At 47.6% G+C, this 144,179-nt stretch overlaps 3 protein-coding genes across 3 annotated transcripts; 2 read left to right on the top strand and 1 right to left on the bottom strand.

Moving 5' to 3' along the window:
- The first annotated feature begins 24,570 nt into the window (after positions 1–24,570).
- On the top strand, positions 24,571–37,833 carry LOC119391683 (uncharacterized). Its single transcript, XM_037659346.2, has 2 exons — positions 24,571–24,756; positions 37,658–37,833. Exons 1-2 carry the CDS (start codon positions 24,585–24,587, stop codon positions 37,831–37,833), a joined length of 348 nt encoding a protein of 115 aa, XP_037515274.1. The 5' UTR covers positions 24,571–24,584.
- Positions 37,834–39,023: 1,190 nt separating this feature from the next.
- Positions 39,024–61,535, top strand: LOC119389046 (monocarboxylate transporter 9-like). The gene is made up of 2 exons (XM_037656333.2): positions 39,024–40,209; positions 61,342–61,535. Exons 1-2 carry the CDS (start codon positions 39,063–39,065, stop codon positions 61,485–61,487), a joined length of 1,293 nt encoding a protein of 430 aa, XP_037512261.2. The 5' UTR covers positions 39,024–39,062; the 3' UTR covers positions 61,488–61,535.
- Positions 61,536–67,852: 6,317 nt separating this feature from the next.
- LOC119391682 (monocarboxylate transporter 10-like) lies at positions 67,853–129,574 on the bottom strand. Its single transcript, XM_049415370.1, has 6 exons — positions 129,330–129,574; positions 123,260–123,403; positions 122,165–122,299; positions 114,755–114,842; positions 113,706–114,250; positions 67,853–68,016 (listed from the first exon to the last, which is right to left on the bottom strand). Exons 1-6 carry the CDS (start codon positions 129,517–129,519, stop codon positions 67,877–67,879), a joined length of 1,242 nt encoding a protein of 413 aa, XP_049271327.1. The 5' UTR covers positions 129,520–129,574; the 3' UTR covers positions 67,853–67,876.
- Positions 129,575–144,179: the final 14,605 nt, after the last annotated feature.

Genomic DNA, 144,179 nt, shown 5'->3' with positions numbered 1-144,179 from the left:
AGCCCTGCGCAGAACTATGCAGTTAGCGTAGGATTTACCTGTTCCTCAGGGAAGTCCGGAATGCTCTGCATCCGTCCTAGAAAACGTGACTCTTCCTGCTCCTCCACCGTTACTGAACTGAACGAGAAACCGGTGCCAGGAGTCGACACCCTTCGGATAGTGGGCATGCATATCCAGCGTGTTGGGAAGGGAATGAGTTAATGAATTGGATACATTTATGTCCTGTATTCAAAGCAGTCACTCCCGTGCGACAATGTGTACCGCCGTCCCAGAGGGTCACTCTAATGTAGATGCAGACTACGAGAGCCTTCGAGAAATTAGACGACGAGCAGAACGTCGCTATTGCCGCACTGGAAGGCTGGATGATTACAAAGAGAGTCAGGCCACACACGTCAAATCTAACCGGCACACGCAGAAATTGGGTCAGAAAAAATGGCGCGATTTCTGTACCTCATTGATCCCATTTACCACGCTTCCCAAAATCTGACAAATAGTCTTAAGCCATTCACTATCCCAGCAAGGCACTTGTATTATCCGGACGTGATGTTGGTAATGAGTTTTGTTCAATTCTGACTGTAACTGGACTACCTATTCAGAGTATTACTGACCTGCGTAATTCTGTGTCGAAGCAAATGCAAGATGCTTGCGCGTTACCACATGCTGAACTGAATAATACGTACTCTCTACCAGAACTACGTACTGCTTTATCACTAACCCGTGTAAGAACAGCAGCTGGTCTAGACAACGTGTCGTGCAGCGTTCTGAAAAAGCTCGGCCCCAAGGGCACGCCACTTCTACGAATATAGAACAACATGTGGACGAAGGCGTACGTTCCGTCGTGTTGGAAGATAGCAAAAATTGTGCCACTGCTAAAGCCCGGTAAATCATCGCTATCCCTTGACTCATTTCGCCCAGCCAGCCTCCCTAGCTGCATATCTAGAGTCGTGGAAAAAATGATTGACGTAAGGTTGCAGTGGTGGATTGAAGCTAACAACACTCTTCCAGACCAGATTGCTGGCTTCAGATGACGACGATCCATTATGGACTGCGTCTTTGACCTGGTCACATTTTTGGAACACGAGATGAACTGCGGGAACATCGCCGCTGCGGTATTCACAGATACAAAAAAAGCATTTGACTCTGTCAGCCACCTATCTGTGCTGTACGGGCTTGACTCACCTGAGTTACATGGCCATATCTTTAAGTGGATCGCCAAGTTCTTGCACGACAGGCAGATATATATTTCTACCAATGATGGCAAAAGCGATCTATTCAACGTGAGCAGAGGGGTACCGCATGAAGCGTTCTAAGTCCGCTTCTTTTCAACGCTGCAATGGCAGGTCTTCCAGAAGTGCTACCAGAAGACTTGACCATGTCCATGTATGCAGACGACATATTGTCACGTGATGCTGTAACGGGAACCTGTAACTAGCAGTACAGCAGAACGTCAGGCTGGTCCGATCACTGGCACAACGACCTCATCGTCTTTTCCACGAGCTCGTCCTCATCATCTTTTCGACAGCGGCACATACAAGCCTGCCAAGAACAGTGCTAGGCGATCTTTACTCGTGGCATTACCCCCCCTTTTGGAGAGCATCGTCCCGATGCCACATCAAAATTACGAGAAACAGAAAAAAAACACACACACAATCACCAGGACACACGACGTAACGGTGACGAAGTGCTCACAAGGTTACACAAGAGAGTCTGGCGAATAGTCAACGTTGGTAAAATGGTTTCATCCTTGAAACGTGCACGATGTCTGTCTGCTTGGAACGACGGGATCGATGAGCTGTCTCTTCAAGAACAACTTCGTAGTTCACTTCGCTGACGCGACGGAGAACTCTATAGGGACCAAAATAGAGGTGCAATAACTTTTCCGACCGGCCCCGTTGGCGAATGGGGATCCACAGCCATACTTGATCACCCGGTTGGTAAATAACCTCGCGATGACGAGCATTGTACCGCTGGGAGTCGATGCGTTGCTGGTTATTGATCCGCTCGAATGCAAGCTTGCGAGCGGCGTCCGCGAGTCGGATGAATTCGTTCGTATCGACACTAATGTCGTACCTGTCGGGTAGAAGCATGGCATCGAGCATTGTTGTGGCCTCCCTGCCGTGAAGCAACCGGAACGGTGTGAACCCAGTAGTTTCTTGAACGGCGGTGTTATAAGCGAACGTGATGTAGGGCAGGATATCATCCCAGTTTTTGTGGTCTCGGTCAACGTACATGGATAGCATGTCCGCGATCGTTTTGTTGAGTCTCTCTGTAAGGCCGTTGCTTTGTGGGTGGTATGCGGTAGTTTTCCGATGAGTTGTGCCACTAAGCTGCAGGACGTCTTGCATCATCTGTGCGGTGAAAGCTGTTCCACGATCGGTTATTACTACTGCGGGTGCTCCATGGCGGAGAACGATGTTCTTCATGAAGAAGTGAGCAATCTCACTGGCAGTGCCTCGTTGTAATGCTTTCGTTTCGCAGTATCGCGTCATGTAATCAGTGGCGACTACAATCCAGCGGTTTCCCTCGTGAGACTTGGGGAAAGGTCCGAGCAGGTCCATGCCAATTTGATGGAACGGTTTTGTTGGAGGAGCAACAGGCTTAAGAAAACCGGCTGGGCGCAGAGGTGGCGCTTTACGGCGCTGACATTCGCGACACGTTTTTACATAATGCTTCACGTCCTGCGAGAGCTTAGGCCAGTAGTAGTGTTGGCGAATCCGAGCCAAGGTACGCGTGAATCCCAAGTGGCCGGACGAAGACTCATCGTGACAGGCAGATAAGACGTCCGCTCGTAGCGCTGATGGAACGACGAGCAGGTGTTGAGTCGCGTAAGGGTTGAAGTTCTTTTTATAAAGGATATTGCTGCGAACACAAAACGACGATTGCGAGCGCGCGAATGCTAGTGGAGGCTGCGGACTGCGGCCTTCGAGATATTCGATAAGTTGTCGAAGCTCGGAATCGTTCTTCTGCTGTTGAGCCAAGTCAGATGCATTGATAGCGCAAAGAAAACGACCGTCGATGTCGTCATCACTTGACGTCGTTGTAAGGGGAGCGTGTGAAAGGCAGTCCGCGTCAGTGTGCTTCCGTCCAGACTTGTAAACGATTGTCAAGTCGAATTCTTGAAGGCGTAAGCTCCACCTGGCCAGACGTCCTGAAGGGTCTTTGAGATTGGCCAGCCAGCAGAGGGCATGGTGATCTGTAACAACTCTGAACGGGCGGCCATACAGGTACGGTCGGAACTTTGCTATTGCCCAGACAACAGCTAGACATTCCTTTTCCGTGGTTGAGTAATTCGCCTCCGCTGATGATAAAGTCCTGCTAGCATAAGCAATAGCACGTTCAACGCCGTCTTGCCACTGGACGAGGACTGCACCAAGGCCGATGTTACTGGCATCTGTGTGCAGTTCAGTGGCGGCATCTTCATCGAAGTGTCCGAGCAAGGGCTGAGTCTGAAGGCGCTGCTGAAGTTCGGCGAAGGCGCGTGTTTGCTCAGGGCCCCACACAAAGGGAACATCATCTTTTGTCAGACGGGTCAGAGGTTCGGCTATGTTTGAAAAATTTTGCACAAAACGTCGGTAGTATGCGCAGAGGCCTAAAAATCGACGCACGTCACGTTTGTTGGCAGGTGGTGGGAATGCAGCGACAGCCAATGTCTTTTCTGGGTCCGGCCGAATACCATCGTGACTAACAAGGTGGCCTAGGAACTTTAGTTCATCGTAACCAAAATGACATTTCTCTGGTTTCAGTGATAGGCCTGCCGTACGAATTGCGACAAAGACAGATCGGAGCCGCTGCAAGTGCTGCTCAAACGTTTGTGAAAAGATAACAACGTCGTCTAAGTAAACAAGGCATGATTCCCACTTAAGACCTGACAGTACTGTATCCATCATTCTTTGGAATGTAGCGGGAGCAGAACACAGGCCGAATGGCAGCACTTTAAATTCGTACAGACCATCAGGAGTTATGAAGGCTGTCTTTTCGCGGTCGCGTTCATCGACTTCGATCTGCCAGTAGCCGCTTCGTAAATCCATGGAGGAGAAATATCGTGCATGTCGAAGGCGATCCAGTGAGTCGTCGATGCGTGGAAGAGGGTAAACGTCTTTCTTCGTCACTTTGTTGAGCTTCCGGTAATCGACGCAAAATCGAAGAGTGCCGTCCTTCTTCTTTACCAGTACGACGGGGGACGCCCATGGACTGGTCGAGGGTTGGATTACGTCGTCGTCGAGCATTTGCTTCACCTGAGAACGTATAACCTCTTGTTCCTTTTGTGACACTCGGTAGGCGTGCTGGCGTACTGGTCGTTCAGCAGGGTCCGTTATAATGCGGTGCTTCACGGTCGGGGTTTGCTTTATTTTCGATGTAGACGCAAAACAGTCACTAAACATGTGTAGCATACAGCGGATTTGCTCTTTCTGCGCGCATGACAGCTTCGGATTGACATCGACTGTATTGGCCACCGAGGTGTCACCTTTGACGGCTGCGGAAATCGGAGCAATCGTTGAACATGCTTCATCGTCAATTGCTTCGAAGTGAGCGACGGCCGTCCGCTTGGCCAAATGTTGGTATTCGCCGCTGAAATTCGTAAGCAAGAGCTCAGTCATCCCACGTTGGATTTGGATTATGCCGCGGGCAACGCAGATTTGCCGAGCCAAGAGCACCGACAGGTTTGCTTCGGCGATACCGCTACTGCCATGATCTGTGTCGCTCTGTACAGTCACGAACATACTGGTTCGCGGCGGAAGTGTGACGGCGTCGTCGACAATGCGAAGCGCTGTCCTCTGCACATTGGTATCCCTTGGTTTCGGGACATGGCCGTCCGCAAACGTTATGAGTAAGTCTCGAAGATCAATAACAGCTCCGTGCTCGCGGAGAAAATCCATGCCAAGGATAACTTTCCGGGAACATTCGCGCAACACGATGAACGAAGCGATGAATGTCGACTCACGGATTTGCAGCCTGGCGGTGCATCTCCCGATCGGTGTCAAGAGGTGACCTCCTGCTGTCCGGAGGTTTGGTCCATGCCCCCAAGGAGTCGTAACCTTCCTTAGTTCAGCAACGAGTTCAGCGCTGATAACAGAATAATCGGCGCCAGTGTCGACCAGAGCAGTTACTGGATGGTTGTCGATAAGAATGGAAATGTCAGCAGAAACGCGTTTGTCGTCAATGGGGGGTGTCGGCGAGAAGGTATCGTCGGATGTCGGCGGACGAGTCGGAGGAGGATGTTTTAACGATCGTGCAGCAGCGGTCCCACCCCCGGAGGCCGCTGCTCCTAGTTTCCCCGGCGTGGGACCTAGGCGATCGTCCCGCAACAACGTCGGCGAAGGTGGAGTGTTGACCCGGGGATGTAGAACGTCGAGGAGACGGAGAGCGGGATTGGCGTCGCTGAAGAACTGGCGACTGATGGCTTGCCAAGTACTCGGCAATAGCGCGGGGCCGTTCACCATCACGGGGTCGACGAGCATCTGGCCGAAAGCCAGGGAGGCCCATGTGTCGGTACGAACACTCACGGTACAAGTGTCCTGGCTCACCGTAATGGTAGCAAAGGGGCCGATTGTCGGGGGCGCGCCACACACTAGATTTCCGCACATTAAATCGCGGGTTCTGGTCATGCGGCGGGCCCGAGAAGTACTGCGGCGTCTGCAAGGTCGATGGTCGGGGGGAATAGCTGACAGCCGGCGCAGGAGTGCGCAAAGCTTCCGCGTACGTTAGGAGAGGAGCTTCGGCTGGAGGCGCCACCAACGGTTGTACCAGCTGCCGTACCTCTTCGCGGACTACGTCCGTTAGAGCAGCCACTTGGGGCTGGTGAGACACTGTGCGAAACTTTTGCAGCTCCTCGCGTACGATGCTGCGCACTAGCTCCGCGAGGTCCCTGATGGTCGCGACGTCCGGTGCTGCCAAAGCCGATGACAGACATGAAAGGTTGTTCGGCCGCTCATACTGAGAAGACCGCTGTCTTAGCATTCGCTCCATCGTTGTGGCTTCACGGAGGAATTCCGCCACAGTAGCTGGTGGGTTGCGCACAAGTCCTGCAAACAGCTGCTCTTTTACGCCCCGCATCAGGAAGCGTACCTTCTTGTCTTCTGCCATTGCGGGATCAGCTCGCCGGAACAGCCGAGACATCTCCTCAACGAACATGGCAACGCTTTCGTTTGGTCTTTGATTCCTGGAATTGAGGAGACGTTCTGCTTGCTCTTTCCGGTCGGGACTTCCATACGTGTTCCGCAGCTGAGTACAAAACTCCGGCCAGGTTGTCAAAGCAGCTTCATGGTTCTCAAACCAAATGCGCGCCGAATCCTCCAGATAGAAGTAAACATACCGGAGCTTCCGATGCTCGTCCCATTCGTTGGCGACGGCGACTCGATCGTATTGGTCCAGCCAGTCTTCAACGTCTTCATATGCGTCCCTATGGAAGGGTTTTGGGGTTCGCAGGGCGTTGAAAGGCCATGGGGCAGACGGGGCCGTGGTCTGTTCCGTCTGGCTTGCCGTTGTCGCGCTTGCCATGTTTCTAGAGCGTTCTGGAAGAGGGCCGAATTGGGGTGGTAGGCCTAATTGCCGCCGACTACGCCGAAGGTCAGCTGGTTCTTCCAAGGCGTCGCTGTTGGTGTCGGGATCTTCCTGGTGGTCGCAGTGCATAGACTGCTACCCAGCACCTCCACCAGTAATGTCACGTGATGCTGTAACGGGAACCTGTAACTAGCAGTACAGCAGAACGTCAGGCTGGTCCGATCACTGGCACAACGACCTCATCGTCTTTTCCACGAGCTCGTCCTCATCATCTTTTCGACAGCGGCACATACAAGCCTGCCAAGAACAGTGCTAGGCGATCTTTACTCGTGGCAATATGCATATGGACGTCTCACAAATCTCTTGAAATCATCAAGCATCGGCTTCAGCAAGGACTAAATGCAATAAGCGATTACCTCAAGAAGCGAGGCATGCAGATTTCTCACGCCAAATCTGTACTTCTACCGTTCACGAGAAATAAAGTGAAAAACTTGAAACTTTTTTTTGGACGGCCAGAGAATCGAAATCGCACGAAAGCATCGCTTCTATGGTGTTACTTCACCATGGAAGCGACCATGGTGAAGACCGCGAACTCAGATGGAGTCAACATACAGCCGATCTCGAAAACCAAGTGGACAGCACCATAAATGTTTTTCGACGCAAAGCGGGAACAAAATGGGGTGGAACATCGGCTTCACTGCTATACGCCCATTGAGCTCTTATCTAAAAGAGGATTGCCTACTCTGCGCCACTTCTCCATAACCTATCTCAAACGTCTCTACACCGACTTCAGCTGCCTCAAGCACGAAGCCTGCGCGTATGTCTGGGGGTTCCACAGCCAACATCAAGTTCCCTGGTGTTAGCAGAGGCACGAGAACCCATCTTTAATGTGTTTCGAAATGTGGAGACCAGCCGGCTCCTCTTTCGCCTAGTGACGCAACACCCTTCACATCCACTTATGTCACAAACTAAGAACCATCCCGGAACGTAAGTACACCGTATCAACAGTACATTTCACGGCTTCCTGCGTTGACACATTGGCCACCGGACTTAAACTACCAGCCCTACCAACTATTGAAACTACCAACTATTGAAACGTCAATAGAAGGACTTCGCAGTAAACATGACGTACCAATCGTTGCCGCACTGCAGTTGACCTCACATCACCTGTTTGACAGGTAACATGGCTACACTCACGTGCACACTGATCGCTCCATCATCAAAAAGACTGCGACATCAGTATTTATCACTCCGGAGTTACATGAAGAGTATCCATGTAGGCTGGGTCATCTTTCCTCTTCAACGACATCGGAACTTGTAGCCATTTTGCAGACCATCAGCATTATTAAACTGTCAACGACGCCAAGAAGGTGGGTCGTAATCACGGATTCCATGTTGGGTCTTGCCTGTGTGGAAAATGCCTCTTCAGGAAAACTAGATATACTTATAATATACGCGATCTTAAAAAAGCTTTCAGAAGCTACGAAGTCAGATCATCACGTGGCATTTCGGTGGGTTCCCAGTCACTGCGGAATCAAGGAAAATTAAATGGCAGAAGAGTTGGCGAAAGCCGCTCATCATTATACACAAACCCGTCTCATTTCTATAAGTCAATGCAACGTACACGGAATTTTACGAAGAGCAAAACGTGAATTATGCTTATCCACCTGGTTCTCAGAGAGCACAAATGAATTGATCTTGTACGCTGTTGGCCCTAACGTTGAGTGCCAATTAGACCGCCAGCTCCCAAGACCTGTCGATACAATGATTCATCGCCTAAGACTCGGAACTGCTTACACAAAGCACTTCTCATTTCGGATTCAGCGTGCATCATCAACATGTTAGTGCGGCCACGACGACGAGGATGTGCATAATCTATTGCTCGACTGTCCCAAACACGACACACACAGACAGCGACTAGAACAGGAACTCAAAATGCTGAACTTTGAGCGACCGGTTTCGTTGTAGAAAATGCTAGACCCATGGCCTTCAAGGATAAACCGAAAAGCAATGAAAGTGCTCCAACGTTTTTTTTTTTTTAAAGACACCAATATGTGTAATGATTATTGAGCGGACTGCATTGAAAGTGAATGCCGCGACTGCATGTGTGCTCTGTTCAAACAAAAGTTTTCGAACTTACCAAATGTAGGTCTGTATGTATATACATATTATTTTTGTCTCTTATTTTTACCATAAACACCAAGTGGAAAGGGTTATCTGTGACCAAACAATGGTGACAACAAATCCTTCATTTATTTTTTATTTCAATAAAAAAACCCATCCACTGTGTCAGCAGTTGACTTAAACGCCGAAACACGAACACACAAGAACACACACACAGGACGGGTGCTCCCTGTACCTTTCAGCAGCTGTACAAGTATACACCTTCCAGCTGCCGTCGGTAAGCTTAGCCCCAAGCTGCCTCATGGCGCATAAATTCCTCAAGGTGAGCCATTTTGGATACTGGATATAACACAAAGCCTTGAGCCAGTTGTTGAAAACGCGCACATGGCGGCACAAATATGAACGCTGGATCTTGCACACTCGCTTGACCTGAGACCGTGACGGCCTAACTGGCCCATATATGGCACTGACTTCGTCGGGAGCCAGCATTTTTTGTTGACACAAAAGGTGATATAACGGCATGTGGCGCGCATGATGTAGGAGATCAGCACGCTCTGGTGACAAAAAGGAATAGAAACAAACTATGAAGAAGGGCCTACTGTAAAAGAACAGAACTATTTTCCGGAGCTTTAAGCAGATAGTAGGATGTGATCTCGCTCCTCATCTGTCAGGTCTCGAGCCACCACAGGGTCATGAGGGAGGGCCACCACGTCGCCTTGTTCATGCCTTTGTACTCAGCCGTATGCTCTACTCTACTCCCTACCTCAAACTCTCTCGCCGTGACACTGAGCTCACCGATGCACTCACTTGTCGGGCATGCAACGTCGCCCTCCATATTCCCACAAATACATCTATGGACCGGCTCATACAACCAGGCCTTTACAACGCTATCGCGAAACTTATAGATGCGCACCGCCAAACACCATACTTCCGCCTAACACAAACCGACACAGACCGGCATGTTCTACAGTCCCTTAGAATTCGTATACCGGGCATTGATCCGACTTTATTCCACATATCAAACCTTCTACATCCAGAAGAGATCGCTATGCCGTTCCCCGATACATCACACCGACAATCGCGATAACCGCAGAGCTCGATGTAATGCTCTACAGCAATATTAAGACTCCAAAACGGACGCCGTATGGATAGAGGTAGCCTGAATGGGCTATGAAGCAGTCACTTACGTGGTGGATGTGACTCTCTCGCCCGCCATTACGCGCGCGTACTCCCCCCCCCCCTCCCAGGCACCTCCACCGAAGCTGCAGAGGAAGCGGCTATTGCGTTAGCCATCGTCAAAACAGAAGCATGGTACGTTTCATCAGATTTTAAAACGGCAATCATAAGCATGGTACGTTTCATCCGATTTTAAAACGGCAATCATATTTATCTCACGAGGCTGAGTCCACGTCCCTACTTTATTGCATACTCGACTGAAGCGCTGCACCCCCACTCCGTGAAGTTGAGCCGATTTGTGCGCCTGCGCACTCCAGGAATCCTCGAGACGAGGCCGCGCCCGACGACGACGGTGGCTCTAGAAGACACTATTTTCTGCAACCTTCGCAGGAGCATGGCTCAGCGCCTAATATGTCGTGTCCACAAAGACGCACCTAGACAACAAACGATGAAAGTCTTTTTTTTAACCGGCCTCTCGCGGCCTCCGATCTGCGATTCATGAGGGAGCGCGTGCATATTCTTAACGAACTGACGCAAGCCTATTCTAGAGCGGCCCGTCAGCTACGTCCTCCACGGTACAAGTCCATCCGCAATCGATAGGGAACCTTTTCGCGCCAATTACAAACTCACTCTCTCCACTGTCCTCTCACTCTTTCTCACCATCGCCCACCTTTCCTCGCTTCAGCCTGTACTCTTTGCCTTTAACCTCACACTTCTACTCCCCATATCCTTTCTAAATGCCCGGCGGATAGTCCACCGCGGTGCCTAGAACACCTGAAGACCTGATGATCTGGGAGGACTGGAGGACACTGCTGCGTTCCGAGCACCCACTCTTGCAGGCTATGAATGTCGACCGGGCTGCCCACGTTATGGACCATCATCATCATCAGACTGACTACGCCCACTGCAGGGCAATGGAATGTCATGTTTCAGCAGTTAACCTACCCCAGTGCTTGCTCCCAGCCACATTGTCCCAGCAAACTTCTTAATCTCATCTGTCCACCAAACTTTCTTCCTCCACCTCGCCTTCTTGCCTTCTCATGAACTGCAGTCGTTTACTCTTAATGACCAGCGGTTATCTTTCCTTCTGGCTACATGCCCTGCATATCAGCACCACTGACACAAAAGCTTGAGTGCAGTGCGGCCGTTCAGGGGCCCGAGAGCCTGCGTGCTCCAATTTACACAGTCATAAGAATGGTGAGCTGCTACCGTTTGCTCGGGCTACCATCGGCAACCGTGGCAGACGCTCGCTTGGCTGTCCGGTCACCGATACGAGCCCTAAGAGCATTCCTGGAGTTCGCGGCCTCTGCGGACCTCTCAGCCATTTAGCTGGAAGCCCAGCCTCCAGCCTTAACCTGCGCCGACGACGACATGCGGCGCTTCAGCCGCTTCTCTTCCTCAACGTTTATCTTTAATCTACTCCCATTTCCTCAAAGGCGTTGAGACGTGCTCCCACGACTGGAGGCAGAAAATAGCTACCTTCTATCCCGTTCACTAATAATAAAGCACTACATATTTTTGATTGGCACGTGCGGTAGCATAAGATGAATATCGATGATGCGCAGCGCTTATGTTTGGGTGCCCGAAAGGGGGCTGTTTTGGACGTGCTTACGTGTTATTAAATGCGAATCATTTCTTAGTGAACCTCACGCACTTTGACCGTTTCTATCTACCTACCTACCTATCTATCTATCTATCTAGCCGCCTACGTCTCCGCGCTGTCCTGGTCGTCTCCATAACTTGTAGTATACCAAAATTGGCACAGCAAGGGATCAGTGTCATACATGTCATACGGGTATGTGCCACAGGTGATACAGAGTCTCAACCAACACAGTAACGACGAACACACACATTGACACGCAAGGAAAGTGATAATAATTCTTGGGGTTTTTGGTCCGAAACCACGATATGATTATGAGAGACGCCATAGCGAAAGGCTCCGGAAATTTTGACCATCTGGTATTCTTTAACGTGCACCGAGATAGCACTGTACACGGGCATCTAGCATTTTGCCTCCATCGAAATGCTACCGCCGCGGCCGGGATCGAACCCGCGACCTTAGGGTCAGCAGCCGAGCACCGTAACCACTACACCACCGCGGCCGACGCAAGGAAAGTGAGGAAGCTGAAGACAGAACACCCCTGAAAGACGCTCAACTACCATCCCCTCATCCACGTGGTCCGCAACGTGGATTACAAAAAAAAAACCGGGGTGATTGCTTCCCTACAATAAATCTGCCGAGAGAACCAGGCCTCTCATCATTACCGGTGGTTTCAACATCGACTTATCAAGACCCAACAACGCCTCGTCCTTATATTGCGTGAAAGACGGCTTGGATGTGGGCAGGGCATCAAAAGGCCTCGCTGCCACGTCCACGACAGGAGGAGCTTCACTCAGACAGGAGCTTCACTATACCTCGCACTTCACTGCACTTAGACCCCTCGTCGCCGCGATCACGAACGGATCCGATTAACAAGTCCAGTCCAGCTGCTTGTGCTCACTGATCACGGTGATGATGACCTTGTTCAAGAACTGTCAAGAACTCCTCCTACACATACACACAGGTTCGTGAAACGTGCGTGCGTTCTCCGTCATAACGGACAAGTATAAGCATAACAACTGTAACGCAGCTGTAACAACTGCAACTGTGACTGTAACTTACGTGCAGTGTGCCTGCGCGTGCCACTCGGCTGTGTACCATATATCTTGGGAACGTTTCCTAAATGAAGCTTAGTTGCGCGTAATGACCCTTGTAACGCCTGTCCTGTGCATCTGTGTTCCTTCTTTGTCCTGTTCAAATTCGCGCTATCCAGTACTGAATAATATATATCAGCTTACAGCGTCTTGTGTTGGTAACAACCATGTTGCTGTTGGCATCGTTACGCGAATGTAAATAACTCGTTATATAATACATATGCTACGATTCAACATTATGAGTGGGCGTATACCACTTCCACATTTCTCTAGCGTCACTCCGTAACGTTTCACTCAATATGAAACATTACGCCACAGTCACCATCCTGCGCATGCTTCGCATAACATAGATTCCCACGGTACGTGGGATCTGCCGAATTTTTATTGTTTACGGTATGTTTTTTATCGTCTCATTTTTCCAAAATAAAGTTTCGTTGAGAATCAGGGCATGTAAAAGCCGTGTGTTTCTTTTTGACGCATTGTCCTTTTTCCGAGCCTGCACGAACCAGAGCACAAACTCAAAGCAATTAGCTCGGTTATTCAACCTCAATGCTGTTATTTTGGCACACATGTTGGGCGAGGGGGCGCTAGGATGCATTCTGCATTAGGGTGCCTTGATGCGCGTTTTGTTGCGCACACATCGAGGCACACTATTCTGCATAGCTGCGCAGCCTCGACAGAGTTGTTGTGAGGAATGTGACACGTGTGCGCGTCGTTAGTTTGTACATGAGCGTTTATAGTGATGTATGGCTTGTTTTTCGTGTCATGATTCTGACGGGTTTGTCAGAAGGCACCGGGTGCTGAGGCTGCAATTGAGCCGTGTTTCGAGCACGTCTGTGCGGCCGTCTGTGTGCCAGGAATGCTCAGACGGACGCTTTGCGTATGGCGCAGTGTTCAGGCGGTAGAAACGCTTAATCGGCGTCTGTCTCGGCGCTCCTTTTGAGATTCAACACTGTACATTTCCCGGTGGTACAGGAGGCTTGCATTTGCTTCCGCGACCAGCCGATGGCAACTTCAACATAGCAGGTAAGGCGTCGCGCTGCTGCGGCCGAGGCCGCGGGGCTGTTTCGCGGCCACGGAGGGCGCATTTTGATGGGGGCGATATGCAAGGACACCGGTGTACTTGTTGGACGTTATTGAACCATACGCGGTCGAAATTAATCGAAAGGCCCTCCTCTACGGCGTGCTTCATAATCATCATAGTTTTTGCATGCAAAATCCCAATAAATGTCCACAGCGTTTTTGCATCTGTGTGCGTGTGTTTGTGTGTGTGTCGAGTTTTTGTTAGGCACTTTGCATTTGCAATGATAACAGATACCAGTAAATTACTGCCGTAACTTTTTTCATTATAGGAAGTCCAGTCCACCATTCCCAAGTTTCACCCGTTCACTGCTATTTCAAGCACGCAGCTCAGAAAAACCGTCAGGCGCACGTTAAAGGCCGAAAATTCCGGAGCCCTCCACTACGGCGTCTCTCATAATCATATCGTGATTTTGGGACATTAAACCCCAGATGATATTATTATTATTATTATTATTATTATTATTAATATTATTATTATTATTATTATTATTATTATTATTATTATTATTATTATTATGGCTCCCAGTCGGGACGCATGCTTGCTATGCTCCTGCCCGTTTTTCGGTAAGCAGCAGTTTTTCCGCTGTGAAAATTGCTCTAAACGTGTTCATGCGAAGTGTGTAACCTGGCCTGATGAAGAGCTGCAACTCCTGAAGTCTGGATCGCGCTCGTTTTGCTGCAATTTATGTGATCTGAGCCGCGCTGCTGGTAAGCCTAGCGAAGACAACTCGGCGGCGTGCATCGATGAGCATTGCAGCTCTCAAACCGGTTCCCTCTCCACGTGCACCCCTCCGGATGGCGATCTCGCCGGGCTGCGCCGCCTTCTCCTCGACGCTTTGGAGGGAATCTCGTTCCTCAGCGACGAGGTATCCCAACTACGCGAAGACAACGAGCGCCTCCGTAAAGGGGTATTCAGACGGGGGAGGAATGCTCGGGGGAGACGGGGGGGTTGCGGATCACGTGACCGCGACGTCACGGATTAGCGAGTGGGCGTGACCCCCCCGCGCCTCCTCGGAGGAGACGGGGACGTTTTCCCGAAAGGACAAACAATCCCCCGGCGGTGGGGGATGTGGCGGAATTTCTGGCTCTTGTTTGGCCACATTGTTGCACTTGCTCCTGCAGAGAGCGGCAGTGGGTGTCCAGTCTGCAGTTGGGGTCATCTGTAGCTGGGGTCATCGTCGTCAGCAGCTGGTGAAACGGGCGGTACAAGCCACAGGAGTAGTCTGGTAACACTGGTCTCCCCCTCCGTTCGCCCCGTCCGTGTGAGTGGGGGTCATTTGTGGCGACTTCTCCTCGCGAGTTGACGTCACTAGGCTCCGCCTTTACCCCCCGAGCATTTCTCCCCCGTCTGAATACCCCTTTAGGATCACTCCCGCGGTGTTGAACAACAAGCCCGCGTGGTCGCCTCCCTTCGTGCAGAGGTCCGCTTCCTGCGTGAGGAGCTGACGCGCCGCACGGCCGGAGTGGCAGTGAAGGCACCTGTGATCCCCCCAGCGCATGTGATCGTTGAGCGATCAGTGACTTCCGAGCAAGCTGCCTGCTCTGAACCACCTCTCTCCAAAACTCTTTCATCTTCGAATTCGCCGCCAGCGGACGTAGACACGTCCGAGCGTGGCAGTGTGATGCCTGCGACAGCCTCTTATGCAGCGGTGACTGAGGGGGAAAGAAAGAAGAAACCCGCCTCTTTTGGAGCTATGACAACATCGAATATATCTGTAGCTCAACGGCCACAACGGCCACAACGGCCAAAGGCCATTTTTGTTACGAAGCTGAACCCGGACACCACTGTTGCTGACATCAAAAAACATATTGCTTCATTAGATCTGTCTCCCATCTCCTGCCGGCGACTTCAAACCAAATTTCAGTCCTATTCTTCGTTCTACATCGAAGTCGACAAGGAAACACTACAACGCCTGAATGACCCTTCGATGTGGCCCCTCGGATGCCTCTTCAAGCCATTTCGTGGGGAGCTGCGCGATGACATGCTTCATCCCTCTGAGCAAGTGACTGGAATAAAAAGTGCCGTGTAACGTAGACATATTCTACCAAAATGCTCGTGGTCTACGTACCAAGACACGAGAGTTTTTCTCTAATGTTCTTTCGTCTTCTTTTCCTATTATTGCTATTTCTGAAACCTGGCTAGGCGCTGAAATTCCCTCATCTGACTTTTTTCCCCCGACCTACACCACCTTCCGCAGTGACCGAGATTTCAGTGAAACCAAGCAGAAAGGCGGTGGCGTGCTGATTGCCATTGACAATTCACTGAAATCCGTTAGACGGAAAGACCTAGAAACTATCGAAGAATCCATTTGGCTAGAAACCAACCTTGAGCGCAGTGAAAAATTGTTGATTGGATGTTTCTATTTACCGCCCCAGCATGTCCCCTGCCTCGTTTCATGATGTCATGTCTTCCATTGAACTTGTGGTATCTTCTCATAGTGGGCACAGAATTATTGTTCTTGGGGATTTCAATGCACCTGGAATTGACTGGAGCACGCTTACTTTTTCTCATTACAATCATTTCATAGAGAAAAAGTGCAGCCTGCTCTTGGACTTTCTGGCGTTTAATTCCCTACTGCAACATAACTCAGTCGTCAATTCCAGTGGCAACGTCTTAGACCTGTGTGTGTCAAACGATCAACCCCTTGAAGTTTCCCGCTCCGACATCTCTCTTGTACGTCCGGACAAATTCCACCCACCACTTAACGTAAGATTATCCGCATCAGCCGAAACAACAAGCTTCAGCAGTTACGTAAACAAATCTCCGAGATTTGCCTTCAAGCGAGGTGATTACACGGGCCTCTATCATCACTTGTCTACCGTTGAGTGCTCACAGGTTACTGACAAACCAAATGTTGATGAGCAGGTTGATCGGTTTACGGAGCTTGTACTGAGCAGCATGCGTAATTGTATTCCCCAATATACACCCAAACAACGTAAATATCCCCACTGGTTCTCATCTGAACTTATCAGTGCACTGAAGCATAAAGATCACGCACACAGGAAATCTAAATGTTCTCCATCCAGCGAGTGGAAGGAAGAGTTCAGCTTCCTTCGAACTCTCTCTAAACGCCTATATAAACGGGATCATAGTTCGTATATTGAATTCTTAGAAAAAAGCGCCTCTGACAGGCCGGCTGAGTTTTGGAAGTATGTACGTAAACGGTCCAGCAAAAGCGGAGAGTCCTTCAGACTATTGGACTCAAATGGGGTAGAAGTGCATGCCGTCGCTGACTGTTTTGCCACGCATTTCTCATCCGTTTATAAGGCCTCAGACTCTAGCACTGATATCAGACAACAGCCCAAGGCGGAATTAGCTCATCCAGTGCTTTGTCGCTGGATGAAAATCTTATCTGCGAATGCATTAAGCGCTTAAAACCATCCTTATCACGTGGGCCAGATGGCATCCCCTCCGCCATACTAAAAGCTTATGGTAGTATATTTGTCCCAGTACTAACTACGATATTTAATAACTGCCTGGACACTTCCACATTTCCAAGCATGTGGAAAACTGCTCGTGTTTTTCCAGTATTTAAGTCGGGCTCTAAAACAGATGCTTCTAATTATCGCCCGATTTCTCTACTATGTGCCACATCAAAGATCTTCGAGCTGGCTCTTCACGACATATTGTCTTTAGTGTGAAAAACTCATTGATTCCTAATCAACATGGTTTTCTCGCTGGCCGCTCAACTACCACAAATCTTGCTAGTTTCATGACGCAGATCTCCACACCTATTTCTCAGAGAGGACAGGTTGACGTAATTTACTGTGACCTGAGCAAGGCTTTTGACGTAGTCAGCCACACGCTGATTATGGTTAAACTTGCGCACTTTGATGTTGACTTGTCAGTTGTGAATCTCCTGCAGAGCTATCTGCTCAATAGATATTGTTATGTTGCCGTAAATGGCAAACGTCTTCTTTGTATAAAGTGACTAGTGGGGTCCCTCAAGGGTCGGTATTAGGCCCACTCCTATTTTTAATTTACGTTAATGATGTTTCTTTTGCCATTCGTAATTCTTCTTTCCTCTTGTATGCCGATGACATCAAGATTTTTAAGGAAATTCATTCAGTTAACGACTGTCGCTTGCTGCAGTCAGACTTGCGCTCTTTTTCCGAATGGTGCGACGGTAATAACCTTTCTCTGAATACCTCGAAGACAAATTCATGTCTATCACTCGCAAAACATCTAGCGTGTCATTTCAATACTCTGTCAATTCTGTGCCGTTATGCAAGGTTTATGAAATCAGTGATCTTGGTGTTGTTGTTGACAGCGCGTTAAACTTTTCTTCTCACGTTAAGCGTGCTGCTATGCGGGGCCTTCGTTCTCTCGGATGTGTTTGTTGAATATCTCGAGAATTCAGGTCTCCCATGGCCCTACACAAATTGTACACGGCAATATGTCTTCCGCAACTTGAGTATGCGTCCGTGATATGGAATGGCATTGCTCAATCCAGCGGTAACACCATTGAACGAGTCCAGAAAAAACTCCTCAGCATATATAACCATCGCTTTGCTAAAAATGACTCTGGATCTCGTTCAAGTACTGCTGAATTATTATCACTGCCATCACTTCAATGCCGACGAAATCGCTCTGATCTCTTATTTCTTTACAAGCTAGTCCACGGTATCATATCCTGCCCTGTACTTCTCAATTGTGTAAATTTTCGAATTCCGCGTAAGTTAACCAGAGAGAACAGACCGTTTCATGTACCCGCCTGCTTCTTCCAACACTCTACCGTTCACAGAATACAAAGTCTCTATAATGTTAATTTTCTTGATCTTGACGTTTTTCATAGCCCACAATCATTGTTTTTATCCGAGCTTTGCACTGTTTTGACATAGTGTGGCACAATGTACAAAGTCTTCCCTTCTCAGTCTTTCCACATAGTTATATATATGCAATCTAATTTTTTATGCCCCGTCAATATTTCTCGTGTTGTCTTATTTTACTCCTTCCCGTTGGTGTTCATTTCTCTTTGTCTACGTGTTTTTGCTCTTTTTATTTCTGAAGACTGTCTGTATTGTATTGTTTATTTTTATTGTTTTTTTTTGCGTGCGCCAGCACAAAGACCTTACGGTTGTTCCTGTGCACGTTAAATAAATCACTGATTGATCATTGATTGATTATTATTATTATTAGTATCAGAAAAACCGTCGCACATCGCGTAAGGCTATCAATGCTTTCTTATCAATCTCGACGCAGCGGCATCTTTTGGTACGCGAACGACTTGTTGCGGCGCCAGTGTGACCGCTATGACAGGCCGGCATTTGCAGAGTGCCGATGTGCACCAGGCTTACGTCGTTCGCGTTCTTTGTTGCCCTCGCTCCAATTTTCATGCGCCGCGGTTAGAGTGCGTGTCAGCAGGTGTTTTCCGTCGCAATACGACGTGTGGCGTTTCAGCTGCCATACGTTGCAGGTGGCGACGAATCCTGGGAAATCGGTACCGTCGCAACTTTCATGCACGTACCAGCGGGAAGAAGCATGTCACGTAAGGCCTTTTTTTAGCTCTGTACACGTGCGCGTATTGCCGACCAGGTTTTATAGTTTCTTGCTGCGGAACGCGCTTACGTCGCACACTCTGTTTTCTTAACAATGCGTACAGCGTTTTCCTATGTATCGTACTTCACCGCCTAAGCAATCCCATGTGCTGCAGCGCTATTCCACAATGCACGTTTTATTGCAGGCGAGGTGGCGTAAGCAAGAATACTGCCTGGCATAAAATGTGCACCACACCTAAGATGGTAGGCTGCCTCAACGAGAAGTCTGCTCTGTAAGAGAATACCAGATCGACATGCCAAAACTCTTGGATAATCAACCATACCGTGTGGGTCTGATAGTAATCATAACGTGCGGACCTGATAAAATTAACGTGGCTCTGGCACGTCAAACCACATAAATTATATTATATGATTCTAATATGAAGTATCATGATTAACTTGCTTTCGAATACTGAAGACCCGTTCAGGGCTATTGCAGAAGCCGGTACATGTACAAATGCGAAGGAAACATGAAGCTCGCAGGGTCACTTATCAATTCGCCCGAGACGACGGGAAGGCGGGATCTATCCGGTACGCTATCATTATCATCATTTCGCGAAGCAGCGAAGTACCCACTACGCGTCTATAAGGCAGTGCGTGCATCTATGTAGCTGCACACTGTGTTTATGCTTTAGCTGTTTTTAATGGTGAATTATGGCTAGGGCTCCGTGTTCTCGGTTTTATTCGAAAAAAAAAATCCGATAAACATTTGCCGGTGAAATTTTTGACAATTCTGATTTATCTGATAAACTGATTTCAAGGGCCAATATGAACTGGTTCCGTTCTCTATCGAAAGGGCAAGTTCTAAGCGCTCACTTATACATTTTCTGGCTTGACCGTGTTAGTTTACCGCACGTAGCTGTATTAGGCGATGTAGCTGTATTGTGCTCCGACTTAGCTTCCTACATGCAGAAGCTCCACAAGGTCTTGCAACTCTCCAACCCCGAATTCAAGGTGCTTCACTTCAAAGATCCGTGCCACCTACTCAACAACGCTCTGGCGGATAGAATCAGGACGAGCTCGTTTAACGTAGTTCAAGATTTTGTTGTGCGCATTCCTGCCCTGTTGAAGTCGTCGCGGGAGCTTCCCCGTAAGTTTGGTCTTGTGTGCTTGGCTATGGGCATGTCCATCAAATCGCTGAAAACCGTATGTCCGTCGAGGTGGTTCTCTTTTTATGAAGCTCTAGAAGATATTTTGGACAACTGACGCGCCATTTTGTCTTTCTTGAGAAGCGACGAAGCCAAGGGAACGAAGTGTGAGAAGCTCGAGAGTCTTATTTCATCACCTGAAGATGTGCACGACTTACTCGTTAAGATGAGGTTTGTGAAGACCAGTTCGTGTGCCATGCTCTCAATCATCAAGGAACTTGAGGCAGAGGGTACCCTGGTACACCAAGTTTATCCCCTACTGGGGGTTCGTTTGCACGCACTCACGAGTCAACGGCGTGATCCAACCGAGGTCTTCGCATCAGATGTCACAAGTCTGTTGGACATCCTTGACGAGACTGACCGCTTAACGACTATCGCAGACTTTCACGGATACTACGCTGCGGTCACCGAAAAGTGGAGACAGACATCTGAGAGGAACCTGTGCGATCAACTAAAGTAAACCAAATAATCGTTTTGGTACTGTGTTAAAATTTGTTAATCCAAATGTGAAGCGTCAGCTGCCCTGCGTGTTCGAAACCTATGCGCCTATTTTTCAATTAGTGCTTCTTGAAACTGACGACATGGGCCAGCTCCATAGTGATTTTGCTAACTATCAGTGCTATGAAATACGGTCAAAGTATGCTTGCGTGTTTTAAAATAAGCTTTGAGCATAACGTTGTTATACGCACAAATAGAGGCGTTTTGTGTTCAAGCAATTCGCTCGTGCGTATATGTTTTTGTGCCTTCAAACCTTCTAGAAAAAAAATGTGGTCCGTGTGTTTTGATGTTTTAGTATTCAGCTATGAATTGATCTAAGATATTTGGGGTTTCCAGAAGAATTCAAAACTCCGAATTTCGGAAAAGTGGGGATTTGCGAGGAATAAACACCGATAAACGCGAATTTTCGCCAGAAATATGAACTCCGATAAACACGCGCGGAATTTCAGGAAAAATAAAGATCGAAAACAAGGAGCCCTAATTATGGCTGAACCTTTTGTAATGTGTGGGCCACTTTAAACCACCGCCTTGTTGCGCAGTTCACATGGTTTAACATCTGCAGCGGTTCCACGCTTCTGCCGCGCAATATTGCATCTGGTAACGGGATTCCTCGTCCGAAATGACAGCTGTATAGGGTCTTTGTCCGAAGCTTGAAGCGCTAGCGCGGCTATAGAGTAGAGTGCTTGAGTGCCACGCAGTGCGCCTAGGCCCTATTCCTGCTCGAGCCCTGGTTTTTATTAAGACGAAAAAATTAAGTGTCTCATCAGAAGAAAAACGCGGCGCGTCGTACAAAAACCCGCGTGTACCTACATAATTATCAGGGTTCGAGGCAGAATCGAGCCCGGGTGCGCTGCGCGGCAGTGAAGAATTCTATCACAGAGCCACGTCAATGCTTAAAAACGCTTTGGAAAAAGACCCTATAGTACAGTTGTCAAATGTCATGCAAGGAGTCACGTTGACAGGCGTAATATTGCGTGACAGGAACGTTGAACTGCCCCTGGCGTCACACCATGCGAATTGAGTAACAAGTGGAAATGTCTGAGCTGTAATTCATCGTCATCACGATGAGCAACAGAATCAACAAACTGCGCAGCTTCTGACCTGATCTCTCAAGGCCTTCCCCCACCCAGAGAGCTTCTGCCAGCTCCCTCCGAAACGACATGGGAGACCTTAATACGGTCCCCCGACGAAAAACTGCAGAAAGCAGTCATTGCATGGGCAGAAGAGGTCGCCGCAGACAAGCGGCCAGCTCCAAACCCATGAAATTTCTTTTGAATAAAGTTGTATCCTCCTCCTCCTCAAGCTCTGATACTGATGATAACGATGATGATAAAATAGCTGCATCAGATGGCTTTTGCCTTCGACTCCTCTTAGGCGAACGCATTCTGACTATGAAATTTTGTACCGCACGCCGTGGTTTTTACTCGATGAGGCATTTAAAGCTTTCGCCCTGAGGCGCTGAAAACCTTACCACCGACGGTTGCAAGTTTTCTTGCGATGCGTAATATCTATGAATTAACTTCCAAAGCCTTTAATCAGTGACAATGGATGTTCACGGATATAGACAGACAGAGAGAGAATGAACATCTTTATTTGGGGATTATTTAAACATTGCCTTACGGATGGTGTCCCCGTGGCATCAAACCACGCATCTCCTTCCGTTGTGCCGCAGCGCAGGGGAAAAACGTTGTTTAATCCTGCTAATCCGGAGAAAAATTTTAAAAAAGAACTAAAAAACTTTTGGGTTCATGTCGTGGCACCATTGATTAGAAAACACTGACAAAAGTGAGGTTCATCACGCAGCTAACGAAATGATGAAGGATGGAGCGCAGTAGTCCAGCCAACTTAAGGAGTTTCTTTGTCTGTAGTGAACTCAGTATGAGATAAGATCTAGGGGGACAAAAATTTTTTTAGAAGTAGGCATGACATCATGAACGCTGTTATTTTTCAATCTTAAACTGCACTGAAACCACTAAATTGAGCAAACAATGCCCCATAGACGCTAGTTCATGCTTATAAATGCTTGAGCACGTTCAATAATTCCTAACGATAATTTCGCACAATTTCGATGGTTCGTTTCGCTCGTGATGGCTGTAGAGCGTCATGAAAGGATTAATTCGTGGGAATTTCGCCTCTAATTGTGTGGTATCGAAATGCACTTCGTTTGCACTAGCAAACCGAGTGCGTTGAATCTTTAGCTTTTCGTTATGGATGACTCGAGAGGCAAGCGAAGGCACAAAGCTCTAAATTCGATACCTGAAATCATAATTTGGTGAACGTCGTAACCGTGGTTACAGCGTAAAAGGTGATAGCATAAAACGTATGCTCCCAGCATCTCTAGGAATTAAACATTTTCTTCAGAAATGTGATAACGGTTACTCAACTTGTACAACGCCTAATTAATACGACGAAATTTCCTTAACGTTCAAAGCAAACTTGACAGTTGCACTTATCGTTATCTCGGAATTGCAAGGATTGCGAATGTAAGGCCTGACAATCATCGAGATAACAAGGCCCATCTAACTTGACTGTGGTGCGTCATTTCAACCAATGCCCTTTTTAGAAGTGAAGCATCTTATAGCGGAGTTCAATCCGGCGGTGGTGGTGCGCGGCGTGACCACCCTTACTGCGCATGCGCATGCCCTCACCGCACATCTCCTCTCCCTCTCCACTCCCCTCCCCCTCTCCACTTTCCATGTCCCATCCCCTCTCCCTCTCTCCACTTCCCCTCTCACCTTTCCCCCTCTCGCCTTTCCCTCTTATCTCCCCTCTCCACTCCCCCTCTGAAACGCGGGCTCTAAATGCCGAAACGCTGCTTCACATCGCCTCATGGTCCCCTTTAGCGGGAGATAGTGTGATTTTGATCCACGCAGGGGGTATAAGCAGCTAAAGCAAGACACTCTCGTGAAGCCCTTATGAACTATGCGGCTGCTTCTCACGTTTCTGCGGTAAAATTAGCAATTGTGATAAAGCAACTTTTTACGGCTTTTTCCTCCCTGCTATGCCGTTGCTCAGTTAATACCGCGGTCACACTGGCAAGTTTAGTGTCACTTTGAGCGAGTGCACTTACGCCCCCAGAATGGCACTTTGGCAGCGCGTTGCTACACGAGAAAAGGAAGTGCACTTTGGAAATGATTGTAATGGCGATGGGTACTGAAGTAGCACAACACGTATTTGTTATTTCAGGCAATGTTTCTTAAGTAATACTGTGTTACAGCTATAACCAGCCCTTAAAATAAAATTTACATACAAACGCGGCGGCTGCAGCCATTGCACGGCGCGCGCTGGGCATGCCCCTGGCGGTCGGGGCTGTAAACTGCCCGAGAACGAGAAAAGCAAAGTAGTTTTTTTGTATTATAGTATGTTTTAATGCAGAAGAATATTCCTAATAAAGAAAACGATAGTTCAAAAATGCTATGAACTCAGCTTCGGATAATAACTTATTTATTTTCGAGCCACTGCTATCGAGGCTAGACACTCCGTCTCGGCGAAGTGAGTTTGGCGAACGCACTCGCCGGCAAGTGCGCTTTGCAGCGAGTGTCACTAAACGTTCTCGTGTGACAGCGTGCGAATGGCACTAGCGGCGAAGTGCACTCCCTCAAAGTGCACTTAAGTTGCCTCGTGTGACAGGGGTATAATTCTTGCGCTGTTTAAATCACTCTGAAACACAATCACGCTGTCTTACAGGTAAACGCCTAATATGGTGACACGCTGCAACGAAGGTCATAAAACGCAACATGAGTGCACCAAGTTTCCAGTAGGAAATATGCAGATACATATATTTGTCTTGCAGTGTCCATGCGTGAAGTCCCGTGAAACGGAATGGACCGCAGTTGGGGCGTAGCCCGGGCGGCCAGCCTCACTGCCTTTTTTACGGTTGTGATGATGATGAACTCTGGATTCTTCTACGTCTCCTTAATGGAAGAATTTGGTGTCAGAAGAGAAGCGGCCTCGTGGCCCATGAGCGTGATGTCTGTCGTGTCACACTCATCAGGTAAGTCTAGCCAAAGGTATCTCGTATATCTAAATTTTCTGTGAAAGTTTTACGTCGTTTTTACATGAAAATTTTCTGTGAAAGCTTTACGTACAAAACATCCACGACGAGTCTACACCACATATGGCCCAGTACAATATTGAATATTTTTAAAGATTTCGTTGTCGGTAAGAAATATCATCGTTTGGCATTCAGAAAATTCACATCACGCGTGCCTGGGTGCAAGAAGAATGCATGGGGTTATAATAGCCTTCTATGTGCATTATAACGTAAACTGTCGCACACGACAACTGCAACTTAGCGGGTGTGCTCACTGCGTGATCCCATTGGGTGTGCTCACGCCGCAATCAAATTTGCGTGTAAATGAAGTGTACTAAGCCAGATTGAGGCCGTGAAATACCAGTCAGTCTTCTGTCAGCTCATCTTAAAAGCTTCCGTACGCAAGAGCATGTTAGGGACCGTCGTTGCAGTAGTGTTCTTGCGCTGCCGCCCGCTGCGGTGGTTCAATTCGCGAATTAAAAAAAAAATGATTCTCAATATCACGTTTACTGACAGTTATAGGGGCCTTTTACTTACAGCGATCACGCTTGCAAAAATATGTCGATACTTTATGCACACATAGTTATGCTCACGTTGAGTAATGCTATGTACGCCGCACCGAGGACGCTTTATATCAGGCCAATATGAATACAGTCGAAACCCGCGATAACGAAATCCCGAGGGAACGAAATTCTCACCGCAACGAAATATTTTCGGAACACCGGCGAACGCTCATAGGAACCAATGCATTTCGTAACTCGCTACTACGAAAGGTATTCATACCGCAGTCACTTATTAACGAAATTTTTGAAACACGAGTGCGCAAATAATCTGCTCTCGCAACATTAACTACATTCGAAAACTGCGGAAATGCATTCATGCTACACTTAAATTGTGCAAAACTATCGCTGCAGCGCACTTGAGAAGCAGCCGCCATCATTGTTTACAAAAAAACATAAAGCTGGTGACAATGATGATGATGGCTTGCCGAAACACCTGCTCGTTATCGCGGACTACGTATCCAAATCCATTGTCGCGTGTGTGGAGCCATTTGTGGAGCGTTTGCTTGGTCGCTTGGTGCAACGTGAACTGTGTGTTGCGATTGCTTCGTCCGATTTTGCTGCCTGCGGAGATGCCGCGTCCAACGAAAAACCGGAAGTTCATCACGCTGGAAGATAAGGCTGCAATCATCAGTGAGGTGGAAAAGGGCAGGAAAAAAATGGACATCGCCGAACAATTCGGCGTTGCGTGCAGCTCGCTGTCCACGATTCTGCGCTGATGCGCGCTGATCCAGCGGAGCCGGAAAAAGGTTCGCCTGTAGGCGCACTTGATGATGGTACTGGTGACAGCGCAGTGCCGCCGTCACTGACCAGTGCATGGGGCGAACTTTGTGCCGTGGCAAACGAGATTCCCGATCGAGAGGCATGAAATTGCTGCATGGTAAGGCCCGCCACAGCGAACTTACTGACTTTTGGAAATAAAATGTGTTTTTTTATAAATTCCATGTCTTTTCTGCCGCATTCTCGCGCCAACGAAATTCCCGCAAGAGCGACATTTTGTGCTTTCCCCACCGATTTCGTTATTGTGGGTTTCAACTGTAAACGAAGTCTTAAGATTGTAGTATCCAAGCAGAAGGGTCTTCTTAGTTCTCAGAGCCTTTCAATGTTTACATTAGGAAAGAAACAGTAACATTAACAGATGCTTCAACTATCCAAAGGATAACAGATCCGCGGTGTGTACAGATGAATGCAGAAATGGCTTGCGATCTTTGTTTAGAGCGCCGAATCCTTACATGTTGTCCTATACTGCAGAAAAATACAGTCGGTGGCAACCTAAGACTACACACTAACGCTCAAGGGTCTGAAGAACTGTTAAGTGAAATTCTGACCACAACGAGTCACAAGTAGAATTTATCTCACAGAGAGCACAACGTTTTGTTACAACTCGCAGGCAGAAAGGGCGTGGTAATAAATCATGTCGACAGGGGCTGTGCTTCGGTAAGCTGGAGGATGTAAAAATGCAAGGACCAGGCTCTCAGACAGCTCAATAATATTAGCCTACATTATAAATGGGGATCTAAGCCAACACCAGTAAACAGTGAGGTCACAGTATTACAAATTTTCTAACCACTGAATCAAACGCTCCGATTACCTCTTAACGAACCATAAAAAAAACAGGTTGTTTCTACCTTTTTCCGATTGCCTTTTCATTAACTACGCACTTCATAACGCCAAAAGGACGAACAGGCTGCATGGGCAGAAGTGCTTGATGCTTGGGTGCCTGCGTATGCTCGAACAGGACCTCGGTGGCTTGCACAACAGCGAGACACAATAATAACGGAAACTTTGAGTGGCCGTCAGCATGAAACATTAGTTTTCATGATGACCTGATCAATCAATCGAGGAATAAAAGAAAGGAAATCCGACTACATTTTAATAATGTAGCCGTGCCTCAGGAATGCACGCTTACAGGTTTCTCGCGTCAAAATGCTATTCGCAATCCTGACCCAATTTGTGCAACATGAGCGTATGCAAATTATGAACTCTTCCGCAGAAAAGAACGATGTGCATGCGAGGCACGTAGTGGCGCAGAATTTCGGTGATCGTGCACGTAGTTTATAGAACCGGTTCGGACCTATGTTACAGAACGCATTGAACATGACCGCTCTCCGGAGTTCATGGCAAACGCTTTTAACAGCAACAATCCGCAGTTATTAACGACAATATGTATATCCAGGTCTTGCCGTCTAAAACATGTGGCTTAAATACGCAGACATATATCTATAGTCATTCGACATAACTGCCATTATATTTGCCCAGCTCTTACAGCGGAGCTATTATACTCGAGGCATAGAGTTAGTACAGACTTTAAAGGAAGAGCTCCCCATAGAGCTCATGCATTGCAATCGCCCACCATAAGATGGCCGGCATTGCCGCCATTACATTACCGTGTTAGCGTTATACTCGCAGACCACTTTTCTTGGTAATGAAGGGAAAGGTACTGAGCAGAACTACGCGTGTGCTAGCGCTGAAGAATATAGTCCCGTAATTTCGTCCCTATTTTCTGCGTGAGAATAAAAAACATTACTTTATTTTTTTTACGGGACGCTGTTTGAAAAGAGGGTCGGCGCACACCAAGGAGTTATTTATATTTGCTTAACTTTATGCAGTTTTACTTCGCCTTTTTGCGCGTGTGAAAACGCCGCACCTTTTCCGTTCACCCCACAAACAAAATGGCGTCTTCTTCTTCAGGTGAGCTCTCTCGTCACCCTCAAGCTTTTCCGATGACTCGCCGAAGGAGCTTGTGGCGAATATCAATAACAAATGGCTCTCCAAGCCTGTGACGGCCACTCGAATAATCAAACGGCCGCCGCAGGAGATACGGAAGGTTCACAAACGAAAACTATATTCGAAACGCGCGCCGAAACGGACTACTTCGCGGAGCAGTACATGTGCAGCAGTTCTGCCCCCGTAGTCTTTCATTCATGGCCAACAAATGTTGTACGCGAGTATACCAGCCCCTGAGACGAGTGCTGGCAGTGACGTATCAACTTAATCGCGAGTCGAGGGGAGGGTGGGGCAAGCGTCCCCCCTTACCTCGTGGGCTATATATATATATATATATATATATATATATATATATATATATATATATATATTGTAACATGGTAGGGCGCTGACAAGAACGCCAGCGAAAGAAGAACACGAAGACGGTTGTTGTTGGTGCTCGCGCTTGCTCGGCTTGGACCGCTGATCGCTTCAGCTGCTGCAATCTTCTAATAAACGCGTTACTGCCTCAACGTTAAACGCATACCATCAAGTGGTGGAGAGTGCTGGTTCTGTTCTCCATCCTGGAACTCCGCAGCCGGACTCTACTTTCCCCTTCAACAATGCCGAACGATGCTACCACACCCCAAGCTGCCCGCTGTCCCAAGAGAGCGGGACCCCGTCATTTTCAGCGGTACTGATGAGCAAGACGTCGAGGACTGGCTCTCTTCTTATGAACGAGTGAGTGTCAACAACAGGTGGGATGACAACGACAAACTTGGCCGCGTCCACTTTTACCTGAGAGGAGTAGCGGAACTCTGGTTGAACAACCACGAGGCTGAGATTTCCAACTGGGCCTCTTTCAAAACGACCTTCGCGAACGTATTCGGCCGACCAACCGTGCGCAAGCTCCGCGCAGAACAGCGCTTGCGTGATCGCGCCCAACTGGCTGGCGAGTGCTTCACTTCGTATATTGAGGACGTCGTAGGCCTCTGCCGCCGCTTCAACCCTGTCATGTCCGAAGCCGATAATGTCAAGCACATCTTGAAGGGCATTGAGGACGATGCGTTCCACATGCTTGTGGCGAAAAACCCTGAAACAGTCGCAGACGTCATTCAGCACTGCCAGAGTTACGATGAGTTGCGAAAGCAGCGCATTTCCACGCGACGTCCTAGTTCGGACATGACCAGCACGTCAGCAGCGACCGTTGGCGCAATATCTTCGGACCCGGCGGTCCTGACACAGCAGATTCAGCAGTTTATCCGAGAGGAAGTGGCTCGCCAATTGTCTCTTGCGCCCTTTCTCCCAGGCAATACTCATGGGCTCACTTCATCGCTGCGACAAACCATCGAAGAGCAAGTCTCCGAGGCACTACCACCCACGTACCAGCCACCGCCTGTATCCGCGCCCCTCACCTACGCTGACGTCGCGAGAAGGCAGCCACATGCGCTGCCGCCCATCGCGGACACTGCTCCACAAACAAACGCATTTTACGCAACGCGGGCGCCGGCAGGCCCGCACGTTCCTCTTTATCGCCGTCCTGCAACGCCCTCCAATAACCCTTGGCGCACATCGGATAACCGGCCAATCTGCTACTACTGTTGTCTACCCGGCCATGTTGAACGGTTCTGTCGCCGGCGCGTCCCTCGTCCAGGTACCATCGAGGACAGCTACAGCTACGTCCGCCCAGAGCCACCACAGTCAATGCCTCCACACGCTACTTCGGACACCTTTTCATCGAACCGCCGCGCCTTCAACCCACGTCGATCGCCCTCCCCGCGGCGACGTTCGCTTTCACCTATGGTTCGTCGACCACCACCCGCCCAAACGGAAAACTGACCATCGCAGTTCCGGAGGCAAGAACTGCGCCGCTGTCGAACTCTACAAGGCCTCGTTCTCTACCTGCCAACGAAATTTCTGTGTGCGTTGATGGTGTTGCCGTGCAAGCATTAGTCGATACTGGAGCTGCTGTATCTGTATTGAGTGAAGCAATGTGCCGCAAGTTAAAAAAAATTACTATTCCGCTTTCTGGCGTCTCCCTGCGCACGGCAACCGCGGATCACGTAAAGCCTTCTATGACGTGCACGGCTCGGCTACTCATTCAGGACGTTCTCTATGTGGTCGAATTCGTTGTCTTTTCGCAGTGCTCGCACGACGTCATATTAGGCTGGGACTTCCTTTCCACACACCATGCCGTTGTTGACTGTGCCCATGCCGAGCTAGAATTATCAGCGATCGCCGAAGTCGATTCTTGCAAGTCTTCTTTTTCTCGTGTCCTCGTCGCCGCGGACACGGACATCCCACCTTTGTCTTTTGTTCTTGTGCCGATCTCCTGCGACTATGCTTCTCTAGCGCCATGTTCACGCCATCAGCAGACTTTGCCTCTCGCAAGAACTTCATTCTTCCCTTTGCTCTTCTCACGATCGTCGACTCTTGCGCAACCATTTATGTGACGAACCTGCTTTCGGTCCCCGCCACATTATTTCGCGGAGAATGTATAGGCCGACTTGAGGACATTGATTTTGTTTGCGCCAGTCAAATGCCCGATCGCACGACAAGCCTCCAGGTCGACAGTGTCAATTCCGTTACCACGTCCGACGCATCCTCCCTGGACGTCTTCCTTCCATCAATTGATTCGGAACTTCCTGTTGCTCAACGGACCCAACTTTTGAAGCTCCTCGACCGCTTTCGGACGTCTTTCGACTACATGCAACCCACTTTGGGCCGAACATCTGCAATCATTCATCATATTGACACCGGCACCCATGCACCCCTGCGCCAGCGTCCATACCGGGTCTCTCACGCTGAACGCCGAGTTATTGACGACCAGGTGACCGATATGCTTAATCGTGGCGTCATACAGCCGTCCCACAGCCCTTGGGCCTCCCCTGTGGTGCTTGTTAAAAAGAAGGACGGTAGCATCCGATTCTGTGTTGATTATAGGCGCCTTAACAAGATCACGCGCAAAGATGTTTATCCGCTCCCCAGAATCGACGACGCTCTCGACTGTTTGCAAGGGGCAGAGTTCTTTTCATCACTGGATCTTCGATCGGGTTACTGGCAGGTACCTATGGATGAAGCTGATCGCCCCAAAACTGCGTTCGTGACTCCCGACGGCTTGTACGAGTTTAACGTGATGCCGTTCGGCCTTTGCAACGCCCCTGCCACTTTCGAGCGTCTTATGGACAACACACTTCGAGGTCTCAAGTGGCAGACGTGCCTTTGCTATCTGGACGACGTCGTCGTTTTTCAAAGGACTTCGATACCCATATTCTGCGCCTCGCAAGTGTCCTAGAATGCCTCACACATGCTGGGCTCCAACTGAATTTGAAAAAGTGCCATTTTGCCGCCCGGAAGCTCACCATCTTGGGGCATGTTGTCAGCAAGGACGGTGTTCTACCCGACCCCGCGAAGCTCCGCGCCGTCGCCGAGTTTCCCAAGCCGTCAACACTGAAAGAACTCCGGAGCTTCATAGGCCTATGCTCGTATTTTCGGCGATTCGTCCGTAATTTCGCCTCCATAATGGCTCCTTTAACACGCCTACTTGCTGACAGCCAAGGTGTCACAGCATGGTCTTCCGCTTGCGACGACGCATTCGCGAAATTACGTCATCTACTGACATCACCACCGATTCTTCGTCACTTTGACCCAGATGCCCCTACCGAAATCCACACGGATGCCAGTGGAGTCGGCGTTGGCGCTATTCTTGCTCAACGCAAGTCTGGCTTCGACGAGTACGTCGTTTCTTACGCCAGCCGCACTCTCACCAGAGCTGAAGAGAATTATTCGGTCACAGAAAAGGAATGTCTAGCCATCGTGTGGGCAATCACGAAATTTCGACCTTACGTATATGGCCGCCCATTTGATGTTGTGACTGATTACCACGCCCTCTGCTGGTTATCGTCACTCAAAGACCCATCTGGTCGTCTAGCTCGTTGGGCGTTACGTCTCCAAGACTACGACATCCGTGTCGTCTACAGGTCAGGCCGCCGACATTCAGATGCCGACGCTCTTTCCCGCTCTCCTCTTCCCCATGAATACGGAACTGCGTCTGTTTCCAGCTACGATTCTGCGTCACTTACATACGCTGACATGCCATCTGAGCAGCGCCAGGACCCTTGGATAGTCTCTATCATGGAGTTCCTGTCTCGGCCATCACCACCTACCGCCACTCGTTCGCTGCGACGCACAGCTCGACATTTCACCGTACGCGACGGGCTCCTGTACCGCCGCAACTACCTATCTGAGGGCCGCAAATGGCTGCTGGTGATTCCTCGCCAGCTACGGGCCGATATCTGCGCCTCCTTTCACGCGGATCCCCAGTGCGGCCACGCCGGCGTAATAAAAACGTATGCACGCCTCCGGCTGCGGTACTACTGGCGTGGAATGTACCGCTTTGTCCGACAGTACGTACGCTCGTGCTCCAAGTGTCAACGCCGGAAGAGCCCAGCGCACACAGTCACTGGACCACTACAGCCATTGCCTTGTCCCTCCCGGCCCTTTGATCGCATCGGCATAGACCTGTATGCCCCCCTTCCCTACACACCTGACGGGAACCGCTGGGTGATTGTCGCTATTGATCACCTGACACGCTATGCTGAAACTGCAGCGCTGCCAGAGGCCACATCACGTGAAGTCGGCTTATTCATTCTTCAAAAACTCGTTCTTCGCCACGGCGCACCTCGCGAGCTATTCAGCGACCGCGGACGTACGTTCCTTTCTGAAGCCGTGCAAGCCCTCCTTCGTGAATGCAACGTTGTGCATCGGACAACCAGCGCGTACCATCCCCAAACCAACGGAATGACTGAGCGCTTTAACCGCACACTGGGCGACATGCTGTCCATGTACGTGTCCGCTGACCACACCAACTGGGATCGCATACTACCCTTTGTTACGCACGCCTACAATAGCGCCACTCAGTCTACGACAGGATTCTCTCCATTCTTCCTTCTTTACGGCCGTGAACCTTCCTCGTTTATGGATACCATTCTTCTGTACCGCCCGGACGCTTCAGAATCCACGACTTTATCTGAAGTCGCCAATTATGCCGAGGAATGCAGACAACTCGCGCGTTCTTTAACCGCCCAAGACCAAGCGCGCCAGAAGGACCGTCACGACGTAAACCTGCCTACTCCGTCATATTCGCCTGGAACGTTGGTGTGGCTTCGCGTTCCCTCCTCTGCTCCTAGCCTTTCCACAAAGCTACTGCCTAAGTACGAAGGCCCCTACCGCGTCCTACGTCAAACATCCCCAGTCAACTATATTATTGAGCCTGGTCAATCATCTACGGACCGCCGTCGTCGCGGCCGCGAGACTGTTCACGTCGATCGACTGAAGCCGCACTATGACCCACCAGTTGTACCTGTTCCTTAGGTCGCCAGGATGGCTCCTTTTCCGCGGGGGAATGATTTGTAACATGGTAGGGCGCAGACAAGAACGCGAGCGAAAGAAGAAGACGAAGACGGTTGTTGTTGGTGCTCGCGCTTGCTCGGCTTGGACCGCTGATCGCTTCAGCTGCTGCAATCTTCTAATAAACGCGTTACTGCCTCAACGTTAAACGCATACCATCAATATATATATATATATATATATATATAGAAAGACAGAGAAAGAGAGAGAGAAAGAACTTCATTCGCAGTCAATTTAATGTGATTTTACATCTACGAAGAGAGAATTCGCTTAGTAGTCTTTAATAACAATGTAGAAAAATTAGTCAGTTTTACGTAGCATATGACGACTGGGAAATCCATGCAGGTGCGTGTTAGGCATGTAATAGTATTACAAGCAACACTTTTTCTACATTAACCACACAACTTTATGCATGAATACAATTATGTCGACGACGGCCTTCCCAGGAGTGAAGATTTGTGTCATCCAATGAAATTTCGTTATTGTCTAAAAGCTGCTCACTAATAATTGTTCTTTAATGTAGGTAGCAATGACTGCACCTTTTCTTTTCCGTATTGAGTACTGCACTTTCTTGCACACATTCGGCTTCGTGTATGGTAGTTATACTTTGCCTTGTTTGTTCCTAGCCGAAATAATGTTTCCAGCGCATTGTTACTGTTCTTTCACTTAATGTATTCGTTAACTTATGAACAACAAGTCTTCGTTTAAAAGTTAATAACTTGTGGCATCAAAAGGCGTACTACATTCTGTATTATCATCGCATCGTAGTCATGTATAAGTGACGCGAGAATTATCTATCGCGCCGCTTATGCACGACTACGTAAAAGAATTAAGGCAGTTTCGTACTAGTGGTGCCAAGCCTGACGGAAGTGTGGAGCTGGGGCAGCCTTCTTTGTTTCTCCTCAGCTTTCTCTCTCTTTATTTTTCTTGCAATTTTTTTTCCTCTTCATATTTCTCGCTTGCTTCCTTTTTTTTTCTATTTTTATACGTGGTTTTGCCAGCGTTACAGCGTTACGCCAAGCGGCGACAGCCCGGGCCCCTAAAGTGCTCTGCACGTATCATCATCAAGGCGCCCTCTCGAAGAACAAGAGGAACAAGACTTCGCTTTGGCGCGAGCGCGTGCTTAGTATGCTACAGATGGTTATGCTATACGTGGTTTTGCGCCCGTTACGTCAACGTGCATGAGATGACGACAGCATACGACAGCCCGGTCGCCTAAAATGCTCCGCACTTAAAATAAGAGAACAAACTATTTTTAATATGGCATATTGGCGGCCATTGTTTGTTCGCCATTCGTCGAAAACTTTCTGTGTGTCATAAAATTGCCTGCTTGTTACGTGACGTCACAAATCTGTGAAATCTTGTGGTGTAAAAATGGCGCGCGCACAGTAAGCAGCGCATTACTGCGGTGAACAATACCTAAACTTTTTCGTAATTGCCGGAGAGTGTCTCATTCTGAACTTAATTCAAGAAGGCTGCCTGCCGATCTCACTGGCAGCGGCTACTTGTAGCAGCTGACTAGATGGATTCATACCAGTATAGCCCCGCCACGGTGGTCTAGTGGTTATGGCGCTCGACTGCTGACCCGAAGGTCGCGGGATCGAATCCCGGCCGCGGCGGCTGCATTTTCGGTGGAGGTGAAAATGTTTGAGGCCCGTGTACTTAGATTTAGGTGCACGTTAAAGAGCCCCAGGTGGTCGAAATTTCCGGAGCCCTCTACTACGGCGTCTCTCATAATCATATCGTGGTTATGGGACGTTAATCCCCAGATATTATTATTATTCATACGAGTGTAATAAGTATTTTCATTTATAGGCTAACGATGTTGAGCTGCCTGTGCGCGTATCCATCTCTGTAAACTCATCCTCGCTAATACAGAGAAATAAACAGCGCTGCGAGTGTGTGATGCTTTGCAGGCCGAGTCTCTTTCGTGCTGTACAAGTGAACTCAAGATCAATTAGGACCAACTATCCCGGCTGTCAATTCGGACTCCTTAGTCCAGAAAACTGTGAACCTTTTCCATCTCCCTGCTCCGGTAGATTAAGTTGTGGGGCAAGCTTTAAAGCTGGGCTTCCCAATGTGCTCAAGTCCACTGGCTTTTTCGCCGCCTTGTTGCAAGCCGCAAGGCGAAGCACGTCGAAGCAAGGCGAACCGCGTTAATCGAGACTAAAGCAGAAACCTCTTTTAGCTCTGCCCAACTGAAAACAATCAACACTACTACACACTCATGGACTGAAACCAGCTTGGATATAGAGCTGCGGTGATGTTAATTCCTTTTTGATGACAGAAAATTAATTTCTTGAAAGAGAAAGAAGTTCGATCGGTTCATAAAGCATTTACTACTGGCTCTTGCCCGTATTTGTGTCGTCGGCGATTTAAACTTGTAGGCTAGTCAGAGCAGAAAAAAAGCATATCAGAGCGTTCTAACGTTATAGAGCTCCTGCTCAGCGGTAGCCTCCCCTGCAGTCGCATAAGCGGCCTGCACTGCAGACAGCCTGCAGTGCGTGGTCGTGAGACACGGGGGACAACCTTCACAGCAGAAGCGTAGGGTAAATTTTATTATATAATTACGTGATTTCGGCTTAGAAAGAAAAGTTCTCCTCACTTGTTGGTTACAGTGTGCAGCCGACAGTGGCCACTGTGGAAAGAGGAGCGGCTCCGCCCCTTAAGCTTGCTCAGCGGAGGGGCTAGCGCCCCCCCCCCCCTTGCCTTTTCTGGTAGATACGCCTATGAGTGCTTGACTTGACGGCAGTTTTCAATTTTCATGTCAACAACTGAAAGTGAGTTTACGTGAAGTAGAGCTGTAAGTACGTGACAACGAAAAGCACGGAAGATGACGCACTGCGACTCACAACTGAGTCGCAAGACGCACAATCGGCCGCGATAAAGTGGACATGGTGGCGACATTTAGCAAAAGTGCCGGCAAAAACATCCTCCTGCGCCACGAGTCCCGCGCAAAGTAAATTGTCCATATAGCCTCCAATTTTTCCTAAAAGTCTGCTAAATAAACATCCAACACAGTCTGCACATTTTCGATTCGTCAAAATGGCCGTTTTTGATTTATATTGCCAACATTATTAACATTGAAGAGCGCTAATTTTAGCCGATCTGTAAATAATTGCAAAGGCAACAATGACAGTGGTAGTGCAATGGCAGTGTTCTTGTGGCCGGCGCTCTTTCGGCCCATCTTTTCCTCTAGGAAGAGAGAGAGACAGAGAGAAATGCACTTCGGAAGGCAACGATGGTAACCGGAAATTGAGCATCCGATTTGCTACCCTGCAATGGGGAAGGGGTAAGGGGAGACGTAAAATGTAAGGAAGATATGATTGAGAGAGGGAGGGAGGTACGTGGAGGCACACACACACACATACGCACAGGAGTGTCATTGTGTACTAACTCTGTGGCTGGAGGTTTATCCGTGTGGTGAAGGAAGAAAATTGTCATCATCATGCCCAGCTTGCCTTTGTCACATCTAGCTTAGGTGAGCCAAGGTAATTATAGCTAAGCCTAATTAAGCCTAGGTGAGGGCAGAAACACCTAATTGGCAAATAATGATTAATTTAATTAAATGAAAGCGTAGTTAGCCCTAATTAAAACGAGTTGAATACTTTGTGTGGCTAGTGAGACCAAGCTCGGCAAATCTTACCGAACCAAGCCTAATTAAGGCAAATTAGTGCTAATAACAAACTGGATAGTTAAGGTCAGGTATGGCTTTAAAATGCGAGTTAATATAGGCTAAGGCCAGATATGCTAATTAGTTTAGATAAACTAATTAGGCTAATTTTTCTAATTAAGCTACTGGGATAGTGTTGATTCGGTGCTGATACGTGGTGGCTAATCGATATTCAATCAATAGCGTTTGATAAGCTATAGGCCAAACTTGGTTTACGAGAGCGATCACGTGAACACGTCGTTCAGCCGTGTGTGGATACACGTATCAGTTGACCTAGCAAGGCTTAGCACAACTTAGAAAAGACTAGCCAAGCCATGTCCTGCTAGGTCCATGCCCACAAGCTCTGCTGTGAAACAGCCTTGCGACGTAGTGCAAGCTGGGCTACTGTCATTTCGTATTCGGGTGATCATTCTCTGTAGCTGCAGTGGCGTCAACTGCCCGCGTTCTGTTGCGGATTATGTTAATCCTCTGACAATCTTCGTACAAAGTTTTCCTGAATTCTCCGTCATTGCAGGATTACTGGTTTCGTGCTTGCAGCGGCACCTGTCTGTCTTCCAACTCGGCCTGATTGGCAGCGTCTTCCTGTGGGCAGGCATCCTGGGAGCCGTCTTCGCTCCCAACATGGCCTGGATGACCGTCACGCTGGGCGCAATCCATGGCGAGCTACGCTGCGTTAAATTCCACAAATAGAGATGCATAGAGCATTTGCATTTGTAACCATGTAAACAGAAGACCTCTGGAAGATACCTTCTGTTTTAAAAAAAATTGTATATGAAGCGTTCAGACGTCAATGTCGTTTATGCTTCGCGCAAAGTGCCCATGTTACATTTCTCATTGCAAGATAAATTTAGCGCCTGAGTATTACTTCAGCAAGTACACTGCCATTAAATTGCGCCAAGCACTCTGAACGCGTTGCGATGATTAGATAGTATCTGATTGCAAGTTTTCTTTTCAGCACAGGCGCGTGCATTCTTACAAAGAGTGTACTTACGCATACAGCCTTGCGTATCAAGTGTTCCTTTATAGCTTTACGAAGGTATACAGTACACTTATAGTGCAGCTGGTGTGGACTCTTATTAACAGCCTATGCGGTATAGCCAGCACTCCCCTAAACATTTAGTCTGAAAACGAAGTGGATGCTCTACACAGGTTCTTCCGTCGATGATCTACTCTGCTAAATGGACACTGTTCCGAGAAGCTGCGTCTTTAAGTCAGGATGGTAAAGTTCATTTTAGTACAGACGATGCTCTGGCGTAATTAGCCGGTTTCGTAATCGACGTTTCTGCAAAATACATTCAATAAATTGACGGACATTGCGAGAAACGGCTCATTCTATAGTGCAGGGAATCGCAAAGCACGGTAAAGTCTAAGGAAAGCCTGGAAGCTCGTTTGCTATTTATCAACCACCGTAAATGACGCTAATCTTGGTGAAGTGAAGTCGCACGTCAATGACAAGTTCTTCTAAAGTTACAGTTCTGAAGAAAACGGCAGCACGCATAAGGAAGAACCAGAGGTCGGCAAACTCACTCATGAGTCGACTCATTCAGACTCAGATCGAGCCGTGAGTCTGAGTATGAGTGAGTCCGGTTGAGTGATATTTTGGGGAGTTTCAGTCCGAGTGAGTCTGAGTAACCTCCATATTTTTTTTACCGACCTATGTTTCTATCGACTAGACTTTAGCATTGCTATGAACCTTTATATATATATATATATATATATATATATATATATATATATATATATATATATATATATATATATTGTTCAAGTAGCCACACAATGACTGAATATACCATGGCTCCCGCCACCACGAAGACAAATTATTGAACCAGTGCGACTTACACCTTCTCGCTTTTTTTGTTTTCAATGCCGCAGGCATGGGTATAGGAGTTGTCTGCGTGACGCTGATCATCGTCGTCATGATGTATTTCGACAAATACCGCGGAGTAGCTAGTGGCCTCAAGTTTGCCGGATACTCGATGGCCTCACTGCTGTTTCCAAGGATACTCACATCGCTGAGAGATGCCTACGGCTTCAGAGGATGTCTGCTGGTGTACGCGGCGCTCACCATGAACGTAACAGCCCTGACATTGCTTTTGAAAGAACCCCCTTGGCAAACAAACTTCCGAAATGGCAAGGCGAAAACATCTTCGGGACAGCGAAATAACTTTTCCTGGTTTAGGCCTTCTCCGTTGGATAGCGCAGTTCCTAATCCTGTAGCATGTCCTGCAGCTGGCAGTATTAATGTTTACGGATCCACCGAGTCCGATTACTCAAAGAACTGTGTCACACCGAACAATGTAGGCGGGAATCACCACATTTGTGACAGGTCGACAAGATCACAAATGTCAGTGACACATTCGTGCAGCAACAGCAGCAGTAAGTACCCCGCCGATAATCCGAAAAACACGATTTCTCTCGAAATCTGGCTTCAGAGTTTACAGTGTCTGGGAAAGCAAGGAAGCGCAAACAAGGTGGTGGCTACGGTAGACGGAAGCACAGAAACGCGAAAAGCAACCATTGCGAACCAAGCCACAGAAAGAAATGAAGCAAATGAACGTGCTGGGCAGGAACATTGCCGTCCCTGTTCATCGTTCGGAGACATACGCAATCTACTTGTAAAACCTAGATTTTACGTTTGTGTGTTAGCGGTCGTGGCCATTGACTACACGATGGCCGTATTTCCAGCGACCATCGTAGACTACGCGCTCGACAAAGGTGCTTCCCGGAGCCACGCCGACCTTTCTGTGACTTACTGCTCACCAGCCGAGCTCTTTGGTCGTATCGTGCTTCCACTAATCGGTGACAGCAAGAAGGTGAGCAGGACAGCGCTGGTGTCCGCAAGTTTCTTTCTGCTTGCAGTGACTATGCTGGCTCTACCGGCCACTCCTTCTTTCCTGGCTTATATTCTCGTCAGCGCTTGCGTCACAATGCTGCTCGCGTGCTTGGTCTCCATGAAGCCTGTGGTTATTGCCGACTACTTTGGCATCGAGAGCGTCGCAATCGGCTGGGGATTCGCTGGAGTAACGCTGTTGCCTCTACTCTTGTGCAGCCCATATATCATCGGTGAGTGACGCAAATACTGTTTTCTTTTTTTTCTCTACTTCATCATCTACCTGAACAACAAGGTCAAAGTGACTTATAAACTTAGGTAGGTCATAGTCAAACGAACGAGCTTTCGAGTCATGCACGCAAATCAAGACTGATAGTGTAGTATTGTCCTCGTTGTCTCGTTGATGTCTCATTTTTCTCCTCACTTATCCCGTCTCAGTTTGTTCCGCGTATTCGTAGCGCGCAGTGCGCCTTGTCATTTGACAAGGCGGCGCTTCCGCCGAGCTTTCAAAACAAGAACGAAAAAAAAATTACAGGGGTTCCTTATCAGCTGTCCTAAGACGACTGCAAGGCGGAAGAGTATATATGGACTTTGATGTACATGTATGAAAGACGTACGCGAAAAGTCACGCTTCATTTTGTGCTTGTCCAGCCTCCTCTTGTATTGCATACCTGCTCGGCCTACCACACAGTCGATTAGGTACTGGCTGAGCGTCTTCCATTCTCCACATTCATTTGTATACGGATTTACGCTAACGACGCGTTTTATATTTTTTAATGGCGCGCAGGAGTGGCCGAGCATCTCCTGTGCTGACGCCGCATTTTCTGTACCTCACAGCTACCTTGAAACACGGATATCTAAGCCTTAAAAAAGCTAAGCTGATGCCACTCAGCTTTACGCGGAGGTATCTTGAGAAGCAGGAAGGGAACAGTCGCACTCCTGCAGCCCTAGTTGGAAGCGCGGCTAAGTGGAGGGAACGTCTCCCATGTCTCGACGCTCAATACTTGGATAATTGTACGTGCTCTAAAAGTGGGAAGCGGGTTTGCAGAATTTCAATTTATATACTGCTGTGGAACATTATCCGATTCATTGCGCGCCGGCAGGTTGAATAAATTGCCTTTCCATTTTGTTCCGTACATCTTCAGTAAACTTTGATGCGTGGCCAATGGTCTGATCCAACGCGTGACTTCCTGCGCAGAAACCTCATACATTCACGTTTTGGCGATGAACGATTGCTTCACTGCCTCGTCTAAGACCACAGATGGAGCTCACAAGATGAGCATAAAAGTTGCGCAAGCCTTTGGGCAAATGTGTTTATAATTGCTGCAAATCGTTCAGTATACTACGGATAGGGGACTGGTCTGAAGCTTTAGTTGTGAGCACCTCTTCCTAAGCAGCAACCCAGAGTTAGACTGATCTCGACCCAGCATTGGCAAACATTGGCACAGATATTGATCTTCTACAGAATTTCAGGGCCTTTCTACACCCAACAGTGCATTGGCCCAATGTTGGAAGCCATTGAAGGACAATTGTTGTAAAAGATGGCTCTAGCCAACACTGTTCGTCCCACGTGTCGCCAGTATTGGTAAGCTCGTATAAACATTGGCGGTTTCATCATTGTGTTGCGAAACTTTTTCGTTGACAGTTCATTTGTTTTTTTTTTGTTTTTTTTTGCCAGCGTATAACGCCTGTTGTGCCATTGGTACTTGCCAGCCATTACGTTGGTAGTGCCAATGTCTTTCCGAGGTTTATAGTTGGATGCGTAATTCAATAATAGCTAGCGCTTTTGTGTGTGTAATCGAATGCATGTCGCCGAAGCTTCTGTCGTTAGGCAGCAAGCAACGATATTCGATGGGTTAGAGCTGAGAGTAAGCACAACTTTATTCCGCATGTATACATGTGCGTATTCGCAAAGACACACAAAATGTATCCTTTTGGTGTTAATTTGAAATGAGAGTTTACAGGTAATTCACAAGGAAGAGTTCGGAAGGCAAATTCTGATAAAAAATGAACAAATATATAAACGCCTACCAATGAACAAGCAATGCTTACAGTTTAGATTCACCATATCTGCCTACAGTGAGCAGAAACAAAACAGCATATTTATTAATTAAATGGAGGCAGTGGCTAAAGCCTAAAGGAAGGCGACAGCTTCATAGCTAATAACAGCTTCATAGCTAATAATGTTTTAGAGTTGCGGGAATTCATAATCTCATTTAGTGTGGTGCGAACGATGAAGAACAAGAGAAAGATGTGCGTTCAATAATACACGCCAACGCGAGACAACAGCAAAATAAAAGACATACAAACAAAGGCTAAGGGTGAGCACTCAACTTACCGCAACGCGTACAACACAGCGCACCACACATGTATAAATATATTAGCAAATCTTAATAAACTACGTCGCAATACAGCTAGTAGTAAAGAGAGCACATGCTACATTTACGAAATACGGAGACAGAAACACGCGATCACGAGATGAATACAATAGGCGACTGATTTAACGAGATATTAAGATGAACGTTCAGCGAAATGTTTAAAGGCCCGAGCACACGTACGCGTTGCAACGCGTCAACGCGGGACTTTTTGACGCGGCGCCGCGCCCTCTGTCAATGGGGAGAGAGGGCGCGCGGCTACGCAAAGTTGGGCCTCATTTGCGTAGGGCTCGTAATAAGTGAAACCATTCAGGTCCGACAAAGCACGGGGTAGCTGCTTTCTCGCGATGACGTCGATGTAGCTAGAATAGGCATGCGGCCAGGCGCTCCGACACTGTTTTCCGCGTTGACTTCCGACCGACTAAGGAAGAGCGCTCGCGCCTGCCGATGCCGAGAGACTGAACGAAGCGATGTATCCGGCGACGGACTGCGAACAGAGGGTCGACTGGCCAGAGAGACCAATAGACGTAGGCTTCGCAACTTCCAAGCTGCCGATGGATTAATATCCCCTAAGGCCAAGCCTGCCGCTGCGCACACAGAAGAGGCTCGAGTCCCTCCAAGACGGTGTCCTTGGCATACTGTGATGAGTGAAGTGTGTGAGTTTCAAATCGCGTGTAATGAGAAGAGAATGCGAGACGAGCAAGAGCAAAATTGTACGAGCGCTTAGGAAATAAAAGAATTTGGAAAAGACGCGCCAACTGAGAAGATCACGGTCATCATTCGAGGCAATCAGAAGGAAACAGTAGAAGGGAGCCAGTAGTGAAGAACAGCGGTATACATGATGAAGAAAAAGGACGAAGCGGACTGGTGAGAGAGGGAGGGCAGAGAAGCAGCGGAGAAGACTGGGCACGCTTCTCCGTTGTCGGGTTCCGGAGCCAAGCTACAGTGCTCACATGAGGCCTGAGTAACCTGCTGGGTACTAGCCGAACCTGGCAGCGTGTCTTTGACGTGCTCTTGCCGTGACACGTTCCTCTGTCCGTGCACCCGGCTGAGCTGCCAATCTTCGGGCGCGAGCTTAAGACGTAAAAGACCCTGTTCGTTGAGAAAGATCAACAACGTAACATGCACCTTTTAGATGCGAAGCAACTCTTGCTCGGGGGTATGTCCCGCGGCGTTGGCCTGGGCGTCAGCACTCACAGTACGCATGCGCAACTCTCCTCCTTCCCTCTCTCCAACAGCTGCGCGTTATTCTCTCCACTTCTCTCCCAGCACCTGCTTGCGCTTCTCCTGCGTTCTCGCTTCTGCTCTCGCGGCGCATGCGCTACTCTCCTCTAGTCTCCTCTCCTTCAAGTGGTAGAGCGCTGCGCGCATTCATTCCAGCGCTTGCTTCGGTTGACTCCTCTGAAATGCGGGCTCGACATGCCGAAGTTCTCTCCTGCGCAACGCCGCGATGAGCGCCAGCGCATGCGCGTCCCCTCCCCCTCGCGCGCCTGTCGAACGCGTTCCCCGCTCACCCTGTGAGAATTACCGGCCAGGCTATAGGGAAGACAAGACGAGCGTAGCGTTCCGCGTCGCGTACCACAACGCGAGGTCGGTAGCATGCCCGAGGTCAGTAGCATGCCCAACGAACGCCAACGGAACGCTATCGTGCAAGTGCTCCGGCTTTGCATCGCGTCATCATCCTCTTTAGCGGGATATGGTGTAATTTTTAGGGGCGAAGCTCCTTAAGGCGGCACCCGTTCGTCCCTCGTAGCGTAGTCGTAGTAGTCGTAGTGCGTAACCAGTCTTAGGCTTTGACCTCCAAGGTGGTGCCGGTGGGAGATTTTTCCTGTGCGTTGTTGAACAATAAAAAATTCGCAGCGTGCGCGTTAACTAAAAGCCGAATTCTTCTGTCTCTCATTCCCCATTAGCAGCCATTGGCATGTTCCAGTAGGAAACGTTAGTAGAAGTAGAAGTGTAAGTGTTAGCTAAAAGCCGACTTCTTCTGTCTCTCATTCCCATTAGCAGCCATTGTTTACCTCCAAGGTAGTGCCTGGTGAGATTTCTCCTGTGCGCGATTAAACAATAAAAATTTTGTTCAAAACGCCGTTGATTGATGAAGTAAACCAACGAAAGACGCCAGATGTTTTGTAAAAGCAAAACGAAAGAACGCCAGATGTTTCTAAAGCAAAACGAAAAGACGCCAGCTGCTTAACGAAAGACGCCAGATGTTTTCTAAAGCAATGGTTTTCTAAGCAATGAAAATTCACAGCGTACATGTAAAATTAAAGTGAGCTGCAAGTCGTCATAACTCATCGAACCTTTAGTATAAACGCGCCCGATCTCACGTCGGTGATGATGTACTGGGCAGAATTCACGGAAGATTCACGGTTTACCGATGAACCTCCGCAGCTTCGCCCACTCATCATCATTCACTCCGTGGATATGCTGTGATTTTTTTCGCCTCACTAGGTGGGGCGAATGACAAGTGAGTGTTTTATAAGCAATGTCCCTTTCGACTAATCCAAACGGTGCGAAAGGGACATATAGGAGGAAGAGGAGGAGGAGTGAGAGGGAGGAAAGGCAGGAAGGTCAACGAGGCGCGTCCGGTTTTGCTATCCTATGCTGGGGGAAGGGGATTAAGGGATGAAAAGATAGAAAGATAGAAAGAAGGAAACGTACAGAAAAGATACACGAGCTTAAACTACATTGCTGCGTTCGATAGTAGTAGACGCAGGACCTCAGGCGCACCACGTTCCACTGTAAATCGTTGAGTCATGCTGCCTACAGAAGGCTTGCAAGCACTAGACATAGAACATCCAGTCCCGTTGTGCGGACTCAACGTATGATCATTTGAGCCTGCCGACGAACACGCGAAGTGTATCTAACAGTGATTGAAGCACTATGAGGATTGATTTGTCTTCTGGCAACTTGTCAGTCGGGGACACAGGGCGATGTGCGCTGTGAATCTTCATGTCGCTGCGACTTCGGCAACAAACATAGAAATGTTTCAACAACAAATTACGTCACGTAGTCCCTAAGGCCCTCGCTAACGCGAGTCTGCTTGCTTGAGGCGTTTCCACTGAAAACCTAGAAGATCGCTTGCTTGAAAGTCGCGCTAACGGCACTACAGTCTAAAGCAGCATATCGCAGTACCATCGAAAAGGCTACGATCCTGTCTGCGAAGCAGCCGCGTGTAAAACATAAAAAGACGCTGTCAACACGCGAGAACCCCACATGTACGCTACCTCTGCAGCGGAGCCCATATGAAATGCGTCAAGCACTCGCTGCACTTGGCCGCTACACACGTGTGTGCCTGCGTGCACACATATAGATAGGAAGCTGACTTCATAGTTTATGGGCACGTGCGCCACACACTCGGTACCTGAAAGGATGAAAATGGTGCAGTGTTATAAACCTAATGTCAAGTTCAGTTTATGCATCAAAGTCCGTATTCACAGAACTGTCTTACGCTAAAAGCATTCCTACAGGAATATTTCGGCGAATCGCGATGCAGGAAATATCTATCAACGTGGTGGACCAATGAATGAAGCGCTTCCAAAAGCGAAGTATCGTGACCCATGAAGTAAATGGTAGTTGTTGTAAACTTTCCACATTTCGATAGTGTTCCATAACTGTTCAACGAGGTGGGCACCGAGTGTGAGTCATTTATTTTGATGGCCACCTTTTTGGGCAGAAAAGTGATTGCACTAGAGAACACTGATGGTGCTAGCGATAGGGAGAAATAGATGAAGAAAAGAAAGGTATTCAGTCGACGATGATTTGCGCCGCGATTCATACCTACGGCACCAGTGCTATACAGTGCATGCACTTTCTTACTAGTGGTAAAACGGCAATCTATGAAACAGCTTTTTTCAGCTTAGGCAACAAATAGTGAAACGTCTAATGTTCTATTGTAACGAAAATGCGGGGGCCTTTCACGTATATATGTATCCATTGTTTCTGTGTATGCTTTCTGTATCATGCGTTTATCATAAAGAAAGCACACGATCGAAGCTGCTCAAAGCATGCACGCGCGATTTTCCGACGTACGTAGGACACTCGTCATTCATATCATACATTTAATGCGTATGTCGAATTTGTGTCATGCTTATTCTGATCGGATCTTAATTATCAGGTCAAGCTCAGACGGGTGGCAAAAAGGGCCAATATCGCCGAAAAAGACTGCAGCTGATGCGGCATTGCCTGAAGTACGGTCATCCAGTATTCGCCACTGAAAGCCAACTGCTCAGCCAAGGTTGCCTGAAGAACAGCAAAACTGGTCCAATAATTGCCAGTGAAATCCGCCGATATCGGCTGAAAGGCAGTGATCTCGACCCGATATTACCAGAAGATCACTGGCTCAGCCGATATCGGCTGAGCGGTGGCAAACTTGGCCCAGTAGTGCCGGTGAATGCCTAGCATTGTCTGAAAGGTGGCAAAACTGGCGCTATATTGCGAGCCATAGTCAACGGATCAGCCTTCATTGGCTCACTGCCGGTAACGCTGGGCCGTGGTTGGGCCTCGCACAGCCACTGTAGAATCAGTAGTGGCCTGAGAATGTGCTACCTTCCTTTAAGTGGCACGACACTTGCGGAGGCATTGAAAAACGGTTCGCGTGGTAATATGAGCGAGCTCTTCATACGCGTGGTACGTCTTATTGAAGTTCCCAGAAGTAAATTTTTTCATTGTCATCGATGGCACATTGAATGAGAGAGCGACGCCAATCTACACGTTTTGTGGTATCGTTTCATCTTCCACATTTTTCATAGGCTTTACACTAAGTAACGCTGCGTTGAGAGTAGTGGAATGCAGACACAGAGAGGAAGGGTGTTTACGGAGAGGTAGTTCCGTTTGGCTACCTTGCATGGGGATACAGCTATCCTGCGACAACGGCTCCCACAGTGCAAAATGATGCGCATAATTTGTTGGGCTCCTTCGTTTTGAAGTTATGCATGGTACTCTTTAGCTTTGTCTGTTCGTACGAATTGCCCCTAAGTAGCTTTAAATACTGGTTGGGGAGCCATTTATAGGCCGCATGCTTGAGCACACCAAGAATAAGTTATTTAAGGATTACCGTTTTTCTTTTGCTAGAACCATTGAGAGCGCCAGCAACTAGTAGGCCTTCAGTACCTTCAGACCACGCCTATTAGAGCTATAACTTGCCTTCACATTAGAAGAATAAACATGGCAAACAGTTGTCCCGGACGGAAGCAGGAGTTGAGTGACAGAAGCAGTTTTAGTGAAGGAAATTCGATGTAGAGAATGAGGAGACTGCGACTGTATATTTGTGAAGAGGTAAGAGAAACCGGGGTGTACCTGCAAGAGTCTGCATTGCAGAAAAAACTAGAGGGACAACAGAAAAGAAAGACTGGTAAAGATGAAGGCAATAAAAAACTACTACGGGGCAAAATATATATTGTGGCATTAAATCAGGCTAGACTTATGCATTTGTTTCCTGTAGGGATGCTGAGGAACTACTGAGACGTAGAGCCATTGGTGGTGTGCTGGGCCACTGTAAGCATGCGCAAAGGAAAAGGTAGTGGCAAGCAATACTGGAGTTTTCGTCCAAGCTCCAAGTATGGTTTTGGAAAGTGTCTGAACATGGAAACCTAAATGTGTTTTGAAAGGGTAGTTGGTGCGTACGCACTGAATTAGCCTCCCAGTTTCACCGAACACTTTCCACAGAAAGCGAACCAGCACCATTGAATATATCGCAAAATTAGTGAAGTGTGGCGGCTGCATTCCGGCGAGGCATTGGGGGAGCGAACTTAAATACTAGTTCGGACTATTTCTCTAACAAGAGACAATAAAAAAATGCCGGCGTAGTTTTGTAGCACACGCGGAAATTATTCTGAATGCATTCGGGCTACACAGCGTCATATGTTCGTACCAGAATCGTCCAATGTGGAGGTTTTCCTGACGAAACGAAGCTGATAATGCATCATACTCATAATATGACAGCACCATATTTATCAAGAAGGTAATAGTCTCAAACAGCGGCCAGCGACACGGCAATCTGAACCCCAGCAACACTGACAAACCAGAACAGGTCTGGCTTCTAAATGCCGTAGACGCGGTGGCTGCATTTTCGATGGAGGCAAAAATGCTTGAGGCCCGTGCACATAGATTTAGGTGCACGTTAAAGAAACCCAGGTGGTCGAAATTTCCGGAGCCCTCCACTACGGGGTCTCTCATTGTCATATCGTGGTTTTGGGATGTTAAGCCACAGATGTTATTATTATTATTATTATTATTATTATTATTATTATTATTATTATTATTATTATTATTATTATTATTATTATTATATGGTATCGTATCCTGCCCTGTACTGCTCAACTGTCTTAATTACCGAATTCCACGTAAGCTGACCAGAGAGAATAGACCTTTTCATGTAACCGCCTGCCTCTGTGAACATTTGACCATTGGCAGGATACAACGTCTTTACAATGCTTACTTTTTGGAGCTCGATGTTTTTCACAGCTCCCAGTCCTTGTTCTGCTCCGAGCTTTGCACTGTACTTACATAGCCTCGTACACTGTTATATTTTTGTTTCTGCCTGCGCATAGTTGTATATGTGCAATTTTATAACGTTTTTTATCCTTGATATTTTATTATGAATGTTTCCTTTGTTTTTCTGTTTTTTTTTCGTGCGCCAATACAAAGAGCTTACGGTTGTTCCTGGGCACATTAAATAAACGTTTGATTGATTGATTGATTGATTGATTATGTCACAGTGAGTGCAAGAAAGGAAACGAAAAGAAAAACACATGTATCTACTGGAGCCATGGACTCGTCCACTTTGTTAGTGGCTCAAATCCCCCAACGACCCCAGCGGCAGTGGGCTATATTTGCGTCCAAGTTGAGCCCTGACACTACATCTGCTGACCTCAAGAAACACATTGAGTCTGTTGACCTTTCTGTCATTTCCTGCCGGCGGCTCAAAACAAAATATCCTTCTTACTCCTCGTTCTGCATTACAGTTGACGAAGATACATCGAAACGTCTGAATGACCCGTCAATGTGGCCGTGCGGTTGCATTTTCAAACCATTCCGTGGGATTCTCCACGACGACATGCTCCATCCCTCAGAGTGCGCACCCGTAAGCAACGGTGCCGTGTAATTTGGATATATTTTATCAGAACGTTCGTGGTCTTCGCACTAAGACGCGCGAATTCTTTGCTAATGTTCTTTTGTCTTCTTTTGACCTTATTGCGATTTCTGAAACGTGGCTGTGCAGTGAAATTCCTTCCTGTGACTATCTTCCGTCGAACTACACCACCTTCCGCAGTGATCGGGACTTCTGTGCAACTAACCAAAAAGGTGGTGGTGTATTGATGGCTATAGACAGTTCTCTAAGATCTGTTAGACGCAAGGACATAGAAACAATTTCTTAATCAATTTGGATCGAAATTAGTCTTGAGCACTGTGAAAAATTGTTGATTGGATGTTTCTATGTATCGCCTAGCGTTTCACCGATTGCTTTTAATCAGATCGTCTCTTCTATTGAAAATGTGGTAATTTCACATAAGAAGCACAAAATTCTTGTACTTGGCGATTTTAACACACCTGGAATTGATTGGACCACACTTAATTTTTCTCATTATCATCATTTCTTAAAGAACAAATGCAGCGTATTGTTAGATTTTCTCGCTTTTAATTCCCTACAGCAGCACAATAGTATTGCGAATTCCTGTGGTAACGTCTTAGATCTGTCTATTTCTAATAATCAACCTATCGAAGTATCACTCTCTCACATATCTCTTGTTCGACCTGACAAATTTCACCCACCACTCAAACTAACACTCTGTATTTCACCAGAAAAACCAAGCTTTCCCAGAAAAATCGACAAAACGACCAGATTTGCCTTCAAGCGAGGTGACTACGTTGGCTTGTACCATGACTTGTCCACCAGAGATTGGTCACTGGTAACTGACAAACCCAATGTTGATGATCACGTCGATCAGTTTACGGAGCTTATCTTGACCTGCATGCGCAAGTTCATTCCCCAGTATACACCTCATCGTTGTAAATATCCCTCCTGGTTCTCATCAGAACTTATAAGTGCACTGAAACATAAAGATCGTGCACACAGGAAGTATAAACGTTCTGCATCAACTCATTTGAAGGAAGAATTCTGTCGTTTTCGTACTCTTTGTAAACGCCTTTATAAACGGGATCACAGTCTATATATTTCATTTTTAGAAAAAAGCGCGTCTGACAGGCCGGCTGAGTTTTGGAAGTATGTGCGCAAACGGTCGAGCAAAAATGGCGAGTCCTTCAGGATACTGGACCCAAATGGAGTAGAAGTTCAAGCCGTCGCTGACTATTTTGCCATGCATTTTTCATCTGTCTATAAGTCTCCAGCCTCTGTAGCTAGTAACGGTCGACAGGTTAAGGCAGTTGGCACAGCTGATGCTGTGTCGCTAGATGAAGATTCCATTTCAGAATGCATTAAGCGATTGAAACCATCCTTTTCAGCTGGCCCAGATGGCATCCCTTCTGCCATACTAAAAGCCTATGGCAGTATACTTGTACCAGTATTGACTACCATATTTAATAAGTGTCTGCATGCTTCAACGTTTCCTAGCATGTGGAAAATTGCTTGTGTTTTCCCAGTGTTTTCCAAGTCTGGCTGTAAAAGTGACGTCTCGAACTACCGCCCTATTTCCCTTCTTTGTGCCGCATCCAAAATCTTTGAGCTTGCTCTTCACAAAATATTGTCTTTTGATGTAAAAAATTCATTGATTGTGAATCAGCATGGGTTTCTCGCTGGCCGCTCAACTGTCACTAATCTTGCCAGTTTCATTATGCAAGTCTCCACGCCTATTTCGCAGAGAGGACAGGTTGACGCTATTTACTGTGACCTTAGCAAAGCTTTTGATGTTGTCAGCCATTCGCTGCTTGTGGATAAACTTGCACACTTTGATGTTGATTCTTCAATTGTGAATCTCCTCCACAGCTATCTTCTTGATAGATTATGTTACGTTGCCGTTAATGGCCAAACGTCCTCTTTGTATAAAGCTACTAGTGGGGTTCCTCAAGGGTCGGTACTGGGCCCACTCCTCTTTTTAATTTATGTTAATGATGTTTCTCCTGTCATTCGGAATTCTTCTTTCCTTTTGTATGCCGATGACATAAAGATATTTCAGGAAATTCATTCAGTTATCGATTGTCGCTTGCTGCAATCTGATTTGTGTTCTTTTTCTGAATGGTGCAGGAGCAATAACCTCTCCCTAAATATTTCAAAAACCAAGGTAATGAGTTTCACTCGAAAAACATCTAGTGTGCCATTTTTATATTCTGTCAATTCTGTGTCGTTGTGTAAGGTATGCGAGATCAATGATATAGGTGTTCTTTTTGATAGCACCTTACACTTTACTGCTCACGCTAAGCGTGTTGCTTTGCGGGGTCTTCGCACCCTAGGCTGTGTTTGCAGAATGTCTAGAGAATTCCGTTCTCCTGTGCCCTTCCGAATATTGTACACCGCGCTATGTCTTCCTCAACTAGAGTATGCATCTGTGATCTGGAATGGCATTCCTAATTCCAGCAGCAACGCCATTGAGCGAGTCCAGAAAAAATTCCTAAGCATTTACAACCATTGTTTCGCTAGAAATGACTCTGGATCTCGTTCTAACGCTGCTGGATTGTTATCATTGCCATCACTTTGCTGCCGACGAAATCGCGCTGATCTGTTATTTCTTTACAAGCTTGTGCATGGTATCATATCCTGCCCTGTACTGCTCAACTGTCTTAATTTCCGAATTCCACGTAAGCTGACCAGAGAGAATAGACCTTTTCATGTAACCGCCTGCCTCTGTGAACATTCGACCATTGGCAGGATACAACGTCTTTACAATGCTTACTTTTTGGAGCTCGATGTTTTTCACAGCTCCCAGTCGTTGTTCTGCTCCGAGCTTTGCACTGTACTTACATAGCCTCGTACACTGCTGATATTTTTGTTTCTGCCTGCGCATAGTTGTATATGTGCAATTTTATAACGTTTTTTATCCTTCATATTTTAATATGAATGTTTCCTTTGTTTTTTGTTTTCGTGCGCCAGTACAAAGACCTTACGGTTGTTCCTGGGCACATTAAATAAACGTTTGATTGATTATTATTATTATTGACACGGAATTGACAAAGTATTGAAATGACACGCTAGATGTTTTGCGAGTGACAAAATTCATGTCTGTCAATCGCAAAACATCTAGCGTGTCGTTTCAATACTCTCTCAATTCTGTGTGGTTATACAAGGTTTATGAAATCAGTGATCTTGGTGTTGTTGTTGATAGCACGTTAAACTTTTCTGCTCACGTTAAGCGTGCTGCTATGCGGGGCCTTCGTTCTCTCGGATGTGTTTGCAGAATATCTCGAGAATTCAGTTCTCCTATAGCCCTCCACAAATTGTAAACCGCAATATACCTTCCACATCTTGAGTATGCGTCCGTGATATGGAATGGCATTGCTCAATCCAGCGGTAAACCCATTGAATGGGTCCAGAAAAAACTCCTCAGCATATATAACCATCGCTTTGCTAGAAATCACTCTGGATCTCGTTCAAATACTGCTGGATTATTATCATTGCCATCACTTCACTGCCCACGAAATCGTTCTGATCTGTTATTTCTTTACAAGCATGATATCATATCATGCCCTGTACTTCTCAATTGTGTAAATTTTCGAATTCCGCGTAAGTTAACCAGAGAGAATAGACCGTTTCATGTACCCGCCTGCTTCTTCCAACACTCTACCGTTGACAGAATACAAAGTCTCTGTAATGTTAATTTTCCTGATCCTGACGTTTTTCATAGTCCACAGTCATTGTTTTTATCCGAGCTTTGCACTGTCCTGACATAGTATGGCACAAAGTCTTCCCTTCTCCGTCTGTCCGCATAGTTGTATATATGCAATCTAATTTTTCATTCCCCTTCAATATTTATCGTGTTGCCTTATTTCACTCCTCCCCTTTTGTGTTTATTTCTCTTTGTCTACGCGTTTTTGGTCTTGCTATTTCTGAGGACTGCCTGTATTGTATTGTTTATTTTTATTCTTTTATTTTTGCGTGCGCCTGCACAAAGACCTCACGGTTGTTGCTGGGCACGTTAAATAAATGATTGATTGATTGCTTATTAATATTATTATTATTATTATTATTATTATTATTATTATTATTATTATTATTATTATTATTATTATTATTAGTCCCGCACCATGGCTGCCAGTCGGGATGCATGCTTGCTTTGCTCCTGCCCGTTTTTCGGTAAGCAGCAGTTTTTCCGCTGTGAAAGTTGCTCTAAACGTGTTCATGCGAAGTGTGTAAGCTGGCCTGATGAAGAGCTGCAACTTCTGAAGTCTGGATCGCGCTCATTTTGCTGCAATTTATGTGATCTGAGCAGTTCTTCTGGTAAGCCTAACGAAGACAACTCGGCGGCGTGCAGCGATGAGCACTGCAGCTCTCAAACCGGTTCCCTCTCCACGTGTGCCCCTCCGGGTGGTGAGCGTGTTGGTGGTGACCTCGCCGGGCTGCGCCGCCTCCTCCTCGACGCGTTGGAGGGAATCTCGTTCCTCAGCGACGAGGTATCCCAACTACGCGAAGAAAACGAGCGCCTCCGTAAGGATCATTCCCGCGGTGTTGAACAACAAGCCCGTGTGGTCGCCTCCCTTCGTGCAGAGGTCCGCTTCCTGCGTGAGGAGCTGACGCGCCGCACGGCCGCCGTGTCAGTGAAGGCACCTGTGATCCCTCCAGAGCAGGTGACCGTTGGCCGATCTGTGACCTCCAAGCAAGCTGCGTACTCTGAACAACCTCTGTCCAAAATTCTTTCATCTTCGAATTCGCCGCCAGGTGACGTAGACACGTCCGAGCGTGTCAGTGTGATGCCTGCGACAGCCTCTTCTGCAGCGGTAACTGAGGGTGTAAGAAAGAAGAAACCCGCCTCGTTTGGAGCATTGAAGACATCCACTATATCTGTAGCTCAGCGGCCACAACGGCCACAACGGCCAAAGGCCATTTTTGTTACGAAGCTGAGCCCGGACACCACTGCTGCTGACATCAAAAAACATATTGCTTCATTCGATATGTCTCCCATTTCCTGCCGGCGACTTCAAACAAGATTCCAGTCATATTCTTCATTCTATATAGAAGTTGACGAGGACACGCTACAACGCCTGAATGACCCTTCGATGTGGCCCCTCGGATGCCTCTTCAAGCCATTTCGTAGGGAGCTGCGCAATGACATGCTTCATCCCTCTGAGCTAGTGCCTGGAATCGAAAGTGCCGTGTAACGTAGACATATTCTACCAAAATGCTCGGGGTCTGCGTACCAAGACACTCGAGTTTTTCTCTAATGTTCTTTCGTCTTCTTTTCCTATTATCGCTATTTCTGAAACCTGGCTCGGCACTGAAATTCCCTCATCGGACTTTTTTCCCCCGACCTACACCACCTTCCGCCGTGACCGAGATTTCAGTGAAACCAAACAGAAAGGCGGTGGCGTGCTGATTGCCATTGACAATTCACTGAAATCCGTTAGACGGAAAGACCTAGAAACTATCGAAGAATCGATCTGGCTAGAAATCAACCTTGAGCGCCGTGAAAAATTGTTGATTGGATGCTTCTATTTACCGCCCAGCATTTCCCCTGCCTCGTTTCACGATGTCATGTCTTCTATTGAACTTGTGATATCTTCTCATAGTGGGCACAGAATTATTGTTCTTGGGGATTTCAATGCACCTGGAATTGACTGGAGCACGCTTACCTTTTCTCATTACAATCATTTCACAGAGAAAAAGTGCAGCCTGCTCTTGGACTTTCTGGCGTTTAATTGCCTAGTGCAACATAATTCAGTCATCAATTCCAGTGGCAACGTCTTAGACCTGTGTGTGTCAAACGATCAACCCCTTGAAGTTTCCCGCTCCAACATCTCTCTTGTACGTCCGGACAAATTCCACCCACCACTTAACGTAAGATTGTCTGCATCAGCCGAAACAACGAGCTACAGCAGTTACGTAAACAAATCTCCAAGATTTGCGTTCAAGCGAGGTGATTACACGGGCCTCTATCATCACTTGTCCACCGTTGAGTGGTCACAGGTTACTGACAAACCTAATGTTGATGACCAGGTTGATCTGTTTACGGAGCGCGTAAACAGATCAACCTGGTACATTTTACTGAGCAGCATGCTTAATTTTATTCCCCAGTATACACCTAAACAACGTAAATATCCCCACTGGTTCTCATCTGAACTTACCAGTGCACTGAAGCATAAAGATCACGCACACAGGAAATCTAAATGTTCTCCATCCAGCAAGTGGAAGGAAGAGTTCAGCTTTTTTCGAACTCTCTCAAAACGCCTATATAAACGGGATCATAGTTCGTACATTGAATTCTTAGAAAAAAGCGCCTCTGACAGGCCGGCTGAGTTTTGGAAGTATGCACGTAAACGGTCTAGCAAAAGCGGAGAGTCCTTCAGACTACTAGACTCAAATGGGGTAGAAGTGCATGCCGTCGCTGACTGTTTTGCCACACATTTCTCATCCGTTTATAAGGCCTCAGACTCCAGCACTGATATCAGACAACAGCCCAAGGCAGTTAGCTCATCCAGTGCTTTGTCGCTGGATGAAAATCTTATCAGCGAATGCATTAAGCGCTTAAAACCATCCTTATCATGTGGCCCAGATGGCATCCCCTCCGCCATACTAAAAACATATGGTACTATATTTGTCCCAGTACTGACTACGATATTTAATAACTGCCTGGACACTTCCACATTTCCTAGCATGTGGAAAACTGCTCGTGTTTTCCCAGTATTTAAGTCGGGCTCTAAGACAGATGTTTCTAATTATCGCCCGATTTCTCTACTATGTGCCACATCAAAGATCTTCGAACTGGCTCTTCACAAAATATTGTCTTTTAGTGTGAAAAACTCATTGATTTCAAATCAACATGGTTTTCTTGCTGGCCGCTCAACTACCACAAATCTTGCTAGTTTCATGACGCAGATCTCCACACCTATTTCTCAGAGAGGACAGGTTGACGTAATCTACTGTCACCTGAGCAAGGCTTTTGACGTAGTCAGCCACACACTGATTATGGTTAAACTTGCGAACTTTGACGTTGACTTGTCGATTGTGAATCTCTTTCACAGCTATCTGCTCAATAGATCTTGTTATGTTGCCGTAAATGGCAAAACCTCTTCTTTGTATAAAGTGACTAGTGGGGTCCCTCAAGGGTCGGTATTAGGCCCACTCCTATTTTTAATTTACGTTAATGATGTTTCTTTTGCCATTCGTAATTCTTCTTTCCTCTTGTATGCCGATGACATCAAGATATTTAGGAAATTCATTCAGTTAACGACTGTCGCTTGCTGCAGTCAGATTTGTGTTCTTTTTCCGAATGGTGCAACGGCAATAACCTTTCTCTAAATACCTCAAAGACAAAATTCATGTCTATGACTCGCAAAACATCTAGCGTATCATTTCAATACTTTGTCAATTCTGTGCCGTTATGCAAGGTTTATGAAATCAGTGATCTTGGTGTTGTTGCTGACAGCGCGTTAAACTTTTCTTCTCACGTTAAGCGTGCTGCTATGCGGGGCCTTCGTTCTCTCGGATGTGTTTGTAGAATATCTCGAGAATTCAGGTCTCCCATGGCCCTACACAAATTGTACACGGCAATATGTCTTCCGCAACTTGAGTATGCGTCCGTGATATGGAATGGCATTGCTCAATCCAGCGGTAACACCATTGAACGAGTCCAGAAAAAATTCCTCAGCATATATAACCATCGCTTTGCTAAAAATGACTCTGGATCTCGTTCAAGTACTGCTGAATCTTTATCACTGCCATCACTTCACTGCCGACGAAATCGTTCTGATCTCTTATTTCTCTACAAGCTAGTCCACGGTATCATATCCTGCCCTGTACTTCTCAATTGTGTTAATTTTCGAGTTCCGCGTAAGTTAACTAGAGAGAACAGACCGTTTCATGTACCCGCCTGCTTCTTCCAACACTCTACCGTTCACAGAATACAAAGTCTTTATAATATTAATTTTCTTGATCTTGACGTTTTTCATAGTCCACAATCATTGTTTTTATCCGAGCTTTGCACTGTTTTGACATAGTATGGCACAATGTACAAAGTCTTCCCTACTCCATCTTTCTGCATAGTTGTATATGTGCAATCTAATTTTTTATTCCCCTTCAATATTTCTCATATTGTCTTATTTTACTCCTCCCCTTTTGTGTTCATTTCTCTTTGTCTACGTGTTCTTGCTCTTTTTATTTCTGAAGACTGTCTGTATTGTATTGTTTATTTTTATTGATTTTATTTTTTTGCGTGCGCCTGCACAAAGACCTCACGGTTGTTCCCGGGCACGTTAAATAAATGCTTGATTGATTATTATTATTATTGTCGAAATGCCGTAAAGGCTTTTATAAAAAATTGAGCCGTATTTTTCTAAACATTCAATTTACCGGTAATAAGACGCACGAGAGGCTAGAGATGACGGATAAAATTGGCTATGCAGGTGCTAATTTTCAGATTTGAAGGCAACCATAGCGGAAATTGGCCTTTGATATTCAAGTCGTGTTGAATTTATGCTGCAATGAAGAGCAGCACTGCGCTGCACATTCTTCAAAACAAACTTGCGTTTTCTATCCAGTTTTGCGCCATCACTGGAGCGAACTTTATCTGAATCCCGAATTTTTCTCCATCTTGTGATGGGCTTCCCTTGAACTGGTCCAAGTATTCAGTCTCCATGAGACATGGTGCTGCGCGAAGTAAACACGGACAAGGAAGTGAACGAAGACGGGCGCAGACTCGCGACTGAATTTTATTGAACAACAAAACGCACATTTATACGACACAAACCGCAAAATCATCTATGCGCATGCGAGGAACCTGCTTTCATTATCGTACAATGTTATGGAGGTATCACTGACGCAAATGTCTCTTTTTTTCTTGATGAAGAAAGCCTCGGCAAGCTCACGTGCCAACTGGTTCTGACTACGCCTCAAAATTTTTGTTATTGCCAGCAAAGGCTGGCACGGTTCGCCACAGGCAGCCGACGGGCATGCGCTGCAGTGAATAGGCAAATTAGAACCTTGTCCGTTCGTTATCGAAAGCTGGTGTTCCCTTAGTCGTTCATTTATACACCGGCCCGTTTGACCGATGTATACTTTCCCGCACGTCAAAGGGATTTCATATACCACCGCCGTCGAGCACTCGACGAACTGAGTGGCGTGGCTTTTAGTGCAAGCTTGCACGCTCCTATTTCCAGAGGCGATGCGGGGGCATAGTGACGCCAGTTTGCATGGGGCAGAAAACACCACCGGCATACCATAACGATTGGCAACATTCTTCAGGTTATGCGACACCCTATGGATATAGGGGACAACTGCCGGTCGCATTTTTTGACGACTTTGACACCGCTGAGTCGCACTAGCCTTGTACCTCTGGAGGAGCTTCTCCGCCACAGCAACCACGACTGCCGTAGGGTAACCAGCATTCATCAACCTGGCAATCTGAATGTTCAGGCTGTCATGTACTAGGTGAACACATGACTTTTCCAAGGCTCCCTTCAAACAAAACATGCCAATGGCCCGTTTAACTGTCTTGGAATGCGCAGAATCGTACAATAACAGGTCTTTTCTGGCTCGCGGTGACTACATCCAGCACGCGTGATCTGGTGTCAAAGAAAGGTTAATATCTAAAAACTGAATTCTATTCTCGTCCTGTAGTTCGAGGGTGAAGGTTAAACCTCTCCCGTGTCGTTCAAAGATCGCTAAAAGATCTTGCACTGAATTAGTGTGAGTCAAACCAGGTTGTTCTTTAAAAAGTATCAGGTAGTCATCTATATATCTAAAAACTTTTAGCACTATATCCTGGTCCAAAGAGCACACCAAATCACGATCAACACTGGCCAAGAAAATATCAGCTAGTACAGGCGCTACGCATGACCCAATACATATGCCCTCCCGTTGAACAAAAACCTGGTTGCTAAAAGTAACATATGTTGAATCAAGGTAAAATTCCAGAAGTAACAAAAAATTATCCAGGGTCAGACCGCTAGTGTTCTGGAACTGTACGACACCATTACTTTCGATACATGATATAACGGCACAAAACAGGGCTTGATGGGGAATAGAAAAGAACAAGTTCTCAATGTCAAATGAGACAGCGTAACCAACAGAAGACGAATCTTTTAAGAACGTGACCACTTCTCCCGAGTTCTTAATCATGAAAGGATCTTCAATCCTTAATGACTTCAAGCACTTCATAAGGAACGTGCTGATTTCCCGTTGCCAGGTACCCCTTTCGCTAACTATGCACCTTAAGGGCTTGTCAACTTTATGCGTTTTAACAGAAAAGAACAGTTCTAGGCTATTACTCTTGTACGATTCTGCGCATTCCAAGACAGTTAAACGGGCCATTGGCATGTTTTGTTTGAAGGGAGCCTTGGAAAAGTCATGTGTTCACCTGGTACATGACAGCCTGAACATTCAGATTGCCAGGTTGATGAATGCTGGTTACCCTACGGCAGTCGTGGTTGCTGTGGCGGAGAAGCTCCTCCAGAGGTACAAGGCTAGTGCGACTCAGCGGTGTCAAAGTCGTGAAAAAATGCGACCGGCAGTTGTCCCCTATATCCGTAGGGTGTCGCATAACCTGAAGAATGTTGCCAATCGTTATGGTATGCCGGTGGTGTTTTCTGCCCCATGCAAACTGGCGTCACTATGCCCCCGCATCGCCTCTGGAAATAGGAGCGTGCAAGCTTGCACTAAAAGCCACGCCACTCAGTTCGTCGAGTGCTCGACGAGGGTGGTATATGAAATCCCTCTGAGGTGCGGGAAAGTATACATCGGTCAAACGGGCCGGTGTATAAATGAACGACTAAGGGAACACCAGCTTTCGATAACGAACGGACAAGGTTCTAATTTGCCTATTCACTGCAGCGCATGCCCGTCGGCTGCCTGTGGCAAACCGTGCCAGCCTTTGCTGGCAATAACAAAAATTTTGAGGCGTAGTCAGAACCAGTTGGCACGTGAGCTTGCCGAGGCTTTCTTCATCAAGAAAAAAAGAGACATTTGCGTCAGTGATACCTGCATAACATTGTACGACAATGAAAGCAGGTTCCTCGCATGCGCATAGATGATTTTGCGGTTTGTGTCGTATAAATGTGCGTTTTGTTGTTCAATAAAATTCAGTCGCGAGTCTGCGCCCGTCTTCGTTCACTTCCTTGTCCGTGTTTACTTCGCGCAGCACCTTGTTTCATGATGTACGACCGACTCGCACAGCAACATGCATTATTCAGTCTCCCTATGCTTCCAGTTACCGATTAATCCTTCTTCACGCTGCAGTCTCCGCTTCTTTGTTAATTCTGATAGCGGAGTGACCGCCGTGTGAATGTCTTGGTCCGGGTTTAAAATTGCCGGACCACGCCTTCAAGTAAAACGTGTCTTTCACGCAAATTTGTATGAATGTGTTTAGTAGCGTTATGCCACAAAACAAAGGAAGTACGTTCTTTTTTCCGCTGTGACACGGGCAGTTCTGATTACGATCACGCCTAATCCGGATCGAATTTCTTAGTCGTAATTGGCTCCTTTACGCAAGCTGCAGAAGGAAGCCAATCGAAGTTGAGAAATGTGATCCCGACCGGGCTGAATCGAAATCAGCAACGCGCCGTGTGACACCGGTATAATACATCGATTACCAATAGTGTGCCTTTTAATAGAATTGGTTTTTCTACCCGGAACGACTTGTGTACAATAAAGTTCTATTATGTTGCTTTTGGTATGTGAGATATGACGTTAGAGATAAATGTGTGAATTGTTTGGTTGAATCAGACAGGTGCACTTTTATATTGAATGAAAACCCATATGCAAAGTAAATTAACGTGCGATATACGTAAAATAGTGAGACCATAGTGTGAGGAGATAAAAGGAGGATAATACGTTTAGCACAACAGGACACATCCAAGAAACTTTTTTTTTGCTTCTGTTTTTGTTTTCAGGCTACTTCAGAGATGCAGGAGGAAGCTACGATGGACTTTACCAGCTTCAAGCTGGGATCCACTTCTTTGTCGGCGGCCTGTTTGGACTCCTTTCTGTGTTAGATAAAAGGCGGCGGAAAGATTGGACGGCAAGCCTGTCAGATTAGGCTGCGGACATATAGGCTACGATAACGTGCTCTATCCGTGAAAGCGAAGCTCGAGGCGTCCTCCAAGTTTTTCCAGTGTCATTAAAATAAAGCCGTGGACAAAGGGGACACCGTAGTCGCTGCGCATGCGTTAACCACCTGTTCTATAAACCTCATTGGGTCATTCCTTTCCTGCAGATCGTACGTATCTATTCATTATTCTTAACGCCTAAGCATGCGTTTGTAACGCGCGAACGAGATCGTAAACGGCATAGTTCCTGATAAGACTTCCCCTTCGTTCAGTGTTCACCCTGTATGTGTTCTGCGATCAAGAGTGCAAGTAGTGATGGGCCCAGCGTAAAAAAGCGCAATGTCAATTTATCATCTCTGCGACCTCAATCGGTTTTCTAACACTCCGCGCACTGTCAGCTCCCTACGAAACAAAATAAATACCCAGCCGCAGAATGAGAGGAGTACCCTGCTCTCATCTGCGATGTCTCTCAATTTCGCCGCTATCTGTCTGACGACACTTCTTATATATACGTGATACGCCATGATCTATAGATTCACGAGTGATTACGTAAAAAAAATCGTCAGACCTGCGCGTAACACGCAGCACAGTCACAGTGAAAGGTGGAAGAGCGGCCTTTCTAGAGCCCCTTGTACACTCTCTTAGGACAGCTAATACAAGTACACAAGCAAGGTACCCACTACGCCATAAATCATGGTAAGTCGGGAAGCACCCACTATGCCATTAGTCGTCATTCTGCGGAGATGCGTGGTATCCGCTACACATCTGTAAATCATTATGTGTACTTTGTTTAGTGGCTGATGACGATGAATAATTATGGCTGAGCCCTTTGTAATGGGTTGAGAGCAGTCGACGACCCAGTCGCTGCGCTATTCGCATTGTGTGACGCCTGGTTGTTGTTTCAGTCTCGTACGACGCTATATTAAATATGTTAAAACGATTCCTTGCCTGACACGACACCTGTATAGGGTATTTTTGTGAAGGACTTTCAAGCACCAGTGTGGCTCTGTGGTAGAATATGGTAGAATACTCGACTGCCACGCTGAGGGCTCGGATTCAAGACCCATCTGATCCTAGAAATTCTTCTCTCGTTTCATTTTACAGCGAAAGCTGTTATGAGATCATTTCACCGGCCGTTTTTGGCGCCGTAGTTGTCCGCCGCCGCCGCCGCCGGTGTCCGTAACCAGTATCGCTCGAAATAAGAAAAAAAACGAAATAAGAAAAAATTCTAGGATGGAACGAGGTTCGAACCTGGGCCCTCTGCGTGTGAGCCCAGTATTCAACCTCTGAGCCATGCCGGTGGTTGAAACTGCTTTGCAAAAAGGTCCTATACAGGCTTCGTGTCGGGAACGAACCACATTAGCATATGCAATATAGCGTGGTAGAAGAGTAAAATAAGCACCAAGCGTCGCACAACGCGAATTCTATAACCAGGCGTCACACAATGCGAATTGCGCAACGAGTAAGTTGTTGATTGCTTCCAACCCATTACAAAGGTATCTGCCATAATTCTTCGTCGTCATCAGGCACAGCATCAACAAAGTGCGCATAATGCCTTGCATGCGTTTAGCAGATAGCACGGCTCTCCGTAGAATGACGAAAAAGGGCACAGTGCCTGCTGCCCTACTTCTAAAAAATTACAGTGATTTATAGCGTAGCGGGTTCCTCGCAAGTGCACTTGTATTGGTTGCCAAGGAAGCCCATAAGCGCATGATCCATTTCCTCGGGGTCTCAGTAAAGTTCTTCGCCCCCCCCCCCCGTCTCTCTCCCACGTCAGCGTATGTTATACAGCATGACGGCAGAGGGAAATAGCGACCGGGCGTCACCCAGTGCAAATTACATAACTGGTGGGCCGTTTAAAGCTTCCAACCCATTACAAAGGGCTGAGCCGTAATTCTTCATCGTCATCAGTCGTCGCGTCAACAAAAGTGCACATAATCCCTTACAGACGTGTAGCTGGTGCCTCGCTTCTCCGCAGAATGACGAATAATGGCTTAGTAGGCGCTTCCCAACTTCACGAAAATTTGATTTATGGCGTAGTGGGTACCTTTCTAGTGTACTTGTATTGTAGCCCCAAGAGAGCTTACATCGGGCTCTTGAAACGCCGCTCTTCCAGCTTTCGCTGTGACTGTGCTGCGGTTTCAGCGCAGGCCTGGCGTTTTTTTTTTTTCATTTAGCGCGATAGCGGTTACGGACACCGACGGCGGCGAACAACTACGGCGCCGAAATCGGGCGTTGTCATTTCATAACAGCTTTCGCAGTAATAAATAACACCAAAAGCATTGCTCCAGGAAACACTGCAGAATAAGAAAAATTATAGTCTGTAGCTGAAAAAAAAAACATTTACAATAGATACTAAAAATAATATCCGGTAGAAGCCACGCACTGTGGGAATCGATGTAATGCGAAGCAGCCAGCAAAGAGCTTCATACATCGCCTTGTTTCTCTTTGAGAAGAACGAAGTCATCCATTCATGAGGTCATAACATCAAGTTCACTATACAGTAGAAGGGGATCAAGCAAGCAAGTTCACTATATGAGTGGTATTGCATGCTTGCAATACCAATATTGGTGTATGTCAAACTAGCGAAACGGCCGCGAGCACACCATGAGCATGGCATGTAAATCAAGCCCTAGACGACATGCATGTCATAATTTTCATGTCACCATCTGTCATTTATGTTCTTCATACAGTCATGTCAAGAAATACCAATTTTTGGGCATATCAAACTAGCGAAACGGCAGCGAGCGCACCATGATCAAGACTGTAAATCATGCCCTACGTGACATGCATGTCATGATTTTCATATTATCACCTGACATTTATGTTCGTCATACAGTCACGTCACGAAATACCAATTTTGGGGTATACCAAGCTAGTGAACCGGCCACGAGCGTACAATGAGCGTGGCATGGAAATCATGCTGTACATGAAATGCATATCATGATAATCACATTACCACTTGTCAAATACGTTCGTTATACAGTCACGTCACGCAGCCAGTTTTGGTGTATATCAAACTGGGGAAATGACCGCGAGCGTACCATGAGCATGGCATGCAAATCATGTCCCAAACGACATGCATGTCATGATTTTCATGTTACCACCTGTCATTTTTGTTCTTCTTATAGTCATGTGGTGCAATACGTAATTTGGTACATGTCAAGACAGCGAAACGGCCGACAGTGCACCATGAGCGGGGCATGTGCGTCATGGCGTACGTGACATGCATGTCATGATTTTCATATTACCACCTGCCATTTATGTTCACCGGCTATCCTGCCGACGTGCTACGTGGCCGGCCCATATCCATTTCTTCTTCTTAATTTCAACTATGATATCCTTAACCCCCGTTTGTTCCCTGACCCACTCTGCTCTCTTCCTGTCTCTTAAGGTTACACCTATCATTTTCCTTTCCATCGCTCGCTGCGTCGTCCTCAATTTAAGTTGAACCCTCTTTGTAAGTCTCCAGGTTTCTGCTCCGTAGGTAAGTACCGGTAAGATGCAGCTGTTATATACCTTCCTCTTGAGAGATAGTGGTAGACTACCATTCATGATTTGATAGTGCTTGCCGAATGAGCCCCATCCCATCCTTATTCTTCTAGTTATTTCACTCTCATGGTTTGGCTCCGCGGTTACTACCTGTCCTAAGTAGACGTACTCCTTTACAACTTCCAGCGTCTCGCCGCCTATCGCAAAGCGCTGTTCTCTGCCAAGATTGTTCCACATTACTTTAGTTTTATGCCTATTAATTTTCAGACCTACTCTTCTACTTTCCGTATCCAGTTCAGTAATCATGAGCTGTAATTCGTCTCCCGCGTTACTCATCAATGCAATGTCATCAGCGAATCGCAGGTTACTGAGATACTCTCCATTAACTCTTATCCCTAGTTCTTCCCAATCTAGGGCCCTGAAAACCTCCTGTAAACACGCGGTGAATAGCATAGGAGAGATCGTGTCTCCCTGTCGTACGCCCTTCTTTATTGGGATTCTGTCGCTTTCTTTATGAAGGACTATAGTGGCTGTGGATGCGCTGTAGATGTCTTCCATCATGTTTATATAGGCTTTGTCGATGCCCTGATTCCGTAGTGCTTGCATGACTGCTGATGTCTCCACCGAATCAAATGCCTTCTCGTAATCTATGAAGGCTATGTATAGGGGTTGGTTGTATTCCGCGCATTTCTCTATCACCTGAGTGATAGTATGAATATGGTCTATTGTTGAGAAGCCTGTACGAAATCCTGCCTGGTCCCTTGGTTGATTGAACTCTAATGTCGTATTAATTCTGTTAGCAATTACTTTTGTGAATAGCTTGTAGACAACGGACAGTAAGCTGATGGGCCTGTAATTTTTCAGGTCCTTGACGTCCCCTTTCTTATGGATCAAGATGATGTTGGCATTCTTCCAAGATTCTGGTATCATCCCTGTCGAGAGACACTTCGTATACAGGGTGGCCAGTTTCTCTAACATAATCTCTCCACCGTCTTTCAACAGGTCTGATGTTACCTGATCCTCACCAGCTGCTTTGCCTCTTTGCATTCTCTTTAGGGCTTTCTTTACTTCTCCTGTTAATACTGGTGGGATGTCAGATTCCTCTGGGATATTACTGCTTCTTACATTAACATCCTGACTGTCTCGGCTGCTGTACAGATCTCTGTAGAACTCTTCCGCTACCTCAACTATTCTTTCCATATTGGTTGTGACCTTGCCATCCTTGTCCCTTAATGCATACATCTGATTTTTGCCTATGCACAGTTTTGTCTTCGTAGCTTTGAGGCTTCTTCCGTTCTTTAGAGCATGCTCAATTCTCTCCATATTATACTCCATATTATACGTGGTCATTAAGGGTAACTGACTGGATTCCAAGAGAGGGCAAACGCGTGAGGGGAAGACAGAAAATTAGGTGGGTAGATGAGATTAAGAAGTTTGTAGGTGTAACGTGGCAACAGAAAGCATAGGACCGGGTTGATTGGCGGAACATGGGAGAGGCCTTTGCCCTGCAGTGGGCGTAGACAGGCTGATGATGATGATGATGATTTATGTTCACCATCGGAAATGTCTCCTCGTACCAGTTTTGGTATACTCCACCTAATTAAACGGCCGCGAGCGCCCCGAGACCATGTCATGTGAATCATGCTGTATATAACATGCGTGTCATGGTTTGCACTATAGGACCTGTCACTTATGATTGTCATACTCTTGTCACGCCATACCAATTTTGGTATATATGAAGTTAATGAAACGTCCGCAAGAGCACCAACGTCGTGGCATGTATATCATGCCGTTCATGACATGTATGCCATGATTTTCATGTTATGAGCTGTCATTTAGGTTCGCCGTACAGTCATGTTATGCCACGCCAATTTTGGTATACATGTCATTAACGAAACGGCCAGGAGAGCACAAAATCATAGGCGGATAGATAGATAGATAGATAGATAGATAGATAGATAGATAGATAGATAGATAGATAGATAGATAGATAGATAGATAGATAGATAGATAGATAGATAGATAGATAGATAGATAGATAGATAGATAGATAGATAGATAGATAGATAGATAGATAGATAGATAGATAGATAGATACGCTCAAGCTCGCCGAAGTTCGCTAAGGAATGCTTCCCATTTAGAAAGCTAGCGTATTATAGTAATCCTGATTTGATACAGCAGCTGAACGTAGAATGCATTGAGACTTGTGAGACAGTTGCCAATTCGGCGTCCTAATGCGCGGGAACTATTTCGACTAGGGTTATTAGTGGGCTAGTTCGTTCATGAACATTGTGGCAGAACAGCGCAGAAAACGGGACGAAGTTTCCTGTATAGTTTTCCTCCCGTTTTCTGGGCTGTTCTGCCACAATATTTTGACTAGGCTTGATGAGCATGGAAAGATAAAGATAGGACAGTTACATGCGTTGTACAGCCTTGTCCGATGTACTGTACCGTTCACGCAGTCATTGTAGGCGCTGATGGCAGTACCAAACGACTTGCTGCGCCGCTCTGGCGCCGCACACTCTATTGGCCGGCCGAGGACATTGAAGGAGGCATCACCACGTGATCATACGTGGCGGCACACATGCGAGAGCTGTGGGCGGGGTCAATAAACTTATCTTTCAGGATACAAAAAAGTGCAACGCTCTTACAGAGACAGAAGGTAATCAAGATCTCTTTTTCTTCAGTTATCATGCTCCTAGGGAACATTTTCGTGACTTCTTTGCGGAACGTCTGAAGAAATGAGTCGATGGCATGAGTATGGCCAAAACCTTACATAGTGTCTACTGAAACTTCTTGAACCTCCTTCAAAATGTCTGCAAATCCTGTGATGGCGAGGAGACGCTGTTGTTTTAAGTTGCACCAATTTGATTCAGTCTCCCAATGCTTATGTGAGTAAGTCACATGATTTCCTTCGCGTCTTGTCACGCCACACCAGAACAAACAGCAATGCCGCGATGCAAATATTTCCGGCCCCCAGCATCCGGTAGAAGTTGTCGTACGACCCGAGGGTGTCTCGAAAAAAACCTGCATCAAAAGCAAGTTGGTGGCAATGAATAGAAATAAATAAGAACTGCATTGCAACACTCGAATTAAAAAACGCCTAGAAAAGCAATAATGTCAAAAAAAGAAATTATTGACAGTTCGCTTCGACATTTGACAAAACACGGGCGTCAGCTTCAACTGTAGACAGAGCAAAGGCACGAAACATGCCCATTCGGTAATATGGAATAACATCAATTTGTTTGGGAGCCTCTAAACGCTAATGTAAAAAAAATATCTAGATCACCTCCCACTATAAGAGGAACGCAGGCGCTTCCCGCCTCCACACCAAAAACTATGTGAATCACAAGCAATCACAATTAGAATGCTTCAGACGAGGTCATATCTCTCGCGAGGTTCCCTAAGCTGGATTAACAGAGGAATTGATTTACATTGCAAGGATTGCGCGGAGGAGCTTAGCACTCTAGAACATATGCTCTGGCAGTGTCCTGCATTACAGGATACGTCACTCACCAGCGAACAGCATTGGCAGAGGCCATCTCAAGTACCGCACTCAACATCCAGTCAACGACCATCCAGAGGGCCCGTGAAAGAGCGCAGAGGCATGGCCTCCCGGTTCCGACATGGGAGAAGCCAGCGGCGAGCCGGGGACCCCAACGGGTCCTCCCCGGCTAGTCCTGAGTGATTAGCCGGGGAGGACCCGGTCTCTGCCTGCCTGCCTGCCTGCCTGCCTGCCTGCCTGCCTGCCTGCCTGCCTGCCTGCCTGCCTGCCTGCCTGCCTGCCTTGTCTGTCTGTCTGTCTGTCTGTCTGTCTGTCTGTCTGTCTGTCTGTCTGTCTGTCTGTCTGTCTGTCTGATTGAGAGCAGAAGTGCGGCTGTGCGCTTCTTTCTATTGAATTCAATGTGATAGCAATACATTGGACCCAGCTGACTCTTGAAATTGTCAAGGAAATGTTTTTTTTTTTTGGGGGGGGGGAATTTCGAGATGTGCACATTGTTCACTTTTCATTGCAATTTCTATACATGAACATAAACGTATTTCCGGATTTCCAGTAATTTGAGATCCCGTGCTCGAATGATGAGCAGTCAATATACATCACTCGTATGATCGTACCTTAGGTTATTTCCATTAAAGTTTATATCTAATGCTTGATAAAATGAAGTTACTGGCAAAAACGGTTCGACTATGTCTATTTTTCCTGAAATGTGTGTGCTGTTAACATCAATCAAATGCGCCCGCCTCGCTGCACCTTCTCCAAGCACCAACCATTCTCCTAAAAATGCTTTCAAAAGATTCCTGCGTGATTAAAAGCTAAGCATTTGTCGAGAACTGTGCGCACATTTACAGCTTGAAATTTCAGGCTGCCAGTGCAAACGGATGAGGTAAGGTTGAAAAAGCGCTAGTTCTTGGGCCAGTTGGTGCTTTATGAACTTAAAAAGGGGGGTGCCAGCGCATACACAGGATAAGTACGCAAGAAAGAAGGCGTTAGACACTGACCAACGCGGGACTTACATTTGTGCTTTATGGAAGGAACATGGCCGCACAAAACATCCTACGCATGCGCATCCCGTGTCTTCTCACGACACGTGAAATGTCGCAATTATTTACCCACATGCTCACCTCCTGCAGCGTGCTAAGAGGACATATGGATTCGCATTCATGGGATGTTTTATGCGGCAATGTTCTTTCATAAATCACAGTTGGAACTCCATCGCTCGTCCGTGTATAACGCATTTTTCTTGTGTAAATGTCCTGTGTATTCGCTGGTACCCTCGTTTTCAAGTTCGTGAGCTAAGGTTCATCACAAGTCAGCAGAACCGCATTATCCTGGTTCCACTCACCTATGATTGTCGGTCCACTGGACGACAGCGGTACCAAGGCCAGTCCGAGTATTCCGAAGAACGTAGGCAGCCGCTCCACTCCGCAGTAGTCGTTGACCAGGACGCTTCGGATACATGTCACGTATCCCTGGCACACTCCTAACACCAGGTTTAACGCCACAAAAGCAGTTAATGACTGCACGACCGGTATGAGAGCCAACCATGCACCGGCACCAATGAAGCACGCAACGGCAAACGGGCACCGGCTATTTGCCACGTTGTCCGAAGCAAACGGCAATAGAGTCCTTCCCACAAACTGACCCGCTGCATTGTACGTGAGCACCAACTTCGCTTTCTCGAGTGCAAAGCCTTTATCGCGACCGTAGTCTAGGATGTTCGTAGTGTGCATCGATATGGCGTAGTCGCATAGAGCGTACACAACCAGGAGTACGTAAAAAGCGAGCTTGCGAAAAATCGTCAATTGTTCCAAAATACTGTTGCTTGACTTAGACGCCGACGGCTGCTGTTCTGTGGACGCCCTCTTTCCGCAAGAAACGGGCGTGCTGTTGCGACGACAATTTGATCCACAGTCGCCGTTCGTAATCCGAGATTCGTTATTGCTAGCAGAGGTGCTCCGGAGGCTCGTTGTGGGCGTTAACTGGGGTGGCGTTTGGGAAGTCTCTCTTTCGCGTTTCACGTCACTCGAAGTTTTATTTTCACAGGACGTCTCGGTAACTCCTATATTTTCTGTGTGGGCACCTGGGCGTGATTTCCGCTTGGGAACACAGTCTGCTGTCCCCGTGTTGTTCAAGTATTCCCGACGTCCACGAGCATCACTTATTTTCGCGGTTATATTCGCGGTCTTGTTAACTTCGGCCGATAGGTTCTGTGATCTGCAGCAGGGAAATCTGAATACAAGAGGCCGCGGTCGGCGAAGGAACATGTCTAGTGGCAGAGCATTCAATCCGATAGCTGCACTGATAAGCAGACTTCCTCCTAAGCCGCAATTCGCCACGGCAGCCGAGAAAACTAGGGGCCCAGCAAGACTAGATGCTGTCACACCGATGAACTTGCAGGATGCGGCTGTGGCTTTGTACTTGTCGAAGTACAACATTGTGAACACGGTAAACGAAATCATCGATGCTCCATAGCCCATGCCTGTAAAATTTGAAATAAATCATTAAGAAACGATATTGCATGCCTTTGTTACTGTTAGCATTGATAACGACAACGGAAATATTTAGGAAACAGGAGGTATTAGAACAGTACATTTCACCAACGTTGCTAAAAACAAATAAAATATCCTTTGGAACATTCGTAGCGACGCTATCCATCGCATGGACATAGTTGCGTATGTTCTGTTAGTTGCATTCATAAATTGTCGAATTGAGACCGTACCGCGTCTCAGTCCTAACAATCTCAGAGCATTGTTATCAGGCACGTACCCAGGATCATTTCTCGGAGGGGGGAGGAGGGGGGGGGGCAATTGAAGTTAACTTTTCGATGTCAATTAAAGCGGGGGCGGGGGTTGTACCTTCACTACTGCAAACATGAATGCTGCCCACTGTTTGCCACATAGGCACATGTACCCGCATAATATTAGTGAAACAATGTGTATCTCACTGGTACGCCTGCAGGATACACCTCAACAAAGAAACAAATCGCAAATTAAATGGAATCGCGCAGGAAGGAAACGCTAGAAGGGCACTGCCAAGAACAAGTAAACAAGAAAAGAAAGTGTCAGTAAAGATGTCTATTAGCAATTTTTTACCTAGCTCTGGAATAATTCTAGAGGAAGGTATAGCAAATCCGTGACCTCTTACTTCTTTCCTCCTTTCTCAGCGGAGCCGAACTCCCCAAGCTGACGTAGCCACTTACACTTGGAGAAGAGAAGAAAACGTCTTTCACTGCCTCGCCGTGCTTGTGCCTCTTCTTAGCGATGGAGACCAGAGCCCTAGGTAGCAAAACAACTAGACTTTATCTACACGTATGAACATAGATACAGGCAGTTACTGATTTACAATAGAACTGTCACTAAATAACCCCGCAGAGCCGTGCCACTGCAGAGTCGGCAGTGCAGAGCCCTACTCACGCTACCAGAGCGCTCTTGAGTAGCCAATTATCTCCTCACAGCATATCATGACATCACAGTACGGATTGCGCCAACTGGAACTTTTCTTCTGCTGACCACATTTCCTCCCTTATCTCTTTGTTCTTAAAAAAAACCGTGTGAGTGAGAAGAGGTGAACGACCGAGAAACGTGTTTTTAGAAGCATACGCTCATGAAACACGCAAGACACGGAGCAGATAGTTCGAGATTTTCTCTGCACTCTGAGAACGGGGCGAGGGCAAACCGCCGACACATTCATCTGTGCGCCCCGTCTACGAGCAAGCCCATCACAACCCGTCGATGGCGTTGCACCCTTTGCGTTCACCTGTGTGCACCTGCACGCATTTGTCGTTTGACGCCTGCAGACCTGGTCATTACTGGCACCATCTTGATCACTCCTTCTACGAAACGTCTTCAGGCGACGACTTGCGGCTATCAAAAGGCCCTCGCCGATTCATCACTGAGGCCTCATGTTCGACATGTCACCGACTGGGACACAGAGCAGTGACCGGACGCGCTTTCGGGAATAGGCCGTTGTCGAAATTATCCGTTGTGCGCTGTGCCATACTTATATTTGAAGCAAAATCACAGTGCTGTTGGGTCTCACGTTGCCTGCTCCACAAGTGTCAAAACCGACTCGTATTTTTATTTGGGAAGTTTTGTAAAGATCCGTGGCCGCCAGCCCCGTACAACCGCGTAGAGCGCCGGACGATGCGTTTCTAGGCGTAATGCACCAACCGCGGAAGGTTAGCAAAAAAAAAAAAAAAAAACATGGCTGATCCCTCTGTCATAGGAATCGGCATAACACGAAAGTAAAACGTGTCTTCACAGACGTAGTTGAGCGTCTGTTGTGTATTGTTTCGCCCCGAGGGCGAAGGAATGAATGCTGCAACAACAAGTTGTAATGTCACGCGAAGAACGGCAAGCAGCTCGAAACTTGCAACGCGCTGCTCAAGCAGAAAGGACGCACGGAACGAACAAACAGAATGAGCGCGAACTAACAACTGTCACAGCTCGACAGTTAAAGCTCGCTGGTCAAATACAAAGGAGAACGCACGAAACGAACGCACAAGTATACACAGGATGAGCGCGAACTGTCACATTTGTAACTTATTTGTTTGTGAGCAGCGCGCTCCTTTCGCAAAAACGGTCGCTGCAGTGAGGGAAGTGACCTTCGTGCTCTCTGTAACTTCAACGCCAATTTGCGGTAAGAGCGCAAGACGTACAAGATAAGCGCGCGCGCACGAGCGACCACGACCTGTAGAGGCACGCTCATCTCGAAGCGTGGGGCGACGAACTTTAAAGCGCGCTCTTCGGGCCCTTCGCGCCATCTCGCTAGTGATAACGAAAACACGATGATCTACCCCGATTTCTGAGTGCCGCCACCGGCAAATGGTGTATATAAATAGCACGCCGTAAGGCGAAGAACATACCGTCTGTGGCGGAGTCGTTTCGCGCTGCGCGATGGGGATCGAGGGGTCGTAAGATCGACTCCCAGTGACGAAACTTTTAAAGACGATAGTCTTTCTTGGGGAACTTAAACGCAGAAATTTTGGTCTGTCTGTCTTTCTATTTTTCAGTTTGTCTGTCTGTCACCCTATTCAGCCACCCGGCCAAAGTTGAACCACATGCCCAAGGGCCAGCCATCTTGAACTGGTGCGTCGGTTCCTAGTTGTGTACATTGTCGATCAGAAAGCAAATATTACGTATATCTGAGGCACAACATCACTGGGTAAGTATTAGCTGGTCTGTTCCTTTAATAGAAAATACATAGATACGTAATTCTAAAGACCCTAGTGTCTGAATCTGCGCTGAAAATGCGACGCTATGCAGCGCCGACTAACGCCCTCTGCCACGCAGAGGGGAAACCCTCTGCACAAGCTCATGTTTCCCGCGTATGCCAGATGGCACCCATATCTCACGCAGAGCTCTTCTATCGTCTTTCGACGGCATCTGCAGCGAAGCACGCAGATGCGCAGCCAATTTTTTCTTCTAGTTTTTTCTTTGCCATGTGATAGTCTTTATACTTTACAATGTCATATCCGTGACGGAAATGCGTCAGTGGAGCCGTGGTGGACCCCGGCATAAAACACTTTCGTGTTAAAACACGCACATAATCAGGTCGGAAAGATGCCTATGTCGGCGGTTTGACTGATAACTGCAGAAGCGTCAATCAAACAAGACCTAAATGCTCTCTAGTTCCAGCGACGGTTTTTCTACTTCTTTCCTAAATAAAAAAAAATTTAGTCCATAAATGTTTTCCCGAACAAGGGTTCAATTTGTTAATTTTTACTTTTCATTTATGTCTTGCTGTTGCTTCGGCTCTCTCTCTTAGTAGATAACTTATTTTGTCATCTGCTTGCGACTCTCGTTTCCATTGGCCATTTTCGCACGAGAAGTGCCGCACAGTTAGAGAAAAACCAGACGACGTAACGTGTGACAATCATAATCCTCCTTGCTTAGCGGTCACTGCAGGGTTTGATGATGTACGCTGTCTCGCCTTTTTTTAGGAGCTTGCTCCTTATGCTCGCGCCTTGTCCGTTGTCGGCGTGTACACTGTTTCTCATTGCTCCCACCAGAGGCGCAGCTGTGCTCTCTCCTGTGATTTCACGAATGCTCACTAGATGGCGCGCCGCCGCTCAAGGTGCTGCAGACTGGGAGGTGCTGCAGACTGGGAGAGGACGGACGTGTTTTTCGTGGGCTCCGGAATGACAGCGTCAGATAAGTTTTTTTTTTTGCATGATTCGAGCTTGTTTTTTTAGTTATATGAGTACATAAGCCACTAGATTGAAGCTTAATAGGGCTTACAATTTTGTACTGTTTCCTGTGTGACAGTCGCCTGTGTCCTTTTTTTTTTGTTCGGTCACCACGTGGCTGAAAGGCACACATGTGCTTTGAAGTATAGCATACTTGCGGAGTTTTGTGATACCATTTGACTTTAAGTGTAACTAATCCGCCGTGTGAACGATCTAGCCATGGTCAAAAAGACCGTAAAGTGTACAGGGTGCGGAATGGGATGGAAAATAGAGGTTTGTACGGATGAGAAGACAGAGGGAGCTGACGCCATGTGTAAGCAATGCGAGTTAGAGGCGAAAATCGAAATAATGATGGCTGCCCAGAATGAGCTCATGGTAAGAATCGCCGAGCTGGAGATTGCGTTGGCGACAGAGCGGGAAAAAACGATGGCCATGGGGGAAAGGCTTAAGTCAGCCGAGGAGAAGTTAGCAAAGGTAGTAATGGTGAACAAAGAAGCAAGCGACAGCGGGGCATCGACCCCCACAGTGGTAGACGCGAAGGGGGAAGCAGGTTTGGAAAAGACAGGTGCAAGGGTCACAGGACCCAGCTTCCGCGAAGTAGTTTTGGGAAGGGGAGGGGACAAAGCAGCAGTGACACACGCTAATAACCGAGGCAGTGGCCAGGTGCGGGACGGTCCAGCAGAAGAGTCGGAGCACGTGATAATCGCCGGGGACTCGAATTTAGTTAGATGTGAAGAAGCAGTCAAGGAAAGGGTGAGAGGCGACAAACGAGTTTTAATAGGGAAGTTCCCGGGACATAGGCTGGGATCAGTGATGAGACAAGCTAGCGCAAAACTCGCAACTAAGGCTAATGGACGTAACCTCGTGATAATCGCGGGAGGTCTAAACGACGTCTTGAATGAAGAATCAGCCGAACTAGCGCCCACATTGGCGAAAGGGGTCGATGACATGCGCGCCATTTCCCCTCAGGTGCAGATAGTGGTATGCACAATACCGGAAGTACCAGTGAGGAATATCAACTTGCAAAGAGCGGTTGTCGACGCAAACAAAGAGATATGGCGAATTAGTCGAGAGAAGGGATTCGAGGTAGTGGATATAAACAGGGAGGTGCACAGGTGGGGCGGTTTTCAAAGAGACAGAATTCACTTCGATAAGAGGCTTGGTCATGAGGTGGGTTGGCGACTTGCAGGTCGCGCAGTAGCTTTTTTGGGGGGCACGCGGGCCCTTCGGTGCCCAGGGTAGCTTGTAATGAGGAAAACAACCAGGGGGACTCTTTGACAGGCAGTATAGCGAAAAACCAGAGAAAAGGTAAAAGAAGGGAGAAGGCGCGTGTTGCAATTAGTTACATAAACATGCAGGGTGGCAGAAAAAAGGCAAAATGGTTAGAGATTGAGGAGCAGTTAAGCAAGGAACAGATAGGTGTTTATGCGGTTACAGAAACACACCTTAGAGACTTGGAAGAGCCACCACATATTGACAATTATATTTGGGAAGGATGTAACAGGATCACCTCAGAAAGGAGAGGTGGGGATGTTGGAATGCTAATTCATAGCAGAACAAAATTGGATAGAGTGAAACAAACGTGTTCAGAGCACATGTGGGTTTCGGGCACAGTAGGTGGAAAGAAAACGTGGCTAGGTGTAGCTTACTTGTGGACGGGCAATAACTGCAGAGAAAAGAATCTGGAGATAGTGAAATGCATAAGCACCGATATTAAAGAATTTGGTCCTGATGCCGAAATAATTCTTCTAGGGGACATGAACGCTCACATTCATGACCTTGACGGATATTCAGACACCAATGGCAAGTTATTGCTAGATCTCTGCGAGCAACATAGTCTTGAGATAGTTAACGTGGGGCCTAAGTGTGAGGGGCAGATCACGTGGGAAGTCGGAAACCGGCAATCGAGCATTGATTATTGTCTCATGACAGAAGGAATATATGACAAACTTAGAGAGATGAGAATAGACGAGGAAGGCATTAACAGCTTGGGTAGTGATCATAAACGCATAATATTACAAATGGGATATAAAACTGATAATAAGAACATAGAATCAAAGTTTTGCAGCTTGTATCTAAATGACAAACAAATAACAAATATAGCCGCAAGAGTCGAGGAAAAAGTAGACGAACTACCAGGTAAAGACTGGAAGTATAGTGAGCTGCTACATATAATCACAAAAGAAATGGAAAAAGAGAAGAAAACTATTTGTTGGAAAGGAAAGAGAAAGCCAAAAATTTGGTGGAACAAAGAAATCCGGGAGGCGATCGAGAAGCGACGTGAGGCATCACGGGAGCACAGACAAGCAAAAAAGGAGAAGCGGCCACAGGATGAAGTCAACCAAATATGGGAAATATACTTAGAGCAAAAATCCATTGTGCAGAAATTAGTCGAGGCAAAAATTAAAGGTGAAAGTGAACGCTGGATGACAGAGATTCGCGAAAAGAAGGCCGCGCCTAGGATATTTTGGAGCCACCTAAAAGCGCTGGGTAGGAAGTCTGTCACAATGCAACAACATATGGTAGATGAAGGAGGAAATCAATTGGAAGGGTATGAAGCGCTAGGTTACATCCGAAAGATAACAGCCGATTCGTTTACAAAGGTCGCCCATGGGATTCCCCCGGTGAGTAAAAGTGCGCAAAGGAGTGCAACCGACGAAGATGTAGTACTAGAGAATTTCAATTGGAAGAAAGCCGAAGGAAAAATTCCTAAGCGCACTACACCGGGCTTAGATGGGGTTCCCGTCAGCCTCATTAACGAACTCGGACATAGCACTAAAGAAGCACTGCTGAAAGCCGTAGAAAAGTGCTTACAGGAGAGGGAAATACCAGACAGTTGGCGAAAAAGTAGAATGAACTTAATCTATAAAGGCAGGGGAGAAAAGGATAAAATTCGCTCGTATAGACGGCTAACCATTACATCGGTGCTATACAGGTTGGCGATGCAGGCAGTAAAATTAAAAAAAATAGAAGCGTGGGAAGAACAAAATGATATTTTGGGAGAACTTCAGAATGGATTTCGAATCGACAGGCGGTTAGACGATAATCTGTTTGTTCTTACCCAATGTATAGAAATATCGAAAATAGAAAACAGGCCGTTATACGTAGCTTATCTAGATATTACCGGGGCGTATGACAACGTTAATCAGGAAATTTTGTGGGATATACTGAAAGATTTGGGCATAGGTGACGACTGTATACAGCTTTTGAGGGAAATATACCGAGAAAATATAGTTTGTATAGAATGGGAAGGAATAAGTAGCAAGGACAGCGTTGAAATCAGCAAGGGGCTGAGACAAGGATGTCCTTTGTCCCCGCTGTTATTCATGCTGTACATGGTGAGGATGGAAAAAGCGCTAGAAGGTAGTAACATTGGATTTAATTTGTCACACAAACAGGTCGGCACGATGGTTGAGCAGAAGCTTCCAGGTCTATTTTATGCTGATGATATTGTCTTATTTGCGGACAGTCAAGATGATATACAGCGACTGGCAGATATATGCGGAAGGGAATGTGAGGCTTTAGGACAAGGATTTAGTGCCACAAAATATGGATTGATGGTATTCATTGATCACGAAGACCATGCGGTCTTTATACAGGGCCAAAAAATACCGAGGGTAAGCGAGTACAAGTACCTCGGAGTATGGGTAAATGAGGGGGATAGATATATGGAGGTACAAGAGAAAGCATCGGTAGCAAAGGGAAAGAGGAATGCTGCAATTATGAAGCACAGAGCTTTATGGGGGTACAATAGGTACGAGGTGCTTCGAGGGCTGTGGAAGGGTGTGATGGTCCCGGGGCTTACATTTGGGAACTCAGTGGTGTGCATGAAGTCAGAGGTACAATCAGGAATGGATGTAAATCAAAGGACGGTGGGCCGCCTCGCGTTGGGCGCTCACGGGAAGACGACAAATGAGGCTGTAAAGGGTGATATGGGATGGACAGGCTTTGAAGTGCGGGAAGCTCAGAGCAAAATGAGATTCGAAGAGAAGCTGAGGAAAATGAAGAAGAGTAGATGGGCAGAGAAGGTTTTCAGGTATTTGTATAGAAAAAGCGTTGACACGCAGTGGAGAAAAAGAACTAGGAGGCTCACCAGTAAATATACGGCTAGCAGTGCGGGCGATATGGCAACAAGGAGCATTAAGCGGAAGGTCAGAGAGGCGGAGAAGACTTATTGGATGGCAGCGATGGAAAAGAAGCCGGCTCTGAGTAACTACCGAAAGGGAAAAAACGAAATAAGGAGGGAAAGGTTTTATGATAATTCAAGGGGAAGCGCTTTACTGTTTGAAGCAAGGTCGGGCTGCCTTAGAACGCGTAGTTATAAAGCGAGATTCAGTAACGAAGAAGAACAATGTACATGCTGCGGGGGAACTAAGGAAACGATGGAACATGTACTGATTGAATGTGGCGATATTCACCCAGCTATACGTGTGGGCACGAGTCTACATGAAGCCTTGGGTTTTAGGGACAACAATGGAAAGCTGAACACGTCCGCGATAGAAATAAGTAAGAGGCGGTTAGAGTATTGGTGGCAGAAAAGTAGAGATAAAGAACAAAAATAAATAATGGGGGAAAAAATAAGGTCATTCTGCCTTAAGAGGCAGAGAGATAGACCGTGAATTTATATTTTTTTTTGGTATAATAACATAGATTTAATCAATGTAAATAAGGTATTAGGCCAACATAAAACAAGGAAGCTTTTTTTTTCTTCTTCTTCGAGCCTGGTGGCAGACATGTCACCACCCCGTTACAAAGGGGACGCTCATAGCATCCATCCATCCATCCATCCGGCACACGCCACGCTCGGGGCATGCCCTAGTTAGATAGGTGACCGCTAGAGAGCCGCGCCTCTCGTTTGGTGCTCGCGTTTGGCGCGCTTCCTTTCTCTTAGCCGGTAGCAACGCCTCCTCTAGAAAGATGCCTGCGGAGTCGCTGGCTATCCCATTGTAGCCGTCCTGCCTTGAGTTGTGGTCGCTTGTCGAGAGATGGCGCCACGTTCTCCCCTATTCTTTTCAATGGGGCTGGTGTGGTGTGACGTCGAGTGGGGTAATGTGCGCATGCGCAAATGTGTGTTGCAAGCGGCCACCGCAAGGATCGCCAGCTACTGCCCTCATTAGAAACGGTGAAGGAGGGAAAGGTAGGGCAGGAGGTTTTTGGCTCACGCGGCAGGCATCTTTCTAGAGGAGGCGTTGCCGGGAGCTTACTCAGTGAACACTCTTCGTTGCCGCTCCGCGGCATAAACACCCCCGCCAAGGCAGCAGCGCGGTGGGCTCGCAACGCATTAGCAGCTCGGGCTCGCCGCCAAGACCCTGCGGTGAGGGCCCGGGAGGCCGAAGCGAAGAGGGCTAATGTATATATAACAGCGTTGTCGCGTCTGTATATGATGGTAGAGGAATGTGTACGGAGGATTCGCGGGTTACCCGATCATCTCCGTGCAAGCTCCTCTAACAAACTTCACTTCGTGGACATGGCGGTAATTTTTATCTTATCACGCGGGCACTGAAGCCATGAAAAGACTGGCCTACGCACCCCTAGAGATGACGATATCTACAGCCATACAAAAGGTGTGAAAAAGGCAGCAGAATGCACAGATTCTGCATAACATCTGCAAAATTCCGCCGAAGATTATAGCTGGAACGGAGAAGAATCTGCCACACGCGAAGTTTCATGCTCGGAAATCATTTGACGTAACATTTCTGTGCACACACAGCAACAAATCTAGAGGAAAAAGAAGCACTGAGCTAATTAACAAAGCTAGGACTGCGAAAAACAATCTTCCTACCATATATTTCGCACAATATCGCAGTAAAATTCTGCCATGAAGCAAGCACGGATAATATAATAATTTTAGGGGTTTTACGTCCCAAAACTGCGACACATTTATGACGGACACAGTAGTGGAGGGCTCCGGTAATTTTGACCGTATGGTGCCCTTTAACGTGCACGCAAATCTACGTACATATGCCTCTAGCATTTCGCCTCCATCGAAACGCGGCCGTTGCAGCCGGAATTCGATCCCCCGACCTTGAGTCTTCCGTCGAGCACCATAACAACTAGACCACCATGGCGGTTGGAACAAGCGTGAAGTCCATATTGGAATAAACTGAAAAGTGCGCAGACGAAAATCTAAATACAGTGGCTTACTACTGTGTGGCACAGTATGCACCATCAGTGCTACATACGTGAGCTACACAGGAAAAGCCGGTGCGAAGAAAAGCACCAAGAGAGCTGCACACACATAAAGGCAGTCGAAATGTTGAATAACATATCGCACATTGCACAGGCGGAATGCATGCGAACTTTACGAGGTACAGAAACTTCAGATTTCTAACACGAAAGTGTTTTAGGCCGGGGTCCACCATGGCTCCCCTGACCTATTTCTGTCACGGATATGACGAGACTAAGAGATGGCAGAGAAAAACACTAGAAGAAAAAGTTCCGTCACCGGGAGTCGAAATTACGACCCTCGCTCAGCAGCGCGCGGCGCGAAACGATTAGGCCACAGACGGCACGTTGAGCTATTTCTATACACCATTTGCCGGTGGCGGTACTCAGAGGTTGGTAGTACATCAGCGTGTTTTGGTTATCACTAGCGAGATGGCGCGAAGGGCTCGAAAAGCGCACTTAAAGATTGACCATACTGCCCCGCGTTATTAAACGTGTGAAAAAATCAGTGCGGGTATGGCGCGGAAGCGAAAGTGTTTCACTGCAGGATGGGACATCCTTTCTCCCTTTCTTGCACTCACGTAGCCGCTACTCGGTGCGCGGCCGCACGGCGTTATTGCCGCTTTGAGCGGCTCCCACTTTCTCGTGTTGTCCTTAACTAACACCGCCTGCTATCACAACTTTTCGCTATCGTAATGCGACGCTTTCAAGTCTACGAGCAGCGCTAGACCTTCAGTGAAATTAGGTTTTCGCCTTTCTGCCGCACTCAATAACAAGGCATATGTGTGACCCACGCAAACATCCACACACGCACACACGCAGGCAGACGGGGGAATACGGCTCGCAACTTCACGCGTCCGTCGATGCCCTCGTAGAAATGAGCGCTTCGTGGACCGGGCATGCCGGCGTGTCTGTTTCCGCTTGCGTACGCTTGCAGCGGCGCGTCTATGCGAGCCGGTTGCTATCACAACGGTAAAGCTTTACTAAAGAAAAGGAGCACACGGCGCGGCGCGTTCGAGACGCGTTCCTTCCGCAACTTGCACGGCCATGCGTTCCTGCATCTGTCTTATCGTTTTGAGGAGCATGCAGCTATATTTTTCTTGCTATTAAACCAACAATAAGCCAGTAAAAGTTCACAGCCTCGCCCCCATGCTCGTTCCTTATGACGACAAGGCGACAAGGCTGCCATCCGTGAGGCGGCCTTAAAACCGAATGAGGAGAGTTCATGAAACGCACTATGACCTTTGCTGATGATGATATGTGGTGTTTATTGGCGCAAGGGCCAATTGATGGCCAAAGAGCGCCAGTTCATGGGACAAAGGATGTCAGCAATGATTGCGGTAAGTAGCTGTATAGGGGCCTTAAAATTCCTCGTGCTAAAGGCCGGTAAAACATATATACATATATTAAAATCATGAGAGTGACGTGAAATATGGGTAGTGGAATGAATGACAAGTGGTCGCAAGAATAAAAGTATGAAGATATGACATCAGCACGAATGCCTCGTCAATGCCCTTGAGTCCAAGGGCTGCGAGGCAAGTGCTGTCTTTAACGTCTTCACCGCAGCAGCGACATCTGTTTATAGGCCGTGCTACGGATCACCTTGATATATGACATGAAAACTCTGTACATCGTTTACAAAAAGCAGACAGTGACTGATATGTAAAAAACGGGTCCCTACCCATGAATATTGTAGGATGAAGTGGAAATTGCTGTCGGTAGGGTAATGAAAAATGCTTTTCTCTGATAGCATCGAGTTCCTTGCACTGAATGAGGACGTGAAGGACAGTGAGTGGCTGACCACATCTATCACACAAAGGCGGTTCGCCACCGGACAGAAGGTGTGTGTGTGTGTACTGTATGTGTGAACGATCCTAAGTCTGCAGAGTGTAACTTCTGTGTGGCGTGATTTTGATATTGGCGGACAGTTACCCAGATGCGGTTTGACAACGTGTAGCTTATTTCGTGTATGCATATCCCACGTGGTCTGCCAAAAGGCTCTGAGCTTTCTTTTCAGGAAGTGTTTTAGGTCTAGTGGGGGAATAGCTAAGGATGTATTGTGACTGTTTTCGTGGGCGGATGCTGCTAGCTGGTCCGCCAACACGTTGCCTTGAATCTCGCGGTGCCCTGGCACCCAGCACACTATGACATGTAATAGTGCGTAGATCGTGCTTAAAAGAGAATACAGCGAGACAAAGACGGGGTTTTCGTGTCTTTTCAGAGTTTTTAAGGCTTTTACCACACTTAGAGAATCTGTGTAAATTACCGCCTTCTGTAGTTTTAATTGTTGAATGTGTTTAACGGCCGCAAGTATCGCGTAAGCTTCTGCCGTGAAGACGCTTGATTCAGGGTGTAGAATACCGGAATCCGTAAAGGATGGCCCAACGGCTGCGTAAGACACAGAAGTATTGGACTTTGAGGTGTCTGTAAAGAATTCTGCACAAGTGTATTTGTGTTGTAGTTCAAGGAAGTATGTACGGATATGTGGAAGTAACGAAACACACATAGGTGTGTGTTTCGTTACTTCCATGAAAGAAAGATCGCAGTCTATAAGCTGCCACCGCCACGGCGGTAGTTGTGTAGCGGGAGCCAATAGACAGTGTTCGAAAAGTGGCACACCCGTTTCCTCAGCTAAGCCCCTCACATGAAGTGAGTAGGGCTGTCGCACCGAAGGACGGTGGTCGAAAAGGGCAGAACTAGATAAATCATTAATTGTGGGGTGTGAGGGGTGTTCGTTGTCTGCGTTCACTTAGAGATAGTATAGAAACGACATGTAAGATCGCTGCAGGTGGAGCGACCACTCGTTCGATTCGGCGTAGAGGCTTTCCACGGGGCTGGTGCTAAAATCACCCGTAGAAAGACGAATGCCCGAGTGGTGGACAGGGTCAAGCATCTTCAACGCGCTTGGTGTCGCAGACTGCTATATTATTGCCCCATAATCTAGGCGCGTGCGTATGAGGCTTTTATAAAGATTCATCAGACACTTCTTGTCACTACCCCACGTAGTGCGTGACAATACCTCTAGAATATTCATGGTTTTTATGCACTTGTTCTTTATATACTTTATGTGTGATATGAGGCTTAGTTTCGTGTCTAGAATTACGCCGAGGAATTTATGCTCCGTTTTCACAGGTAGCCGCTGACCATGCAGATCAATGTCTGGATCGGGATGGAGGCCTCTCTTTCTTGAGAATAATACGCAAGTACTTTTTTGCGGGTTAAGGCTGAACCCGTTCTCGTCTGCCCATTTGGTTACCTTGTTCAAACCAAGTTGCACCTGCCGCTCGCACATTGAAAGGTTGCAAGATTTATAAACGATCTGCACGTCGTCGACATTTGTGCAATAAAACATATTCCGTGGAATACACAGACGTAGGGAATTCATTTTTATAAGAAAAAGTGTGCAACTCAGGACACCACCTTGCGGCACTCCAGTTTCCTGGACAAATATTCGGGACAAGACATTACCCACTCGAACACGGAACGTGCGATTGGACAAATAGCTTTCTATTATGGTCAACATCTTTCCTCGTACACCTAAGTGGGATAGGTCTCTTAATAGTCCAAAGCGCCATGTGGTTTCGTAGGCCTTTTCGATATCGAGGAACACCGAAAGGAAGAATTGCTTGTGGACAAAAGCGTCGCGAATTTGTGCCTCGATACGGATAAGGTGGTCAGAGGTAGATCTACCCTCTCGAAAACCGCACTGGTATGGGTCAAGTGATTTGTTTGCTTCGAGGAAATGTATAAGTCGGCGGTCTATCATCTTTTCAAAAAGTTTACACAGGCAGCTTGCAGCTTGTTAGTGCAATGGGCCTGTAGCTCGCAACGGAGGATGGGTCGTTGCCCTGTTTTAGAATAGGAATTGTTGAATCTACCGCGGGAAAACGTTGGCGGGAAACGTCATGCCACGCACAAGACGCGCGAAGAAGCGGGCGTAAGGCGGGGCTGCTCGAGAGCACGCAAAAAAGAAGGAAGAAGTGTTCAACCAGGGCAACACGGGTGTCGGCCTCTTCTCTGTCGCTACATTATTGGTGCCGAAACCCGGGAGAAGGCCGACATCCTCCGCACCGATGCCGTACCGAGGATGAACAAGTTACGCAGAGATCGAGGCGTCCTTCGTGGTGCCACTACCCGACTCCTGTCCGAAGCCAGCGAGAACCTCCTGCAAGGCACACTACCGTCTTCCGCCGACTTGCAGCAACTTATCGACGAGCTTCGCGACAAGGACTCTGCTCTCACTGAACTGGACAAAGAGATCGCCTATGCCCTTGACGGTGAGGAGTTTGACGAGGAAATTACGGGCGCTATTGAGATCGTGAAAGCCGTCAGCAGGCTTCGGTCCGCGCTGAAAGCGCGTGCATCGGATGGTCCTACCGTCATCGAAGCCAACCAGCCGAGGCGCGCGGATACAATTGACGGATCCAGCAGCTCCATGGAAGCTGCCCGCTCGGACACGATCAGCCAAAGCCTCGCCGGGAACAGTAGGCCACGAGCACCGGGCTTCCGAGTCGCCTTGCCGAAACTTCAAGTACCCACTTTCAGCAGCGAGAACCGTGAGTTACCGGGTTTCTGGGAGCACTACGAGGCAACCACTCACACGCACCCCAAGCTCACAGACATCGAAACGTTGAAGTGCTTGAAGCCTAACTTGGCCGGCGCTACGAGGCGAGCCACCGAAGGAACACGCCTGACTGAGAAGAATTACAACGTTGCCGTCAAGGTCTCCACCGAAGGGTATGGCCGAAAAGATCTCGTCGATGATCACACAGACAGCCTGCTTGCCATTGAGCCGATCGAGTCTTCGTCCCAAGTATCAAGGCTGCAGGACGTGCACGACAAAATCGAGTTCAGGACCAGCTGTTTGGTCAGCGCCCGTGCATCCTTAGTTTCCTCGCTGAAAACCGACAGGCGGCCACACAGCGAGAAAAGCACGTAACAACTGCTCCTGCTAGCAGCACGCGTTCGTCGTCGGTGTTGCTACCAACAGCCACAGTGTGGGCATCCGGAAACCGTGGCTGTGTGCCAGTGCGACTGCTGCTTGACACCGGCAGCCAACGAACGTTCATCCGAAAAGACTTGTCGCAGCAGCTTTGCCTGCCTTCCACTGGATATGAAGAGATGGATGTCTACACATTCGGCGGGTCAAAACACCCACGACATTACCAGTGCCGAAGGGTGAACGTCACGCTCTGTGGACGTATTGAGCCGATCGTTGTCGACGTTGAAGCTCTGGAGGTGCCAGAGGTCTGCACCGTAAAGGGTCCAGCTTTAGAGCCAAACGTCATCAATATGATGCGTGACCGCAATCTGACCTTGGCTGACGAAGTTCAAGGGCACCAACCTCAAGACTCTACGATAAGCGTTTTTATCGGGTCAGACCACTACTGGAGGGTAGTGACCGGACGCGTCGAGCGCTTCACCGACAATCTGTGTGCAGTTGAGACCATATTTGGCTGGGTCATTCAAGGAATGTGCGCTAACGTCTACCATCCTTCGACACCGCGTAACATCAGTGCAACTGCCTTGTTCCTGGCTTGTTCCGACGACTGGCGCAGTGAAGTCCGACGTGGAGACCCATCAGAGATGTGGCGCTTGGACGCCATCGGTATAACTGACGGACAAGAAGACGACGTCAGCAAGCACCCAGCGCTCGTCCACTTTCGTAGCGCAGTACACAAGAACGCAGGACGCTACGTAATACCGCTCATGATCAAGACGCAAGGTCTCACGTCTTGTAGTAACCGAAGTGTGGCTGAAACCAGACTCAAGCGTCAGCTTCAGCGGTTCCAGCATCACTCAGAAGTTCTGAAGGAGTACCATGCCACCATCAGCGAGTACTTCAAAGAAGGCCACGCGGAAAGATTAGTGCCGTCTGCACCCCTTCACCTGCCTCATCATGCGGTAGTCCGACGTGAGGCCGTGCCTACAAAGGTCCGCGCCGTGTTCGATGCCTCATCCCACGAATACGGTGAACCGTCTTTGGGCGACATGCTCGATAAAGGCATCGATTGGGAGGAGCCTCTACCACCTGACGTCGAGGACTTGTGGAAGAAGACGGCATCGGAACATCCTCAGCTTTCTGACCTTCGCATTCCACGTTGCCTCTCACTGACATCTCAAGATCAGGTAGGCGTGACAGCAGATGACCACCCTGTAACGCAACTCTGCGTGGAACCCGAAGAAGCACGGGCGCTGACACGATCGCACCTCCCAACCAGCAAGCACGTCGAGGGGCTACCAGCAAGAACTTGCGACTGTTGGCATGGTTCCACCATGCAGTACTCGCGAAGGCGTGTGAAACACAAGGAGCTTTTCCGGCTGTGGAAACAAAGAAAGAAGGCTTGCGCCTCGAGCTCTCCGATCGCTGCGAGCCATCGCCTTCGTCGCGACTGCGCGTTTGTGTCTTCGTCATTGCCAATGACGACAGCGTGTCAGCGCTGCAGTGGGAATTCGTCAGAGTGGTCGAGGCGTTTTCAGGCAGGGACGGCATCAACAGGTATTTCGAACACGCCCACCCAAACCACCGGCAAGTCCGGCGCACTGCTAGTCGGCTGAGCTCTCGCAAACAAACGACCACAGCGCGGCCCCGGGAGGATGTTGAATCTACCGCGGGAAAACGTTGGCGGGAAACGCCATGCCACGCACAAGACGCGCGAAGAAGCGGGCGTAAGGCGGGGCTGCTCGAGAGCACGCAAAAAAGAAGGAAGAAGTGTTCAACCAGGGCAACACGGGTGTCGGCCTCTTCTCTGTCGCTACAGGAATAATAATGGCTTCTTTCTAGGTCGAGGGGATCTCACCGGAAACCAGACATCATTATACAGGGAAGGGAGGGTTTTTTGCGTTTCAGATGGCAGGTGTTTCACCATTTCATATACAACACGGTCGAAGCCTGGGGCGGAATTATTGCAGTAATTAAACGATGCTTGTAGCTCAGCCATGCAGAAAGGTTCATTGTACGCTTCGTGTTTTGTGGATTTGCGATCTAGTTTCTGTTTTTCTATTCTTGCTTTGTATTGCTGGAAAGCTTCAGTATATTGCGACAAGCTAGACACCTGTTCGAAATGTTCGCCGAGGAAGTTTGCCTGGTCTTCCAGGCTGTCGCCCTGTGTGTTTACAAGAGGGAGTGAATATGCTTGTCGTCCGGCTACCCTACTAACCATGTTCCGAACTTTAGCCTCCTGTGTGTATGAATTGATGCCAGCTAAAAACTTTTGCCAACTCTCCCTTCTTGCCTGTCGAAGCGTTCTCCTACCTTGGGATTTTATGTTCTTAAAGCTGTCAAGATTCTCGGCTGTCGGAGAGTCCCGAAGGAACCTCCATGCTTCGTTTTGTTTTTTGCGCGCATTCCGGCACTCGGTGTTCCACCATGGGACACGTCGTTTGCCGGGCAGTCCAGTTGTTTGTAGAGTGCCCGGATTTTGCGAAACTGATCCCTATCGGCTTCGTCAATGTGCCATTTGGGAGCCTGTGGAGGACATTGATTCGCTATTGGTGAGCTCATAACTATTGGAAAATGGTCACTTCCGTAAGGATTATTCAGGACTTTCCATTTGAGTAGGGGTACAAGTGATGTAGGTGCAATGCTGAGGTCTATGGACGGGTAGGTATTGTTGGCGATGCTATAAGTTGGCTCTTTTTGATTCAAGAGACATGCGCCTGTAGAAAAAAGGAAGTTTTCAATTAGACGACCTCGCGCATCGCAGCGAGAGTCATCCCATAGACTGCTATGTGCATTAAGGTCCCCAAGGACCAAATAAGGTTCTGGAAGCTGATCTCTTAAGGACTGGAATTCGCGTTTTTCAAGGCGGTGGTGCGGAGGTATGTAGAGAGAGCAAATAGTGAGGAGTTTATTTAAAAGAACAGCTCGAATGGCCACTGCTTCCAGGGGCGTTCGCAGCTGTAGTCCTTGGCACGGTACGGTTTTGTCTACTATATTCGCAACGCCACCAGATGACGCAAGAGCGTCAGCGCGATCTTTACGAAAGATGACATACTGTCTAAGAAAGTTTTTGTTGGTTGACTTTAGATGTGTTTCCTGTACGCAGAATAACCTTGGTTGGAATTCAGAAAGTAGCTCTTGGGTATCATCCAGATTGCGAATTAGACCTCTCGCATTCCACTGGATTATTTGTGTATCCATTTCTATTTGTAGTGTAGTGTAGTGTAGGTTCTCTGCGTACAATTACTTTCCAGGTCTATGTGCCTTTGTCAGGCGCCATCACTCGAGCCGCTTTTTCTTTTTTTCAAGCGCTCAAGTGAACCGCTTCGGTCCCTCAACATCGTCGACGCCGAAGGAGATATACTGGTGTCCATCGCCTCTAGTGAGGCAGTGAACGCCCGCCTTTGCAGGCTTGTCGACCTTACTAGAGACTTCGCCGCGTGCAGAGAGGCCCCTTGCCCCAACAGCCCACAGGTTGATGGGCTCTGCTTCGATGTAGGCGGAGCAGTCTTACTTGCTACCGTCAAAGGGGCAGGTGGCACCGCCACTGGCTCGCTACGCGCCAACCGAGAGGAGGTTGCCTGGGGCTGTTGCGGTGTTGCCCCTTTACGCACCGCATCAGCATACTTGGTTCCTTGAAGGAACGAGAGGCGTTTCCGCGCTTCCCTGAACGAACTGTTTTCTTTGATTTTCACTGCAATTACGTCCTTCTCCTTTTTCCAAGACGGGCACGAGCGCGAGTACGCAGCGTGCTCGCCATCACAGTTCACACAGTGAAGTGCATTTGAACATGTTTCTGAGTTGTGCTCAGTGGATCCACATTTCGCACATGTAGGCTGGCCTCGACACGTCTGGGAACCGTGACCGTACCTTTGGCATTGGAAGCGTCGTCGGGGATTCGGAATGTACGGGCGGACACGGAGCTTTGTGTACCCTGTTACAAGTGTGTCTGGAAGAACGCTGGAGCCAAAAGTAATGATTATGTGCTTTGTTGAAATATCCTTGCCATCTCGCTTGATCTTAATTCTTTGGACATTGACTACATTCTCATGTTTCCAACCCTCAAGAAGTTCAGCATCGGTCAGGTCAACCAAATCATCCTCTCACACAGCACCTTGGACAGTGTTGATTGAACGATGCGCAGATACAGTTACGGGGACATTACCAAAATTCTTCAGACTGGACAGTTTTCCATATTGTTCTTTGTCTCGCACTTCAATGAGGAGGTCTCCACTTGCCATTTTTGTGGCTTTGTAGCCTGGTTCAAGTGCATCTACTAAGCATTTTGAGACTAGGAATGGGGACAGTTTTCTAACTCTCTTTGCTTGGATAGTTCTCTTTGCTTGGTTGAAAAAGTTCGGCGTTTGCTTCGGTGCGCACCCTTTTCAGGGAGCGATCAGTGGGTAATGGGGGGAAGTGTTCAGCCATAAAAAAATCACAGCATATCCACGGGGTGAATGATGATGAGTGGGGCGAAGCTACGGAGGGAATCATCTGTAAACCGTGAAACTCTTCCGTGAAATGCGCCCAGTACATAATATAAAGAGTGTGAAACATCGTGTATATATTAAACATCAAACTTTTATTGTACTGTTGGTTTACGTGGTCCCTTCATTATCACTTGTGATCGGTGAAATGCAAGGAAGAAGTCCGCTCCCGAGCGAAAGAGCGCCAAGAGCGACCGCATTCCCCGCTCGCCCTGTGCGAATTAAAGGCAAGGCTAGAGGGAAGACAGGACGCGCGTTCCACGACGCGAGGTCGGTAGCATGCCCAACGAAAGCCAACGGAACGCGATCGTGCAAGTGCTCCGGCTTCGCATCGCCTCATGGTTCCATTTAGCGTCCCAAAACCAAACATATTGCTCAAGGTGTGCCTTGCGTTTTTCGTAGAAATAATTTCTTTATCATGTACATTAAGACAAAAAGTTGAAAGCTCACTAGAGTGTATCGCCCGCAAAGTATGTCTTTTAGTGCGATTTAACTCTCGTACGGCAGGGTCCTCGCGCCGTTGCCGGTCCACCTAGCCCGTTGACGATCGGGCGAGGTGGCTACATATAACTACTACTACTACACTTTAAGAAAAACATCTGGCGTTCTTTCGTTCTGCTTTTACAAAACATCTGGCGTCTTTCGTTGGTTTATTTCATCAATCAACGGCGTTTTGAACAAAATTTTTATTGTTTAATCACGCACAGGAGAAATCTCACCAGGCACTACCTTGGAGGTAAACAATGGCTGCTAATGGCAATGAGAGACACAAGAAGTCGGCTTTTAGCTAACACTTACACTTCTACTTCTACTAACGTTTCCTACTGGAACATGCCAATGGCTGCTAATGGGGAATGAGAGACCGAAGAACTCGGCTTTTAGTTAACGCGCACGCTGCGAATTTTTTATTGTTCAACAACGCACAGGAGAAATCTCCCACCGGCACCACCTTGGAGGTCAAAGCGTAAGACTTGTTACTCACTACTACGACCACGACGACTACGAGGGACGAACGGGTGCCGCCTTAAGGAGCTTCGCCCCTAAAATGGATTCTGTTCGGCAGCGATGGCAGCCACCCACCACCGAGCCCAACAAGGGGACGCTGCAAGACATAAAGAAAGCACTTGCACACGCCAGCTGTGCACCGCCGCTATAACCAGATGTGACGCATCCCAAGGTGGGGTGGAGCACACGAGGTTAACCCTTGCCGCCAGGAAAATTCGAAGCAAAATAGAAGAGAGGAGAAGACAGGAAAGATGAAAAGTAGGTGAAAAGACGAAGATGTGAGGAGATAGAGAAAGGAAAAGGCGACTGCCGATTTCCCCTGGGTGGGTCAGCCCAGGGGTGCCGTCTACGTGAAGCCGGGGCCAAAGGGGTGTGTTGCCTCTGCCGGGTGGCCTTAAAGGTCCAAACACCCGGCGTCAGCTCAACCCCCAGGATCCCCTTTTTCCCGGACACGGCACAGACACGCACGGCAAGGCGTGGGAGGGGTCGAAGCCCCCCATTAGCTCGGGTCCGTGGTGTCGCTACACAGCAAACGCCTGCTTCCACAGACGCCCCTTCGGGGCTATGACCTTTTCTGATTCTTAAACATTTCCGTTCCATATGAAAGGCCGCCTTATAGCGCTAAGTTAAGATTGGTTTGTGAATACGGGCATAAGACTGAGCGTCGGAGAGCTTTATTAAGGCCCGCATTCACAAACCAACCTTACTTTAACGCTATAAGGCTGCCTTTCGTAAGGAAGGGAAAAGTGTAAGGATAAGAAAAGGTATCAGTGAGTTTCATAAACGTGCCTTATTCTGGTTTCAGGCAGCCTTACGGAACGCGGCCTTGTCGTCATAAAGAACGAGCATGGGAGCGTGGCTATGAAATTTTACTGGCTCATTGTTGGTTTATTAGCAAGAAAAAAAGCTGTATGCTCCTCAAAACAGTAAGAAAAATGCAGGAACGCATACCCGTGCAAGTTTTTGTAAGAACGCGCCTCGTCTGGCCGCGCCAGGCCGCGCCGTTTGCTCCTTTTAGGGGCGAAGCTCCTTAAGGCGGCACCCGTTCGTCCCTCGTAGTCATCGTAGTAGTCCGTAACAAGTCTTACGCTTTGACCTCCAAGGTGGTGCCGGTGGGAGATTTCTCCTGTGCGTTGTTGAACAATAAAAAATTCGCAGCGTGCGCGTTAACTAAAAGCCGAATTCTTCTGTCTCTCATTCCCCATTAGCAGCCATTGGCATGTTCCAGTAGGAAACGTTAGTAGAAGTAGAAGTGTAAGTGTTAGCTAAAAGCCGACTTCTTCTGTCTCTCATTCCCATTAGCAGCCATTGTTTACCTCCAAGGTAGTGCCTGGTGAGATTTCTCCTGTGCGTGATTAAACAATAAAAATTTTGTTCAAAACGCCGTTGATTGATGAAATAAACCAACGAAAGACGCCAGATGTTTTGTAAAAGCAGAAAGAAAGAACGCCAGATGTTTTTCTTAAAGTGTAGTAGTAGTAGTTGTATGTAGCCACCTCTCCCGATCGGCAACGGGCGAGGTGGACCGGCAACGGCGCGAGGACCCTGCCGTACGAGAGTTAAATCACACTAAAAGACATACTTTGCGGGCGATACACTCTAGTGAGCTTTCAACTTTCCGTCTTAATGTACATAATAAAGAAATTATTTCTACGAAAAACGCAAGGCACACCTTGAGCAATATGTTTGGTTTTGGGACGCTAAATGGAACCATGAGGCGATGCGAAGCCGGAGCACTTGCACGATCGCGTTCCGTTGGCTTTCGTTGGGCATGCTACCGACCTCGCGTCGTGGAACGCGCGTCCTGTCTTCCCTCTAGCCTTGCCTTTAATTCGCACAGGGCGAGCGGGGAATGCGGTCGCTCTTGGCGCTCTTTCGCTCGGGAGCGGACTTCTTCCTTGCATTTCACCGATCACAAGTGATAATGAAGGGACCACGTAAACCAACAGTACAATAAAAGTTTGATGTTTAATATATACACGATGTTTCACACTCTTTATATTATGTACTGGGCGCATTTCACGGAAGAGTTTCACGGTTTACAGATGATTCCCTCCGTAGCTTCGCCCCACTCATCATCATTCACCCCGTGGATATGCTGTGATTTTTTTAACGTTTCACCGTTGCCGTAGCAACCGGCGGCTTGCGTAGACGCGCTGGCACATGCGGAGAGGGACTGTAGACAGACGCGCCGGTCCACGAAGCGCTGGTTTCTGCGACGGCACCGACAGGCGCGTGGAGTTGCGAGCGGTTTTTGTACGTCTGCCTGCGTGTGTGGCTGTTTGCGCGGATCATACATACGCTTGTTATTAGGCGCTTTTAGCTGACCGTATTTCGCCTCCCGCTCCGCTCAGCCAGTCGGTGGTGGCGTCACTGCGCATGCGCCAGACGGTCAGGCGCTGAGCGTGTGACCGGACCGTCGAGCGAGGGATCACGTGACACGAGGAGAAACAACCAAAATGGCAGCCTCTTGTGCCGCGAGTCCGCGCTGCTCGGAAAACAGCGGTTATTCGGCCAACACGCAAAACATGACGGCACTTCAGGATACACGAGGATCTGTGGCTTCTCCGAGAAGTCGTCGCGGCCAATCCCTTTGAATGTCCGCGCATGTGGGATGACGTTCTACGAAGCGTCGTTGCAGCGATACATCGAAAGCTGACAGTTCGGGCCATAAAGGAGCGTCTCGAGCTGCTTCTTTGGTGCTTCCGTCAACAGGACTCCGCATACCTTCGCAAGTAAGCGATTTCATGTACAATAGTAACAATTTAGCTTTTAACCGCAGCCACTCTCCCGCCTATTCAGAAACGCTCTTTAGTTTGACTTGCCACAAGGCAACGCGCTGAACGCTATGTCCCAGGGCAGCGCGCTTGAAACGCGTTTGTGCTGCTTGAAAGCGGTGTCTAAGTTCAAGCGCTTCTGAATAGGGGGGTAAGCGTCCATACTGCGTGAGCTCATCTGAGCTAACTCATACTTGGAATTGCTAGGTCTGAAACGGAAGAATTTTCACCAACTATAACGCCGGCCTTTCTCTGCTGCACTTGGTGATAGGACTCTGTTATTGCGTTGCATTGCCTTCGTGATTGGTGCACCGATCACAGAGGCAATGTAAATGGACGATGTTATTTGATGAATTCGTAATGTGACGTGATGTAATAGGACAACATATTTGGCGATGTGTGATGTCATGTTGATGTTCTATTCTTTCGAAAAACTGCTAACGTTGTGTTGTTCGCATAAATCTTTTTCAGTGTTGTAGTGCTGGCTGCATTCTCATGGCTGTGGGTTATGTGAGCATTACGTTTTGCTTCCCATTTCGTGGTGCCTGTTCGTAGCAGTGTTCAGAGAGTCGAAAGCACTCAATCTAAATCTATGGTTTTTGAAGCGCCGTGAGAAAGGGGGACGAGCAAGTGCGTAGACATTGTTCATTCTCACTTGCTTTTCTCAATGTTTGTCAAACTCAATATCAGCTTAATGCGTTATGCGCAACCTAAATTTTCACACCAGCTCCACACAGGACGAGAAGTACGTTGTACCGGAAGTGATTTCCTCATTGCGAGATTTCATCGCTTATTTGCAATAGTGTTCCGCTGGGTAAGAATTTTTTATAATTTCACTGCATTGCCCTCTATTTTGCTGCAGAAAACCAGTCACCGGCATCACTCCTCTTGGAAATGACTGGAGATGAGGAACCTGAGCCACCAGTCCAAGGGAGTGGTGAGACTGCAGTGCCGGTGGACAACAGACAAGACGAAACCACTGTGCAAGAGCCAGATGATGCCCAGGCATTTTTGCCGCACCGTCACCGTATCTGTACCCTTGTTCACAATAAAGAAAACAACACCTTTGCATCTCCGGGTTCACTCCCACTTTCAGTGATGTCATTGATCGAAGCAAATTAAGTCCAACTTTTGGAGCAGGTAAAACACCGCTTTGGAGCGGAAAATGAGCCTTTTCCAGCATTATTAATCCAATACCTTCGAATTTAAATATTTATTTCTGTAACATAAGCAGCTGCTCAGTTTTTAACGAAATGGAATACCCTTCTACCTGGATGCATGTGCACTTCAGGCAGAGAATGACGGGCCTGCTGTATCTCAGCAGTTAACAAAATGGGTTCAAGAGTTTATAATCGTACTGCTCAGTGTAATTAACGCAATAAGTCACACAAGATGCTGTCGTTAAATAAGAACTGTAGTTGCACGAAGTATTATGCATAGTGCCTCTACTCCGAACAAAGCTACCCTTTGGGCTGTGTGGATTGTATCCGGTATGAGCAATGCAGCCTTCAGTCTACGAGTACTCGCTATACACAAAGGGTACAGGAGAACACAGCGGAACTTGGGCGGGCACAATGTATACCTAAGAGCATGAAGACACCATGCACATAAGATTGGATAATTGTAGCTTACATTGCAGTCCACCGCTAAGCCAAGGTGACAAAAAAATAAAAGGCTGATGCGTCAAGCACCACCGTAAATCGAAAATAAATCAATTCACTCTGTTTTAAAACAGAATTTCCTTTCTTGCTGCAAGACAAGTACAATTTTTATTTCCATTTTCAACGTACTTGTGACTTTCATGCACAGGTGGCGTCGCGCTTGCCTTGACCGAAAGACGCTTGGCTAAAACCAAAAACGCGCGTTGCGCTCCGGTAACGTTGAGCGTTTGAGCGGAACGGGGAACGGACCGCAGAATCGGTCAGCTAAAAGCGCCTATTGAGTGCGACGGAAAGGCGAGAATGGAATTTCACTGAAGATCCAGCGCTGCTCATCGACTTGAAAGCGTCGCATTGTGATAGGGAAAAATTGTGATAGCATGCGGCATTAAATTAATGAAGAGCAACACGAGGAAGTGGGAGCAGCTCAAAGCAGCAAGAGCGACGTCGGCTGCGCACCGAGCAGCGGCTACGTGAGTGCAAAAATAGGTAAAAATATCCCATCCTGCAGTGAAACACGTCGGCTTCCGTGCCGTACCCTGACTGATTTTTTCACACGTTTAATAATGCGGGGCAGTGTGGAAATCACTATTCACAATTTGAAAAGTACCTGCGTCGTTGAAACAGAGCGCCACCAGCAGCTGTAGGAGTGGTGGCACGGGAAACCGACGTAGTGGGGGCTCGTTTCCAGCGGCAAGCTCAGGGACATGAAGTGCTCACTTCGAGAAGCGGAATCTGCTCAGCAACACACCGTCGCTGAACTCTTCCATCGAATTTTCACGGTTCCCTAGAACTCTCCGCGTCAGTTGCACGTATGGACGCCGGTAGCGTACGTCACCTTTTCTTTAATGATTTTGTTAAGCTTCTTGCGTAATCAGACATAGCCCGCCGCATAAGTGGCGCCTTAAGGTACCCGCCGGGCTACCTTATCGAACGCCACCTTTCACGGCGATAAGGTCAAGGAAAGGTTGGATTGCGGCTAAAGGGTTGTTTATGAAACACGTTAAGGTGCCGAAAAGGTAAGGAGGGCAAAAGATAACGATAAGTTTGGTTTGTGAATACGGGCCTAAAGACAAAGCTGTTGGTTTCAAAAACACCACACCAGCGGAGTGGGGAGTAATACGAGTTGAGTCTCACCAACTCGCTTAGCGCTCGCTAACGCAACCGGAACGAGAACGCGGTGGCTCAGGCTTGTTGAACTGACGCGGGCCGGCTGCTGGGCGATCCGCTGAGATGCCAGGGCAACCTGGCCAGGTAGCTGGACGCACAGCTCGGGCCCGTAGCCCAACTGCTGCTGCTACGTTGCCTGCCGGCACCGGAGTCCGCAAGCCTTTGGGTGGAGTTCGCGCATCAGGGTTATGGTCTCGCACGGGGACTCGATGGCAGGAGGCCACGGCCGGTTGAAGTCTTGGTGGCTCGGGTCCGCAACCCGATGGCCCATCTTCAGCCCCCGGTCCGGTGACAGCCTTCTCCTTGTCTCGTTCCCCTGGAACTCTCCTCTCTTCTCTCTCCACCAGGCTTTTCTGGGGGGGTCTCGTGTCAACTTGTCATCGCATTATTGGAGACTGTCGTACTCCCGTGCTCATAAGTGATTGGTCCCTGGGATCTCCATGTTCGTTAACCATTGGATCTCTTTTCTTTTATATTTTTTAATGTCGCACCACGCGTTCTCGTGCTTATCACTCTCCACCGTCGTCGGTGTTTAACGCAGCTCCGCGCGTGCACTCTGTTGTGTCTCCCTTGTCGTCTTCTTTCTTCTCGTGTCGCGCACTTTTCAAAGACACGAATAAAACGAGCACACTTCAAACGCGCACCACACATCACATGCCTAAACGAAGAGGACTCACCTTGTCTTGAGCACCGTTATACGCCGAGGCAGATGGAATGGTTTGATTTTCTGCTGTTTAGTTTTGCCTTTATTACCGTTTGCACCATCGCTGTCTATGCTCACTGCCCAAGTTATACAGGGTGTTCTTTTTTTTCAGACAATAGAGATTTTTGAGAAGTGTTAGGGCAGTAAACCTCCTGCCGTTTTCGCACACGAACTACTTTGGCGAGACGGAAATACCTTGATGCAACCAAAGTGACATTAGAGTGACTAAATATCTAATACTTGGTAATTAGCTTTTTAATATTGACTTGAGGGCAATTGTTTATATTGCTACGTACCAGCGGCATCGCGGCCAAGGAGACGAAGAGAAGGATGAAACAGACAGACTGGCGCGTGCTGTTCGCGTCGGTTGCGCTGCTCGCCTATTGCTGTAAACAATACAGGGATACGGATCCCTCTGAGCTGGTGTCTTGTTCCGTAACATATTTGGTGGAGTGGTGCGATCCCCTACCTCGCCACGGAACTCCGCAGCGGACGTTGCCTCGAGGATTTCCCCATGGCCTCGCAAGACTCGGCTACATCCCCGCCGCCCGCATTGCCTCCTGCCCTACCTGCCAACCCACCGGCCGCACCCACTTTCGTCACGCTTCCCGCCGTGAAAGAGCCTGGCGTCTTCTCGGGCCTCGAAGGTTCTGACGTCGACCAATGGCTACGCCTGTACGAACGCGTCAGCGCCAGTTACAGGTGGGACCCCACCCTTACGCTCGCGAATGTCATATTTTACCTGGACGGAACCCCTCGTCTCTGGTTTGACACCCATGAGCATGAGATTGCCAGCTGGGACAGCTTTAAGGAAAAGATTCGCGAACTTTTTGGCAACTCTCTTGGACGTCGCCTCGCCGCAAAGACTGAATTATCGACTCGCACGCAAAGCTCCACTGAGTCCTACCTCAGTTATATTCAACATGTCCTGGCCCTCTGCCGCAAAGCTGACGAAACCATGTCTGAGCAAGAACAAGTTGCGCGCATACTCAAGGGTATCGCCGACGACGCGTTCAACCTGTTGTTGTGCACTAACGTGTCCTCTGTCGATGCGGTACTTCAACAATGTCGTCGCTTGGAACAGGCTAAAAGTAGGCGTGTCTCCCCACTGTTCCCGCGCCTTCCGAATACCGCAGTGACGTCTTCTTGCCTCGCTACATACCGGCAACCGGACGCCTGCGATAACTTGACCCGACTCGTTAGGCGTGAACTTGAAGCAGCCGTCCCTGTTACCGTGGCACCACCATCCTCTGACGCACCTCCTTCCGTCCCTTTACACCTTCTTCAAGCAGTAATCCGACAGGAAATTGCCAGCATGGGTGTCTGCTCTATTTCGACGCCTCCCCGTACCGACTTCCCGCCGCACTTCACGCCTCCACGTCGACCCCCGTCTGCCTCGCCACCAGCGTTCCGTAATCCGTCCGAATGGAGAACACCTGATGACAAGCCCATATGCTTCTACTGTCACCGAATAGGACACATATCTCGTCATTGCCGAAGTCGCTGGTGTCCTCCTGCAAAAAATTTCCCGCCTTCCTTCAATAATCGTCCCGCTCCTCGTTCTACAACCAGCCCAGACCACTCTGCCCCTCCTGCCCACTTCGCCCCTCCAGCCCGCTTCGCCCCTCCGGCCCACTACGCCCCTCCGGCCCACTACGCCCCTCCGGCCCACTTTGCCCCTCAGGCCTACTCTTCCCATCAGGACCACTTTGCCCCCCACGATCCCCACTACTCCCGCTCTCCCTCACCCCACCGTCGCCAGTCCCGTTCGCCTCAGCCTCGACGACCACCTTCCCCCGCTCCCCCACGACGTTCGCCGACGAAAAACTAAATGCTGCAGCCCCCGGAGGTGGCGCTGCATCAATCGTACCAAGCGAAAATCCTCTACTGACCATACCGACGAAAAGGAACCTTATTGACGTACAAGTCGACGGAGTGCCTGTGACAGCTCTAGTCGACACTGGCGCTCAAGTTTCCGTTATGAACACTAATTTTAGACGCAAGCTCAAGAAAGTTCTCACACCTGCGATGACTCCATTTGTCCGTGTTGCCGACGGCGGAACAGCATCTGCCGTGGGAATGTGCTCCGCTCATGTAAGCATTGCTGATCGCCACACAGTTGTCCTCTTCGCCGTCCTTGAACAATGTCCCCATGATCTCATCCTAGGCCACGACTTCTTGTCTGCGCATTCTGCCCTCATTGACTGCTCGGCCAGTACGCTCCGTCTCCACTTGCCCATGATCGACCCTCCTGTGCCCCGGCCGAGTCGCCTCTGCGCTGCCGGATACGCTCGCCTCTCACCCCAAACACTGACCTATGTCGAATTTTTCGCAACACCACCAGTTCCCGACGGCGACTATGTACTGACCCCTATCACCGATGTCCTGATAAGTCGTGGTATTACGCTACCACACACGGTTCTTTCTGTCACAGGGAACTCCACGTGCCTTCCCGTTGTCAATTTTAGTTTGATACCGCAAGTGCTCCCGCAAGGCATCTCTCTGGCATTACTTTCGACCTTAGAAGACAGCGCGGTGGCTGCTCTCACGGTAAACGCTCCGTCCGATCCCCATGCCCAGCAACAATCTAATCCTTGTCCCGACAGCGTCATACGGTCGATGATTGCTTGCACCTTAACGCCGCAGCAGACTGACGAGCTCCACCAGCTTCTGCTGTCCTACGTCGACGTTTTCGATCTCAGCGGCCGTCCATTGGGAAAAGCTACTGGTGTAACCCACCGCATCAACACAGCTGACCAGCCTCCTATTCATAGGCGCCCATATCGCGTGTCGGCGACTGAGCGTCAAATTATCAAGCCGAAGTCGACAAAATGCTCGCCAAGAACATCATTGAGCCGTCCTGCAGTCCTTGGGCATCACCTGTCGTGCTAGTGCGCAAAAAGGACGGCACATGGCGTTTCTGTGTCGATTATCGCCACCTAAACAGAATTACAAAAAAGACGTCTACCCTCTGCCACGAATAGATGATGCCCTTGACTGCCTCTATGGTGCCCGCTATTTTTCTTCCATCGACCTCCGTTCCGGGTACTGGCAGATTGAGGTGGGCGATATGGATCGTGAAAAGACGGCATTTATCACCCCTGATGGCCTATATCAATTCAAGGTCATGCCCTTTGGCCTTTGTAACGCCCCAGCCACCTTTGAACGAATGATGGACTCTTTGCTCCGAGGATTTAAATGGTCCACCTGTTTGTGCTACTTGGACGATGTCGTTGTTTTTTCCCCAACATTTGAAACTCATATAGAACGTCTCTCCGCCGTCTTAGCCATCTTCCGTCGTGCTGGCCTGCAGCTGAACTCATCAAAATGTCATTTTGGCCGCGACCAAATTACAGTACTTGGCCATTTAGTGGACGCTAACGGAGTACAGCCAGACCCGGCGAAAATCAGCGCAGTCAAGAACTTTCCCGTTCCACGATCTGTCAAGGATGTTCGCACCTTTCTCGGACTATGTTCGTATTTTCGACGCTTCGTGAAAAATATTGCGGATATAGCGAGTCAAAATGTACTTTTGGGCTAGTTGGTTCATAATCGTAGTAGAACAGCGCCGGCGAAAACAACAGACCAGACGAGGAGAAGGACACGTAACACAAGGCGCACTAACAACTGAAAGTTTATTCGGTAACTGCAGAGAATAAATACTGCCTTCACATGAATAAACAGAAGAAAGAAGGTTACAAAAGCTATGACATATCACGTGGTCACTTCTACTGTGCGTGCAAAACGGTTCCTGAAAGAAATCTGACATCCTTCTCTGAAAGCAAAACAGAAGGCATGCTGACACAAGATTCCCCGAGCTTTTTAATCTCTAGGGCTTCAACAACCTCCCTTGTCAACCTGTCAGCTGACTTGTACATGACGCCAGTGCTTTCAAATCGAGGTGCGCAACCGCAGTCTCTGCAATGGATACCTAGATGCCCCGATACCACTTTCGTTGTGTTGTACTTGTGCTCTTTTAATCTATCATTTAGGCATCTTCCTGTTTGGCCTATGTATGACGCACCGCAAGACAATGGGATTGTGTAAACCACATTATCGGTGCACTGTACAAACCTGTCGCGATGCTTCTTAGTGCACACAGGTGTCTTACTTTCTGCGTTAACCGCCCGACACATTTTTGCCAGCTTGTCGGGTGCGGTAAATACCACCTTTACTCCCGCCCTTTCCGCCACTTTCTTCAAGTTGTGCGAAACGGAATGTACGTAAGGAATAGCGGAGACATTCTTTGTACCGCATAATTGTGCTGCTGCACGGTTGGCGTTAGCGCCTTGGTTCTTCACTCTTGTAAACACAGCCACTGAAGTGCTGTGGCAGCAAGTACTGCCTACGCTTCGAGGTCTGCTGCCAAGGAAAGTCCCTGTAAGCGGAAGCCCCGTTCACGTCATCGGCAATGCGACGGTCCCGGAGTCGGTGCAGCAAGTGTTAAGCTGTGGGCCGAAGTTCGCCGTCGAGCCCAAGAAGAAGCCTCCGGAGCTCCTTGCAATGGTGAAGAAAACTGTCGAGACATGCGCCCGAAGCCGAGCAAGAAAGATGTGCAGCCGAAGGTGTTGATGTGCTAATCCGTTGTGATTCTTCCGAAAAAGAACTTTCCGGTGCGTAAGACTGTCTCCTACCTGAAAGAACATGCGCTCTCACTGCTACCTGCGGACAAGGAAGGCGGTTTTGCCGTGATGCCTAAGTCCGTGTACTATTCGAAGGCGTCCGAAGCGTTGGCTTCAACATTTAAGCAGGTCAGTGAAGTTAGCCTGAGTAAGATAAGAACAGAAGCCTCACAATTATGTAGAAAACTAAATCTCGCAAAGCTGTCGACTGCCATTGAGTCAAACAACACGCTAAGTCTTGATGTGTTTTTTGCAGCGAAGACCCATAAACCGGAGTGTCCCCTTCGTGTAATTGTGTCAGAAAACAGAGCATGGCAGAAATGTTTGTCTTTGTACCTGCAGCAGAACTTAGACCAATTGATGATTGATGATCCCTTCAAAGTAAAGAATTCTGAGCAGGTTGTGTGCTTTCTAGCAGAAAATGAGACTAGACAACTGAATGCTTTTTCAATTGACATAAAAGACCTGTACTACGCGATACCACAAGATGCTCTTCTTACTAGCGTAGCGGAATGCATTGACAGCTACGGGGCGGTTTCATTCCAAAATGCTTCCGGTATAGCAGTAGGCTTGTTCCTGGAGCTGCTAAGAACCTACCTTGGTTCTACTTATGTAGAATGGAAAGGGGACATCTGTTTACAAAAAGATGGTGTGTGCATAGGTTCATGCATAGCTCCGATACTAAGTGACATCTTTTTAGCGAAATTAGACAGACTGTTGCAGCAGCGCCTGACACCCACTCATGTGTTACGTGTTTTTAGATTCGTGGACGACTTTTTAATTGTTCTAGATTGTGACGAGGAAGACTTGCAAAAGCAATCTTCTGATATACTTGCACTTTTTCGTCAGTGCTTGGCACCTTTAGTTTTGACTCACGAGCTTCCGGTTGATGGTTTTTTACGTTTCCTCGATTTAGGGCTTCATTTTTCACCTCGTCACGTCTGCTGGGCTTTCCAGCCAAGAGCAAAAAAACCTGTTTTGTTGTTTCATTCTTCGCATTCCAAGCTAGTCAAGCGTAGCATCGTTTATTCTTCCTTTGACAATGCCCTAAAGAAATCATGCATTCACCGGCTGCGAAGTAGTTTCGACGACCAGGTTCGTCGTCTAACAGACGCGGGGTACCCGCGAGCAATTCTGTCTAGCGTTGCAGAAAAGATGCTAAGAGTGAAGAACCAAGGCGCTAACGCCAACCGTGCAGCAGCACAATTATGCGGTACAAAGAATGTCTCCGCTATTCCTTACGTACATTCCGTTTCGCACAACTTGAAGAAAGTGGCGGAAAGGGCGGGAGTAAAGGTGGTATTTACCGCACCCGACAAGCTGGCAAAAATGTGTCGGGCGGTTAACGCAGAAAGTAAGACACCTGTGTGCACTAAGAAGCATCGCGACAGGTTTGTACAGTGCACCGATAATGTGGTTTACACAATCCCATTGTCTTGCGGTGCGTCATACATAGGCCAAACAGGAAGATGCCTAAATGATAGATTAAAAGAGCACAAGTACAACACAACGAAAGTGGTATCGGGGCATCTAGGTATCCATTGCAGAGACTGCGGTTGCGCACCTCGATTTGAAAGCACTGGCGTCATGTACAAGTCAGCTGACAGGTTGACAAGGGAGGTTGTTGAAGCCCTAGAGATTAAAAAGCTCGGGGAATCTTGTGTCAGCATGCCTTCTGTTTTGCTTTCAGAGAAGGATGTCAGATTTCTTTCAGGAACCGTTTTGCACGCACAGTAGAAGTGACCACGTGATATGTCATAGCTTTTGTAACCTTCTTTCTTCTGTTTATTCATGTGAAGGCAGTATTTATTCTCTGCAGATACCGAATAAACTTTCAGTTGTTAGTGCGCCTTGTGTTACGTGTCCTTCTCCTCGTCTGGTCTGTTGTTTTCGCCGGCGCTGTTCTACTACGAGGATATAGCGAGACCTCTTACGCAGCTCCTCAAGCAAGACGTCCCGTTTACATGGGGCTCAGAAGAGGCTTCTGCGTTCTCCAATCTCATCGCGCTCCTCACTACTCCTCCAATTTTGGCCCACTTTGACCCTGCTGCCCCTACTGAGATCCGCACGGATGCAAGTGGTCATGGCATCGGCGCCGTGCTTGCTCAACGCCAACGTGGCCACGACTGCGTTATCGCGTACGCCAGCCGCCTCTTATCCGCCCCCGAACGCAATTATTCAATCACAGAGCGTGAGTGTTTGGCTCTCGTTTGGGCGGTCGCCAAGTTCAGGCCATACCTATACGGGCGCCCGTTTTCGGTCGTTACCGACCACCACGCGCTCTGCTGGCTGAACTCTCTTAAAGACCCCTCAGGGCGGCTTGGTCGCTGGGCTTTGCGCCTCCAAGAGTTCTCCTACTCAGTCGTGTACAAATCTGGCCGCATGCACCAGGATGCCGACTGCCTCTCCCTGTACCCTGTCGACGATCCTGATGACACTGACGCCAACACGATCTGCTCCATATTCTCAGTGTCCCACTTGGTTCACATTGGGGAAGAACAGAAACGGGATCCCGTGCTCCTCGACATCATCACCCGCACGGAATCTTTCCCAAACGACGCCTCTGTTCGCCACTTTGTGCTTCAAGAGGGCGTCCTCTACCATCGAAATTTCCGACCTGACGGACCTGACCTTCAAATTGTCGTGCCTAAGCATTTACGACCTCGCTGAACTTCACTGTCCTCGCTGAACTTCACGATGCGCCGACAGCTGGACACCTCGGCGTCTCTCGCACATACGAGCGCGTACGCAGCCGTTTCTTTTGGCCAGGTCTTGCTCGCTCAGTACGCCGCTATGTCGCCACGTGCGAGTTATGTCAACGCCGCAAAACACCGTCGCTGCTACCCGCTGGCCATCTTCAACCACTGGACATACCCACGGAAACCTTTTACCGCGTTGGATTAGACCTTCTTGGACCTTTTCCCGTCTCAACCATAGGAAACAAATGGATCGCAGTGGCTACAGATTACGCTACACGCTATGCGATCACGCGAGCTCTACCGACAAGTTGTGCAACCGACGTTGCTGACTTTCTGCTACGGGACGTTATCTTGGTTCGCGGTGCCCCAAGACAACTGATCACAGACCGTGGCCGTCAATTCCTGTCTCAAGTTATCGCCGACATCTTACGTTCCTGTTCAACGCAGCACAAACTGACCACTGCATACCACCCTCAATCCAATGGGCTAACGGAACGCTTTAATCGCACGCTTACGGACATGCTCGCAATGTATGTGTCGCCGGACCACCGAGACTGGGATGTTGCCCTACCCTACGCAACTTTTGCGTACAATTCATCGCGTCACGACACGGCAGGCTTTTCCCCTTTTTATCTCCTGTACGGAAGAGAGCCGACTTTACCGCTGGACACGATCATTCCTACCTCCACCTCGTCCACCAGCGAGTACGCCCGAGACGCAATCGCGCGAGCCGACGAAGCCCGACAGCTCGCCCGCTCTCGGCTGACGGCGTCGCAAACCAAACAACGACGCCGGTACGATGCTACTCATCGAGACGCACATTTCGTTCCCGGTGCCCTTGTGCTACTCTGGTCCCCTCATCGTCGGGTGGGCCTATCCGAAAAACTTTTGTCTCGTTACACTGGAGCTTACCGTGTACTGCGTCAGGTAACACCTGTTACCTATGAGATTGGCCCCATCTGTCCATCGCCATCTGTTCGGTCCAGCGATATTGTTCATGTTTCACGGCTCAAGCCCTACAACACCGCTTCCGAAAACGACCTTTAATGCTCCGGGACGGTGCTTCGGCCGCCGGGGGTAATGCTACGTACCAGCGGCATCACGGCCAAGGAGACGAAGAGAAGGACGAAACAGACAGACTGGCGCGTGCTGTTCGCGTCGGTTGCGCTGCTCGCCTATTGCTGTAAACAATACAGGGATACGGATCCCTCTGAGCTGGTGTCTTGTTCCGTAACAATATTGCCGCACACCTATTTTTTTGGGGGGGGGGATGGGGTCTTACCCACAAAACCCTGTTACCAATACTCGTCCCAGGTCGCGCCGCAGTCTGGAAAGTTCGCGATTCTTACAGACTGTTCGGCTATGACTACACGCAGGACACGGCTAACCGAATTTATTCTGGAGTTAACGTGGGCACCAGCGATAACGCTGGAAGGTTGGACAAGGCATCTATAAAAGGAGACGCATTTCACATACGAGCACGTTTGTCGACGCTGGACGTCTGTGTTCGCCGTTATCATTGTACAGCGATTATTTCTTGTACTTGGAATCTTCGTTTTACTGGGCACAAGTGGGCCAATAAAGCGTTTCATCTTTACCGGCTGTGTCCAGCTGTATTCATCGCTACAGCTGCGTGACAGTAATACAAAGCTGTAGTGCACGGCAATTTATGGCATACCTATTTTTTTTTTATTAATAACAAAAGTTGCGCGTAATTTCAGATGTTCATCATTGAATTTTGAGAGCGATGTCGAAACTGATCGCGCCCGGCGTGCACGACATGCCACCACTGCGGTCGCCAGACATGAACTACCGCAACAAGGAAGGGACGAAATTTGAATTATGGCGCATCGTTGCCGTGTCCTATCGTGAAAAGCCGCAAGTCGCCTCACGAGTACGGGTGTATCGTGTTTGGTGCTTGTCTATTTCTTTCGTGTTTTGCGCAGGAAAACCACGATATCAAGCTTTTCCTTCTCTGTGAAGCATAAAACTCAGGGGCGGCCACTGCGGCGCTTCTTCTCGCAGACAGGCGAACTACTTTGTCGCCCCTGTTCACGGCTTGAAAAACAAACAAATCAGCACCACAACTTGCACCCAGAGAGAATAAGCTGTCTACTTGTGTATTTCAGAATGCTTGCCAATTTTCCTGAGCAGAGATTGTTTCGGCGCGCCTTTATTCAAGCATCGCCGCTTCCTCGTCGGGTGTGTAGTTGCGGTCTGATGTAACGAGAGGTCGCGTTTCCTGCGCGGCGGGCGTGGTCAGCTCGCATGTCACCCTTGAAGCTCGATGATGAAGATGTCGAATTACGTGCAACTTTCGTGATTTACAAAAAAAAGAAATATGTATGCATAAATTGGCCCGAACTACATCACCGATTCGATTCACTCTCCCGGTGAGTTAGTAGGTAAGTCACGTGATTTCCTTCGCATCTTGTCACGCCACACCAAAACGAACAGGAGTGCCGCGATGCCAATGTTCACGGCCCCTAGCATCCGGTAGAAGTTGTCGTACGAGCCGAGGGTGTCTCGAAAAAAACCTGCATCGAAAGCAAGTTAGTGGCAATTAAGTGGAAACACATTAGAGCAGCATTGAAACACTCAAGCAAAGAACGACTTAAAAAGCAATAATATCGAAGAAAACAAACAAGGGACCATTCGCTTCGACATTTGACAAAACACGGCCCTTAGCCTCAACTGTACATACAGCAAGGGCACAGAACTTGCGTATTCGGAGATATCGAATGACAGCGGTTTGTTTGGGAGCCTCTGCGCCCTAATATATATATATATATATATGTATATATATATATATAATACATGTAATTAAGAAGCAGAAATGTGGCTGCACGCTTCTTTCTATTGAATTCAAAGTGATAACAATACACCGGACCCAGATGACTCGCCAAACTGTCGACACTGAATGATACATAAATTTGGAAATGTGTCTGCTATTCACTTTCCATTGCACTGCCGTTGCTTTTCGTTGCACTCTCTTTCCATTTAATACGAATTTGAGTGTTTCCGGATTTCTAGTAAATTGAGATCACGCGCAAAAAAATATGAGCAGTTAACATACATCACTCGTCTGCTCTTAAGTTCTTTCCAGTGGCGTTTATATCTATTTCTTGATGAAAGTGATTCAACGGGAAAACTGTTCGACTACGTCTTTTTCCTGGTATGCGTGGGTTCTTAACACCTACAAAGCGCGCCGCATCGCTGCGCTTTCCCCAAACACAAACGATTGTCCTAGAAAACTATCAAAATATTCACGCGGCACTAAAATCCGAGCGTGTGCCGATAACTGTGTTGATATTACGAACTTATAGTTTCGAGCTGCCACTCCCAAAATATGATCTAAGGTGCATAAGCGCGAGCTCTTGTGCCATTTGGTGCATTATGAACATGAAAAAAAAATGGGGTTACCAGCGAATACACAGGGCGCGTACTCAAGAAGAAAATGTGTTAGACATGGATGAATGATGTTCTGTTAACTGTGCTTTATTGGAAGGTTCGTTGTCCCCGAAATAATCCCACGCATGCACGTCCTCGCCTTCTCTAACGACACGCGAGGAGACGAGGATAAGTAGATAGATAAATAAATACGATGCTTCAGGTTTTGTGGGAGGAGATGAGGGTGCGCATGCGTGGGATGTTTTATACGGCATTGTTCCATCCGTACAGCACAGTTGAAAGTCCAGCGTTTGTCCGTGTCGAACGCCTTTTTCTCGCGTACATATCTTGTGTATTAGTCCGCCGCGGTGGTATAGCGGTTGCGGTGCTCGACTGCTTACCCGAAGGTCGCGGGTTCGATCCCGGCCGTGGCGGTCGCATTTCGGTGCAGGCGAAATGCTAGAGGCCCGTGTACTCTGCGATGTCAGGTTTGTCGTTTATTTCGCCTCCAATTAATCACCTATTATTGCAAAATTACCAACCATAGGATTTACGTTACAGAACACCAGACGGTCGAAATAGCCGGAACCCTGCACTACAGGGTGCCTCATAATCATATTGTGGTTTTGGCACGTCAAACCCCAGATAGTATTATTATTAAATGCGAAGCATTTCTTAGCGAACGTCAGGCACTTTGGCCATTTCTATCTACGTATCTATCTATCTATCTAGCCGCCTACGTCTGGGCGCTCTCCTGGTCGTCTCCATAACTTTTGTATTATACCAAAATTGGCATAGCAGGGAATCAGTGTATGACGAACACGATTCACTTGTTATGACATGAATAACGCAAAATACCTGTCGCGTACATCGTTAAACCCTTTCTCTCAGTCACGTGTGGCACATACCCGTATACCAGAGTTTATGTTATGCGGGTGTGTGCCACAGGTGATAGAGTCTCCACCAACAGAGTAACTGCGAACACACAAATTGACACGCAAGCAAAGTTATAATAATAATTGTTAGGGTTTGATGTCTCAAAACCACGACATGATTGTGAGAGACGCCGTAGCGAAGGGCTCCGGAAATTTTTACCATCTGGTATTCTTTACCGTGTACCAAATTCGCACTGTACACGGGCATCTACCATTTTGCTTCCATCGAAATGCGACCACCGCGACGGGGATCGAACCCTCGACCGTCGGGTGAGCAGCCGAGCACCGTAACCGCTACACCACCGCGGCGGACGCAAGGAAAGTGAGGAAGCTGAAGACAGAACACCCCTGGAAGACGCTCAACTACCATGCACTCGCCGCGGACCACGTGGATTACGCGAAAACCAGGGTCAATGCTTCCTACAATAAACCTGTTGAGAGAACCAGGCCTCTCATCTTTGCCGGTGACTTCTGCATTGATTTATCAAGGCCCATAGGCGTGCGCACAGGGGGGGCAGGGGGGGGGGGCGGCCGCCCCCCCTTAATCACCTAAGAGGGGGGGCGCAAAATCTGCCCCGTACATTGACCCTTCTAGTCACCTAAGAGGGGGGTGGCGCAAAATCTGCCCCATACATTGACTTAGTAGGGCGGGGGGGGGGGGGGGCGCTGCGATGAACCTTTGCCCTCCCTGATGGGGAACCCTGCGCACGCCTATGTCAAGGCCCAACAACGTCTGGCCCTTATAGGCAACGAGCGCGGGGCGAGTTTGGACTGGTGGCGCCTCTTTCGGTGGAGGCGTGGAACTAATGGCATGTGAGTGCCAGAAAGGAGCAGGCGCTTGCTGCGGGGACGCGGTGCTGGATGGTGGCTGCGCTTCATTGTGCTCTTGTCGCTTGTGTCCTTCGCTGCCGAAAGGCCCCAAGAACCGAGCCCGGGCAGACAGGCTGAGCTGTAGGCTGCACAAACAGCTATGCAAACTAGGATAAAGCTAGGGAGTAGATCCAGTTCCATCGGTTCCCGCCTGCAGTCGCGGTCGCCGACAGCCTTGTTCGCGCACCGGCCGCCAACGACGGCCCTCGCTGCGTCAAGCTACATGAAATAGATAGACTGAAGATAGCTGTTGAAATATTAGAATCGGCGACGCATCGAAAAGAAAAGGAAAGCAAAACGGGAGCAGGAGTTTGCAATATGTACTACGGAGGAACAACATGTGCGATCGGCCAAGCATTGCGTAAAGAAAGCCGAAAATCGAATAGGAGACGTAGGGTATTTTTTTCAAATGTTGGGAGGCAATGTTAACGTGTAGACAGAATAACAAAGTATTAAATATTCGGCAGATTCCACGCCTTGTGGGAATCGGTTTCATGCGAAGCAGTCAGCGAGTAGTTCTATGCTGCATTTTTTTGTGTTGAACCAAGCGTTACGAGGTGGATCGACGTGTTTTTGTAAGTGTAGTAGTTGCGTACACATCGTGGTCTTACTAGGCACGTCGACTACACTGGCGTTCAAAGGGTAACTTATGGTCTGAAGTAACGTGAGCACCCACGTTACAGCACGTATACGTCAGTATTTTCTTAGTGAAGTGCACTTTACGGTGCGATTATGTGAACATCATACAGTAACTTTCGTTTGCGTATTCCTCCGGGGTCGAGAAACGCTTGAATATAGCTTGCTGAATCATATAGGAATACAAATGTAACGTTCATTACACTGCTATAAAAGCAGAGCAAACACTGGAACCACAGACGTTAACATGACATGACGCCTGTATCATAGGAGTACATGTGTAGTGTTTATTGCTTTGTTAAAAAATTAGATAGCCAGCACCACAACCACAACTGACGTTGCACCGGCATTACGCCTCCATAGGGTGTTTTTCCAGAGCACGTTCTAGACCTGGCGTGGCTCTGTGGTAGAATACCTAACTGCCACGCAGAACCATTGGGTTCGATTCCTGCTCGGATCCTAATTTTTATTCTCTGCATTCGTTGGGTCAACGCCGACGTTGTTGATTTTTCTTAACGCTCTCGCATTTTAATTACCAAGGTCCGTTCTCGCCGTTCCTGGGTAGATATAAACTGTCAATCACCTGTGGCGCATACCCGTGCACCGATACCCGTGGTAAATGGGTATGTGCCACACGTGTCTGGAGGAAAGGGTTTGACGACGTACGCGACAGGATTTTCACTTTATTCATGTCATGAGCAGATAGTCATATTCGTCAAATCCGCTTACCCTCCCATGCCAATTTTGGTCTACACCAAGTTAAGGAGGCGATCACGAGAGCACCCAGACGTAGGCGGCTAGATAAAAAGATACCTTGATAGAAACGCTCAATGTGCCTAGGGTTCGCTAAGAAATGCTTCGCATTTAAAAAATAGAAATGGTGCTACTTACATCTAGCTCCACATCGTAGCTTATCGCGTTAAGCTCCGTCTGCGGGGCGCAGTTGCAGCGCTATTTGCACTCGTTGTCGCCTTTATATTCCGTGATGTCGTGCACGTGACCTGCTTCGTGCAAGCGGAGACCCTTCTCTAGAGCAGACGCACGAAAACGCGTACGCCAGCTGGTCAAGTCTTTGAAACTGCAGCGCAAGAAAACTAGCAGCGCCATGGGTGCACTTGCGCTGTCAGGACTCGCCTTCGCGCCAGGGGCTTCCAGACAATAATGAGGAACAGCGAATTCGGCAGTTAAAATGCAAAGACGCTTATTTTACATCGTGTCGCCAATCGGGCCTGCCTCATTTGCAGTCCCGAAAGGGAGGAGGCATCGTGCCCCCTCTGGTCTGTCTCCGAACGAAAACAAACGCCTACAAGCACAGCAACACGCAAAAGCTGACTCGTTTGATGTTCCGACAGCACTCATCGGTGTGTACATGAGAGGGACACCGTGCCATTCTTTCTAGATGACTTGGCGGTCATTAAACGCGTCCACGACCGCAAATGGCTGCGCGGGAGTCTGCCTGAAGCCCGACTACGGGCCCCGTTGTCAGAACACATGTCCGAGAGTCGAACGCTTCGTGAATTTTTCAAAAGAACACTGTTGCTGCCGCTTCTCTTTGCCTCTCGGCAACAAACGCAACAGCATACAGCTTCGAATTGCTCAAGAAGAAACGCCGCGCTTCTCTTCGAATACGTGCCGAAAGTACTTAACATCGTGGTTTAGCGCTAAAGAAAGACAGACACATGTGAGAGACAGGACAGGTAGCGCCTGTCCTGTCTCTCACATGTGTCTGTCTTTCTTTAGCGCTAAACCACGATGTTAAGTACTCACCAACTCGCCCAACAACAAGTTCTTATTAAGTGCCGAAAGTAGCAGAGCCTGCTCCGCGTCGTCTGCTTCACATGCCAGTGCTGTCCCTGCCGCCGCTTGGGGCGCTTTTCGGGAGAGGCGTAGCCGGCGCCTTACGACGGCCGCCCGGTGCCTATACTGCGTGAAAGACGGCTTCGATGTTGACAGGGCATCAAAAGACCTCGCTGCCACGTCCAGGACAGGAGGCATCATAGATCATTTCATCGTAAGAGGCATCCAGGATTTCCACCACCAGTACTATACCTTGCACTTCACTGCACTTAGACTCCTCGTAGCCGCGATCACGAACGGATCCGACTAGCAAGTCCGGTCCAGCTGCTGGTGCTCACTGATCACGGTGATGATGACCTTGTTCAAGAACTGTCAAGAACCCCTTCTACACATACACACGGGTTGGCGAAAGGTGCGTGCGTTCTCCGTCATAATGGTCCAGTATAAGCATAACTAACGGTGACTCATCTTGATGGGAACTGATGCGCACAAAAGACAGGGACACAAGAAGCGCAACTGTGACTGTAACGTACCTGCGATGCGCCTGCGCGTGCCACTCGTCTGTGTATATATCTAGCGAAACTTTCCTGAATGAAGCTTAGTTGCGAGTAACGCCTGTCCTGCGCATCTGTGTTCCTTCTTGGTCCTGTTCGGATTCGCGCTATTCAGTATTGAACAATATAAGCACTACATATCAGCTTACCGCGTCTGGTGTTGGCAACACTCATGTTGCTGTTGGCATCGTTATGCAACTATAAACTGGGTATATAATACATATGCGACTCTTCAACATATGAATGTGTGTATACCACTTCCACATTTCTCTAGCGTCATTCCGTAACATTTCGCTCAACGCGAAAAATTACGCCAAACACACCATCCCGCGCATGCTTCGCATAACATCGATTCCCACAATAATTTATTATTATTATTATTATTATTATTATTATTATTATTATTATTATTATTATTATTATTATTATTATTATTATTATTATTATTTTTTATTATTATTATTGTTGTTGTTGTTGTTGTTGTATCCTGTGTGCCCTCGTTTGGAGGGCACGCAGGATATAATACTTGGAAAGGATGGGTGGTGCCCTCTTTCGCAAGTTCATGAACTAAGGGTCATCAAGAGTCAGCAGATTCGCGTTATTCTGGTTCCACTCACCAATAATTGTTGGTCCACTGAACGACAGCGGCACCAAGGCCATTCCGAGTATTCCGAAGAACGTAGGCAGCCGCTCCACTCCGCAGTAGTCGTTGACCAGGACGCTTCGGATACATGTCACGTATCCCTGGCACACTCCTAACACCAGGTTTAACGCCACAAAAGCAGTTAATGACTGCACGACCGGTATGAGAGCCAACCATGCACCGGCACCGACGAAGCAAGCGACGGCAAACGGGCACCGGCTATTTGCCACGTTGTCCGAGGCAAACGGCAATAGCGTCCTTCCCACAAACTGACCCGCTGCATTGTACGTGAGCACCAACTTAGCCTTCTCGAGTGCAGAACCTTTGTCGCGACCGTAGTCTACGATGGTCGTCGTGTGCATCGATATGGTGCAATCGCACAGGGCGTACACGATGAGGAGTACATAAAAAGCAAGCATGCGAAAAATGGTCAACTGTTCCAAAATACTTTTGCTTGACTTAGAGGGCGACGGCTGCCGTTCTGTGGACGCCGTCTTTCTGTAAGGAACGCCCATGCTGCTGCGATGACAATTGGACCCATAGTCGCCGTTCATATTCAGAGATTCGCCATTCCCATCAAACGTTCTTCGTAGGCTCGTTGTGGACATTACTTGCGGTGACGTCTGGGAAGTTTCACTTTCGCGTTTCACGTAACTTGAAGTTTTATCGCCACAGGACGTATCGGTAAGTTCTATATTTTGTGCTTGAGCATCTAAATTCGATTTACACTTGGACACACAGTCAACTGTCCCCGTGTTGAAGTATTCCCGAGGTCCGACAGCATCACTCATTTCTCGCGTCAAAGCATTCGTAGTTTTGTCATTTTCGGACGGTAGGTTCCGTGATCTGCAGCAGGGAAACCTCAATACGAGCGGTCGTGGCCGGCGGAGGAACATGTCTAGTGGCAGGGCATGCAGTCCGATCGCTGCACCGATAAGCAGACTTCCTCCCATGCCGTAATTCGCTACGGCAGCCGAGAAAACTAGGGGTCCGGCAAGTCCAGATGCGGCCCCGCCGACGTACTTGCAGGATGTGGCCGTGGCTCTGTACTTGTCGAAGTACAACATCGTGAACACGGTGAAGGAAATGATCGATGCTCCAGAGCCCGTGCCTGTAACATCCGAAGTACATCATATCAGAAAATAGTAATAGTTTTTTTTTATTCTTAGCATTAAAAATGCTGTCGAAAACGGTTACAAACCTAGATTTTTTTTAAAGAACGCCTTCTCTCTTTTGCTGGAAACACAGAAACTGCTTTTGGAGAATCGTACGGATATACATCTATGTATTTTGTGTCGGAGGCATTCATGGACTGTCCAGTCACTGCCTAGGCCGTCCAATGATTCTATGAAATAAGCGTTAAAGCATTCTTATGCATGCCTACTACAGCAAGTACCAAACTGTGAAGAAAAGTACACTTGTTTAGGACATTTTTGTATTTGTTCCCAGTTTTGGTTCTACACTTAATATCTGTGCAATGCATGTATTCTCCTTGTTTTGCTCAACGAAATACTTGCTGGCGCAAGGTCACCATTAGGCGTATTGGCGTCTAATCTTCACAACGTGTTTGTGAAGCAGCTTACAAAACAGGACAAAACGGCGAAAACCAACGGAAATATGAAGCTGGCAGTGACCGTCTTGTTTTCTAATTTTTAACAGCGAAGTAGTTTAAACTATCGGTAACCTCTGCTCCGTCGTTCAAAACTCCTCAGGTGGGTATGCGCCACAGGAATCGGGCAAGCCCCGCTACCGAGTACAGCAGGTAAACTCTGCTCGGCGAAGTGGAACACGTGAAACACGTGAAAGATAGAGAAAGAAAGAGACAAAAGTAAAAAGAAAGAGAGAAAGGAAGGGATAGAGAGAAAACTAAATAGAAAAATAGAGAGAAATAAAGGGAATGAAGACACAAAAATATAGAATAGCATAGAAAAGCATAGAAAGAGCCAGAAAGAAGCAGAGAGAGAGAAAGAGATAGAAAGAAAGAGAAAGGAAGATAGTAAGAGCGAGAAAGAGAAAAAAGAAAGAAAAATATTAAAGAGAAACAAGGTAGGCCATCCAGCTTCGCTCGTCCTTCAGGTTAGCACCACTAGCAGGGGGCGGAAACTCTATACACCTCCTAGGGAGCATACATGAACGACCGTCCTTCATGTAGTCCCCCTAATACCTCCCGTGAGACGCGCTCTCGCATGCTGACACGCTGCGACAGCGCCGCTTCCACCACTGGCGGCTGCCGGGTATGCAACTAGAAATGACTCACAAAGAAAATGTTTATTTCATAACGTCACTGGTCAGGTCAGCAGATAAAAAGAAAAGGTGCGAAGCCGAGAGGGGGAGGGTCACCGCGGGAGCCCTCCTTTCCCACTTCGCATGCAAGCGGAATTAGTTCGTGCTCTCTTGCGGGTCCGCTGGCCGCTCGGGCAACGCGGCCATTCGTTAAATTTAGTTAACCATTTCTTAAATTTTTGTTAGTGTGTTCTGAAGTGGACAAAATAAAGCTGACCTACTTCTCCAGAAGACCAAACTCGATCAACACAAGTGAAACTTAATCTTTTTTAATCACACGTTTCGTACTAAAAAACAGAGACATACGCGTAGTCTGAAAGTGTCGGTCTGCAAAAGCAGCTTTAATTAACTGAAATATGCGCATAAAGAGCACACATTGAACTCAGAATATTCGAAGTAATACGAAAATTATTAACAATCACGAGGAGGCCACGTCGTGCCTGACTCGATCAGGTCTGTTATGACGGTGCACATATTTTTCTTACAGAACATGAGTACCAAACAAGACAGAAGGTGGTGAGGGGAAAGATGGAGGCTTGAAGCGATGAGAAATCGTTGAACAGGGAATGCCGCGGAAGACGATCTTTCGGCAAGCTGATTTGTCTTCGTCAGGGCAGCAGCATTGCTTTGACGAAGAAAAGACCACTTGTCGAAACGTTGGCTCCAGCGGCAATCTCTGTCCAACGATTTCTTAAAGAATCAGTGTGTCCGTTACATGTATTTCAGCCACAGTATTATAAGGCCCACGAAGTTTCAAACTGGCTACATGCATTTCCATGAACAGGAAGAAGCCTATAATTGCTTCACATCATTTGAACTACGTGCCAAGAGTAAAAGGTGAACAAACTGCGTAGCCAAACCAACACGCACTGGTATCAGGTAGGCTGTCGCCATGACGTATTAGTCTAGCGACACTGCGCTTATGTCAGTCAAGTCAGGCTTGCAGAGAGCTGAGTTTACTCATGTACTCATGCAAAATGAATACCTACTCAAATAATGGACCCAAATAATCGTGCTCACCCGTTGTCACTAGGAATCCTGAAAAACCTTCGCGGAACTGAAAATCCCTGGGTTAACACACCACAGAGCCGCGCGACACATGTGATGCCCCCATTCAGCCATCTTCATCTCATTCTCATCTTCATTCAGTTCTCATCTTTATCTATTGCATGGTTGACCTGCTAGACGTGGCTCACTGCGGCTTCCGTTCGCTGCACGCCACATAAAATGTCTGATCTTTCCCGTATTCATACTTGGCGCGCCAACCGAGCGAGATCACCAAGCGCTATCCAATTTCTGATATCGGTGAGCGAGTGGCAAGGAGGAGCGGAGGCTAGCCCTGCGAACACAAGTCAACCGGTTGCCGCGCTTCGCCCGCTTTAAAATTCACAAAATAAGAAATACAAAAGACAGATAAAGAAAAGAAGAGTTCTTTACAGTTCAATCAAATTCCTTAATGTGTAAAAACCCGTGAAAGACAATAAATGCGAACATCCACATCAACCTCACTTCGTTCCAGCAATCTTGGGATGCCCGGCAACCGCTACGAGCGCGCATTTTTCTTCAAACTGAAACTGGTGCTCAGTTTCCGAGGCCTGCCACTAGCGCGAAGCAGCCATAAAAGTTTCCTCTGCTTCATCCTGTTCCATGCGCTGCTTCACACATAATTATGAGGGGCATACTGGATTATGACTTTCAGCGAAGGGTCAAGTCCCGTTCCCCTGTCATTAGAGCCCAGGAGCAATGTTAGTGCTCCGTTCTGTCCTCGCTAACTGAAATAGACGGCCAGTGTTCCTGATCCCAGCACCTGTCAGTCTTGCTATCACAAGGCCAACCATAGTTTCTTTCAGGAGGCCATTGAATTAGCCCTTGCAGTTAACCCGCTGGTCCTCTGACCTCAGTCGTATGACGGTTGGTAGGATCGAACATAATCACAGAAAAAAAACAAGCAAAGCAAAAATTAAGATTACATTTGGTATACTCGCGGAATAGAGCGCCAGCAAAGTAAAGGTGAAAGCAGGTAACTATGACTTCATTTGTCCATTTGCCGGAGAACACGGGAGGACAGAACAAGTAAGACCAACTTTCTTTCCAACGTGACTTGATTTTCAACAGTATTGCACCAGACACCAGGAAGTGTGTTTTGGACTGACGCCTGCGCTAGAAGCACTCCTTAGAGATGGTTAACCAACAAAGCTGAAACGCGCGGCCTCGCTGTTTTTGATTGGGCTAATCCCTACGCTTCATTAAAGTCTTTCTCAATTATTGGTTACGTTAGTCCACAAATCGTAATTGGTGTTTACTGCCTGTGTGTTCCCTTTTTCATCTTTAGTGAAGCAGTGGTGAGAATTGGGATTTGTGCATTTTCTGTGGCACAGATGTTTCTGGCCGAGGACGACCTCTTCGTTTTTAGTAGACCACCAGTGGTGAATAGTAGGGCTTGTGGGCTTATCCTCTTTCTCTGGCACGTACGCGCTAAGTGATTTTGTGCACATAGGTCAGACGAATTTTGGTTTCGCCTAGCTGTATCAAGCTTCGCTATAAAAAAAAGCTGGGAAGAGATTTATAGAATGAGAGTCGCTAGAGGCGGACAGAATACATCATGTAAACATAAGTTCGTGTGAAGAGATAAAAAAAAGAGAGAGAGAGATAGTCTAATACATGTTGTCCAATAGATAGAGAAATACCCAATTGTCGGGAAAATGCTTTTTTACTACTGGTTCTCTTTCTCATTGAGAAGCGATGGCAATACAGGTCACCAGCACCACCGCGCTGTGGAAACGGGTTAAGCACAGGCGATGACACGCCTGTTCTGAGAACGGCGTTAACACGTATTGTCGCACTTAACGGGTATACGCGCTTCGAGGCCGCGTTTGCTTGGATTGTAGCGCTTTTCGGTGCGATAGTAATCTTTTGGACACTTGCGCCAAGTTTTTTGCAAGAAGCCTCTCTCAGATATATCGTGCCTGCTGTCGTAAACCGCTTCTGGCTGCGGCCTCGCGCGCCTATCCGTCGGCACGGCACGCGCCCCAGCCCGCTGCACTCTCAAGGCTGCGAGCGTAAACGTGTGTTATATCGCCAAGAGATGAACTCTACAAAGGGCCGAAGTGTTGATGTGACTGTCGTAACAACATTTCACGTGTGGAATCCCAGGAAACGAGCATGTAGACGCACGGGCAAGTGGCTACACCGACATCTGCGCTTGTCGCTTACGCTGCATTTTGAGAGCTCCTTCTTTTACGAGGCACAAGTTTACCCAATAAAGCGTTTGATCTTTATCGACTGTGTTTCGTTTTATTCACCGTCACAACCACGTGACATCTGGTGGACGTGCTGCCTCGATCATACGAAGGCGTGGTACTGGGCTAGTTGGTACATTGTCACTAAGGATAAAAACCAGCGGAAAACACAGGACACAGCGAAAAGAAGTCGACGCTGGTTCCGCTGGTTTTTATCCTTTGGGCCTCGATCATGATCCGGACGCTCCCGCGAAGCGCTGACCCAAGCCCAAGCCGCGAATAGAGCGAATTTCTTAGAAGGCAGAGAGGTCGGCCTGAGATTGAGCGCTCTAGCCTGCTACCCTGCACATGGGAAAAGGAGAAGGAGGAAAAAGAGTAATGAAAATAATGATTGGGACAGGAAGAGGTAATGCGTATGTACAATAACCACGTAGCACAGTGGTCTTCTTAAAGTCTATCGTCAAGTCCTGTACTCTTGAGAAAATCTATGAATGCTCTTGTAGCAGTCGGTGATGCTGTCTGGTCGGACATTGCGGACAACAGATTAGAAGACGAAGAAGACGGCACTAGAGAAAACACGAATCTTGGAACCAGCCGCAGGCAGCAGGGACTACCGCCAGATTACAGTCTCCTTCCCGATACGCCAAAAACCACGGCAACAGCCGTGACAACAGCCGTGATGACGGCCGCTGTGTCACCCGTGACAGTCGTGAGGCAGCAGCCCAGGGAGCCACCGACATTCGGCAGAGCATCGTTTGAAGACCCATAAAGCTTGCTGGAGACGTGCGACCGAGTGGCAACGTTTAAGAACTGGGACTTGAAGAGAAACTGTGTAATGTCTACTTCTACCTAGAAGACGCCGCTAGGACGTAGTTTGAAAACCGAGAATCCACACTTAAAACCTGGGATCTCTTTCGGCCGACGTTCCTAAACACCTTCACGACCGTCGTCCACAAGGAAAGGGCCGCAGTTATGCTGGAGACATGTATGCAGCTTCCCAATGAAAACATCGCGATCTACACGGAGGAGGTGACCCGCTTCTTTCGCCACGCCGACCCTATCATGACCGAAGAAAAGAAAGTCCGCTTTCTTATGCGGAATGTAAAACGAGAAGTATTAAATGCGAAGCATTTCTTAGCGAACCTCTGGCACTTTGAGCGTTTCTATCTACGTATCTATCTATCTATCTAGCCGCCTACGTCTGGGTGCTCTCATGATCGCGTCCTTAACTTGGTGCAGACCAAAATTTGCATGGGAGGGTAAGAGGATTTGACGAATATGACTGCCGGGTCATGACATGAATAACCTTAAAATCCTGTCGCGTACGTCGTCAAACCCTTTCCACTAGACACGTGTGGCACATACCCGTTTACCACGGGCCGCGGTGTACGGGTATGCGCCACAGGTGATTGACAGTTTATATCTACCCAAGAACGGCGAGAACAGATATTGGTAACTTAAATGCTAGAGCGCTAAGGAAAACCAACATCGGCAGCATTGACTCAACGAATGGAAAAAATGAAAATTAGGATCCCAGCAGGAATCGAACCCAAGCATTCTGCGCGGCAATCAGGTATTCTACCACTGAGCCACGCCAGGTCTATAAACTGGTTTGGAAAAAACAGCCTACGCAGGCGTAATATCGGCGCAACGTCACTTCTGGTTGTGGTGCTGGCTATCTAATTTTACAAGAAAGCAATAAACACTACATGATACTCCTACGATGTGTACTCCTACGATGCGGGCGTCATATCAGATTAACATCTGTAGTTCCAGTGTTGGCTCCGCTTTTATAGCAGTCTAATGAACATTACGTTTGTATTTCAGTGATTCAGCAAGCTATATTGAAGCATTGCTCGACCCCGGAGGAATACATTAACGAAGGTTACATATGATATCCACATCACCGCACCGTAAAGTGCACTTCGTCCACCAGAACGACGCAGTGTCGTCTTCATTTCTTACGAGGCTGCGAGATGGCCTCATGCTGACCGAGGATGATGCCAGATTGATTGACAGCCGCTTTGTAGACTAGGCTACGTAGGCCACGTACGCCCAAGTAGTCTACGAATACGACAAACACCATCCACTGATGTTGGTCCACGTAGCACTATCCAGGCCTACCAGCCTCGACGGCCTATACCTCACCAACGCGAAGGGTGGCTTCAGGTTCCAACATTTCGCCGGCTCTGTCGACAGACAATTTGTCGGCGAAATGACCGAGGCATCCACAAATTCCAACAGCTCTACTATACCACATACTTCACTACACATGGACCCCTCGTCACCACGATCACGACCGGATCCTATAACATGTCATGACCAGCTGTTGGTGCGCACTGATCATGGTGATGATGCCCTTGTTCAAGAACTGTCAAGAACTTCTTGCACACAAGCACACGGGTTCGTGAAACGTGCGTACGTGCCATTGGCAGCGTTACCTAACCGTAAGCAACTTGTTATATAACACATATGCGTGTCTTCGACATATATATCTGTGCGTATAAAATTTATACAAATCTTTAGCGACATTTTGTAACGTGTCGCTAAGAAAAAAAAGTTACGCCACAGTCACCTACCCGCCGCATGCTTCGCATAACGTCGACTCCCACGGTACGTGGGACCTGCCTAATTTTTTGCTGTAAGGTTCGATCGCTGATGTTTAAGAGATGATACCTTCCGCCAATGATCAGATTACCGACGACTGACGTCTGTGCTTGTCGCTTTCGCTGCACTTTGGGTGTTGCTGCTTTTGCTTGGCACAAATTCACCCAGTAAAGCGTTTCATATTTATCGCCTGCTCTTTACTTTCTTCACCATGACAACCACGTGACAATATTGTGGTCTCTTCCTCGTCCGTGTGTGCTAGCGCTATGCCCCATTCTAAAGCTCTAGACCAATCGAGGCTCACCTTGAGGCGACTGCTGCAATGTGGCCGCTCTGACCAACATGTGGCCACATTTGAAACTTCGACCCTGCTGCAAGACTGGGGCCTCTCCAGGAGGCAGCGCAAGACTCCAGCGACTACGCTTCGGATGCTCCTGGCCTGCGCCTCGACGCCATCGATTGACAAAGCCCTGTCATCTGCATGCACTGCGTGCGGGGCAGGCAAAACACTTGAACTTATCTTGTGCGTCTGCCCCGTACTTCAACCTCAACGAGCCGCCATGGTCACCGCACTCCGTCGCCAAGGTCTACCTGCGGCTACACACAGATAGTCTTCAATGTAGTCCGTCACTTTCTTTGCGACTTTGGCTGGTAAACCGGCGTAGAGACCACCCGTCACGTCCTGGGCCGTGGACACGCGGCTCTGCTCTTCTCCGATTCCCATATTTTCTGTCTCTTCCGTCATCCTCTCTGCAGACGGTGAGCCGCGCTACCAACTTGGGCTGCCGAAATAGCCGTTTTTTTTTCTTTGCCTCAACCATACTTTCTCAGCTGCGCCGTTGACCACCACGCAGCGCCGCACGATGTTAGTGTGTAGCTAGAGGTAAGTGAACTGAGCCTTAATTAGAACTATAACTTGTCTCACGAGCTTAAAAACTACGAAGGTGATGCTTTAATAGGCTAAGAAATCGACACTCCGGCGAAACCCACAGGCGCATTGGCGCAAGGCATCGGTCGAGAGTCAATTTGTTGGGAACTGGAATGTTTGACGCCAAACGTGTGCTGCACTTCTCACATTTATCTAAGGCATTGGTTGAACAGCATGCTTAGCGTGCAGTCGGAGAGCAGGTCGCATCTAAATATTGATGCTCATACGTTGCCTGCGTGCTAATCGCAATAACTTTATCAGTCATCGCGAGATGGGTTCTTCCGCCTTTTTCACGCTGCTTCTGCAAAGCTCGCTCCCGCCGCTTTTCTGTCAACGCTGTACAGATAAAATTAGATGAAAGGCATAACGATCATTAAGCTGCACACATTGCGTCCTTCCTCGACCCTTCGTGTGCCTTGAATAACATAAGACACGACCGGACCAGTTGTATATACTTTATGCAGCACTCACCGTAGACTCCTCCGAGCATGGCGCTCATCCACTTCATATCTGGTGCGAAGGAAGCGCCCACAAGGCCAGCGCAACAGAGGGCAGCCGAAAAAAGCAACACGTAGAAGATGGGGACTTTGCTGTGAAGCACGGTGACCACAAAACCTGCGTGAGACGCAAGCGAGAGTGACTTGTGAAACATTACGAGGACGCGGTTCACCGTGGCAGCCGAGATAATTTCTCGAGCTCAGCTTTAGGTTCATTTCTTACCCTTAAAACATGAGTTCAGTAATCCACGAAGCATGCCTAATATCGTTCCTTTTGCTGTTAGTACAGATGCCCACATATAAATAGACAAGCGCTATGAACATTCACAGGCCACAAAAATGAGAGGCGCTTTGTCTTCAATAAGAAAGGTAGTATTGTGCGAAACTACATTCGAGAGCCCCGGACAAGCCAAACGCTGTTGGAATCTCGAGACACGTACAAGCGTGGCAGGCGCTCTGCAGAAAAGGAAGCGGACCGCGAAGCCCGAGGGGCCGAAGCAAAAGAAGCGTACAAACGCCGCAGAGCAGGGGAACGCCTTGCTAGAGCATCGACCATGACCCATGAAATCTCGATAGGTAGAGTCGAGGTGCTTTCGCAATAAAAAAAAAAAAACCTGAGGCCACTGCGCTATGTGGGCGTAACTTATTGACCTTTGAAACTGTTCAGTAACAGTTGACTTGCCCAGCAAAATGCACTACCGAGACGCCCGCCACGCACAACAGCATAAACAAGAATACTTGCAACCGCTGGAAGCAAATAATTGGCAACTCCGAAACCTTATGCAAGCCTCTTCATGAAGTTTCGGCCGGGGCCCGGCCTTCATCCGGCCTTCTCATGAACGCCGGACCTCGGCTTAAAACGTGAATAAATCGCTTCCTACCCGCGTCTAATTCAGTGTGTTTATTTGCCCTGAACCAGAATCACTTGTTTTCTGGGATATATATTCCTTATCATCTCTTCATTCTATTAGAATTTATTGAAAATTGAGCGATTCCACCTACGTTTTCTCTGGTATTTACTCGTAATCGATCCGCTTCATTATGATTGTTACTAACAGAAATCAAGCCACTCGGCTCCCCTTCTCGTTTCTTACATAGCGAAGGGCTCGACTTCACCTTATACACTCACGTAATACATGACGCGCCTACGGTACTTAGGATTATGCCACGTCCAGTGCCGTGGCCGTAGGTTATGGCACTGGCTATCAGTCCTTGGATTTGTTCTAGGACGCGTAATTCGCCAGGAAAGTGGTCGGGAAATGGCGCCGGGGTCGCTCGAGGCCTCGCATGCGAAAGGCGAAGTTGCGGGCTTTTGGTTGTCCTTGACCCAATACCATTTACTTTCTTTGACACACTGATTTATTTCAGCTCAGTAATAACCAAGCAGCTTGGTTGTCCTTGGACCCAATACCATTTACTTTCTTTGACACACTGATTTATTTCAGCTCAGTAATAACCAAGCAGCTTGGCCCACGATTTCATTGTTTGAAAGAGGGCGGCGACAAATGGCCCTCCAGCTTTCTTCTTTTAATCATGCTTTAGTACATAAACTGCTGTGCGGCATCTTTTGCCTCTTACTGTTCCTTTGTTTTGCCATTCAAGCCTGTAATGTTATATATTATACCCTTGCTTATTCTTCGATGACTCTGATTGCATCGACTCCTTCCCAGCTTTAGAAAACAGCCTATATGCTCAACGTTTACCGCTTATCTTTCGCGAGATTTCAATTACGGTGATCATAAAAGCTAGATGATTTTCACTGGATTTCCTGCTTGTGAATATCACAGCATGCCACTACAAGGTGATGAGCATTTTCCGGGAAATATACTGCGGCAGACATATGTCATCCTGCTGCTAATATTTCATCCGGTGTGCCTTCTTGCTTATAGGTGGCCAGCTGGGGCCTCAATATAGAAATGAACAGCTATTCGTGCAATCTTGCAGGGTTTTAATTTCTTGGTTTTTGCCGCATTATTTTTATATCTCGGCGATCTTTTTTGTTTCCGCCCTGAGGATCCAAATAACGTCTCTATTTCTCATATGTTCTTTTTGACGACTCCGGGTTAACTACTTACAATTGGCAGCCACCAACAAACCTCGAATTGGTTGCGAAGATAAGCTACAGACAACCGGCGGTAGCCAGTCTAGCTTGAGCGTCCACCTCCAATGCGGGAGGATACTGGTTTCGATTCTCAGTGCCACCGAGCACCCACCTGTTTCTGTAACGGTTATACAGGCACTCCGGCTTGGCGCTCGGTATTGTGGGTACTCATATTTTTCACTGTCTTTCACTGCCTTTTGCCCTGTCCCCTACGGCGCTGCGCCGTGCTCCCTTATAGGCTGCATAAAACGCATTTTCTTTCTCCTCAAAATTACACTCTAAAAAAAATAGACCAAAGAGGGTCACCGCACCTTGACTCTGTTCGGCTAACTACTTGACCCCTTTTGTAAGGTAGAATCAGAAAATGAGAGTTAACATTTCTGCAAGAGCCAAGTGACTCTCGTGTAGAGCATTCCGATTGGCTTCCGTGTTGAAGACAGCGCTGTATACGTCATATATATCGCGCTGTTGGCGTTTGACGCTGTTCGTATACGCCAGGGGTCTCAAACACGTGGCCCGCGGCTCCACGAGGAAAAAAATGTTTATCACTTTGCTAAATGGTACTCGCGTTATTTACTCGCCTACTGCGATTAATAATGCTTTGCTCGGTAAGCTAAAGTAACGGGACTGGTCTCAAGCGAACAGATTTTAGGCTAGTTGGTTCGGTGCATTCAATGCAGCCATAGCGCTGAAAACACAGGGACCCAAACACAGGGTCCTGTCCTCTTCCTTGGTCCCTGTGTTTTCAGCGCTATGGCTGCATTGAATATGGTCTCAAGCGCATTTTTCCTTAGGCATCCCATGCGATGATAATGTGCTGAGACAGTACCGCAGAACAAAATCTCCCTATTCCACAACCGGTATCCAGACTTCGGTCATTCTCGAGATCGGTATCGATATGTTTGTTGAATCCTGACGCCAAATCCCCTTCAGAAATGACCCATATACGAGATATGGGAAATGCGTTCTTTCAAATGGAAGCTTTAGGTGACATTTTGTTCAACCCCCCCCCCCCCCCCCGTGTTTCAACCGTGTTCACTGCACTGATAACGGCCCTTGCAGGACTAAATTTCGGGACTGCAGCCCGCTAGCTGAGGTGAGTTTGAGACCCCTGGTATACGCTATGTACCGCGGCGATGGCGCCTCCTCTCTCAGTCTGCCCAGTCTCTTGGAGTGCGTTGGGTGTTTTGCAGTTTTGCGTTCGAGAAAACGTGCGCATCTTCGGTTGCGGTCATGCCATATTGTAGCACATTGTAGGCACAAATTATACAGCTTTAGTTGACCGTCTGCAGCAGCTTTGCGGAAGTAGGCTGCCAGCCATTTCCAATGGCAGCCTGTGTCAGCGGGGCTCTTGCAGACACCCATCTAAAGCTCTTTATTAACGAGTTGAGACCGTTATGCGCGTTTTTGTACAAGTTCCCGTAATACGAGTGATACAATCAATTATCAAGGGCAATTGTTTGCTGATCGTAGGTTGTGTGCGTACTGCTGAAGGCACAAGATGTCGTTTTGACACGCGCTTTCGTGTAACTCCTAATAGCATTTGCATTGATATTGGGGGTGTACCGTGCGTCCATCCACGCTTGAAAACGAAAAGAAAAATAGCCTGTGTGCAGAACTCTTAGACGCACTGCATGTCATAATTTTTGTACGATTTAACCGGCGCGGCAGTCGCTTAAATTGTACAAGCCTCGGCGGGAAGTTGAAAAGCACTGGCAAAAACCTCCAGACTATCGACGGCATGCGTGGCTGGGGTCGCCGCCGTGCACTCTTTTCCCTTTGTTTCCGTTCGCTGTTTTCGTGATTTGCCCACAACTGCGGTGACGTTCGGCATTATATTAGAATAGAGTGAGTGTACGCGACTGGGCGGGAGTTATTTACGGTAATTCTAGCATATGGCATGTCCGATCTCAATGCAGACTGCGTCCGCGCGTGTTGGGTGCCATTCAGGTGCTCGCACTCGCATGTGTTTACCCGAGTATTTAGGATGCATTACGTTTGTAAAACGCGCGGTCAATAATTGCTCACGGCGTGACCCTGACTGCCGAAGGGTGTGCTTGGGGGCCGAAGTATGCCGGCGCAAATCTGGGCTTATCCCATGAGCAAATATTGAAGCGGTTTTTCAGAAAAGAAGTTCGCGCATAGCCTGGGCCTATGCAAAACGAGGTTCCCGCTTTCTTTTGCGGGAAATGTGTTTTCGTTGAGAAATTATTGAAAGCGAAACAATCCTGCCATAGGTGTCTAGAGTTACGGTGTGTTGTACCAAGAGTGGTTTTAAATTGAAATAATCAATCCTCGTGTGTTGGTCCCACAATCTGGCATCGCTTCTCCCGCCTCTTCACTCCGTTTGACAGCCACACTCGGAGAAAAGAAAGTGCGGCTATGATCTGTCGCCTCGCCACTCGTGATGGGAAAGTCATCAGCGCTGTTCGTCCTGTCAACGAGGCACTTGGTCCTACACTCCTCTTGTTTGGACAAGACGACTGAGCAAAACGGATGAGTGGTAAGAGACAAAAGAGCCTTAATCTGTTTCGCTTGTTGTTTCAAAGAGGCTCGAGCACATCATCTTGTGCTGCAAATTCGTTACGAAGGGACATGTTGCGAAACTACTATTTGCACCTCGAATTTTACACAATAGTGGCAAATACATTGTTCCTTGCCATGTGTGTTTGCATTTGTTGTTTTGTTGTGAGCCTATCCTGGGCCTATGTGGAGTGTTTTGCAAACTCTTATTACAATTCCGTTTTCGCATCACAATATCACGTCTTCTTTTGCAGATGCTTTTTTCCTGGCTGCTCACGGTGAACACGAACGACAACATGACAAATCACGCCTCAGCCATTACTGCTATTTTTATTTATTGGTAACCATAAGGAATAAATAGGGAAACGTGATGCCGATTTCTGCAGTTTCCATATTGCTAGCGAACACGCACAAAGGACGACATAGAAAGAGACAGGACAACCGCGTGTTCGCTAGCAGTAGGGAAGCATACAATCAACGCCAACTAGCCCAGCTTAATGCATTAACGATTTCTGCAGTGTTTTTTGCAGCATATGACACCCTGCACGTCGCAGTCACACATTTCAGTTGGCTATACTAACACGAACATGTAAACGAGCTTTACCTCAACTGCTTAATTGGAAATTAGAAACCACCTTTTCACGCTTCCTATTTTACTATGCTGGTCCTGCAGATAAGAGTCCTTTCACTCTTCCTGAGAGAGTCAAGGTACACTCCTAGAACGCACCAACTCACAGCCACCGAAAGAGTTCTCGTATCTCTTCAAAAAGAGTCGTACACGCGGCGAGTCAGGACTCGTCGACAAGTGTCACACATATTGTGGTTTTTCTTAGAGTGGTACCTGCTACTGCAGCTACAGACGCATCACCTGCAAGAGGGGCCGTAAATCAATGATAACTTATTTTCTTTCAAAAAATGAAAGGCTCCTACATCTTTAAGGGAACGTTGCGTCTGTAGCTCGAGGATAGGGGTAGTCATTTTTTCTTAATTATGATTTTTTTCTGAACTTTGATATTTCAGAAATGCAATGGCGGGCTATGAGCGGCATAGTGAATAGCAGTCGAAGAATATATTGCATTCTACGAGCACTTTTAGTGTCCGACAATGGGAACGCGGGTTCGGTTGCAGCAATTAGATGCAATGATGGCGCACGGTAACGTTTAACTACACCCTTCTGCTCCAAACAAGTGCTCGCTAATTCGCGCACGGTTCATTATACTGTTTCTCCCTTAAATATTTTCTCAGGATACGAGCGAATACAAGCAAATTACGAACAAAAACACGGCTAATTCTGCTTTCTTAACGCTGTATCACGTCCCACTAAACATAACATTCGAAATCGCCCAGTCCGCCACGTTTTGAAGCACGATTAAAGGCGACTGAAATAAGCGACAGCGAAATGCAATGTGTCGTTCCTTACCGCCCAGGTTCTGCGTAAGCATGATGATACTTTCCGGCCACGAAGCCGTCTCGCGATTGACGTCATACTTCTCCATGAAGAGAACGTACAAATATCCCGTGCTGGACTGTGTCATGCAAAGAAGGAAGGACACGCACATAGCCACCACCGGTATACCCCAGCAGCAGTCCTGCGGAAGGGTCGCCGTCATCTTGGGACGTTGGGAGCGACTTGAAGCACTCGGAATGGCGGTTGGAGCTGCAGTGAAAGCTGCGATCAACGCATGCGGCACTGCGGTGAGTCGCATGCGTTGAGACGTGCGCTCCTCAGCATGTATACCAGACTGCTCCTCTCATCTGCTTCCCACGATGCAAACTCCGCAGAAGAACCGGCAAAAGTTCACTGTCCACCTTCTCGTTGTCAAACGAGGTCCGAACTCTCAGGCTGCTATAAAGTTTCTCGGGGCAATGCAACGGCGGACTGCCGGTCGTCATAGATTTCACGCACTGCTTTCCATCAAGCCACCACCCGAGTCATGCTACGGAAGGCACAGCCTTCCCATTGAATTGGGACACCGTGGGCCTCGCTGCGTAGTCAAAAGAGCTAGCTCCTTGCTTCCAAATATTGAACCGATCTCACACTGGTGTCCTTCGGTAAAGTGTGGCACCAAAATCACACTCGGCGGACGAGAAAGCGTCGATAAGGGCCTTAGGCTAGCGCGACCGCCGCGTCGTGCGCAGCACACATCTGTGTCATGCAGCTCGCGGCGCGCATCTGCTGTAAAGCTTTACGACCTCTTGCATAGCGCTCCCACGTAGTCGCGCTGTTATCGTCCCCACAACGGCGAACACAACGGGTGCAATGTCGAAACGCGTGAGACAGAGTCCCGCGCATGGTGGAATCCCAAGAGCAAAAAAAAAAATCAGGGCGCGCGATTGAGGAAGAAATGGGCGCAGGCCCTTTCCGCATATAGACTTTATTTAAGAGCGCATTGCTTTTAGAATTGCAACTAGAAAAGGCACGCTTGTGAAATCTTTTACAATGCTCAACCAGTCTAGAGCGCGCATTTTTTCTTGCTTTTTTTTAATGCTGAAGCAGAATCCTATCTGTACCACCAAGGGGACAAAAATGGGCGTAGCAGCAGAAAAACGACGCTTGTAAAAACAGACAAGCGTAAACGTTTCAACAGGTGGCCTAGAAGCGCCGGCTGTCGTCTGCACAGTAAACGCGCATATTGCAAGGCTAGAGCCAGTGTGTTCTGTGCAGACGCAAAGCGAAATGTTTTTTTTTCCGTTTCCGGAGATTTTAGGACAATTATTGAGCGTATTCTCAGCGCGTTTTTTTTTTCTTCGCGAGGCGATATTGGACGACGATGACAAGCTGTCCTGCATGTGCTCGTGTGTGTACCGTGTTTTCGAACTTTGTTTAAAGGACAAAGTTTCGGGCTGCCTCGTCTTGTATAGCTGATGTGGGCAACTGGCACACAACACAGACAACACGAGAGGAAAACAAAAGCGCTCGTCCACATTTCCCCTGGTTTGTTGGTTCCTCTTTGCAGCGTTATAGTACCCCAGATCGTTTATGTAGGTCGTGCATTAGGCACATGAGGTCAGCGCAAGTTGCCAAGGATATAAGAGAGTTTATATGAGCGACTTTGTTATATATACTTGAATGCTCGCGCACTGTATACGTGTGCGTAGCCAGAAAGCTGCTCGAGCTCTAAACGTTTTCTTTTTAACAGCGAAGCCGTTAAAGTTCTCAGAAAAGCGTCCCTGCTCCGCAGAAAAGTGTCATCATCATGAAAGGGTATGCGCCACAGGATTTGGGCAAGTCCCACTAATCACCGCTCCTGCGCTGGCCTGTAATAATCCTGAGGGTTGAGGGAACAAGTACAGAGAGATAAAGAAAGAAACAGAGAGACAGAAAGAAAGATATCAAGAAAGAGAAAGAGACAAATTCTTGCGGCAAAAAAAAATATTCACGAGGCGGTGCTCGAACCCGCGTATACCCTCGATCCCAAGGCGAGCGTCCTAACCATTCGGCTTTCCGGGTACGCTAGCAGAGCTCAGCATAGCCTTGCGTAGTCTGGTGTAGCAAGGGGGTGGGAAACGGAAGTGAGCGTGAGGAGCAGATATGTGATAGTGAGGAGATGGAAAGGAGGAGGGGAGAGAGTGAAGAGTAGCACAAAGAATGACAAGCGATAAACACAGCGAAGGAAACGCAAAAAAAGATCAACAAAATTTGGCGAAATAAATAGCGAGAGAGAAAATAAGATAGAAAGAAAGAGGAAGCAAGCATCGCGTCGTCCAGCAACCAGATACCGCACCACCTGGCCAAGCTGGGAATACGCATTAGTCAGGCAACGCCCACCGATGGAGACATCACGCGCAACCTTCGCTCTACAGTGCATAGCCTGGCTGTGCCAGATCGTGCCGAGACAGGCACGCATGGGGCGTCCTAAGAAAGTGTGTACTCCCGAGGAGGAAGCCGTGCATCGCGAAGCTAGACGTGTCGGTCGACGGAGAGTACGATCGGCCACGGGCCCGTGCTTCGCTGTGCCAAGCTTTGCGCTACTTATTGCAACTTCGCGCGTTTTGTTTTCTTCTTTTCCTTTAGAACCATGTCGCTTTCCTTTGTAGCGCTACACCATATTGAAGAAAGGCAAATTTCACAGGAAAACGGCGGCTTCGAGTGACCAGATTTCGTTGAGCATGGAATGTCGCTGGAGCCAACGTTTTGACACGGGGACTTGGCTTTACAAGGGAAGAAGCTTCTTTAGCAGCCTTTTATGTACGCCCACTTTAGGCTCATACACCAACATTGAAGGAGAAATAGGGCAGCAAGTTGGCGTGCAGCTCCTTGGAGATGTGTGTTCCGATGAAAGCAGGGAACACACTCTAGGCGTCGGTTTACTTTGCTCTCCGTCGCCTGTTGAGGTGAGTGAGTCTGAGTTATGTGCAGATAAAAGTACAGTTACAGCGACACTTGAGCACTGTTGAGCGTGAATCGTTACTTCTGTGTCCCGTCTATTCGTTGCGCTGTACAAACTGCAGTTACGGAATCACTAACCCGTTATATCATGTCTGCAAGATTGCTTTCAATTGAACGAGCATTTCTGTACCGACTCATTAGGATATTGTCCGTCCTTTCGTCCATCCATCCGTCTGTCCGTTAAGAGGAAGCGCTGCAAAGGAATAAATGTAGAAAATAAAACAGAGCGTTTTAGCGGTGCTGGGTTTCGCACGCAGGTTCCCATGCTCAGAAGGCGAGTGTCAGCTTGGACAGCTCTTAAGCTCTGTGATAAAGCGAACGCGTCCATAACCATGGTAACGCTGCAAGTTTGTTAACAAGTTACATGTTTCAAACACTATCATTGGCAAGGTCTGTTTCACATTATAATGTCAAATACGCGCTTTCCCGTCATGTGTGATTGCTGTTTTCTTGTTAGCTTTTTTTTCTGTCTATGTAGATCATTTATTGTGGAATGTTTTGCAAAGTCGTATTACATTTCCTTTATTTGATCACGATATTACGCCCTTTTATCAGATACCGTCATTAATGGCTGCTTACAGCGACAGGAGGGGCAACGCAACAAGTCAGAAGTTTGATGCCTTCAGACATCACTACTTTTTTTTTTCATTCTATCCTTACCGGGTGAAGTATACATGGAAACATTATGTCAATATTTAGTCTATTTTGCAGCATGTGACACACTCCACATCGTATTCGCAATTTTATTTTGCCATAGTCATACAAACACGTAAACGAGACCTACCGCAGCGACATCCTTTAGCACTACCTATTTTACTCTGCAACAAAAGCTCTGCGAGTTATTTTAATGAGCTTTCAAAAGAATGCTAATTGACCTTTTTTCGCAGTCCCCTGGCACAACGGCAGGTGTCGTTTGGATTAATTAAAATGAATACTTCCCCATTTCCAACAGTAGTTGCGCGACACTGCAGGATAGTGAGTTGGCTCACTTAAAATAGGTTCAAGGTATAGAGTTACTTGACACTCCAGTGTGTGTCATTTGGCTCATTTTGCAAAGTTGTTTAGAAGAGTCGGCTTACTCTCATGTGATCTTATAGCTATGAATTTTTTTACTCTTCCTAAGGGAGTCAAAGTACTCTCCTACAGCGAACTGACTCTCCCCAAAAAGAGACTTCACGGCAAGTCAGGACGCACCCAAAGTAGTAAGAGATAATCTCTTTTCCTAGACCGTACTGCACAATAAGATGATGATAATAGCGTAGTGGGTACCTCGCAGCTGCATTTGCAGTAGTCGCCCTAAGAGAGCTCAAAATGGGCTCTAGCAAGCCCGCTCTTCCTGCTTACACTTTTAGTGTGCTGTGTGTTCCGTGCAGGTCCTGCGCTATTTAGGGTGTCTTGTGGCCGAAGCAATGAAATATGCCCTAGCCCAGCGAGGCAGTGTTCATTGCGGTGAGGCAACCTTACGTCACCCTCAAAGCTTCCTTGTTGAGGTCTCCTCGGTGACGACTTCCTTGGTGCTTCCACAGGTTAGCGTAACCAACCGTCACGCGTGACTCGACGAATTGTACTGCACTGACAGCTATTGTCGCGCGTCCGCAAAAGATGCGAAAATCTTCAATAATGTCCCGCATTTCCCATTTCACTATTACTTTTCGGCAGCGGCTTGAGTTCAGCTCGACCCGAGGTTCCGATAATGCCATAGTATCGCCTGAAGGGTGAAGCAAGGCACGCGATAACAAAAAATCGGTACGTTTTGCGAAGAAGCGTCATTTAGTTCAGTTCTTGGTGGATTTTGTGATGTCTCCTCGTGGTGCAGACATAAGGGAAGAACTGAAGAAGGAAATTGATGAATTTAAGTCGAAACTTGAACGCCGATGTGAGGAAGCAATTGGGGGACTTTGAAAAAAGTCTAGAGGACTTTAATAAGATGTTTGAAGTCGTAATGCAACAGAATGCTACTCTTGTAAAAGAAAATGAGGCACTAAAGAAGTCAAATGAAACATTGACGGCTGAGTGCAAACGCATGAAACAAGAGCTTGAGGAACATGAACTTAGGTTGACAGCTAGCGAGTAGTACTCTCGGAAGTCCAATATTGAGATTAAGGGAGTTGATGAGAAAGAAAAGTAAAATCTTAAATACATCGTATGCCAAATAGGAGCACGTGTGAGCGAACCTCTGACACCAGATGACATTGAAATTGTACACAGAGTGAGGGCACGAAACGATCAGACCTGTCCAAACATTGTAGTTCAGTTTAGGAACCGAGGAAAACGTGACTCCTTTTTGCTAAGAGCCAAGAAGACTCGTCTTTCAACATCCGATTTGGGTAATGCATCTAACACACCTGTGTTTGTGAACGAGCACCTCTGCCCAGCATTGAAGCGTTTGCTGGGCATGACACTTGAAAAGAAACGTCCTTCAGGGTGGAAGTTTGTGTGGACCAAGGATCGGAAAATACTCGCAAGGAAGGATGAGCAGTCGCGTGTCATACATGTGCGCACCTCTAATGACCTAGAAAAAATCCAATAAGGTTGGTTTACACGTGATTAAGAAACACTAACTCTAAAATGGCGTTAAACTTAGACGATGTGAATCGCACATATGCCTCTCAGAGTATAAAAGGATTGAAGTGTTTTCATCTAAACATGCAGTCTGCGCGAAACAAATTAGAGCAGTTGCATATTCTTTTGGAGGGCTTTCAATTCTGTTTCGATATCATAATGGTGACAGAAACATGGTTCATGTCTCAAGGTGATGTCATGAGAGACATAAATTACTCAACATTTTTTGTAAATCGAGATGGCCGACCAGGCGGTGGGTTATTGATGCATGTGAAAAAAGGTATTCAATGTGATAGTATTCCCCAGTTTTCTTTTGCATCATCTCATGTTGAAAGTCTTGTTGTCAAGTCTAAAACCCATGTATTTTCTGTAGTGTATCGCCCACCAGACGGAAATATGCCTTGTTTCATGGAATATTTTGAAGCGTTACTTGACTATGTGAATCAAAATAATCTAACACTTATTTTAGGTGGGGACTGCAACACTGATATGTCAAATCCATCTGTGTCGCATAAATTTTATACTTTATTAGTCTCACAGGGTTTCAATAACGTCATTAATACGCCAACACGTATCACCATGCACACAAGCACCGTAATAGACCTCTTCATAACTAACCTTACTCCTAGTGACACTGTAAGCGGAGTTGTTGCATCACATGTCAGTGACCATCTGCCTATATTTTTACTTTGTAAATTTGATTATAAGGGAAACAACAGAGCTGCGCCTTACAGTCGGAAAATACAAAATATCACACCTGGTACACTTGAGTGTTTTCGCGCTAAATTAAAAAATGTTAACTGGAATCAAGTGTACGACGCCACAACATCTGACGAAGCATACGATTCATTCATTGATTTATTCTCGAAAATATATCATGAATGCTTTCCCGTCATCACAATAAAAAAATCGAAGCGATCTCGTAAACCTTGGATTACGAATCATTGCCTCAAGTTAATTAAAAAGAAAGATAGGTTATTAAAAAAATTCTTAAGTACACGTAACCCTGAAGACTGGGAGACGTTCAAACAACACAGAAATCAAACTACCTCATTTTTTCGTAATGCTAAGGAAACATATTTGCATAATTTTTCAATAATCTCCATAATTCTAAACCAGAAATTGTGTGGAAGAAAATAAATGAGCTCCTAAATCGTTCTACTCCTGATGAAGATGTCGTCACGTTAACATTAAACAATCGGACTTCGCACGGTGATGATTTGGCTGAAGCGTTTAATGACTTTTTCGTGAATCTAAATACCAGTTGTCACGACTCACAAGCTGCGAGCGCCGTTAACAGAAATGACAGTAGTCTTTACTTAAACCTACTACTTCATCTGAGGTGCTAACTGTGTTCAGCTCGTTTAAAAATAGCTCGGCTCAGGACATTGACAACTTACAAATAAGGCCGGTAAAGTACACGGCAGACTTAACCGCACAGCCTCCTGCCCATATTTATAACTTAGCTTTTTCTACGGGCACATTTCCACGAAAAATGCAATTTTCAAAAGTCAACCTCATTTTCAAAGGCGGGAACGAAAAACAACCTCAGCAGTTATCGGCCTATTTCGATACTCCCAGTATTCTCTAAAAGGACTGGGAAAGTTATTGCACGCTACAATTTCAAGTTTCGTAACTAAATTTAATTTGATGAATAAATGTGAGTATGGATTCCGCAAAGGAAGATCCACTGAACTCGCAATTTTAACCCAGAAAGAAATAATTCTACATGCGTTTGATAAGAAGCAATTGGTCATTGGTGTATACATAGATTTTTCGAAAGCGTTCGATCGGTTAAATCATGCCACACTTCTAGAGAAACTTGATCGTTATGGAATCAGAGGTATACCACTCTCGCTATTGACTTCCTACCTGCAGCACCGCAGACAGTGTGTGCGGATAGGTGATAGCATATGATCTCTAAAAACTACGAGCACAGGAGTACCTCAAGGGAGCATTCTAGGGCCGCTCCTGTTTAATCTATGCGTAAACGATAATGTTAAAGTTAGCACCCAACCAAAATACGTTATATATGCAGATGATGTAACTCTTCTGTTTACTAATACAGAGCTCGAAACTCTCCAGTCAGATGTTAATAACTGCTTCAAAAGTTTAAGCACATGGAGTTATCTTAATTCTTTACATATTAATGCCACTAAAGCAAAAGCAATGCTTTTTTCACCAAAACAATCTCGACATGAAATGACACATGAAATCATTCTTGGCCAGTCAGCTATTGAGGTTGTCGAGTGCATAAAAACATTGGGTGTATATTTCCATAAGCATATGCTCTGGGACACACATGTCAATCATGTAACCAAGCAACTTTCGAAATGCGTTGGTGTCATGGCAAAACTACGTACACTGCTACCGTCAAATATAAAAATTAAAATTCATAATGCAATATTTATGTCCAACTTAAACTACTGCTTTCTAGTCTGGGCCACAACCACATCATCTAATTTAAATCACCTGCATACACTTCAGAAAAAGGCTGTTCGACAAATAGCTGGCGTACCATACGACGCGCATACAAAGGAACTGTTCATTCGGTTCAATTTTATCTCCATGCCGAACCTTTACCCGTACACCCTTTGTGCAAGATACAAACAGTGTTTAAGAAATAAAGAACAAATAATACTTGCCCTAGCGGAATTAAAAACCAGAACACCCCAGTATGCTACGCGTAACAATGATTTCTGGCAAGTACCCTTTTCAAGAAACAGATACGGTGAGCAAAGCGTTCGATATAAGCTTCCTATATTGTTAAATATGTTCTTTCAACAAGGGATTGATATTACTAGCATCACAAAAAAAGTATCTACGCAGTTGGTTTGTAATAAAATAATGACATCAAATGCTTTATTACCCACCGATGTAACACAAACAGATAACTTGAAGCGATACGAGGCACAATTTCACGAATTCTTTTGTCATGTTTGAAAGCAATATTCGTATTTTTCTTTCTTGATGTATGTAGCGATTATAGCAGTATTGCTTAACTTCTACATGCAAATTCTCTGTACTTCCTGTGATACTGAATACGCTATATGTACATGTGTGTATTATATGTCTCTTTGCTGTATGCCTTGTACAGGGGGCCCGAATCTTCGTCAAGTGGGAATTGCCACTTTTTGTTCGGGCCTTTCTCCATTCTTATGAAAAATTGAAATTGAAATTGAAATAAGGCTAGCAGCTAATTCCTGTAGCATCTGACCTGGCATAACTAAAGACAAGGCTGGCATGGAGGACCGGAAACACGTACGCCCACTGCAGCAAGCGGAGACCTTAGTGCTGTCTATCGCTACAACGCAAACTGAGCAGTGAGAACACTACCCGTACAAAGGTATGAGCCGTCTGCTAATCCCTGTCAAGCTAGGGCGCGCGCGACCGTGCGCCGCAGCTCAACCTACGCATTTCTGCCACAGCCGCGCAGCCCATCTCCTGAGGCACTCTCCGGCGGGCCTCTCGCGCGACGCAAGAGAGCCGGCGCCTATCCTGTCCGCTTGAGCCGTGATCGTCAGCAACCTTCGCAAGCTTTTACTCGCACATAGGAAATACGATGCGCGCGGCGACATTATCGATCTGCGCTTAAAAGAGAACCTCACGGCAACGGCAAAAAGTTCTCCTGTAGTGTCCATATAATTGCTGTCGCAATAAATAGTCACCCTGGCCGTAGCGTTCACGGCGCCGACAAATGCTGCTGGTCAAGGCAAGTTGGGAGCAAACCGGCCAGGTGTTCCATCAGTCCATGCTAACTTACTGAGGCATTTTAGAAACAGTTCGATCTTGCAAGAAGTACGACTTCCTAGACGCTTGATCAGTAACGTGTAGAAACTAAGCCACAACTGTGTTGTGAGAGACTTTTTGAGTTGCGAAAATGTTATGTCGCTATTAATAACGTTGTTTCGTGTCGGAGAATATCACAATGTAGTAATAAATAGTTTTGTTTACGCAGATATGTACCTGAAGCTTTATCAGTTACTCTATTTAATCATGTATCTATTTCTTTATCAGTTACTCTATTTGCCATTGTCAGATATGTCAAAATTTTGCAAAAGAAAATTTCTAACCAAAAAGATAAAAAACAAAAATGTTACGAAATAAAATAGCCAGAAGTTAAAAATAAAATATATTATTGCTCATCCTGCTGCGTCAATCGCAGGACTGGCCATGGCAGGAGAGCGCGGAATTTTTATAAAACTGGCTACGGAAATACTGGCGATACCTTCAAACAATTCATTCAAAAATGTTTAGTCAGGTTCTGCTTTCTGAGTGTTTCTAAAGCAGCATTTAGGCAGCATGCCTGAACTCGACAACGTTTAGCTGTGATAAGGTAGTGCAGGAAAACATTCGGTGTGCTGTACGACATCTCGCAGTTATTCGCAAATGTTTCAATTTTCGCAATTAGGTAGATTAAAGCCTACGGCATTTTACTTCACACAGCCGGCTGCTGCAACTTAATGAGGGGGTTAATACATACACCTCTATTTTCATTCTTCATTTATCTGTAACAGTATTCGCAATGCCCACGAACTATAGGTGGCGCGCCGTACTTTTCAAGATGGCGCCTGGAGGAGGGTCAACCCGTTTGTTAACATAGGAACAGGTAGGACGTACGGACGTACGGCCCGTGCCACTTTCACCGGATGAAGTCATGAGCTGCGCTGAAATGGATATGAGACTAAAATACTTTCCCAAACCACGGAAAGCGCTAAGTACTCGCCACCTAATCATTTGCTGCGGTGTGAAAGGCTATATTTCAGCTCCGTTACCGTGCATAACTATGCTTTGCGAAATCCTGTGCGTGCTACATAAACCTGCATGAACTAGAATTGACGTATGAGCTGAACGGCACTCTGAGGTAGTACGTACCGTCCCTGACGGATTTGCCGCAGTAGTAGGCCGCCAGCGAGTAGCGCCATCGGTGCTGCACGGGACCGCACGTTTGACGTGGTGATGGTATGCAATCATATTACGCCGTCGTCATTACTTGCGCAGTCGGGAACGCGGAGTTACGTATTCAACGGAACACAAGCATTTAACATCCCATTCAGTAGCGCTTGTGTCCCAGCCATAGCCGTGTGCAATTCACTTCACTCGCATGTTGCAGGTTCGATCATTACGATTGAAACATGAATATCGAAAAGAATGCACACGTACGCTTTTTGCAACGTCGAAGAAGTTAGCCGAGAGGCGTGGATTGTAGCCGTGACTGCACGTTCCAACGCTCTAACCATTTCGGTTCTCTGGTCGAGCTCGAGCGTGTTGGCGGCATGCGGCGCTCCATAATATCCTCAATAATTGTGCTACATGCAATGCGCAAGAGTAACTGCTTTTATTTTGATCTCGCTCAAGGATATTATACATTAAATACAATCAAAGTGACTTACGAGCGTGAAAGAACATTAACGCACGAGGGGACGTGAAGTGCAACTCGCTCCTCGTGAGTTAACAGCTGATCCTTCATCGTCGCTGTCACTCTCGGTGCTTTCTCAGTCTTCTACGTCCAGTGAAAAATCCTCGTCGTCAAGATGGTTTCTTTCAACATCACTGCTGAAAGCAATCTGAAGAATTCCCTCCGCCGAACGACTTCGACCACTCCGCGTCACCACGTTTACAATTAGAGAGACGTCTGGACGCGGAGAACATTTTGCTCTCAGACCGGTCAACAAGCAAATCGCTTGCAATGTGCTGCCACCTATCAACAAACGTGCAAAAACAAGCGGCGCAGCGCTGGCTATGAAACCAAAACACTAGCGAAGGACGGCGTGGAAAGCGTTCGCTCCACGAAAGGCGTGGAGCAGATGCGTCCTCGAATGATTGAAACGTCGCTCGCACGGTTCGTAACAGCGCTTTGCTGACAAAGGATATATAGAGGCCCTATTTTAATGTATCGCCAACCTGAGATCGCTCAGTTATAGAAGAGCACATCCCGAGCCCGCGCGACCTCCCGCGTACAGTGTTATGGGATTCATGCACTACAAGAAACACTGACCAATGCTATATGTAAGTAAAACAGGGTGAGCTTCAACTGAATATGTCAGACGATAACATTTAACTAACCTACGTGGCTACAGGAAGCCTCGTGAAGCTGATAGTATGTGTACGCTGTGGGCTAGCATTGAAAGCGCGAGTTGCTACATATTTTCACGAAAACTTCGTGTCTCGCAATAACGAATCAGGTTTCGCGTGTCGCGGAGGGCCCGGTTTGTTCACTGATGCAGGGAACATGCAAAGTCGCAGTATTCCTTTCTTGCCAACGTGTTAAAACTGAGGCTAGCACAGCCGAACAAAGGAGCGACTGCGTAGTGCTGCCATTTTATCGTCTACTAACCCTCCTCGAGAAGTCGCTCCTGAATTTCGCTTGGCGGCGCGACAGTCTATGGGCATTGCGATATTGTGACTACCTTCCAGCTAAATAAAAGCATGCTTTCAACTCAATCACACGGTCCATAGGCCATTCGTGTATGTTTATAGTGATGCGCTGTAGAGTTGAATTATAAAACTGGTTTATTCAAGGCTCTAACGCTACATGACTGGGCGACGCCCTATATGCGTCGTACCGCGATGCGTGTCGAGCGTCCAATGCCCCCGGGTAGATCACGCGCGAAGCCCGTGCCGCCTGAGACCTGAGCCCATAAGCGTCGCTCTCTCCACATACCGTCCGGTCAGGGCCTTCTAGGTGGCGTTGGTCGAGCGCAAAGAAACCGTAGGGCATCTTCGAGGCCGTTCGCTGTTTCTGTCGAGCATCAGAGATGGCGCTTGTAAGCACGCCGAAGTAGAGTGCCTCGATGTGCGCGCCCCCGCTTAGAGTGGTGTCAGCTTTTGAAAGGGCAGGTGCCGCCTCCTCGGCCTTGGCGGCAGCGTGGCCGCCATTTTGAATCCCCTGCCCGCTATCTTGAGCGCGGCGCGCGTGCTGTTTTTAGGTCGGAGCTCGTTTCCCTCCAGTTTTATGCGCTCGCTACCGTCACCGGGTGCTGCGTGCCGCAGTGCACCAATCATTCCAGAAATGCTGGGAGCTGTATTGTTTTAGAAGATACGATGTTTCTTTGGACAGTAAAAATCAAACGTGACAAGCGGCATCCGAAGAACAGATTATGCACTTGCAGCGTAAGTTTCCGGCCGGTATTTCGAACGCACATGTATACAAGGATAACTTCTGCCGGTGTTAACCTTGCGTAATAAATGGACACACTGATATCAGCTACATGCTTAAAATGCTTTGGTTCACGTGTGCATGAATCCTGCGTTCTTCTTCGCAAACATTGTTTACTGCACTTGGTTGGTCCTGTATCTGCCTTTGATTTTTGCTTTCGCTATTTTTGTGATTTGAAATGTATCATGGAATATATTATGCGTGTTTGTCTGCAGATCAGATCCTTCTTTTTTCCTAATAATAATTATTTGTGAGAATTTACGTCCCAAGAACCCCGATATGATTATGAGTGGCGCCGTATGTAGTAGAAGGCTCCCGAAATTTTGACCATCTGTTGTTCTTTAACGTACACCTAAATCTAAGTACGCGGGCCTCTGTCATATCACTTCCATCGAAATGGGGCCGCTGCGGCCCGGATTCGATCCCGCAACCTTCGGGTCATCAGTCGAGCACCATAACTAAAACCACGGCGGATTCTTGTTTTCTATATTCCTTTTCCGTGTTCTTCAAGTGCTGGTCTGATGCCCATGTATGTATGTGTGCAGTTAAATGTTTTTTATCCTTCCCTGCTTCTGTGTTTCAAGGTTACATTTTCGTCCTGTCTTAAATAATTACGCAGTTCCTGTTTTTTGTGTTTTATTGTGTAATTTGCGTTTTATTTGTGTAATTGCGTCTGTCAGCGCAGCATTAATGCGCACAAATAAATGGCCCGTACACTGGATATTAACGCGAGCGCGCGCGCGCACGCACACACACACACGCACACACACACACACACACACACACACACACATTCAGTATCTTATTTCTTTGAGCAAGCATAATTTATTTATTAGTAATGTAAGCCCTGAAGGCTCATACAGGAATGCGCATACAAACAGTTCTCGCGAAGCGTCTATACAACGAAGACGCATGAAAACGAGAAGAAGACGGGGAAAGTAGACACGCTATGTCAGTAAAAAAAGAAATACAAGAAACAAAGTCAAGTTGTACAATGAGTATGTCATGGAAAACCAGTTAATGAAATAAAAACTCACAGGCTCCCTTATGCGTTCGCTTAAGACGGCTCGAAAGTGAAAGCCATCTTCTTCTCAGTTTATTGCGCACAAAGCGCCGTTTTGCATTGCCTCCAAGATCGGAGGCACCTCACCTGGTTTTGCACTGCCTCCGTGATCTGCCCACTTTTGACCAAGCTACGATGTCATGTGATAACGGCATCATATGACGTCACGCCAAAATTTGTGAAGCCATGATGACGTCATCACGTGACGATGATATTTTGCATCCCTCGTCCCCAACGTCGTCGTACGCTGATGCCGTAGACGCGGGACGCCGACGGTCAAATTTCGCGTTTGATGAGGCATATTTAAGGCTTTCGCCTTAAAAAATACGTCCGCCACGGTGGTATAGTGGTGACGAAGCTCGGCTGCTGACCCGAAAGTCACGGGTTCGATCCCGGCCTCGGCGGTCGCATTTAGGTGGAGGCGAAATGCTGGAGGCCCGTGTACTGTGCGATGTCAGTGCAGGTTAAAGAACACCAGATGGTCAAAATTCATGGAGCCCTCCACTACGGCGTGCCTCATAATCATATCATGGTTCTGGCAAATAAAACCCCAGATATTATTATAAATAAACGGCGCCGTGCATCTGCCGCACAAAGTGTAAAACAGTATTGGAAACACTCAATAATATGTGCATGCAATTGGGCATGCGAGAAAACCTGCAGAAAAAGAAACTGCAGATACAAAAGAAGAAGGAAAAAACGCGCGCATGCAAAGTTTTACGGCATACTACTCAACAACGTATTCCGTTTTGATAAGGACTCGAGGTGCAACTCGAGTGCCGATACAGTAGCGGCTACGATGTGAGCAAGAAATGTCAGCAATAATAATGATAAAGAAGCTTTCGTTTCATTTTAGCAGGATATTCGCACCATATACTGCCCCTCCGCCCTTTATTCTGTGTACAATATGTTGATGATCCATTTTAATAACGCGTAAATTGTTTGCAAACTTAGCAAAATGAGCCACTTATCGCGCTTAGGTAGCTTCGCAACATAAAGTGTGGTGTATGTTCAGATACATATACTGCTGCTGCTGCTGACATGTATACATACTTTAAACGATTGCTTGCGTATTTGGAATGCAGAGCTTACGAGA

Source organism: Rhipicephalus sanguineus, chromosome 4 (assembly GCF_013339695.2).
Source record: "Rhipicephalus sanguineus isolate Rsan-2018 chromosome 4, BIME_Rsan_1.4, whole genome shotgun sequence".
Taxonomy (NCBI): Eukaryota; Metazoa; Arthropoda; class Arachnida; order Ixodida; family Ixodidae; genus Rhipicephalus; species Rhipicephalus sanguineus.
This window is presented reverse-complemented; position numbering and strand designations above follow the sequence as displayed.

Bases quoted from the DNA above. Each gene is read 5' to 3' on its own strand.
- LOC119389046 (XM_037656333.2), top strand. From the start codon at position 39,063: ATGATGTATTTCGACAAATACCGCGGAGTAGCTAGTGGCCTCAAGTTT. The intron at 40,210-61,341 runs GTGAGTGACGCA...TTTTGTTTTCAG, and splicing joins GTGCAGCCCATATATCATCG to GCTACTTCAGAGATGCAGGA.
- LOC119391683 (XM_037659346.2), top strand. From the start codon at position 24,585: ATGGACCGCAGTTGGGGCGTAGCCCGGGCGGCCAGCCTCACTGCCTTT. The intron at 24,757-37,657 runs GTAAGTCTAGCC...CCGTCATTGCAG, and splicing joins TGTCGTGTCACACTCATCAG to GATTACTGGTTTCGTGCTTG.
- LOC119391682 (XM_049415370.1), bottom strand. From the start codon at position 129,519: ATGACGGCGACCCTTCCGCAGGACTGCTGCTGGGGTATACCGGTGGTG. The intron at 114,251-114,754 runs GTACGTCGGCGG...TTGTCATCGCAG, and splicing joins GCCACGGCCACATCCTGCAA to CAGCATGGGCGTTCCTTACA. The intron at 68,017-113,705 runs GTGAGTGGAACC...CTTTTGATGCAG, and splicing joins CAGTGGACCAACAATTATTG to GTTTTTTTCGAGACACCCTC.